This window comes from Triturus cristatus, chromosome 4_1 (genome assembly GCF_964204655.1).
Source record: "Triturus cristatus chromosome 4_1, aTriCri1.1, whole genome shotgun sequence".
Lineage (NCBI taxonomy): Eukaryota > Metazoa > Chordata > Amphibia > Caudata > Salamandridae > Triturus > Triturus cristatus.
The window spans coordinates 997,837,325-997,981,503 of record NC_140585.1 but is presented as its reverse complement, the minus strand read 5'-3'; positions in this window follow the sequence as shown (position 1 = coordinate 997,981,503).

The window sequence follows — 144,179 nt, the reverse complement described above, 5'->3', positions numbered from 1 at the left end:
GGGGCCCAACTCCGATGTTCCAGGACAAGCAGACCAGCTCTGACCTCTCAACTGTCCTCGATGCTCATCAGTAGAACATGGGCCGGCGAAGCCCTGCCGCACCCACGATGTCCGAAGCGTGCGGCTGCTCCCTCCACCCCCAGCTGAGCCCTGCGATCAGTGCAGGGATGGAGCAAGCGAAGGCGGTTAGAGTATCTCCAATGTGTGTGAAACTCAGCAGAGACTGGGGTCCCCTGCAGGTCCGGGGGCCCCCCCCGCAATACTCTCGGGCACCCCACACCGTGACAGATGCAGCGGTATTTTCTAGCAGGCCTAAGGCCTCTCCAGCCGGCATGAAGTAGGGAGCACCACGGGGATGTCCCAAGAGTCCGATCCTCGGTGGCTCCCGAGATGCCCCGCCACCCCAGAGGCCTCCCAAATCATGCAGCACCCTGGTAATGGGCCACTTACTCCAGGACCGGCTCGCCACTCCCAATGTTCACAGCTCCGACGGGCCGGTCCGCGCCAATCGCACACTTGTGATGGGGCACTTATCCCAGATCCGGCTCACCACTTCCAGGGATCGCAGCTCCAAGGGGCCTGTCCGTGCCGATCGGCATCCGACGCTGGGGGACCACCAGCAAAGGCGCTCGCCACAGAGGGCACAGCGCGAACGTCTTCAGCCCTCCGCACACAGAGGGCACTGTGCCCCGCCTCCAGCCCGGCCCGACCTCCAGACAGTCTCCACCCCGGCCGCAGGACAGCAGTACCCGGGCGGCCGAGAGACCGGACAGCTCCCGAGGCCACGGGCGGGGAGGCAGGAATCGGGACCCCTCCCCGTGAGGCCCACACCGGCAGCAGCACAGCAGCCGGTCACAGCGGGTACAGTCAGCCTCTCCCACCCTGGGACTGAGAAGCACGGTCCCATAGGCCGACGGTCCAGCGCTCAGGCTCACAGGTACGATCTCCGACAGGGATGGCGGTGTTTGTCTCTCAGCTGCGCCGGCGGCATCAGGGCCGTGATTTTAGAAGGTATAAGTGCTAGGATGGGCAGGATATTTTAAGGATTTTGCCTGAACAGCAAGAGCCTCACGCAAGTGCGGCCATCCTGCTTGGCGCCCTCTAGCAACCCCCCAACCAGCCAACATCTAAATAGGACAGATGGGAATCTGTCAGCTCAAATGAGTTGTTGTAAACCACGCCACGGAGGGATAACAGCAGTCCCGCCAAGATCCAAATTAGGCCCTTAATGATTTTATCTCAAATAATTAACAATAGTGTATGCATTCCAATCCAAACCATAGCATAATATTTCAATAACATACAGATTTAAAAGTTTACTTTCTGCACCTCTAAGGACTATTTGAAACCTGTGGCAGACAGGGGGGGTCCATGGGAAAATGGAATATATAATCCCTAACTAAATTCATGCTGATGTGTGCCTATGGCCTATGGCCTAAAGACCTATGGCAGGCAGGAGGTGCAAGGAAAAATCAAATAATGTTAAAAAAAAAAAGAATTTCTGGTGCTTTACTAGGGTCAGAGACTATGAGAAATCCTTTGGGAGGCAAGAAGGTGCCGGGGAAATGTTAAAAAATAAAAAAAAGCATATAAGCTGAGATAATACATACTAAAATCATCCTCAAAAACATTAAACTGATAACAGGCAAAAAGAAAAAAATGAACAAAAAACAAAAAGCCTCTTCTATCAATCTTCCTAGAAAATGGCTTTGAAAACCGAAAAAAAAGATTTAACACACTGCAGGCTACACAAAATGGCCACCAGCCACACCTTCAAACAACAATAGGCGAAAAGTCATGGACAACGAAGAACCCATGCAGGTCTTTTTCAAAAGAACAATGGCTGGCGACATAGAATGGCCACTGGCCGCATGTTCAAACAAAAACAAGCAAGTCAGAATGGACAACAAAGAAACAAATGCAGGCCTATGGCAAAAGCACACTGACTGGCTTCACAAAATGGCCAGCGGGCACATATTCAATTAAAAACAATCAATTAGGCATAGGCAACAAAACACACATGCAGGACTATGGCAAAATCACACTGTCTGACTGCACAAAATGGAAGCTGGCCACATGTTCAAATAACACCAAGCAAGGACGCATTAACAGCAATGAACGCATCCAGACCCATGGCAAAAGTTTAGTGGTTAGTTGCCATAAATGGCTACTGGCCACATGTTCAAACAACAACAAGCGAGAAGGAATGGATAACAAAGAACACATGCAGGCCTATGGCAAAAGCACACTGACTTTCATACAAAATGACCACCGGTCACATGTTCAAACAACAACAAGCAAAAAGGAATGGATAACAAAGATCACATGCAGGCCTATAGCAATAGCACAAAGACTACTACCCAAAATGGCAGCTGACAACATGTTCAATCTTCAAACAACAACAAGCAAGGAAGCATGGACAACAAAATAAGAACACATGCAGGCCTATTTGGACACTAGCTTTGCAAAATGGCCACATGACATGAAGAACAAAGACAAAATGGTGGCGTTTAGCAAACCCCTTCACACACACACACACTGGCTAGACAGAAAAATGGCAAGTTGGCCAGCAACCAATTAGGCTTATAAACAAAGAGGTAAAACACTATCTCCAATTTAGCAATGTCAAAATTGAAAATAAAATCAACTGTCAAACTTACCCAACAACACATATTCTCCCATGGCATCAAAAAATAAAAAAAAATGACTCCACCAAATTACACTATATCACATTGCAGGAAAAAAACGTGAAATATAAAAAAAATCAAATTTTGGATTTAATCCCATGCCATTCCCTAAATCATATATGTTTTAAAACTACAGATATCACAGACACAGTTGATTTATATACCAAATACATAGTACTGGCTGGATGGCCCATGGGCAGACTAGGCCAGATGGTAAAATAAATGAATAGTGCAAAGTTCACATACATGGAGAAAAAGTACTTATCTGTGACCTTTATCCCTAATTAAAGATAAAAAAGTGAATGCAAAGAATGTGCCCTTACTGCAATTCCAGGCCATCCACAATCAAATTGAAAAAAATTAAATAGGTAAAAATGTATACTGGTTTATGAACTCTATCAAACAATACCCTTATGCAAAAGTTTTGTGATATCACAAAAACAAAGTCCTTAATATCCAATGGTATATGCAGCAGGAATTGCTGACAAAGAGAGTAATCCTTCACTTCGAAATCCATATGAAAAGTGACCAGCAGATGAACAAAGTCCAGGGAGGATCCTTCTGCGCAGAAAGAGGAAGTTGAAGTCTCTGTGGCACTCCCTTCTTGTTAACAAAATAAAGAATAAAAACGTACCTGAACCATCCGTTTGGGTAGAATGTTCACTGAAAATTGTGTTTTCGAGTTGATTTAGCTGCTTCTTGTTATGAAAATCTACTTGAGAAGTAGCCCTGACTGCTGGTGACTTCCAACATTAACAAAATGGTGCCGAAATATTCCCGGGCAACCAGAATTGCCCAGGGGCAAATGCACTTGATGGAGCCTCACATTGTTCTCGTGAATATCATGCTGCTTTAACTGGATAATAATTCCACCATGCACCAATTGCCAAAATGTAGAAGGAATTCTGCATTACAAGAGTAACATGGAGTTACAAAAATTCTGACAATTCCACACATTATGATTTCACAGGGCCAAGTAAAAAGCCCTCTCGACCTCTCAGAATTTGTTTTGTTAATTTGGGGCACAGCAGGAGTACAGCAGTATCAACCAAAAATTTCTCAAAAATGGCTGAACAGATTTACACCAAATCACAAGTAAACACACTTTCTGAGTAAGATTTCTGTCAAATCTGATGTAATTCTGTTAAGACTGTTTTTCTGAATCACTTTCAAAACTTCTTGTGGAAAATTGCATAGCAAAAAAAATCATTTTGGGTTCCCACCCCCTTTTCTTGGACCGGTCACCCTGAAACTTGCCCAGAAAGAGCCGAGGTGGATGGACTATTTTTTGGGAAAGTCTTGTGAAGATTTGTCAAACAAAACAACAAAACAAGACATAATCTTTCTATGGAAACTCTTCCCTATTTATAGCTACACAGTACTATCCTAATTTAGATGTATGGGTGTATGTGTGTGTGTGTGTACACACATTCAATAAAGCATACATGCTAACTTATAATAAAAACCAGAAAGCTAAACTATACAAACATTTGACATTTCACTGTTATAGTTCTATTACAGAACTGCAATTGATAACACTCACTAACATTATTATAAGTTCTGTAAAAAAAACACTCACTGTCTTTTGCTCACAAACCACAGAACTAAAACTTTAACTCGCTATTGTACTAGACACTAATTCTGAAAACACCATCTCCTGTTACATCAGTCATAGTAACTGGAAACATAACATCTAGTAGCACTTTTAATTTAATACATATCAGTATAACCTATGCTCAACTGTGCAACCTCTGCCAGAAGGTGATTTTCCGAGGCAAAAGGCAGTAATTCTCCTTTGGGACCATTGGCATGAATAAACAACTCATATCTATGCACTCAACAAGATGGGCACCTGCACAAAGGAGGAGAGGTGCAAATGGTTGAGGAGATGGCTGCAGGACATTCTTCAGTGGTCAGGCAAATGGACCTGGCAGGACCTTCCACCTATGCAGTCTCCAGTGAAGCAGCCCCACCAGTTAGTACATCTCCTGCCAGGACTTTAGTGCTTGTAGACATGTTAAGGTAAGACTGGGAAATAGTGGAGGAGAATGCTAGTAATGCTACCTATTCTGCCACAGAGTTATAGTGGCTAAAAAAAGAGATGCCAGCATTGTTACACTGCTTGTTATTGCTCACCAATGTGCTCACCAATATCCTTAGTTTTGTTTTACCCTCCCTTCATTCCCTTATTTATCCTTTCAATGTTTCAGGTTTTTTACTGGTTCTGTTCACCTGTTAGGAAAACATGTCAATAAGGAAAAAAGATTAAAATTCCGATAAGAAGACAACATTTTTATTTTCAGAAATAGTCAAATATTTGGTGAATCTTTAATCCACAAAAGCATATGAACGCGAGACGCACTTTTTGCTTGATACTCTTTTCTCCAAAATAAATGAAGTACCCCTCTAAGAGGATTTTAATTCTTGTTGGTCAAGTATTGATGCATGGTTTGAAATTTTTGTTTGAAATATCTGTAAACATTAGCTGAATCCATAGAGCATAATTTAGCTGTAGATTTGGTGTAAATGTATGCAATGTTAGTATTTGCTACAAGTAGAAATTGGTATGGGGTTTCCCATAGGTACTCAGCACAGCTTGAAGAAAGAAACCAAGTTAGTGGTCCTAGGTTTCCGAGCATACATTTCAATTCTCTATGTCTTCAAAACCAGTATCCTTTATACCCTCGCTGACATGCCTTAATGTTGATAAAGTTACATTTTAGGTTCTCATCTTTCTCCAGCAGTTTTTGGACAAAATCATGAGCTGTAATATTATTGAAGCTAGTTTCAATTCACGTCATGTCTGCAACAGCATTAAAAGTGATTGAAGGGGGCATGGCTTGAACAGCCAACATGGTGGACGCAGCCTGACAAGACTCCTGCTGCCCAAGTCAATAATCGGTCAAAATCCTGCCAAATATCCTCTCCTCAGCAGTTCACGCTCACAGCACCAGTAGTTGGAGTCAAGAAGAGCTCCTGCTTGAGAGTAGACAGTGGGCTAGAGGCTGCGTTAGATCGCGGTCCACAGGGCGAGGCCATGGCCCAAGCCCAGGCTGTTTCTGGAGACGTCTCCCCTGCTGGGGCCGCCCAGTGCAGAGTGCGTCGATATATGCCCCACGGATCCTGCCCCTGTGGTGACTCTGCTGCATGCAGGTGTCTGGCAGCTGTGACCTGGGCCGGGGCCGAGTCACAAGCATCTGTGGGCCCGTGGATATCGTGGAGCCAGCTTGGTGTCTTGTGCGGCATCACCCGCACGCTCGAGGTCATGCTGCAGCTGTCAAATCAGGATGAGCGATCTCCTCAGAAGCAGATTACCTTGCCCCAAATCCCTTCTGCCAAGGCCAGCGACAGATGGAAACAGCTGTCTCAGACTTCAGCTTGGGGGAAAGGGGAAGTGGGAAGACAAAACAAGAGAGACTGCCTCTGGACACAGGTTCTTCTTCTGGTATTCTCTTGCGAAAGACCTGAAATATTAAGCACAAACAAGGACTTCTCCCTGCCTAGTAGTACACTGAGTTTTGAATTCCCTATTCTTATTATTTTACCTGTTTCTCCCTGAGACCAAGCCCCTCTCTATGATGTTTTGTCCTTGTATTATTTGATCAAATTGTTAGAACCTTCTGTTACTTCCAAGGGGAAGTGTTCGTTATTTCAAACAGTTTGCCAATAGAAGGTCAGATTAGATACATTCAATTAGTAGATTAACCATGCAGTCTTAGTAACAATCTCAAGGTAAAATTAGATTGCAGTTCATATTATCAGAGAGTCCGATGATGTGAACAGCTTTTTGATTAATTCAAGTCTTATGTTTTAGTTGAGACTTGCTTGCTGATTAGTAACTCGCAAGTTGAGGTTTAATGCTATTTTTAAAATGAAAAATCACAGTCTTGTTAAAGTCACAAGTTAAGCACTGCAGATATCCATGCTGCTTGTCCTGATGACACCTCTGGATGCTGATTAGAAAAATTAGAGTAAACACGCTTACTTGAAAATAAGTGAAATCCTATCTCTCGACGTTCTCCTTCTCTCACACCGAGAGGTTGCTGAAGGTCAAAACAAAGACTGGAAGCTCAAAAGGCTGAGTCACACACTGTGTAAAAATATATTACAAGCGTGTCAGGAATTAACTAACACCACATTACCAAAAAGCTTCCGTAACTTCCCTGTAGGAAGACAAACTGCAGCTCCAAGAACGTCGCTCGCAAAACACTTCAGAAGCAAGCGCTCAGGAAAAATGTCCATTCAGATAATTAGTTCAGTTGAAGTGCGCCGCTCGAAAATCGCGCATGCGCATTGTGCACACAGGAGCGTCTCGTGTCCAGAACAACTAGACCAAGAACTCCTAAAGGAAATCTGAAAGCGGGTCTAGCCAGAAGTGGAGGACATTCCTTAATCCATATAAAATGGATTTGAGGGAAGTTTTCCAGGTAGGACCAATTCTTAACCAACGTGGATATTTAATAAAAGACAACCTTTTAGGGTGTACCATTGTTCCTTCAGAGATTAGACTGGAACAGGATTGAGGGGTTCTGACAGCAGCGCTACATGGAATTCCCTGCTGTGGACCCTGATGGTGGGGCAGTGGCCATCACACTTGCGAAGGCCCAGCTGAGGAGTGTAGTGGGACCGGTTGTGGCTGGGCCATAGGGCTGGGGCCAGGCTGAGCCGGGCCATGTTCTGCCCCACCAACCTCCGACAGCGCTGTTGGTGTGGCCTGGGGGTCAAGAAGGAGAGCCCACCTGGGGGCCACAGACAAGGCGGCTGGTAAGCAGAGATTGCAGCCGTCACCCATCCTTTTGTACAAAGAGCGCCCGAGTAGATTGTGTGGGATGTAGAGGGAAATCAGGCCACTCACAGACTCCTCAGCAGCCTTAGATCACGTAACCTGGTGGGGGCTACTGTGGCGTTGGCCGCTCAGACAGAGGTTGACCCCTGCATAGGAGACCCACTGAGGATCGGGCCTGACCACTTCTGTTGCTGGGACTGGCACTGTCCCCCCATAAAGCCGGGTCACTAGGTTCTTCCCTTCAGACGCCTCAGGTGACACAGGCAACACTGAAGACATCCAGGTGGGATGATTGAAGTGGCCCACGCACATCTGGAGGCACCAGCTGCATACAAATCATATGGATACATCCTGGAGGTGTGGTGGCCCACGGCCCATAACAAAGGACCAGTTTGGGATGACCTTCAGCCTGCAGGTCCGGTGAGTCTGATTCCGATAGAGGTTCTACTTAGCTGGTCGTCTAGGGCTGCATGAGTGGCCAAGCTAGACTTGGTGCAGCTTGTGGCCAGAGGTGGTCGGATTCCATGAGGCCTGGTCTGCAGGGCAGTCACCGGGGGTGGCTGTTGAGGCACCCCAGAGGTGGTCTCGAGCTAGTGCTGTTGCAGCGCGGAGCGAAAAATACCCCTCCGGCACAGACCAACTACCTCAGCATCAAATTCACTCAAATACATTCATTTGGTGGGGCCCATAACACCAAATATACTTACACTCCATTGATCTGTTTTTCCCAAGGGAAATACGCCTCCAAACGCTGACATGAAAGGAATACCTTTACCTTACTCTGAAACACATTAACCTCAGACCTAAGATATCCCTCTCATCAGGAGATGGATCATTTAGTTGTTTTGAAGGTTTAGATTCACAGTCATTTATCTAGTCTTAAATCCCATCAAACTCTCTTTTTATAATAATCGACACAACACATTTGTCAATTAATCAAATATTCTTTATCTAAGAAATATTTCAAGAAACGTTAGAAATCATCATCATCATTTCAGAGCTTCATATTTACCTATTCTGGCTAAAGTCGTTCTCTAAGTCAATCAGTCAAGGAAGAATTTTATTCAGCAAAGTTAGGCCGCAATTCGGTCTTTCAAAGATTCAGGATAACAGATGTCCAGCAGTGTCACCGTCTTCTCCGTCAGCATAACGTCAGGAAATCGAGTACGTCAAAGAAGAGCGTGTCGATCAGCGATATCGTTAGCGTTTTTAGCCTAATTCCCTACCTTCTTTTATAATGAAAATAATATCAAAAAGTATCAAGATCGGGGTTTAGAGAGTCCTGATTGGTCCATTTGGGGTGGAGGGGTACAGTTCTCAGGGTGTTGAATGATGAAGTCATCAAACTTGCTTGTTCCGGCTTTTAAATTGAGCTTTGTCTTTGGTCTTGGATGGGTTCCCCGAGCGTCCTTGAAGGGTACATGTTCTCCCGGGGTCAGGTCCAGGCCACAGCTGCTGGCGGTGACGCCTGCGCACTTCACCCAGAACCTCGTGTTGTCAGGGCAGTCACGTTTAACGTCTCGTTCAGCCATCTTGTTTAGGCCGAAATGGTCAACTTAAGCAAAAGAAACACAAAAACGTAATTAAACATAGAAATGGCTAAGAAAATGTTATCCCTTTGCTAATACCCATATGTGTGTTATTTATCTAGCAGAAGCAACACTCAGAGCGGTTTATACTCATTGAATAAAGCAAAAATCACAAATACATCACAAAAGCGACATATAACATGCAATATTCTAGTTTTCTACTATTAATATGCGTACTCGAGTTAGTTTACTTCAAACAAATTAATAATTCGGATTAATATAAACATGCAGAATGGGGGGTATACAAAATTTTGTACTACCCGCTCCAGCAGCGCCACCGGATATACCCATCAAATATAGAAACCCATGCGGACATAAGGCCACCACCACTTGAGAGGGGAGGCTTTCTATTGTTCTTCTCCCCCCTCCTTTTCCCTCCCTTCAACATAAGCAAAGACAAACCGACGGACTCTGGCTCCAAGTAATGCACTCTTGATTAGTTTACTACTGTCCTGGTAGGTGCAGTTGGGGACAGGCCTGTGGTCCGGTCCCCAACAACGCCACTCTGAGGCCACGATCACTCAGGCACAAGATACCCTGGATGCGAAGATCGGCACTGTGGGGTCAGAAGTTTTGTTTCTGCGCCAAGACCGCCGCAGGGCTGTGGACCGCATCACGGAAGAAGTGACCCATGCAAAAAAAGGTGAACAAGCTCACTGTCATTGCTCAGGAGCGGGCATCTCATGTCAAAGATGCCGAAGGCCGGTCTCGGCGCAATAATCTGCTTTTCATTGGCTAACCGGAGGGGTGCGAGGGCCCCTCCATAGATCATTTTCTCACGCAATGGCTGAGAGCCCTCCTTCCAGCAGACTGCTTATCCTCCTGTTTCCTAGTGGAGAGAGCCCATAGGGCGCTGACCAAGAGACCCCCTCCTGTGGAGAGCCTGAAGCCGGTGATCGCCAAGATGTTGAACTACACAGACCGAGATACCATCCTTCAGTATGCAAGAAACCACAGGGACCAACTGATTTTTGAGTCACGGCCCATAATGATTTTACCGGACTACACTAGACTGGTGCAGCATAAGCACCAGTCATTCACAGCTGCAAAACGCAGGCTTAGAGAACTCAATATACAATATATGTTGCTGCATCCCTCCCGAATGAGAGCCACATATAACTCTAAATCACACATTTTTGACACACCAGAAGCTGTCTTCACCTGGGCAGACAAGACAACACACTTAAAACCACATACTCTGTAGCCTCTGGAATCTGACTACTCACAGGGACGACAGAGAAAAACCAGCAGAAGAGGGGTAATTCCAAGAGGGGGCACAGGCCCAGATCCAACTGGTGCTCCCTGACTCAGGGTGATGAGTCATAATGCACACCGACTGCCTCTACCCCTCCGGTCTTTGGCCAGGACCAATGTCTGTACTCTTCCTAATATTTGCAGGACAGCTCAGAGAACCAAGACAGCTTGGGGGCCAATTCCAGGAACGGCTACGCCCCTGAACATTAATGTTTAGGCTTTATGGGAAATTTTGGTATGATTGGCAGAAGCCCCCTGGGACCCCCCCATTGGGGCCCTGGGTTTCCCTCCTCCGCAACAGATACTCCTTGTTGCTGGAAGTATTGGAGTGAGGGTGGGGGGGAGTTCAGACCTACTAAGTTAGAATGGTTGCATTTTACACACTAGCACAGGGACCATGCCACAGTTTTACAAATGCTATTGAGATGGCAACCTCCATAGATGACAGATGACCTCACACGCACATTTAACCCAGCTTGGGGGACTGACCATGGTATGCTGGAATGTTAGAGGGCTGCTTAACAAAATTTAAAGGAGCGCCGTTCTTCGGCAAGTCAAGCGCTGCAAGGCTGACATTCTTCTCTTCCAGGAGATCCTTCTCTTAGGCAATAAAACCCTGTGCCTTACTCAATTTGTGTACAACACAGTATACCATTCAGGGTTCACATGGGGCACCTAGGCATGGCTATCCTAGTGCACTGCTGGGTCCCGTTCCCTATGTCCAAACTATGGTTGGACCCTGGGAGTCGATACACCATTGTGAATGCTTAACCATATGACGCATCTATACCCTCCTCCTCTGGGGCTCACCTTCACTGATCAAATCTCACAACTGTGTGGGTAGCTCCCAGATGGCCTGACACTACTAGGTGGGGATTGAAATGACGTTATGTCACCCCTAGATCACCGGAGCTTGTCTCAGACAGGAAGTTCCAAACTTCATCACCTGGCTACTACACCAGGGTGGTCGGATACGTGGTGGGCATATCACCCCTCTGAGATGGGTTTTACATTCCTATCATTGTAGAATTCCTCAAAACCGGCTGCCCCCGTAAGACACCTCTTCTTACGGCCCTCCTTAATTTTGAACCCAAAATCCTGGCCAAAGTCCTGGCAGACCTTCTCCACACATGTATCCACGACCTACTTTACCCAGACCAGTCGGTCCACTCAACAGAACATCCAGCGAGTTCACAATGCCATCGCGAAGGCCCCAGAGCTAGGCCGTCCCACTTCTGTCCCTCTGGCCGACATAGATAAGGTGTTCGATTATTTAAGCTGGACGTATCTATTTCAACTCCTTCGATCCGTCAATTTTAGGCCTGCGCTTCCGGGCATATGTTAAGTTATTATATAGACATCTGTTGGCCTCCGTGCGGGTAGCTGGGTACAGGTCGGCACCTTTTCCTATATGCCGTGGCACAAGGAAGAGTTGCCCCTTGTGTCCGCTGTTATTTGCCCTAGCATTAGAGCCCCTGGCCGCCTGGGTGTGGCAAGATCCATTGATCTGGGGGTTTGAGGGAACGATCTGACAGAATCACGCTTTATGCAGATGATGTGCTGTTCTTTATGACCGATCCATAGTTCTCTGGGCCCTGAGTTCTTGAGATGCTCTGGGTGTTCGGAGTAACTTCGAAATCGGTGTTATTTCCCATGTGCGGGGACCAGGGACGGGGATCCTGGGCTGCAGAGTTATCCTACACAACAGGAAGATTCAAATACTCAGGAGTTTTTATTTTGCCATGCCCCACGACACTGTGGACACATACAATTAATCCGCTGCTCTCAGGGATATGTGAAGAGACCGCAATTTGGTCCCCTCTACCCCTACCACTAACCAATTTTTAAGATGGTCTCCTTGCCTTGGATACTATATTGGTTGCAAAATTTCCCATACCATATTTCACGCACATGGTTCGCCCAAGACAATGCAATCCTGAACAAGTTCCTATGGGGTGGGGGAGCCATTCGAGTAGCACTCGGTACTTGCACACTGTCGACATACTGCAGGGGAATCACAGCGGCTGATGCATTCACCTATTATGCAGCATCCCATCTAATGGTCATTAATGAGTGGTGGTTTAGTCCATACACTGACCCAGCATATGCGGTGGAGCGCCTGGCGATGGAGGGCATTCTTGCTTCCAACCAACGGTCATCCAGCTCTGGCAAAACACCAGTAGAGACATGTGCTGGTCAGGGCGCCTGACACAGATGACCCCGTTGTGGCAAGGCACATATCTACATCCCGTTGCTGAACTTTCTGGCTTTCAGAATTGAGACCTCCTTGGAATTTCTACCCTAGGGGATGTTATGCAGGGTCCCATCCTCAAATCGTTCCAGCAACTACAAAATTAATTTCAGCTGCATTGGATGCAGTTCTATAAATACTTGCAGTTGAGACACGCTTCAAATCCCCTGATCCACACACTGAATGACTTACTGGAATTTGATCCACTGGAGGGCCGTTTACTGATGGGTGACCTTGGTGCGCATACGATACAGCAGATTTGTAAGACGCTGACCACCCATATTCAAATCACACTGCACAAAACCCAGGGGGCATGAGAGGAGGACTTGCCAGATATGATGGACGATGATTGGACTGTGGTCCTCGCTAGTCCTATCAGCACTGCTATCTCCACACGATATTGCCTTATTCAATTTAATTATCTTCAGCAAGCAAACTTCACCCGTCCCCGCCTTTGGAGGATGGTGTCATCCAGTACCCTACATGCATCATATGTGGGGAAGTGGAGGGAACCTTCTTTCATACGGTCTGGAGCTGTGGGGCGCTGCAGCCATTCTGGTGTAAAATGTAATCGTTCCTGTCCTGAAGCCTCCCGTCAGTCTGTAGCTGTTTATGCTCCATAGCACAGAGGGGATTGGCGGGAACCACTACAAACAACACTTATTGTTTCTGGGCCTCACACTTGCCAAGCGGGACATTGCCCAAGCATGGAAAGGGACTTCCCAGCCAACAATGAGTGGGTGGAAGACGGCATGGACAGATGCATGGGGCAGAAATTGCGGTCTGTCAGGCACGTGGCTGCCCGCAGAAACATAGGAAGATTTGGTCTCACTGGGCGACATACGGGGGCATAGATTTACCTCCCCTCCATCAACTGACCCCCTATGAATTCGGCCCCTACATTTATCTGACTTTAGATGCCCAAGATGAGTAGTTCTGTCGTCAATACATATACACCTAGACATACTATGCTCAGTGAACTCTGTGGTAACCTGTGCCAAGTTTTAGTTATTGGGCCTGCTGGTTTGTAGGCTAGCTTGATGTTTAAATATAATTGGTACTTTCTAACTCGAATTGTATTTATAATGTATGCTTCGGTCTCCTGCCAACCATGTGCCATTAAACGTAATAAAATTGGTTATGAAAAAAAAAAGTGACTGAAAGTTTACTTTTGTGCAAGAGTGTGATAATATAAGCAATGTCTTGATAAACTATGGATCGTCTGAATATAATAATATATGGATCTTCTGAAAATAATCTCCATAATGTGATGCAGACATTTGTGCTCGATGATCATCATAGCATCCACCCTTCCCAGTAGGGAATTAACGTGGATAACATCTTGCTTTCAAAGTTTTTCCCAAACACTAATTGGCATTCCACTAGCTTTCCTCAGCTGAAAGAGTTTTAAAGCATCACACATCATATCTCTTGAGAGAAGTGGGTGCATACTGTAACATTCATACATTTCTTCCACATATTTGGTAATTGTTAGAAATGGGATTTCTAGTTGGCTGAGGTATACACCCAGGCCAGGCAGGAACCAGTACTCTAGTCAGGGTAAGCTAGATACACTAAAAGATAACCTGTGCCTACACCTGCTAACTTGGCATAGAGCAGTCAGACCTACCTAAGGAGGCAATGTGTAAAGTATTTGTGCAACACACACACACTCAGTAACAAAAAAAGAAACCACACAGGTTTAGAAAAATAGAGATTATTTATCTGAGAAAAATAAGACCAAAAAGGAACAAAAATCCAATCAGTAGTAGTAGAAATATGACTTTTAAAGATTAAATGCATAAATTGTGCCTCAAAATCACTAGCAGTTGAAAGGTTACTCAAGGTCGCATGGGACTGGTGCAAATCCAAAGTTCAGACTGACCATGATGGAGGGCAGTCCGGCTACAGGACCCACACAAGGCCCGCGGAGAAAGTACCTTGGATAGTGCACAGCATCGACGCTGAGGGTTTGATGCGTCAATTTTTTCCACCCAGTTGGGTCACTGCATTGTTGTCTGTCAAGCTTCCCTGAAGTGAAGGCAATGCATCTTTTCGAGCCACGCAGAGCAACGCTTTTGAGCGGTGCAGGCTGTAAAACTGATGATTTATATCCTCCAGCACACGCTAGTATCATCATACAATAAATACAACAATGTAACAAATTTCCACAAATTCTTTGGACTTGCATTCTTTAATTAGTTCTTAGAACTTTAGCAATCACGTGTTGCGCCGACTCAGGAAAAAAATCCTGCGAACTTCATCAGGGAGGATGACTTGTTAAGTATGTCTTTCTGCCAGTTATACTTCCATTCCGGCATGCAAATTTATGAACGCCGTGTAAAATACCCTGCTCTCCAGACTCAAGTGTGTCCTGCTTGGACTGCATTTTCATTTCCCTGCGTAACCCTAGTTCGGTACAACCCTAACTATCTTCCGTCGATGCTCTGGTTTTTGAGTGGCAAAAACCAGAGCGTTCCCGCTCGCATCGCAGGAAGATAGTTGGCACCATAGAAAACTAGGGTACGCAGGGAAATGGAAAAGCAGTCCAAGCAGAACATGCTTGAGTCTGGCGAGTGGAGGATTTTACCCAGCATTCATAGGTGTGCAGGCCGGGATGGAAGTATAACCAGCCCGAAAGACACACAGTATTTAACAAGTCAATAGCCCTGATGAAGTCGCGGGATTGATTCACTGAGGCGAAGAAAAAAGTGTTGGCTAAAGATCTAAGAACCAATTAAAGAACACAAAAACAAAAGAATTTGTGGAAATTTGTTACACTGTTGTGTTTATTGTATGATGATACTAGTGTGTGCTGGAGGATAGAAATCAGCAGTACTGTTGACATAGGTCACATCTAGGGGAGTGGGGTGATCATCCTACCTCATAGCACCGTAGGATACTACGGGACATATAAACAAATGTGTACGGGTCTTTAGAGCTCTATATCCCTTCATTTTATTCACCCAAGAAATCAACAAACTCAGGCTGTAGAACTGCTGTCATCGATCAGCCTATGCATCAAAAGGACAATTTATCGGTTTTATTCAGCATAGTGGTGATGACACGCCGGTTTTGAGGAAAGCAGCTGCAGAACCCATTTCTGAGGCCCAGAACTTAGAGGGGGCACCTCAGGCAAGGGTAGGACTCACAGAAGGCAAAGTTCAATAGCACCAGCAGTGTTGCAGAAACTCTTGTGTATCCCTGAAACGTCAGAAAATAGGAGGCAAGCCCTTGGAGATCACTTGGAGGGAAGGCAGAGTCCAGCTCTCTTTCAGAAGAGCCAAGTAGCAGCAGGTAGCTAGGCGACAAGCAGGAAAGCAGTCATTCCAAAAAAGAAGTCCAGTTGAGTAATTTACGTTGCACACCAGTCCTTTGGACAGAGGTTCGGTTCAAGATCCAGAAGTATCTGATTTCAGGAAGTCAGACACCCAGTGATTATACCCAAAAGTGCCTCTGATGTAGAGGGTGACTTCAAAGCAGCTCTCTGAAGTGCTCAAGGATCCATTTCAATCCAATCCTGTCTGCCAAAAGTTAATTGTGGGGGGTAAATCAGTGCTTTATGTGGGGACAGGACACTACCTATTAAAGTGTAAGTCCCAGCCGCTCCCATTCCTCCATGCCCAGGAATACCCATCAGCATGCAGATGAAAGCAGATGAGTGTTCAGAATGCAGATGAGCCTCACCTTCCTGTATTTGTAGCTGTCTAGCTTGAACGCATAAAGTGTATTTATCACCCAACCCAGTCGTGTAATAGGGACAGGCTGCCAGGCACAAAGAGCAGTAAGTACACCGAAATATCTACTTCCTACAAGTGGTATTTCTAAAACAGTAATGTTAAATTCAACTTCACCAGTAAGGAGGCTGTATCATTACCATTCCAAACATATGAAACACGAAAAAGCTACTCCTCTCTGATCAGGAATTACAGCTTAAAAGTGTATTAAAGAATTCTCAATGCTGGTCTATGCGTGGGGTTCGGCCTCACAGTAGTGAACAACAAAATAGGCTATTTGTCACTACCAGAACATGCAAAACATACAAGTAAATGTCCAATATTTTTACTTACATGGAACCCTGCCCTTAGGGTTACTTATGGGCAACCTTAGCAGTGACTTATATTTCACTATGGGAGTTGTGCTGTGGGTGGTTTACGCCCACAGCACAATCTCCCAAAGAGAAATGGGAGTTTGTGTAAATCCCTGCACCATGTGGCAGGCACCCCGGCCTACAACCGGAGGCTGCAGAGAGGGCCCCCAAAGTCACTTTCTGACAGGCTTTCCATGTTGGAAAGCCCAACATGGAAAGCCTGTTGGAAACCGACATCATAATCCCTACGGCGCAAATGCCATATGTAAGGGATTATGTGGTGGTTTCTGACTGGCCGATGGGCTCCTTGAGCCCGTCAGAAACCAGATGGATTTACCGGCCGGTTTGAATTCCGACTTCTGTAATCGTAATAAGGCTGTCGGAATTCAAACCAAGGATGTCGGTAGGAAAGCCTCCGACGTATGGTTGAAGGCTTTCCGACCAACATTCAAATGAGGGCCAATGTGTTCTATCTATAAATCTCTATCCTAGATGCTGTGTTTTTTGAAGGTTAGATATAGCTTTGTGAACCTTGTCAATAATTATTAGTTCTTTACTAGAGTCAGTAAAGGTTCCTCTAATATGCATTGTATTCCAAGAATGGCAACATTTATTTTTTTAATCTAAGGGAAGGAAAACTACTTTCCCTTTCAGTACAAGAATTATGTGGTTGGAATATTCCTGATTTTGGTTGCATCCTGAAAATTGTATGAAAAGGATGTACTGATTATATTAAAATACTTTTATATACAATACTTTGCAGTAGCTAAGATGGTATTGAATACAGTTCCATATTGTCATGATTACCCAAGGAAGGCATTAAGATATAATCTAGTTTTCCTGGGCAGTAGTTGCAACTAAGCTGAATACTCGACAACAATCTGACTGTCCCTGGTGTAGTGACCGCCCATTCTTGATTTAATAGAAATGCTTTCTGTATGCCATGCAAGTATGATTTAACGTTATGAATATGTGAATACAGAATGCATTTATCAGATGTAAAATAGTATCTATTGCATTACAATGCAAGCACTCCATAGGAAGTGAAATGATACACCAATCAGTGAACAGCCTGAGGACAAAGAATGGCCAGACTTAAATAGAGTGCTGCCTATTAAGCTGTTTACAATGACATACTCTTAAACGTTGTACATTCCCCAGCACTTTATGGCGTTGGTCGTTTACTTTGAGGCTAATAAGCCATATACTCATTTATTAAATCCTCGCCGGAAATAAATTGTCTTTGTACTTATGAACTTGTTACTTTATTCTATTTATTTCACTGAACATGGACTCTAAACTTTGACCTTATTTACCTTAAATGCACAATGAGCACTTCGCTGCAAAACTGTTTAAATAGACGCTTCCTTTGCAAATATAAAAAATAGCTTTTTTAAGTGAGTACATGTACTAAGGTTATCAAAAAAAGATTTATCAGTTTCATTTGCACGTGTCTAGTTTTCAAATGTTAGCTAATACTCAAAATGTGCAGGATGGTAATTTTGCATTAGGTCCTGATTGTAATGTACTTGAATATTCATCAACTAAAAAAAAACTTGCTTGATCAGGAAAGGCTACAAAAATTCAAAAGGAGCAGTACTCAAATTGTAAATTACTTGCATAAAAAACTTGATATAGTCTCGGTAACTAAATATTCTGCTTGGTCTTCCACGAACACAACTTATCATGAAGCAGTATAAGTGGCTGCAGCAAAATTCAATTACTGTAATATGCAGTTTGATCAGTTAAGTCTAACAGAACTCGGTAGCTGCACCAAAAGCAATCATCCGAGCAAGAAAAGTATGCGAATCAGGTATAAGATGTTCTTTGTGAGGCGATAGGCACAGTGTGCATTTTAATGCAGAAAATACAGGAAGCCAAACTTCTATGTGGGGATAGCCTGGTTAGCTTTAGGGCGCACGTTTAAATAGAGCTGAAGGTAGCAATTCACAAGAATCAGAACATTTAGGGGGTTTGTCATATTGTGAGGCCCAATAGTTCTCAGCTACACATTTCTGTTTTTCAGTTCGCCAGCTTTGCATACTACAAATATAATTGTTTTACAGAAACATGGCAAAAAGAGCCTTACACAGAAGTGAATATGTCCTTGCTGTCATAGAGGCAAGTGGGTCAATCCTTTGTTGGAGCGGTGCCTCATACCTTTGATTTCCAGCTGATGGAAATCCCGGGGCGGGGCCTTCACTAGTGGATTGGGTTTTCCTGCATTCACTCAAGGCTAGAACTGCTTTGAGTGAAAGAAAGCTTAGAAAACATCCCTGACAAGCCTGATGTTCATTACACGTTGTTGGGGCATGAATATTAGTCCTGGGCCAAAATTCCATTCCGTTCGCGGAAATTGTGATAATTTGGCATTTTCGCATTCCGCGGAAAGCGTGAAAATGTCCGCATTCCGCAGCTTAGCGATAATTTGTTTCTTGCTCGCGCTGTAAAATAATACATCGTCGCGTGCGCGCGATCGCCTTACCTGAATCCCCGCGTTCGCCGACAAGTTTTCCCGATCCGGTCGCGTTCTCCACGAGATATTGGATTGTTGAAGATGGCCGCGCCCGCGAGCAACTGCATGGGTAAGTTGGCGAGCCGCGACCACGCAGAAAATACCGCAAACGGGTGGGAAAAAAACTTCCGCATCTTCGCAATATTTCCGCGTGTTTGCAAAAGTGAATTTCGCAAATTCCGCCCACCCCTAATGAAGATACCAGGAATTCATCGGAAATAGCAAAGCTACACTGGGAGTGAAATTTGGGAACACTGCTCTTCTTTGCAAAATGAGACCTCTCAAACTCCACAAGTGCTGGTTTTCAATTTGCCTTTTCTTTCAATGCAAAAATGCCCAAAGCTATCCTTTGTACTCAGGAGGACTCTCAGATATCCAGGCGGTCCATTTCTGGACAGAGTAATACTGTGGAAAATCTGCAAATGTAAGTAATAGCATACATGTGCTATTATTGCACAATTGCTTTTTTCTTTCGTTTCTATGTGGAAATATACGGTAATTAATATACGGTAATTCCAGGAGCCACTATCCTACCCTTCATCTAGGAATATGAATGCTCAGCATCGATTTATAAATCCTTGTATTCTGTCTGCCAAACTGGCGGGTTTCTTCCAGCAGTAGGTGGGATTTGCACTCTGTGTTGTTCTCAAATCCCGATATTTATGGCCACAACCTAAACCTTTTACAGTCATTTGTTACACTTAGGACAATAACTGCTTTGAATTGGGCTCGTATTCTTATGACTGATGAACTCTGACAAAATACATTTGGAGACTAAACCAATAGGATTGCAAGGGTCTTCCTCTGCCTATCCTGTGTCTGTTTAGAACTCTGTGCTCTGCTGACAGTACAGTTTCCACCATTAGGAGTACTGTCAATTGAAACAGACAATGCCAGCTGGGCTACAGTATCATGGAGGCCCTGTCTGCATTTTTTGTTTTATAAAGCACACATAGCAGAGGTTTGTTACTTGAAAACAAACTGCAATTTCTATGAGAAACTGGAATACTGGGAATTTCCCCCAGCAAGTGTGAAACAGGGTCACTTTTAAATTTGCATGGTGGATAGAAAAAGAAAAGAACGTGAAATGCTCTATATAGAGTATGTCTGCTGATTCCATGGCAGTAACAGCCTTCTGGAAACTGGTCTACCGCAAAAAGGTTTCCAATACAGTGGTGGATCCAGCTCAGGTTCTGCCATCAAACATAAGGTGATTCTCCCAACTCAAAAAGATATGGGAGAAGTAAGAGTTGGGCAGATAAAACATCCGTCAATTTTTAGACAGATGCCCCAATACTGCCAAGCCCTGAATAAGGCCTCTTGGCCTGATTAAGTGTTTAACCCCTTCGCTGCCAGGCCTTTTCCCCCTCCTGTGCCAGGCCTTTTTTTGGCTATTTGGGGTAGTGCGCGCTTAGGCCCCTGTAACTTTTTGAACGCATTAGGTAGCCACGCCAAATTTGCGTCCTTTTCTTCCAACATCATGGGGATTCTAAAGGTACTCAGGGTTTGTGGATTCCCCTGGAGGGGTCACAGAAAAGAGCCAAAATACAGCAAAAGTTTTTTTTTTTTTGGAAAAATTGGAAAAACGGGCTGCAAATGAAAGCATCTGGGTTTTTCCCTGCAAATGTTATCAAAAAAGGGTTTGTGGGATTGAAATCACCATTTTCCCAGCTTTTCGGGGACACTTGACTTTTGTCAGAAACCCAACATTTTTTACACAGTTTTGGCATTTTTCTGGGACAGACAATTTTTGCAATTTTTTGTGCTTTTGACCTCCTTCCAGTTAGTGGCTGAAATGGGTACAAAAGCAATAGTGGATCCTGGAAAGCTATACATTTTCGAAAAGAAGACAACATTCTGAATTCAGCAAGGGGTCATTTGTGTAGATCCATCAAGGTTTTTTTATAGAAACAAACAGTTAAATGTAGGATAAATTGAAATTTAGTTGAAAAAAAACAGCCTTTTGTGTCAACGTTTTCACCTGTAACTTCTTCTAATTATGACAACTCTTTGAAAGCAATATATCGTTGCATCCGCTGGACATTACTGGTTGTGGGGATATATAGGACTTGTAGGTTCACCAAGAACCCGACGAACCCAGAGCCAAAAACTGAGTAGTAACTTGCAATGGTTTTTTATTATGTACCGGGTATATAGTAATTATTCTGTAAAAACGTGTACATGGAAAAATCGGTATGAAAGACACCTATGTATTTCTGAAATGGGAACAAAATATAGAGTTTAGAAACAGTAGATATTTGCACATTTCTGAAATTGGGAATACTCATACTAGCATGAGAATTATCAGTCATTTTTTAGTATGACTTCTTTTTTGCACAATATCTTTCATTTGGAAAGCAGAAATGCATGGAAAGTCAATAGATAATAACAGTTCCTTTACAAATCTGAATTACCCTAAGTCTCCCGATAAAAATGGTACCTCACTTGTGTGGGTAGGCATAGTGCCCACGACAGGAAACGGCGCAAAACGCAACGTGGTCACACCATATTTTCACAATGCAAAATTACCCTTTTTTTGCAAAGTGCCTAGCTCTAGTTTTTGAACCCTAGCTCTGCGGGCACCTTGGAAAACCTAGCAAACCTATACATTTTTGAAAACTAGACAACCAGGGGAATCCAGGATGGGGTGACTTGACTGCCTCCCACCAGGGTCTGTTACCCAGAATCCCTTGCAAACCTAAAAAATTGTCAAAAAAACCACATTTTCCACACATTTCTGTTGTGGAAAGTTCCGGAATATGCGTGGAACCACAAATTTCCACCCACCCCGCGTTCCCCAAAGTCTTAAGAGAAAAACGGTACCTCACTTGTGTGGATCGGCCTAGTGACCGCGACAGGAAATGGCGCAAAACGCAACCTGGTCACACCTCAATTTCGCTGTGAAAAATGACCCTTTTTTGGAAAAATGACTAGCTGTAGTTTTTGAAACCTAGCTCTGCGGGCACTTTGGGAAACCTAGCAAACCTATACATTTTTGAAAACTAGACACCCAGGGGAATCCAGGATGTGGTGACTTGACTGCCTCCCACCAGGGTCTGTTACCCAGAATCCCTTGCAAACCTAAAAAATTGTCAAAAAAAACAAATTTTCCGCACATTTCTGTCGTGGAAAGTTCCGGAATCTGCGTGGATCCACAAATTTCCACCCACCCCGAGTTCCCCAAAGTCTTACAAGAAAAACGGTACCTCACTTGTGTGGGTCGGCCTAGTGCCCGCGACAGGAAACGGCGCAAAACACAACCTGGTCACACCTCAATTTTGCAGTGAAAAATGACCCTTTTTTGGAAAAATTACTAGCTGTAGTTTTTGAACCCTAGCTCTGCGGGCACCTTGGGAAACCTAGCAAACCTATACATTTTTGAAAAGTAGACACCCAGGGGAATCCAGGATGGGGTGACTTGACTGCCTCCCACCAGGGTCTGTTACCCAGAATCCCTTGCAAACCTAAAAAATTGGCAAAAATAACACATTTTCCCCACATTTCTGTCGTGGAAAGTTCCGGAATCTGCGTGGATCCACAAATTTCCACCCACCCCGCGTTCCCCAAAGTCTTACGAGAAAAACGGCACCTCACTTGTGTGGGTCAGCCTAGTGCCCGCGACAGGAAACGGCGCAAAACGCAACCTGGTCACACCTCAATTTCGCAGTGAAAAATGACCCTTTTTTTGAAAAATGACTAGCTGTAGTTTTTGAACCCTAGCTCTGCGGGCACCTTGGGAAACCTAGCAAACCTATACATTTTTGAAAACTAGACACCCAGGGGAATCCAGGATGGGGTGACTTGACTGCCTCCCACCAGGGTCTGTTACCCAGAATCCCTTGCAAACCTAAAAAATTGTCCCAAAAAACACATTTTCCCCACATTTCTGTCGTGGAAAGTTTCGGAATCTACGTGGATCCACAAATTTCCACCCACCCCGCGTTCCCCAAAGTCTTTCGAGAAAAATGGTACCTCACTTGTGTGGGTCGGCCTAGTGCCGGCGACAGGAAACGGCGCAAAACGCAACCTGGTCACACCTCAATTTTGCAGTGAAAAATGACCCTTTTTTGGAAAAATGACTAGCTGTAGTTTTTGAACCCTAGATCTGCGGGCACCTTGGGAAACGTAGCAAACCTATACATTTTTGAAAACTAGACACCCAGGGGAATCCAGGATGAGGTGACTTGACTGCCTCCCACCAGGGTCTGTTACCCAAAATCCCTTGCAAACCTAAAAAATTGTCAAAAAAAACACATTTTCCACACATTTCTGTCGTGGAAAGTTCCGGAATCTGCGTGGATCCACAAATTTCCACCCACCCCGCGTTCCCCAATGTCTTTCGAGAAAAATGGTACCTCACTTGTGTGGATCGGCCTAGTGCCCGCGACAGGAAACTGCGCAAAACGCAACCTGGTCACACCTCAATTTCGTAGTGAAAAATGACCCTTTTTTGGAAAAATGACTAGCTGTAGTTTTTGAACCCTAGCTCTGCGGGCACCTTGGGAAACCTAGCAAACCTATACATTTTTGAAAACTAGACACCCAGGGGAATCCAGGATGGGGTGACTTGACTGCCTCCCACCAGGGTCTGTTACCCAGAATCCCTTGCAAACCTAAAAAATTGGCAAAAGAAACACATTTTCCCCACATTTCTGTCGTGGAAAGTTCCGGAATCTGCGTGGATCCACAAATTTCCACCCACCCCGCATTCCCCAAAGTCTTACGAGAAAAACGGTACCTCACTTGTGTGGATCGGCCTAGTGCCCGCGACAGGAAACGGCGCAAAACGCAACCTGGTCACACCTCAATTTCGCAGTGAAAAATGACCCTTTTTTGGAAAAATGACGGGCTATAGTTTTTGAACCCTAGCTCTGCGGGCACCTTGGTAAACCTAGCAAACCTATACATTTTTGAAAAGTAGACACCCAGGGGAATCCAGGATGGGGTGACTTGACTGCCTCCCACCAGGGTCTGTTACCCAGAATCCCTTGCAAACCTAAAAAATTGGCAAAAAAAACACATTTTCCCCACATTTCTGTCGTGGAAAGTTCCGGAATCTGCGTGGATCCACAAATTTCCACCCACCCCGCATTCCCCAAAGTCTTACGAGAAAAACGGTACCTCACTTGTGTGGATCGGCCTAGTGCCCGCGACAGGAAACGGCGCAAAACGCAACCTGGTCACACCTCAATTTCGCAGTGAAAAATGACCCTTTTTTGGAAAAATGACTAGCTGTAGTTTTTGAACCCTAGCTCTGCGGGCACCTTGGGAAACCTAGCAAACCTATACATTTTTGAAAACTAGACACCCAGGGGAATCCAGGATGGGGTGACTTGACTGCCTCCCACCAGGGTCTGTTACCCAGAATCCCTTGCAAACCTAAAAAATTGTCCAAAAAAACACATTTTCCACACATTTCTGTCGTGAAAAGTTCCGGAATCTGCGTGGATCCACAAATTTCCACCCACCCCGCGTTCCTCAAAGTCTTTCGAGAAAAACGGTACCTCACTTGTGTGGGTCGGCCTAGTGCCCGCGACAGGAAACGGCGCAAAACGCAACCTGGTCACACCTCAATTTCGCAGTGAAAAATTACCCTTTTTTGGAAAAATGACTAGCTGTAGTTTTTGAACCCTAGCTCTGCGGGCACCTTGGGAAACCTAGCAAACCTATACATTTTTGAAAACTAGACACCCAGGGGAATCCAGGATGGGGTGACTTGACTGCCTCCCACCACGGTCTGTTACCCAGAATCCCTTGCAAACCTAAAAAATTTGCAAAAAAAACACATTTTCCCCACATCTCTGTCGTGGAAAGTTCCGGAATCTGTGTGGATCCACAGTTTTCCACCCACCCCGCGTTCCCCAAATTCTTCCGAGAAAAACGGTACCTCACTTGTGTGGGTCAGCCTAGTGCCCGCGACAGGAAATGGCGCAAAACATAGTGAGGTGACATCAAAATTGCCTATCTCCAAACCACCTGGTTTTGCAAGGGGGGTCTCTTGGGTTTTTGGCCCGGTGCACGGCGGCCATCTAGGGAAACCTACCAAACCCATACATTTCTGAAAACTAGACACCCGAGGGGTTCCAGGGAGGTATGGCTTGCGTGGATCCCCCAACGTTTCCTTACCCAGAATCCCCCGCAAACCTCAATTTTAGCTGAAAAAATCACTTTTTTCACACTTTTTTGTGTGGGAAAGTTGTGGCATCACCGGGCTCACTCAAATTTCACACCTCCCAGTGTTCCCCTGGGTCTCCCGGTAAAAATGGTGCCTCACTTGTGTGGGAGGCCCAAGTACCCGCGACAGGCAAGGTCCCAAAACGTAGTGAGGTGACATCAACATTGCCTATCTCAAAACCACCTGGTTTTGCAAGGGGGGTCTCTTGGCTTTTTGGCCCGGGGCACGGCGGCCATCTAGGGAAACCTACCAAAACCATACATTTCTGAAAACTAGACACCCGGGGGCTTCCAGGGAGGTATGGCTTGCGCGGATCCCCCAACGTTTCCTTACCCAGAATCCCCTGCAAACCTCAATTTTAGCTGAAAAAATCACTTTTTTCACACTTTTTTGTGTGGGAAAGTTGTGGCATCACCGGGCTCACTCAAATTTCACACCTCCCAGCGTTCCCCTGGGTCTCCCGGTAAAAATGGTGCCTCACTTGTGTGGGAGGACCAAGTACCCGCGACAGGCAAGGGCCCAAAACGTAGTGAGGAGACATCAACATTGCCTATCTCAAAACCACCTGGTTTTGCTAGGGGGGTCTCTTGGCTTTTTGGCCCGGGGCACGGCAGCCATCTAGGGAAACCTACCAAACCCATACATTTCTGAAAACTAGACACCCGAGGGGTTCCAGGGAGGTATGGCTTGCGTGGATCCCCCAACGTTTCCTTACCCAGAATCCCCCGTAAACCTCAATTTTAGCTGAAAAAATCACTTTTTTCACACTTTTTTGTGTGGGAAAGTTGTGGCATCACCGGGCTCACTCAAATTTCACACCTCCCAGCATTCCCCTGGGTCTCCCGGTAAAAATGGTGCCTCACTTGTGTGGGAGGACCAAGTACCCGCGACAGGCAAGGGCCCAAAACGTAGTGAGGAGACATCAACATTGCCTATCTCAAAACCACCTGGTTTTGCTAGGGGGGTCTCTTGGCTTTTTGGCCCGGGGCACGGCGGCCATCTAGGGAAACCTACCAAAACCATACATTTCTGAAAACTAGACACCCGGGGGCTTCCAGGGAGGTATGGCTTGCGCGGATCCCCCAACGTTTCCTTACCCAGAATCCCCTGCAAACCTCAATTTTAGCTGAAAAAATCACTTTTTTCACACTTTTTTGTGTGGGAAAGTTGTGGCATCACCGGGCTCACTCAAATTTCACACCTCCCAGCGTTCCCCTGGGTCTCCCGGTAAAAATGGTGCCTCACTTGTGTGGGAGGACCAAGTACCCGCGACAGGCAAGGGCCCAAAACGTAGTGAGGAGACATCAACATTGCCTATCTCAAAACCACCTGGTTTTGCTAGGGGGGTCTCTTGGCTTTTTGGCCCGGGGCACGGCAGCCATCTAGGGAAACCTACCAAACCCATACATTTCTGAAAACTAGACACCCGAGGGGTTCCAGGGAGGTATGGCTTGCGTGGATCCCCCAACGTTTCCTTACCCAGAATCCCCCGTAAACCTCAATTTTAGCTGAAAAAATCACTTTTTTCACACTTTTTTGTGTGGGAAAGTTGTGGCATCACCGGGCTCACTCAAATTTCACACCTCCCAGCATTCCCCTGGGTCTCCCGGTAAAAATGGTGCCTCACTTGTGTGGGAGGACCAAGTACCCGCGACAGGCAAGGGCCCAAAACGTAGTGAGGAGACATCAACATTGCCTATCTCAAAACCACCTGGTTTTGCTAGGGGGGTCTCTTGGCTTTTTGGCCCGGGGCACGGCGGCCATCTAGGGAAACCTACCAAAACCATACATTTCTGAAAACTAGACACCCGGGGGCTTCCAGGGAGGTATGGCTTGCGCGGATCCCCCAATGTTTCCTTACCCAGAATCCCCTGCAAACGTCAATTTTAGCTGAAAAAATCTCTTTTTTCACACTTTTTTGTGTGGGAAAGTTGTGGCATCACCGGGCTCACTCAAATTTTACACCTCCCAGCGTTTCCCTGGGTCTCCCGGTAAAAATTATGCCTCACTTGTGTGGGAGGCCCAAGTACCCGCGACAGGCAAGGGCCCCAAACGTAGTGATGCGACATTTGAGATGGGCAATGTTGATGTTGCCTCACTACGTTTGGGGCCCTTGCCTGTCGCGGGTACTTGGGCCTCCCACACAAGTGAGGCACCATTTTTACCGGGAGACCCAGGGGAACGCTGGGAGGTGTGAAATTTGAGTGAGCCCGTTGATGCCACAACTTTCCCACACAAAAATGTGTGAAAAAAGTGATTTTTTCAGCTAAAATTGAGGTTTGCAGGGGATTCTGGGTAAGGAAACGTTGGGGGATCCGCGCAAGCCATACCTCCCTGGAAGCCCCCGGGTGTCTAGTTTTCAGAAATGTATGGGTTTGGTAGGTTTCCCTAGATGGCCGCCGTGCCCCGGGCCAAAAAGCCAAGAGACCCCCCTTGCAAAACCAGGTGGTTTTGAGATAGGGAATGTTGATGTCGCATCACTACGTTTTGGGCCCTTGCCTGTCGCGGGTACTTGGGCCTCCCACACAAGTGAGGCACCATTTTTACCGGGAGACCCAGGGGAACGCTGGGAGGTGGGAAATTTGAGTGAGCCCGGTGATGCCACAAGTTTCCCACACAAAAAAGTGTGAAAAAAGTGATTCTTTCAGCTAAAATTGAGGTTTGCAGGGGATTCTGGGTAAGGAAACGTTGGGGGATCAGCGCAAGCCATACCTCCCTAGAAGCCCCCGGGTGTCTAGTTTTCAGAAATGTATGGGTTTGGTAGTTTTCCCTAGATGGCCGCCGTGCCCCGGGCCAAAAAGCCAAGAGACCCCCCTTGCAAAACCAGGTGGTTTTGAGAGAGGCAATGTTGATGTCGCCTCACTACGTTTTGGGCCCTTGCCTGTCGCGGGTACTTGGGCCTCCCACACAAGTGAGGCACCATTTTTACCGGGAGACCCAGGGGAACGCTGGGAGGTGTGAAATTTGAGTGAGCCCGGTGATGCCACAACTTTCCCACACAAAAAAGTGTGAAAAAAGTGATTTTTTCAGCTAAAATTGAGGTTTGCAGGGGATTCTGGGTAAGGAAACGTTGGGGGATCCGCGCAAGCCATACCTCCCTGGAAGTCCCCGGGTGTCTAGTTTTCAGAAATGTATGGGTTTGGTAGGTTTCCCTAGATGGCCGCCGTGCCCCGGGCCAAAAAGCCAAGAGACCCCCCTTGCAAAACCAGGTGGTTTTGAGATAGGCAATGTTGATGTCGCATCACTACGTTTTGGGCCCTTGCCTGTCGCGGGTACTTGGGCCTCCCACACAAGTGAGGCACCATTTTTACCGGGAGATCCAGGGAAACGCTGGGAGGTGGGAAATTTGAGTGAGCCCGGTGATGCCACAAGTTTCCCACACAAAAAAGTGTGAAAAAAGTGATTTTTTCAGCTAAAATTGAGGTTTGCGGGGGATTCTGGGTAAGGAAACGTTGGGGGATCCGTGCAAGCCATACCTCCCTGGAAGCCCCCGGGTATCTAGTTTTCAGAAATGCATGGGTTTGGTAGGTTTCCCTAGATGGCCGCCGTGCCCCGGGCCAAAAACCCAAGAGACCCCCCTTGCAAAACCAGGTGGTTTTGAGATAGGCAATGTTGATGTCGCATCACTACGTTTTGGGCCCTTGCCTGTCGCGGGTACTTGGGCCTCCCACACAAGTGAGGCACCATTTTTACCGGGAGACCCAGGGGAACGCTGGGAGGTGGGAAATTTGAGTGAGCCCGGTGATGCCACAACTTTCCCACACAAAAAAGTGTGAAAAAAGTGATTTTTTCAGCTAAAATTGAGGTTTGCAGGGGATTCTGGGTAAGGAAACGTTGGGGGATCCGCGCAAGCCATACCTCCCTGGAAGCCCCCGGGTGTCTAGTTTTCAGAAATGTATGGGTTTGGTAGGTTTGCCTAGATGGCCGCCGAGCACAGGCCAAAAAGACAGTTGACCCCCTTGCAAAACCAGAACGTTTTGACATTGTTTCTACAACGTGAGAATTTCGGCACAATATTGCATGGACAATGTGACAGATATTTTGAGGTTTGCAGGACATTGAGGATAAAAAACTTTTTTGTAATGCACAAGAGAGACATCACCATGAACTCCCATGGGTTTACGACAATATCTACAGTTGGTGGGTTATTTTTACATGGAACATACACCTTGGCAGAGAAACTAAAAAGACCAAGAATCCTGCACAGCCACCTATTCCTCAAACGCACACACATACTGGTTGGATTTGGCACGAGGGCGAGTGATGGTTCAGTATATTAAATTTTATTAACAAGAGATTTCACAAAAATGAAATGCACCGTCAATAATTCAATGGAGAAAAAACTGAACCAATGACTCGGAGCTCGTGAGCTGTAAAGCCACGGCAAGGCACCAACCGCTTTACAGGCCATTCACACATCTTTCATACGTGATACACACAAGACCATTCGCACCATCAGTCACAAAAACAATACATTACAAAATTCACAAAAGGGACAAGGTACACCCTGCTTCAGAAAGGCAAATATTACTGCACAGCCATCTAATCCTCAAGCACGCACACATACTGGTTGGATTTGGCACGAGGGTGAGTGATGGTTCAGAATATACAATTGTATTAGCAAGTGATTTCACAAAAATGAAATGCACTGTTAATAATTGAAAGGGCGAGAAACTGAACCATTGACTCACAGCTCGTGAGCTGTAAAGCCACGACAAGGCACCAACCTCTTTACAGGTCATCCATACACCTTTCATACGCGTGAGACATACAAAACCATTCACACCGCCAGCCGCGGGCCCATCACATAACAAAACTCACACCAGCACACAGCGCCATTCAAGGGCCCATCACTTTCACACACCCACATTCCTGACGCAGCAACTACACAAGCAGATGGATTGCGTGGAGTGACACTCAGCTAGCAGTGTGTGTAGTGACCAGCAGCAAGTCACTACTCACACACAGCCAGCCGAGCGCCAGTCCACGCACACCGCTAGCCGAGCACCAGTCCACGCACACCGCTAGCTAAACACCAGTCCACGCACACCGCTAGCCAAGCGCCAGTCCAGGCACACCACCAGCCAAGCGCCAGTCCAGGCACACCACCAGCCAAGCACCAGTCCACGCACACCACCAGCCAAGCACCAGTCTATGCACACCGCCAGCCAAGCACCAGTCCACGCACACTGCCAGCCAAGCACCAGTTCAACCAACACCGCCAGCCAAGCACCAGTCCACACACACCGCCAGCCAAGCATCAGTCCACACACACCGCCAGCCAAGCACCAGTCCACACACACCGCCAGCCAAGCACCAGTCCACGCACACCGCCAGCCAAGCACCAGTCCACGCACACCGCCAGCCAAGCACCAGTCAACGCACACCGCCAGCCAAGCACCAGTCCACATACACCACCAGCCAAGCACCAGTCCACGCACACCACCAGCCAAGCACCAGTCCAAGCACACCACCAGCCAAGCACCAGTCCATGCACACTGCCAGCCAAGCACCACTCCACGTACACCGCCAAAGAAGTGCCAGTCCACACACACTGCCAACACATTTAGGATTTTTTTAGACAAAAATAGAAACACAAACAAATCACAAATAGATACAAATCTACAAACACAAAATCAGAAACTAAACACATTGCACTAACGGCAACCTTGAAACAGAATCAAATTTTTCAAAGACTACAAACCAATCAGTTAACTTTACCACTCATGAATGCTCCCAAAAATTCTTTTGAGTATGGTACGCTCTAAAACAAGCAGGGACACACAGCCCAGGTTTAGATGGACAGTCGGGGCAATACATACGAATCTCCTTCCGCGTACCTCTTCGCCAACAGACTCTGCATCTCCTAGTGGGAAAATCTTTTGCCGGTGTGGGAGGGATGAAATCAGGAAAGTGGCGATCTTTCAATCGAACCACATCCTCCACCACTCCAAATCTAGGAACACTTGCCTGTTCCACAACAACAAGGCTAGCTATCACAGAGTGCTGAAACTGAAGAAATGTCAACTTTGACGCAGGAGAACACTCCTTGAACAAAATAAAAGCATTGAACATTGCTAATTCGAAGAAATGGATGGCCAACTTCTTATACCAAACATAAGCCTTCCGAATAGCAGAGTAAGGTTCCAACCTCTGATCTACTCTGTCAACACCACCCATGTGCTTATTGTAGTCTAGAATGCACACAGGTTTGCGCACTTCAGCAACCTGACCCCAAACAGTCACAGGTGAAGTTCTCTCATCATGGATGGTAGTCAGCATGTACACATCCCTCCTGTCCACAAATTTTACAGCTAGTAGGTCATCACTACGCAAGGAACTGCACTGCCCCCTCTGAAGTTTTTTGCAAACAAGCTCTTTCGGATAAGCTTTACGGTTAGAGCGGATTGTGCCACATGCAAAAGTGTCCACTTTATACAATTCCTTAAATAATTGCACAGCAGTATAGAAGTTATCAAGGTACAAATGGTGGCCTCTGTTAAACAGTCTCCTAGCAAGATCCCACACAATTTTCTCTGCAACTCCAAAAGTGGACGGACAACCTGGGGGGTCAATAGCAGAATCTCTACCAGTGTACACACGAAAATTAAAAACATATCCTGTCCTACTCTCAGACAACATATACAGCTTATTTCCATCGCGTGCCCTCTTGCTAGGGATGTACTGCCTAAAAACCAAACGGCCCTTGAACAAGACCAAAGACTCATCAATAGATATTTCTTTCCCTGGAGTATAGATCTCAGAAAATCGATCCACTAAGTGATCAAGAACGGGCCGAATCTTAAAAAGACGGTCACAGTCAGGGTGATCTCGTGGCAACGCCATAGAATTATCAACAAAATGCAGCATACGTAGCAAAAGTAAATACCGATTACGAGTCATAACTGCAGGAAATATGGCAGTTGCCAACAAGGGGCTAGTAGACCAATATGAAGCCAAGGTTGGCTTCCTTACCACACCCATCAATAAAGTCAAACCCAGAAACTTCTTCATCTCTTCCAGATATGTGGGAGTCCACCGGGTAGCTCTAGACTGGGGCCTAAGTTTGTCGCTGTTGTTCCTCAAAAACTGTTCAGCATACAACATCATCCATAAACAACTGAAAAAACTGTATAGGCAAAAAATTTTCACAATTCACTGTACACCCTGCATCACCGCTAAAGGCAGGCAACACCGGCTGCACCATGTTTGGATCAACCCAAAGTCCAGCACTTCCAGTAGGAAGCCTAGCAGCCTCAGACTGCAATCCAGATGCCTCTTGCACCATCGGCACAGCAGTTTCCTCCTCTAAGACAGGCACTTCATCCGCACTGAGAGTTGCTTCATCCACACCAAGAGTACCTTCATCTGCACTGAGAGTACCTTCATCATCCGATGATTCCATGTTGAGAGAAAACTCACTGCCAGAATCTTCCCCTCCCTCCTCTCCCTCAGACGCACTGTTAGTCTTCTAATCATGCTCAGAGGAAGATTCAAGAAGCATACCGACCACCTGTTGAGCAGTCATTCTACGGCTATCTATATTGCTTACTAATAAAGGTAACTTGTCAAACAAGTCAACAACAACAAACTCTTTGTAAAATAAGTAATAAACAAAAAGCACCTTTATCAAAAACTCAAATATACTCCAAAACAATACCACTCACTTGCCAGAGGCAGCTAAACTACTCACCACCACCAACTCTGTACAGACACAGTATGGATCAACAATATCCCACTAAAAAAGAAAGAGAAAAGCAATTACACATAAGACTATGCAAAACACATCACAAAAAATTTCTTACCAACTCAATGCAACTACACAAAACTGCAGAACAGCCACCGTCGAAAAGCTTTAGACTAGAATAAAAAGAAGAAAAAAAACTTTATTGTAACATATGCATATAATGCTCTAGACCATCACATACTGCGCAAAATGTATTGCTTGACCCTCCCACTTTCAAAAAGGAAAGATCGATGGCCCAATCCTTTACAAGCAACGCGGCGAGAATCTGGAACTGAGCCTCAGCTCCGGACCACCCCCTCCCTCTTCCCAGTCCTTCAAAACTAACCTCAAAGTTCTCCTCCTGCAAAGACACTTCCAAACTTAATTCACACCCTCTCTATTGTGTGAAGGAAGTCTTTACATTATAGGAAATTCTCTTCTCCATGCCCGTAGAAGTGCCTACCCAGTGTGTTCCTGTGTTTTGCGTGTCTGCCATTTATTGCACTTTTATACCTCTACTTGTACTCTTTTGTAAGTTGACACCCCTACAGTACACCTGCTTGTGCTAAGACATCAAGCCTTCTAAGGTCTAGTGGGGCCTTCTACGGTGTAGCATGGGAATGTGCTCCCTCAGTACAGTGGTGTGGTGGACTGGTCATGAATGCTGAACCCGGTTCCCCATTTCCAAATTCAACAGCTCCGGCAATAGGGCCACATCCCCACTGAACGCCATACTTGCCCACTGAGAGAAACTCGCACTGCCTTCAGCTATAACCTAATTGTGCCCGCTATAAACACTTGGATGTGGCTCAATTCAAATTATGCACTTGATAAGAGTAATACGCTGCCTAAAAAAAAAAAACACTCCTAGGGAATGCAAAGCATGTGAAATGTAAGCAGAAACAACATGGTTACCTAAACGATCTCTCACTAACTATTCAGAAATCAGCGAGTGGTTTCACCGGAAAAGTTATGGACATGACTAGAGGGCCCTGAAGGGAACCGTTTCACTGTCCATTGCTTACATCCTTACAAAACATAAGCAGTATGGTAGACCACATCCATAAACACAGAACCATGGTGCACATTGTGTTTTCCAATTCACCCATCAACCAGGTATTGCAGTACCTCCAGAAATAGTACACTCTCCCACCCTGGAAACAACAATGCTGTTCAAAGGAAGATGAGAAAACGAAATTAGCAATACACTGGCAAACTCTGATGCTGGTGTACTTGGATGCAAATGAAATCAATCTGGCCACTTTGCAACCCCTCTGTCTTACTTTATTTCGCCCCCCCTGGGAACAACAATGCTGTTCAAAGTTAGATGAGAAAACGAAAGAAGCACTTCACTGGCAAACTCTGATGCTGGTGTACTTGGATGCAAATAAAAACAATCTGGCCACTTGGCAACCCCTCTGTCTTACTTTATTTCGCCCCCCCTGGGAATAACAATACTGTTCAAAGGAAGACGAGAAAACGAAAGTAGAACTTCACTGGCAAACTCTGATGCTGGTGTACTTGGATGCAAATGAAATCAATCTGGCCACTTTGCAACCCCTCTGTCTTACTTTCTTTCACCCCCCCCTTGGTACAACAATGCTGTTCAAAGTTAGACGAGAAAACGAAAGTAGAACTTCACTGGCAAACTCTGATGCTGGTGTACTTGGATGCTAATAAAATCAATCTGGCCACTTTGCAACCCCTCTGTCTTACTTTATTTCGCCCCCCCTGGGACCAACAATACTGTTCAAAGGAAGACAAGAAAACGAAAGAAGCACTTCACTGGCAAACTCTGATGCTGGTGTACTTGGATGCAAATAAAATCAATCTGGCCACTTTACAACCCCTCTGTCTTACTTTATTTCGCCCCCCCCTCGGAACAACAATGCTGTTCAAAGGAAGACGAGAAAACGAAAGTCGCACTGCACTGGCAAACTCTGATGCTGGTGTACTTGGATGCAAATAAAATCAATCTGGCCACTTTGCAACCCCTCTGTCTTACTTTATTTCGCCCCCCCTGGGAACAACAATGCTGTTCAAAGTTAGACGAGTAAACGAAAGTAGCACTTCACTGGCAAACTCTGATGCTGGTGTACTTGGAAGCAAATAAAATCAATCTGGCCACTTTGCAACCCCTCTGTCTTACTTTATTTCGCCCCCCCTGGGAACAACAATGCTGTTCAAAGTTAGACGAGTAAACGAAAGTAGCACTTCACTGGCAAACTCTGATGCTGGTGTACTTGGAAGCAAATAAAATCAATCTGGCCACTTTGCAACCCCCTCTGTCTCACTTTATTTCACCCCCCTGGGAACAACAATGCTCTTCAACGTTACACAAGTAAACTAAAGTAGCACTTCACTGGCAAACTCTGTGATGCTGGTGTATTTGCATACTAAAAAAAAAAAAACAGGGCACTTTGCAACCCCTCTGACTTATTTTGTTTCACCCCCCACCCCCCTGCCAGCACCCACCGATCACAAGATGTAAAATAAATCAATCTGGCCACTTTGCAATCCCTCTGTCTAACTTTATTTTGCCCCCGGGGAACAACAATGCTGTTCAAAAGAAGACTAGAAAACGAAAGTAGCACTACACTTGAAAACTAAATAATTCTGGTGTATTTGGATGCACATAAAATCAATCTGGCCACTTTGCAACCCCTAATGCTTACTTTATTTCGCCCCCCACCCCCATCCCACGCTAGCAGCACCCCTAAGATGGAAAACGACAAAGAAACGAAAACAAGCGTTTTTTTTTTAAATATTTCACATAAAATCACCTGCGCTTGGACGATCCAAGCGCAGGAACAAAGCAGACTGTTCAAAAACACATTTCCACCCCCCCAACATTGTGCCCCCACCCTACCTACCCCACAGATGCACTAATACCCCCTCCCCAGCCCCAAAACTGACCTTTACTCTCCGACGCGCAGGAAGCAAATGGCTTCCTGCGCCTCGGAGAGCAAAGGGGAAGCCTCCGGTGACGTCAGCGCGGCTCGCGCGCTGACGTCATTGATGACACGAGCGGGCGGGGGGAGGCAGGGGAAGGTCTTCCCCTGCCTCCCCAGCAAAAAAAAAAAAAGATCGAGGAATCACGGGGGGAGCGCCAGCGCTTCCCCCAAGGGTGGGTCCCATGACGAGATGGTCTCGTCATGGGCACAGTGCGACTGTGCTCCATGACGAGACCATCTCGTCATGGGCACAGAAGGGGTTAAAGGTCACTGAAAATCCTACTTTTTGACAAGGAAATGCTAAGTGTTGATTAGAATCTACCAGATTAATTTACTTTTTAATACTATGTCTCTAATAGAGAAATTAAGCTGGGGCATTATCTTCCATATTTAGTATATCAGCCAAGGCTCATCGGTTACTACCGAACTCTAATTTGGTTGTTGGAAAATGTGCCTTTTTGTGTGTGTCCCTGGACTTTTTGCATTTATGGGAACATATTTAAAGTAATATAATGACTCTGTCCCCCTAAGACACCGTTAATTAGTTACCAGTTTATGTGCTCTGACTCTTAAACATGGTTAGAGATTGGCCAACCCCAAAGGGGATATTTGACGTTTATGTAAGGTCACAGTATCCTGGCACAGGAATCAAACCAGTGGTATTAAAGTTAATTGTTACATATGGGCTGTTGTGTAGATTTCCTACCCTTACATGGAAATTTAAAGGTATATTATTAGGCCTGCATGCGTTTCGGCAGTTGCCTTCGTCAGGTAACCATCTCAACTTTCTCTGCATTGAACAATTAATAGAAGAGTCTTAATATTTACAAGCACATATGTCACTTTTGTATGTTTTGTAAAAATGTGATTATTAAATTAAGAACATATGGGCATAAATGGTTGAGGATGTTAAAGTTCAGTGTGTAAAAGGGGATCAACTCAGGCTAAAAACATGACGTATCAGTGCATTTAAAACCATATTCAAAAATTAGAATATGCAGATAGAAGGAAAAGGAGAAAATGTGCCAGACATGCAGTGTAATAGAATTGTTGTTATCATGTTTAGCTTGCATCATAATTAAATTCTGTGGCAAGTCTAACGGTTATTTATCACGCATTACATCAAGGTGTTTATCTATAAAAAGTGTATAAATAATACACAACATTACAGACTATCATGCCCATAGTTAAAAATATGTAGTCTGTTTACTGGAGATAGAATATCTCCATACAGTGATACTGCCATTGCATCCCCCTGGAATCTGTTGTATACAGCACAACCTAAGCTATACAAGATTTAGGATTGACAGTAAAACTAAAATAAAAATATAGTATGTCGCCCCCATAACCGATGGGCACTTTTTGTTTACCTTCAGATAAATATCATTTTATCCAGACGCTTTAGGGAACCTTACCCCTTGTTGCAGCCTATGTGTGCCAAGTGATTGTGAATAATAGTAAGTACAGCAAACAAATTGCATACAGAGGGACATTATTGTACATGAAGTACATTTTATGCTTTTTCATTCTTCTTTTCCTCCCCTTATTTATATATATGTATATATTTTTGAAGTACTGAAATCGCTGCACCTTTTAAGAAACAGAACCGATAACAAACTCCATGCCCTTTTAGGTTAAAAGTATATCGTAAGAACAAGAAGATCCCTCTTTTTACAAGAGTGGGACCCTTTCCAGGTACCTCCTTATAACCATGGAAGTCCCTACCTGGCTTACAATTTATAATATTTCCTCCGCTACCACCTGAGTAATTAAAATCTATTCTTTTTTTATTGATTTTTCTAAGGACCATCCATGAAGATATATTGGTAATCCAGTGATACATTCTAAACACAGAACTCAGCATCTTGAAGATAGGTGAACCTATTAAATCCACTCTAAACCTCCACGCTTTTTCTAAAAGGTATAGAAGAATGTTCTTTTATCATACATTAATTAACTAGTATCATTACATTAATTATATTCTGGACCTTATTATTGATCAGGTACATGCATTATTATGTTTCAGGCCCCAGTTATCCCTTTCATTGAACATTCAGAAATACTAAAAAGAAGAATTTTCAAAAATCTAATGATTATAAAAAGAAATAGGTAATTATGGTGTATATATGTATATATATTCCAAAAGTCATCTCACACCGTCTTCTCAGTGTAAGAAAGCAAGCCCTCCAGACGGGAGTAAAGTAAAACACAAGCTTTTTATTCCAGCAGGCACCCACAATTGTAATAGCATTAAAAATTTCGACCGAATGGTCTTAATCATATGCAAATATGAGGATCCGTTACTGGGTTGTTTAAATACTGCTTAGATGGTAAACAGTGAGGAAGGACTGGCATGAAAACTCGCAGTGGATATTTTGTAAAAATATAACGTTCTTAAACATGGGAGATCAGTCCAAATCCCTTTCTCTAAGAAAAATATATCCCAAATGTTTCCAGATTGACAAAATGTTCGAGTGGGTCACTGATCACTTAGTCACCACTTCTTGGAACTACCCAGTCCACAATGCTTTGCTTTGGATTTTTAAGCATTGCCATGTCCTTTATTTTTTAGTCACATTCACAAGGTCTTTATCACAAAAAAAATTGCAAAACAATACTGTTGTCGCCTCAATAAGGAATCAGTTCCATGTAGGGTTTTGTAACATTTTAAATGCGTATTTCTGTGAAAATGTTCGTCCTCATGTTCGTTTACACAAATCCATTATGCAGGTACCTGCGTGTAATGAATTCTTAACTCCTCCGTCGTCACCCAAACAAACTCTAGCTGCTTCCGATATTTGCAAGTTATTTGCTGGCACGCCCCCTGCTCCACAAGTAACTGAGTCACCTGGGTGTGCAGTGGCCCAAGTTTCGCCAAATCCTTTGCAGTCCATGGGCAACCGGCGGGTGACCTTTAAGCATGCACTACATGACCTCAAACAAAAGTTGACGAGAGGACGCCTCAGCCAAGCGAGTCGGGGCTTGATCTCGGGGTCACTAATACCTATTCCAAAAGTAATCTCACACCGTCTTCCCAGTGTAAGAAAGCAAGCCCTCCAGTCGGGAGTAAAGTAAAACACACGTTTTTTATTCGAGCAGGCACCCACAATTATAATAGCATTACGCGTTTCGACCGAATGGTCTTAATCAGATGCAAATATGAGGATCTGTTACTCGGTTGTTTAAATGCTGCTTAGATGGCAAACAGTGAGGAAGGACTGGTAAGCAAATTCGCAGTGGATATTTTGTAAATATATAACGTTTTTAAACATGGGAGATCAGTCCAAATCCCTTTATCTAAGAAAAATATATCCCAAATGTTTCCAGATTGGCAAAATGTTTGAGTGGGTCACTGATCACTTAGTCACCACTTCTTGGACCTACCCAGTCCACAATCCATTGCTTTGGATTTTTAAACATTGCCATGTCCTATATATATATACATATATCTTTTGATAAAAATACCTCTTTTTCATTCTATTTTATTTATTTATTTAGGCGATTTGTAGAGCGTGCAAATACCCTAGGGTGTCTCGCCGCTATGGAGTGTCTAGAGGTCGAACCAGTGGTGGAGTTTATTGTTTAAAGAGCCACGTCTTCAAGAGTTTCCTGAAGGCAAGAAGATTTTGACATGATTTGATGTGCAAGGGAAGAGTGTTCCATAGTTTAGCAGTGGTGACAACAAATCTTCTTTCACCTCAAGAGACTTTTTTCGTGCGGGGGACCTTCAGAAGGTTGGCCGTTAGTGAGCGCAAGGGTCTGTTGGGAGTGTAGACACAAAACGCCTTCTTTAGGAAGTACGGTCCTGTATTGTGGATAGCCTTGAAGGCGATTGCATAGGGCTTGTAGTTTGATACAGCTTATTATGGGTAGCCAATGGAGTTTTCAGACTACTGATGAGATTGATTGATATTTGGGGGTGCCAGTTATCATTCTGGCCACTGAGTTCTGCACCATCTGTAGTTTGTTGGTGACCTTTTTCTGGGCGTTGAGGAACAGGCCGTTACAATAGTCAATTTTTGACATTACTAGGGTGCTGACGGGTTTTTCTGGCATTGGATGGTAAAAATGGGAGGAGTTTTTTTTATCATTCTAGGAGTGTAGAAAGATGAGGAGACAATGGTGTTGGCATGCGATATGGATGTGAGTTTGTCATCAAACATAACACCTAGATTTGTACTATTTTCTGTGCACATATTAATTTGGTGCATGTACATAAACACTCTTTTCACTTGACCTGCTCTCTCTTTGAACATGTTTTTTGAATAAGAAGTACATTTCTCAATGCATCTATAACTAGATACAAAGAGATTAGGCACTGGGTGGTGTTCTATTACACAGCATGGCTGGCACATTATCTCCTTTTCCTTCTATCTGCATATTCTAACTTTTGACTATGGTTTTAAATGCCCTGATTCGTCATGTTTTTAGCCTGAGTTGATCCCCTTAAACACACTGAACTTTAACATCCTCAACCATTTACGCCCTTATGTTCTTAATTTAACAATCAAATTCTTCCTAGACATAAAAAAGTGACATATGTGCTTGCAAATATTAAGACTCTTCTATTAATTGTTCAATGCAGAGAAAGTAGAGATGGTTACCTGACGGAGGCAACTGCCGAAACGAGCGTAGTCTCCATCTATCGCCGACCCTCATTTCTGTCCATCGACCGTCTTGACCCAGTTTCTAATTACATGACAAGTGCTGTACTGCATACTAGACTGTATTGTACTATACAACCTTTTTAATAACATGACCATGTCGCAAATTGTTTGATACATAGATAATCTTAATGAAATATAAATAATTTGATATTCTTACAAAAAATGATAGAATATTTAGAAAATAAAAGAAGTTTTTGATAATATCTATGCACAATGTTTTGTGATTGACTACACATTGTCCTGTTAGATTATTGTTTATGAATATGCACTCTTGCATCTAGCTTGCCTTTTCTCCCTCTTGTTGTTTTCCCTACAGCTAGCAAGTTCCATTGTTGTATGTAGGGGTCCCCCTTTCTTTTTCAAATCATATTCTTAAGCCTGCCACTGCAGTTCTGAACTGTTGCAAGTAAAAGTGCAAAGCCCCAAGTCATATAAACAAATTTGGTATCTTAAAAGTACTAACTTGTTTTTAGCTAAATCACCTTTAAACAGCACCTTGAAGCCCGGGTTCATAATTTACAAAAGTGAGATATACCCAACACGTGGATTATTGACAGGATACAAAATATTATGCACCGAATAAGTTAAAATAGCATTTCCTGTTGTAAATGTCACAGTTATTGGAGATCTGCTTAGGATATATCTACAGACTTCATCAACACACCATTATAAAGCCTAACAAAAATCTAATTCAGTGGTGGTACACATAAATTATTTGTTAAATAGATTCCTAAGGTTATTTTATTAAAACTTATTTTTCTGTGCTTTGATGCTGAGGCAGTAGTTATAACAGTTCTTTTTAATCTCTTTCTTCACTGAAGATAATTAGCATAGATTAGGTGTGAAACCCCCTTCCTGAGAACAGGCAATTGGGTTGACTTTCTGGCAAAAGAGCAGAGGACATTTATTTACAGGAACCACAGCAAGGGGGCTACAAAGGCTGATCGACGCCTTATACCAACACAGCGCCACAAACAGCATGACCAACGTGGTGAACTTTGAGCGAAAATGGAACAAACTTGGAACATGGCATTGATGCAAAAGCCGCTTATCCAGAGCCCCCAGATATAAGTGTCTTGGATGCTGGCTAGATGACAAGGGGGGCACCAAACTCATGAGAACTCCTTAAAACTTAAGGTTGCATCACTAAAATGTACATTTTAATATATCTTTAAACAAACAAAGCAGCTTACCATAGAGCCTTTATTGAAAATAGGAAAAACCAAACTTTCCCTATGCTGGGATAAGGCTCAGAAGCTTTCCCCAGGAAATTGGGCACTTTTTAAAACAAATCGCAGAACCTAGTTTTTAGATCACTGTTCAAACTTCCACAACACTTTCTGCAGCCCAGATCCAATTGGAATTTCTGCTGTGCAATCAAGTTCTGTCACAGAAGACCTCCACCCTTAAATACTTAAACTCCACTTGTGCAGCAAAAGCAGGCACATTGAAAAATGTAATTTGGCAGGAAGTATCTTCAATAAACAATCTGGATCCTCAAAATTCCTGGAATCCTGCCTTTCGGGAAGCACTTAAACTCAAAACTGTTGCAGCTCTAATGGAACAAAAACTATCCTCATCAGAAATCCAATACAGCATTAAATAAAGCACTCAATAAAGAATCATTCAAACAGGTTTGTCAAGCCTTCATGGCCAGAAAGCAGGCACACCTCATATTGGGAAGTTACAACAAAAGAGAGGTGCAAAAATATCTCACAGACTCTGTCTCCATGCACTGAAAAATCAAGTTTTGTCTCATCAGGATGGGAAACTTTACATCATTAGACCTGCATGCAATTTGGTCAACTAACCACCCCCCTCCAGTGAGTGTTGTCTCTGCAAACTATTTCAGGAGTGCTTACCCCACCTTGTCTGCTCCTGCCTAGCTTTAGTTGCTGATCACAAAATAATTCTCTACCATTCTCTGATTAAAGAAGGAACTTAAACAATTCAGGCAGTGGTTGATTTCCTCCTGAATGACTCTTACCTGCAAGAGATCTCTGGTCTGGTCAAATTCTTGAACCAAGCTGACAAAATGTTAAGAGCCTTAATCCTACCATCAACATATGTTTGACTGTATGCTGCAATGTACACATATGTTAATGGTGGGACAACACATTTTTTCGGTGGCATAGCTTTAGCCTTGTTACCTGCATGCTATATTCACTCTATCTCTTTTTAATCTATACCTCTCCCAGCCCTACCTTTAACTTTTTATTTCATTGTTCGCTCTTTTTTACCAACCACAACTGCATAAATCCTTTTAAAGAGGTATCATGTATTCTGTTGGCCCTAAATTGTACAAACACTTTGTTTTTTAGCCCGGCAGCTCCCGTGCCTTCGGCTACTGCACACCACCTTCCAAAAATTCCCTCTGCATACATTGCACATCTCTCCTTTTATCCTTTTAGGTTAGAACTGGGTCTAGTACGTAGATTGGGCTCAGGATGCACAATGCGCTAACGTATAGGCCTTTTGGGCATTTCTAGGCTACTGCACATCCCCTTGCCAATTTCCACTGCGTTCTCTGCATATCTCTCTTTTTTTTAACTCTTCAGGCAAATATTAGGCCTAGTACGTAGACAGGGCTCAGAACGCACTTTTATGCATTTTCATAGATTTTTCGAGCATCTCTACCAGTGCTGACCATGCACACCTTCTAACACATACGATCAAGCTTGCACCTTATTATGAACCACACCAAGGACACGATCTTCTCTTTGCATGGATCCACAGATGCATGGAATTAGCATCTCACATTACTGACAGAGGAAGGTGATAGGGGAAGGGCTGATTGCACATACTAACCATAAAGTAAGTAACAATTAAAATCGTTAGACTCATTTTGTGAAAGGGGATTCCTATTGAACTCAAACAAAATATTCTTGAAATCAGCTGCCCACTCCGTGTTTTTTCTTTTAATTGAAAAAATCTAAGTGATACATCGACATTTTAAATCACATTGTAACCGCGCAATGGCAGGGCTTGGTATTCTATCAATTTGTTTGTTTTTACTGTTTATAATGGCTTTAATTAGCTATGCCATAACAAATAAACTACAGGTCATCCACTGCCACATATATCGGCATGCTGGTTAGGGTAGATGATAGGAACAGCTGATGGTAGTACAAATTGCAGGCGGGGGCCTGGACATTTGGCATATAGAGGAGAAACAGTTTTCAAAGTGAGCGATACATTGAATGGAAGTCTATTTTTAGCTGATTAGCAGGAAGGAACCAGAAAGCAACAGGACCACTTGAAAACATAGGTTGATTTGGGTGGGCATGAAAACCTTTTAAGTTTTGACCCAAATGTGTTATCAATCAATGCTTGTGTGTCCTATAAAATAAAGCTGCCTACCACACCTATTCAGAATACAATTGGGCTGGAGAAGATTAGAAGAGGAAGTTTCAGTATCTGCCAGAAAGTAAATTGATGTATAGATCTTCTCTTCCTAGCACCACAGCTGTGGAAATGCTCACAAGACCAGCTGCATAATCAGTAAAAATGAAAGTTTGTTGAAAGGAAACTTGCAAGAAGAACCAGCAAATCAGTGGGCACTATGAAATGTGTAGGAGTCTTAGGTGGTTAGAGTGGTTGACCCTGACTCCAAAAGGTGGTTATCTTACTTACTCTACATGTCTACACCTAGATTTCTATAGCTTGTGTCTCTTTCAGTAGCCAGTTAGTTAAAACATGTCATAGCGTGTTCTGTAAATTACATGCTTTGGACCCATTTGGTTGTAAATGCTGGGCTCACTCCGCCACATTGCTTCTTTGATATATCATGTGACAATGTCTTGTTTTTGAGGGATGCAGATTTATTGCCGTTATGCCAGTTGGTAGGCAGGGCATCAACAAAAAAACTTCTCTTCAGTTTGCCTTTTACAGATTTCTGAATGGTGCCCAAGCTGTGGTTCAGGGCCTTCATTTCTATTTCCACAGTTCACCTTCTGCCTTTTTTTGTTTGCCATCTGGGGACCAATGGAGAACTGATCTTCTGATGAAGTGCTGTTCTTTTCCGATAATGATGGTGTCTATGCTTGCCTCCTGGAGAGCAGTTCCTGGTTGTAGTTGGTTTGAAGGCACAACATTAGCAAGATTCTTCTCATGTTAGTGGTGTGTAAGAAGGACAGTTTGGTGATGTTGCTTTCTTCATCAGCCAGCATTGTGATCCATACAAGAGTGTGCACAGAATGCAGCTCTGGCAAATCCTCAGCTTGGTGTTACTGCTGTACTGAATGGACCTCCACACATTGTTTAGCATCCTAAATACATTTCTGGCCTTGTTCAATCTGCTCTTGATGTCACTGCCTGCCCCTTCCATCATGTCTCATAGTACTGCCTAGGTAGGTGAACTCTATAGTCACGATGGCCAGGTCCTCTCCATCCACCTTGATCAGTGAAGGTTTTAGGATAGTGAGTTGCATGATTTCTGATTTATTTGTGTTGAGATTCAGGCCCCCTAGCTATGCATAGATGGTGAGGCGAGGTGTCTTTTAATGCATATAATGATGTGTAGGAGAGAGCAAGGTTAGGTCATTTGCACAGCCATGGTTCTCCAGTGTAGATAATAAGGTCCATCTGATGTCTCTGACTTGGTCTTCTGTTGTGCATCAAATCACCCAATCAATAAACTAGGTTGAGGAGCAACGCTGACATCATGCATCCCTCTCTCACTCTGTTCTTAGCTCGAAATCTATACTCGCAACCTCCTATTTGCAGGTAAAATTATCATAAGAAATCTTGATGAGGGAAACTATCTGTTGTGGTAGGCCATAGGTTCTCAATATGGGTCAGAGGCTATCATGGTGAATACTGTCAAAGACTTTCTCAAAATCAATGAAGTTAATGTATAGTCTCTGCTACTCTGCCCACTGCTCTAGGGTGTTAAGAAGAGTAAGGATCTGATCAACACACACTCTACACTTGCGGAACCCAATCTGTTCTTAACTTCTTGTCCACAGAATCATAAATATACAGTATGAGAATTTTTGCCAGGATTTTACTTGAGATTGACAGAAGGGTGATTCCATGCCAATGGTTACAGTTTTTGATCCCTTCTTTGGAATCTTGTAGATGAGTTATAGTTGTGTGGTACCTTCTTCCTCTCCCACAAGTGATGCAAACAGTGGTTGGAGGATCTTGGTTGATGTTTCAGAATTTGCCTTGAACATTTTTCATTGACGTTGTCTTGGCATGGAGCTTTTCCTTTCTTGAGAGAATGGATCACCAGTTTCTTTTTTTGTGGTGGCACACAATTCAAACACAAGTCTGTCCCTGCTTCTTTGATGTCTACATGGTGTGCTGGTACTGATCTGTTCATGACTTCTTTAAAGAGCTCGGCCCAGCATGCTCCCTGCTTTTTCTCTGTTGTGTGTAGTCTGCCTTGCTTGTCCTTAAGAGGGGTGCTGTATGTTGAACAAGATTTACCAATGACTATCCTTGTGATCTTGGAGGCATTTCTCTGTTGTCCTCTACTGGCTGCCTCTTTTGCTTGGCTGGCAAGGTTATCCACCTACTCCCACTGTTCTGCTGTTTTCATTCTTTTAACTGATCTATTGGCTTCTATGTACTCTTGCAGCCTCTCAAATTGTGCCTACATATGTTTATTTTTTAATCTCCTTGAGAACAGATGGTGAATCAACAAAACCCCATAATCCCACACTACCATCAAATCCGCCATCAGCGCACACCACCTCCTCCTCCAAACCACAAATGGCCCTCCAAGACAGAATCAGCACCAACACACACAACTGCAAAGAACTATTTGCCATTGTCAAGTAGTTCGCTAGACCCAACAGTGAGACCACAGACGTCCCTCCCTCTCTTCCCAGACCTCTGCAACAAACGCTGCGCCTTCTTCCACCACAAGATCAGGCAGATGTACAACAGCTTCTACACCCAAGACACGGCCACTTTTCCCAGCACCACAGCACCACAGCACGCAACCACGCCCGACCCCAACAGACTGTGCTCTGCTGGACCCCACTCTCAACAGAGGACATGCTCAAGACCATAAAGAGCATCCACTCAGGAAGCCCATTGGATCCTTGCCTGCACCACATCATCCTCACAGCAGTAGCCATCGTCCCCCCCAGCTTCGCCACACCACCTTCTACTCCATCGAAACTGCCACCTTCACCAATAACTGGAAACACTCTGAGATCAAGAAGCCGTCCTCAAACCCGACTGACCTCAAGAACTTCAGACCCATCTCCCTCCTCCCCTTCCCAGCCAAGGTCATCGAGACGGTCATCAACGCCCAACTCTCTGCATTCCTAGAAGTAAACCACGTCCTGGACACCTCTCAATCTGACTTCCAAAGCAACCGTAGAATGGAAACCGCACTCCTCGCCGCCAAAGACGACATCCGCACCCTCCTCGACCGAGGCGAGATGGCAGCCCTCATCCTACTGGACCTCTTGGCCGCCTTCGACACCCTCTCCCACTGAACGCTAATCACGAGACTCCACGACACCGGAATCTGCAACAAGGCACTGGACTGGATCCACTCCTTCCTCGACGGTGGGACTCAGCAAGTCAGACTACCCCCGTTCCTCTCAGAACCTACAGAGATCAGCTGTGAAGTGCCCAGGGTTCATCCCTGAGCCCCACCCTCTTCAATGTCTACATGACCTCCCCTTTCAGCCATGGTCAGAAGCCACGGACTCAACATTGTCTCCTATGCTAAAGACACCCAGCTGCTCGTCTCCCTCTCCAACGAACCCAAAACTGCCAGAACCAACTTCCGCAGCACAATGAAGGACTTTACTACTTGAATGAAAGATAGTTGCCTCAAGCTCAACTCAAACAAGATTGAAGTACTCATCTTGGGACCCTCCCCTTCAGCCTGGGATGACTCTTGGTAGCCAGCCGTTCTCAGATCCCCTCCCACCCCGAAGGACCAAGCATGCATCCTCTGCATCATACTGGATTCATCGCTCACAATGATCCACCAAATCAATGCAGTTTCCTCAGCCTGCTTTACACACTCGGCCATTTAGATGGATCCCCACAGAATCCAGTAAGACGGGTACACACGCAACCATCACCAGCAAACTCGACTATGGCAACGTACTGTACGCTGCCGTCATCCAAAAACAGCTCAAGAAACTACAGAACGTCCAAAACGCAGCAGCCAGACGGGTCCTCGACAATTCCTGCCACAGCCACATCACCCAACACGTCAGACAACTCCAATGGATCCCAGTCAACAAGAGAATCACCATCAAGCTTCTCACACATGCCTACAAAGCTATCCATGATGAAGGACCAGCATACCTGAACCACCGCCTTGCATTCCACATACCCACCAGACAGCCCCGTTCTCCCTAATTTGCCCTTGCATCCATCCCCAGGATCCACTAGACCATGAGGAAAATCCTTCTTCTACTTCTCCACCAAGACCTGGAACACCCTGCCCCTCCACCTCAGGCAAACTGTGTCGCTGACCCAATTCAAGAAGGACCTCAAGATCTGGCTCTTTGAATGATCCTACACCCAGAAGGACCGGCAACCCCCAGTGCCTTGAGACCCTCATGGGTGAATAGCCAGATTATACAAGCCCCTGATTGATTGACTGATTGATTGATTGATTGATTGATTGATTGAAGGCAATGCTTTCAGCTGGACTTACCTGGTCTCTTGCAGTCGGCCTGAACTTGTGAATATCCCCAGGTCTAGCATGACCAGATTGCCGCAAGTGGCACTTTGTTCTTTTAGGTACTATTTTGACCTACATCTTTGACAATGGATTTCTCCAGTCCTATGGATTGAATTCTTGCCATTTTGGTGTCAAATAATTGTTTTAACAGTACTCTATTTTCCTAATTTAGCTGAGATTTTTCTTGTTTTGGGTTTTCACATTATTACTGTTTGTGTACGGCATAAATAATTTACACATTGCCTCTAATTTAAGCCTGGCTACTTAACTGACAAGCTACCAGGTGGTTAAGCACAGATTAATTTAATGACTTTTCTTGGTTCGCCTGGACAAGGATTACGGCTGTTGCTCACATCTCCCCCCTCCATCTACCAACAACCAAATTTCTCACATTGATTACTTAGATGTATACCCATAATAGGGCCTAAAAGCCTAATTATGTTGTCAGTCAGAGTTGCTCCGACCGACACAGTTTCGGGGAAGGAACCGCCCGACCATAGGTCAGCAGTTCCGACAACCCCATTAGGATATGACCACACGTGGTGCAGTGGCAAACTTCCATTTTTCAATGGGAGCTTGTGCGGCGGGCCAAAACGGCCTACAGCACAAGCTCCCATTGGAAAATGGAAGTTTGTAAACAGACTTACACTGGTGCCTGCCACACGGTGGAGAGATGTTTAGGGAGAAACCATAGGTGCCTCTCAGGCCCTAATGCAGAGGACCTGGGGGAAAGAGGGCCCTGCTAGGGTCCCCCAAAGTCAGAGAGGCCGACATGGATTGTCTGTCAGAAACCAACATACGAATCCCCCCAGCAGAAAAGCTGTCCTTAAGGGATTATGAACGCTTTCCGACTGGCCAATGGGCTGCTTGAGCCCGTCTGAACCACGTCAGATTCCCACACCAGTTTAAACTCTGACTGGCGTCATCATAATACGACAGTTGGGCTTTAGACAGACCGACATTGTAATCAGGCCCTAAATATTTAATCATTTTGTACCACATTTGTGAATCAAAGTGGAGTATGAAATATTAGAATACTATTGGATCAATTATATCCATGTTAATGTAATGTATTTTTTTTCTTTCTTTTTTCCCTTTTTTTTCATTTGTTTGTATTGCTCAGCCTTGAAGACGTGGACAGGCTGTGAAACTCATGTTGGCTGCACTTTTGTTTTCACTTTATGGATGCTAATGCTTTGGATGAAATTCTGACAGACTCTATGGATGTAATCTTTCAGCAAATAGTCTGTTTTTTATTTTCTGTATAAATATACTTCATATCACCTAATATAGCTTATAGTAAATAAAGCAAGATAGAGAGAGTTTTTGATGTCTGTTGCTACAGCCACATTTCTTCATTAAAGACTACTCACTGCACTCAAAGGGTTCAAAGGGTTCAAAGTCTTCCAAGGTGCACCTTTCCAGTGCTGGGCTAAGTCCTCAGTAAACCCAGTTGTCTATATCTACAAAATGTAACATGTCAAACACATTATAAAGGCCACAAAATGACAGAATTGTTCCTAAATTACAGGCATGGTTAAACACCATTTAAAAGATGAATCTTGGTGAGATCATTATGAAATCGATTTTCACCTGAGATTAAAAAAAATAACGGTAAAACTCAATAAGAACCTGTAGTGGGCACAAGCAATGGTAAAATACTGATATCAGTGAAGTCTGGTAGAATGTTATTGTTAATTTATAGACAAATACCCGGAACCCAGTAGTGTTGTAGCACCATGCAAAGTTAAATTAACACATTACAGAATAAATAGCCACTCAGAAGCAAACGATAAAAATGAAAGGGCTATACACATGTAAATTGACACACTATGTAAACATCAGTCGCTCAGAAACCAAGGAAAATAATGAAAGGCAGGTATTGGACCCGATGGCAGTCCCACCAAATTATGCCAGAATTATTAATAGCATCCCAATACTTCAGTAGGCAGTCAATGTCAGCCTAATGTGAAGGCTATTAATCTAGATGTAAGTGGAGTATTGCCAGATACAAAGGGCCACATTTATGGGTTTTGTGGCGCAGGGCAGCGCAGCAAGTCACCTTGCTGCGTTGCTGTTTGTCACAGGGAAAGGGCTGGAATGCACCATATTTATCCAATACAGCGTAATCTTGTCTTTTTCCTTTGTGCAGTTTTGACAGCCTAGTGTATGGTAGACAGGGTTTTTTTTTTTGCAGAAAGGGATACCTTCCTCCACAAAAACAATGCTGAGAGGCTTTTTCCTCTTTCTGTGCCTGCTGCAGAATGCAACAAACATAGAGAAAGAGGAAAAAACAAGGAGAAATAAACATATTTGTTTTCGTTATGCCTCTCCTGGGGAGGCGTATCTTTTTGGCACATTCCCAGGTTTGCCAAGTTTTGTAAATCTAGAACTGAGTCAAAAACCATTGAAGTGGCGTGGGACCACACAGCCAACACCCATGGAGTGCCTCCCTTGCGTAGAGCAATGCAATGCACCGATTTGTGCTGTGTAGCATTACTCCAGATATTTTAAGCCATTCAAAGCCACGCAAAGAGGCTTTGTGTGGCTTCAAAAATATGACATTAAGTTTGTGTTACTCGTGCGTGGAGTAAGAGCCGCACAAATCGGGTCATAAATATGGCCCAGAGCTCTCATGGACCAACTTGGATCAAAAAAGAAACGGATAAATCACAGATAGGTTCTATAAAGGCAGAATCTATCAACACAAAGGTAATTATGGTGGATGGTGGGACTCTTGAAAGTGTAAACTTGAATTGGGGGCCATAGGTAGGTAGTGAATTAGCCTAAATTAATCAGATGTATTTAGCTTTATGAGCAAGAAGGGGAGAAGTCATACACCATCCATAATACATTGTTCTACTATCCAGAGCACAGCTTGGCTTTATATGGGCAGGCTTTTGGGGGACATGTAAAAATTAATTAATTTGAATGTCGAGAAAAGTAGATTTCTGCATCATACTCTGGATCTAATCCATTCACTCCAGCTTTTCTTTCCACCCTTACGTTTGGGTGGCTTTTTAGTGGACAGATTAGTTTTACCCCTTTAATTTCTGGGCATTGGTTTGGTCTGACCAGCAGGCGGAACATATTAGAACGATCGTGGGGATAACTCACAAAGGCAAGTCCTGGCACATGTCTCTGGTTCAATTATATACAGCAATCACGGGAAACGTAGTTGCAGAGAAGACTATCAAGAAAAGGATTTGCCATCTCAGAAATAAAAGTATGTAGCTTTATTTCATTCTGTTTCCACTCAATCTCGAGAAACGGCTGAGCAAGAAAAGTATTAGTTAAGTCTCGTCTTATTATTAAAGCACGCGTTAAAATGGAGTTATACATGGAGTCGAATAATATATAGAAACGTCTCCGTTCGATTCAGGAATTTAATGTTATCAGAACTACTGAGCTTTCCTGAACGATAGATTTCGAGAGAAAATGTGTCTACCGTGCACGTGTGATAAAAATTGTAGAAACCCCCAATCAGGTGGCAAATCTGAAAAATACCATAAACCTACAAGAAAACGCATAATGCTTATCACTTTGATTGTATGAGCCAACATCTTGTGTCATGCAAGTGGCCTTGAGTAATGAACAAGGTAATAGGATGGGCCAGGGAGGAGCTTGACCTTCACCTCCCTTTAAATTAAACTGAGCATGACTTTCTTTCAAAGGACACTTTAGTCCAAACCAATTTAATATTTCTTCACAATGGGACTGTGCTGGCATGGGGTCCACTAACAATACAAACTGAATTATTATTTAATTATTCGCTTTGTGGGTCCTCGTCATTTTCCTACCTCTTCTGTTGTCTTTCTGGTCAGGTCTGGTCACTCACATGCCTTTCGATCCTGTATAGAATCTTGGCATTTCACTGCTTTCCTGCTTATCCCAGGGCCAAACATTACCAGTTTTAAGGCAATTTGTGGGATGACACTTTACTTTGTACTTGTATCACGGCACATCTATGGCTTCCCTGTGTAAGTGCAGTTTGCATTGCACAAAGTACATTTTTGCATCCGAATATATAAAAACATAAAAAAATTATGAAAAATTGAATTTTATGGTATAGCCTGTTCGATCGACAGAAGAAAATAGGATTCAATAGGAACAACCTTATCTCACCGTAGATAGCTTTGCATGAGGGACAAAATAATCCTTAGATTATATGCAATCTCTGCAACAATAGATGATGGTATAAAGAATCTTGACAACTAGTTTAGGTAAAAAGACAAAATCATAGTAAGCAAAACAAAATTTAAGAAAAGTGGTTGTAGACCTCTAAACTAAATAATGAAAATGTCCTAAGTGGAAATTGGCAGTAAAAGTTCAATATCAATCGCAAATCAAACTATATGAGAACATGGTGAGGAAAAAAATAAGAATACAAATAATTACAGGAAAAATTAAAGTATGGCAACATTGTAATAAAAGTGACTTCTGAAAAATTGACCATGACCAAAGCAAATCCTGTTCCTAACATTTCGGCACTCTCTGTCAAATGTAAAGTGAGGTTTGTTTTGGTAAACGTTTTAGGTTTTGCATTTAGAAATATTTTGGAGAATAAAAACTTCCATTTTGACCAACCTGGTCCCTGTACATAATCTATGTTCCATGTGTTTGGCTTCATCCAAAGCAATGTCTTGATGAACGCCCAAAGTACAAATGGAAAACCGCCAAGCTTCATGTAGACAGGATTTAAAGCAAGCTGCCTTTGATTTTGAACAGGTCCTCAATGCAAAGATATGTGCTATGTTTCACATTCTTAAAATGTGGTAAAGACATATTTTTACTTCACCGAACTTCTTGAAAAGTTCAACATAAGTCTCAACACATGCTGTTCCTTCGACGAAAAGTTGCAGGGGCGATATCACCACGATACGACACCATACTTGTTTACCCGTTGCTACTGGATTCAGTCCACTTCAATATTCCACCAGTCTAGTTAGCTGAGACTCCCACACAGATCTGGAGTATCCTCTGGATCCACATGGCCATCTCCAAGCCTTAGCTTGCAAGAGCAAAGCTCCTGGCAGGCAAACAAACCTGCCACATCGTATGCAAACTGTCTGGTTCATACTAGCAGGTTGAATGAATGTGTAAGCACTTGCTCTACAGAAGCAACGTGAACTATCCTCAACTATTCTTCTGATTTTTAAGACTTGAACACTGAAAAGAGAATACATCAAGCATTTCAAATAAAACTCTAGATATGTCACTGCTAAGAAATGTCTGTCTCATTCGAATTAAATCTGACTACACTCCTGGGGTTACAGCCTTTGGTTACAGCCTAATGTATGTAAAGTAAATAATTCCACTTTTCAGATAGTGAAATTCCACGAAGATGTCTCCAAAAAGTGTAAGTAGGGCGCTGGTTTCTAATTTTAACCTCCAAAGGAACAAAGGAATTCATCAAGCAGCGTTTACAGAAACCTTTGGAATATGCAGATAGAATTTGTACATCTCTTGTGAATAGATGTATCACCAAATGGTCCATTACCACATTTCTTGCAGAGGAGACAACTCCCTTCCAAATCATCCCTTTTGTTCCCATTGCTCAAGATATCATTTGAACTGCTATGAGTTTGGTAGGGCCCTGCCAATTAACACAAGATAATTTTCTTCCTGCAGTCAAGAAGACTTAATTATGCCCAAGAATTACTTTCTAGTTGAGACAGATATATTCAATTGCATCCCTAGTCTTATTATTATAAGAGCGAAGATTCCACCCCCCCCCCGCCCATCAACTGAATTATTGTAGGCTATATTTCCTTAGTCCTAGTTAAATTATAATACATTAGTAATTAACATTTTAAAGACCTTTCAGTACCAGCAAAGAAAACTGGAATTGGTACATCCAGTTTAACACTAGCAGAGAAGCCTTGGAGATTTCGGTACATTTCATTAAATAGTGAGTGAACACAGAGCATAAGGCATGTTCAGCTAGTGTCATACACCAAAACCTGGGAGAATGGGGCATACAAGCAGCGTTAGTTGTCGCTGCTTTTATACATGATAGCCTTCAAGGACGGCAAGGGCATTTTCCACAAAGCAAACAATTTTCTGCAGCCTAACATACCTTTCATCTTGCATGGGATATGCACCTGCTGAGAATGAGGTCTAGTGAAGTTAAGGTTAAGCTCCTATTGAAATCACCAAAGTCAGGCACTTTTCACCCTCCTTCAAAAAAGGAAAACATAAGTAGACCACAGTTCTGCTCTTCAATGTTCCACTTCCTGTTCTCCGAATAATGTAAATAACATTTGAACAAAAATTTTTCCTGACAAAAATACAATTGGCCTCATTATGAGCTATGAACGATTCAAGAAATGGTGCAAGTAGATATACAGTGTTTTTGTAAAGCTGCAAAGTTTGTTTTGCAATCCATGATGTTAGCAAGTCCAATAAAATCTCAAAGCAGCGAGATATCTTTTCCGAGTTGAACATGTTCGGCTTTTATGGGGTCACTTAAGGGATTTTCAAATCTTCATACAACCTTAGAACAAACAAAACAAAGCTCGTTGTCTGAATTCCTCATTGAATGAGAGTCAAACCAAGCATTTTTGTTCCACTCTGTGCGTCTCTGAAAGCGAGCACTTCTTATCAAGTGCTTTTTGATGGACAGGGACTCATTGGTCTAAATAAAGTCCTGTCACACAGTGAAAATATATTTTTCAGGATATATTTTTTATTGAATGGCTGTGCCTCTTCTCTGAAGAATGAGTATTCCCTCTACATATGAGTAGGAATTTAGCTGTGCGGTTAGCACATTCAACCGATGTCGAATTTTTCATGCTGCCAAATACCCAACAGAGCATTTTACATCAATTATTGTGTGTGGTGCTTGTTTTTCATTCTGTTCCTATTTAGTAATGTAATGAAAATCATGACTGTCTTTTTGTATTTGTCACAAAGATGAACGCGTGGTTGCTTTTTCAGTTGATTTCGAAGGCCCTTTTCTCAGGGGTCCACGTCAGTGATTGTTTCCTCAGATTTTATCATTGTAAATTTAGATTAGACTGGACTTCCTTTCTAAAACTACCCAAAGGCTTTTGGACTAGTGTAATATTTAACTCTTTTGCTGCACAACAAACCAGCTTTCATCACAACCATATTTCCTTTGGAAGACAACCCTTGATGAAGATGCAGGGATGGGTACATCCAACTATATACCTGAAATATTTTAGGAATAAGCTTCCCAAATCATTACTTAGTATGTGTACGTTATAGAGAAAACAATAAGGAAGATTGGCCCTAAAAACACAGGTTTGTTCAAATTTCTTATGAGGCAGTAACACGATTGGCCCCTTCTCCACTAGTAAGTAAAATCTACTTCAATGTCAAGGCAGCCTGCACAGAATTGTTTTGCTATTCAGAAACAAACCTTCAATGAGGGAATATGTTTCTGAAAATAAAGAACTATGGGCCAGATGTAGATAATCCAGAAATACCGAATTCTTAATACCGAATTTTACCGATTCAGTATTAATAAATCGGGATTTCTTATGTAGCTAATGAATCGGTAAAAAATACGGATTCCTTAATATTCCTTATTACCGAATCGGTAATACCGATTCGTTAATAAGGAATACCTACCCATTCATTCCTATGGGTTTGGAGGCCCATAGGAATGAATGTAAAGCCATTCTGTATTAACGATTCGGTATTACCGAATCGGTAATACCGGGAGGTATTTCAAGGGTGCCAGGGTGTCCAAAGGACACCCTGTTGCACCCCTGAAATGTGCCTGTGTGCACATGTGGCACACATACATGCCCTAAGGGCACGGATGTGTGCCACATGGCACTTAAATAAAAATTCAAAAGTGAATTTTTAAAGGAATTCGTTAATTACCACCAACTTGAAGTTGGTGGTAATTAACGAATTCTTAAAGCTCATATGCATTCTTTTATGTGCTTTCTACATTGCATTTACCGATTCGGTAAATACAGATTCGGTAAATACAGGTTCGGTAAATACAGATTCGGTATTTACCGAATCATCACCTACATTAGGAATGGCCAAATACCGGTCGGTAACCCTGAAAGTTACCGAATTTCGTGGTTACCGACCGGTATTTAGCCACCTACATCGGGCCCTATATTTGTTGATGTGCAGGGAGTTTCCTATTTGTATGCCGGGACATTTCTGCTTTTTCCCTGTGTGCAATATGGTGTGTATAAGGAGGATAGAGAAGTGTGGAAGGCCTGCCCTACATACAGTAGGTGCACTAAGAATTCAGTCATTATAGTGAATGTTTTGAATACATTATTTACTGAATGAGGATTTGTGGAATTTTACTGTCAGAAAGTGCACTTAAGATGTTAGGAAATGTGATTACAGCAGTGCTTTCCAAACTTTTCATGTTGGTGACACATCTTTTAGACATGCATCATTTCATCACACTGTAAATGAGTTGAATTAGCAATATATATGATTTGTAAAATAATAAGATACATACATTTCAAAGACTGCTATTATTTAAGAGTAACAATATGTAAATATGTGCAAGAATTAAAACATTTTTAATATAACCAGCAACACTTACTATTTTAATGAGATGTATGAGGTTGATAGCTAGCTGTGTAAGCTTGAATAGGTCTGTGAAGGGGTGGCAGCAGTGAGCGCTGCAGGAGCCATGAGCATGTGGATCTGCGTCACTGGGGATGCTCCTGTAGGGCCTCTCTGCGTAAGCTTGAAAGCGTCTGCAGGGAGCGGCAGCAGCGAGAGCCGCCGCAGTCTTTACTGACCGCCGGAGGTTCCACGAGCCTGCGGGAGGCAGCAGCAGTGAGCGCCGAATGGCCGCTGGCGATGGTGCTGCCGGCCTCCCCTGCCCTTGATTAAGGTAAATTAAGGTAGTCAACTTAGTGTAAGTACCCAGACTTTCTTTTGCATGTAATATGGTTTCTAACCTAGAAAACACATGCAAATGAACTCATGAGAGAGGCAAAGGTAAGTGCATGGAAAAGGATAGGGTTCACCCTACAAATCATGGAGGTAAAAGCAAAGATGGATTTTCCATATAATAAAATCTTTAAAATGAAACCCTGGGTAACTCATAATGAGGGATACTATGATAAAAGACCATCATGTACGAAGTTAACGGTCAGCTGAAATTTCTCCGCTCTTTAACCTCTACACTTTTATACCAAGTTTAAATTGTGCCTTGCATAGGTTTGAAAATACCACAGTTGTTGTTTTTTGCACTGTAAGGAGTGATTAGTAGGAAGATATTTTCTAACACAACATTTCTGAAGAATGTATTTTTTTTAAAAGACAAAATATAATCTGTAGAGGAACTATAAACTTGGAAATATTGGAGACTGAAGCAGGTAAAATGCCCAAAACAATATTGCTGTAAAGGAAACCATACCAGATCATGCTCTAAAGTTCAATAGAGCACTTCATAGGCCTGTGTCAATTAAAGCTAATGAGAATGTAACATGTTCCTTCTAAGCATCCTATTCATCCAATAAGTAAAAGATGATTGAACAGTAGAATATGGGACACACACCGAGCATAACGAAAAATGGCTGACATACCTTTGATGTTTGAAAGAGTGAAAGATCCCCAAATCCTTAGAGAACAAACCAACCTAAAGACTCTGCAAAATAAATACTAGAGTTTATCCAGCTGAATACCACAAACTCATCCGGAACATGAAGTGTTGGATGATTGCCAGATGTTTCAGATATCAGAAAGGGGAAATTAAATTATGTAGAAATAGCTATAATCTGAACCTGGTAAACGTTAATGTTCATAACATGCAAAAAAGCTGTTGGTTCCTTGTAGGAGAGTGGCATCGACTGCATAGTTGCCCCCAACTTTTTGCTGATGTTTTGACTGTTTTATGACTCTAGCCAGGCTGTGGCCCTGCTATCCAGGACCCCAGCCTATCTGCTTCCTCTCTAAACTGATGTGAGTACCCTAGGTACATCCCAATTGGATACTGAGGACACCCTGTCAGCCCCTTGTAGATGGTACCCTAGGTACCCAGGGCATGGGTCCCTCAGAGGCCTACCCGGGGCTGCAGCACTTATTGTGCCACCCCTGGGACAGCCATACAAACTGACACCACCAGACCACTACTGTAGTCTGGGTAAGGTGGTGCTTGCACCCCTTACAGGGATATAGGTATCCTGTATCCCACTTAATACAACACATATATCCTCATAGGTCACCCCTAATGCAGGCCTTGCTACTCCAACAAGGCAGGGTGCTGAGACATGTGTGAGGGGGAACCCCTACCTGAGTAGGGCCCCTCTGCAACCTTCGTAAAACTATTACTGGGTTGTTTGTAGTGCAGCCATACCATATACTCTTAACCGCATTATAAGTAATCGCGATTGCGTGATAACTTGAGGGTGGCTGCACAGAACCATGTCGTGTTTGGTGTCAAACATGTAGGAATCATACCCCCAATCCAACCATGGGAATGAGGGCATGATTCCCCCCTGCTAGAGGGGCGATATGGTAAAAGGGGCAGATTTTAGACACCAATTTAAAAGTGCACACGTAGTACAAAATGGATGCTACCCGCCACCCACACGACTCTGGCTGCCTGTTGCTGGGCAGAACTCCAGCCACGGCAGCTGGACAATAGGGATCTTGTTGCAGGGAGGTGCTCCCACCTCCCCAGACAGACTATGTGGATTGGAACTGGGTGGGTGCACCATAGGATGTCTTTCAGCCCTGCAAGTAGGCTTCTCCAGTGCCTACTTCTGCATACACTGCCTCAAACCGGTTCAGGGGCATCCTGTCCCCTGCCCAGACGGGAAACCACACAAAGGGGAGAGGGTGTAGCCACTCTTTCCCGCCTGAACTCTCATTGGTGGGCTCTGATCTGGAAACTCCCCATATCTTTGGATAAAGGTGAATACAGGGTCCCCAGAGCCTCAGATTATTCTTGGACTTTACAGTCTTGAACTTCGACTTGCTGCCGCACAGCTGAATGAAGAAATCTCCCTTGGGGTAAAGGAGTTACCCCCCTGCTTGGCAGGCACCTGAAACACTGCAAGAGACCCGGTTGGAACTTCGATGCTCCTATGGACATCGACGACTATTTCCTACCTTGAGGTAGGTTTCCAAGCATCCCAGAGGCCAGTGAGTGTGCACAGCAAAGCTCAGCACTGTGGACCCCGTGGGTGCCGAGATCCCCAATACCCCAGGACACCGGCCACCTCTTCCACAGCACACGAACCCGACGAGTCGGGAAGTTGTGCTTTGGCCCATTATTGAGCCAACCTCTCAGCATCATCTGTGCCAAAGATCAACACCCTAGCCCGCTCTGGCAACCCGTGGGCGCATCTTTACGCACACCAAATTGCTGCCTCCTTGTCTCTCAACTGGTGGGCCCTGGCGGAAGTCAATCTTCACTTCCAAGAGTTCCCCTGGTTGCTCCAGGCCTGCTCTTCAGTCTCCTTGCTGGAGACCTCGCTCAGACCTTTTGGGTCTGCACCAGTAGCTGTTTTGTGATTCTTGCGTGGGTTGCGGTTGCCAAGGCTTAGTGGATCCAATCCGGACACTAATACCGCAGCGACCCTCATCCTTTGTGGGACAGTCGCCCTCCAGCAGCTGGCCTTCCTTGAAGCCTCCTGGACCCCGTGGCTGACGATCCAAGCTACCCATCCTCCACCTGGAAGCACCCGACATTGAAGGGCTCTTTCTCTTGAGCCCCCTGGTCACTGTGCCGTGACCCAGACTCTGTCCCCTCTGCTTTCAGGTCCTTCTCTTCAAGATATACATCTTCAATCTTCACGACATCAACGACGCTTCTTGCTAGCAGCAGTTCTTCGTGTTTTGCCATTGAAAATCAGCCCTCGACCCGACATCGAAAACAACTTATGCACCCGGCTTCCCTGGGGCAGCTAACAGGGGTACCTCGGTACTCTCGTGGGTGTGGGCCCTTCAAAAGCTTAACTCTAAACTCTTGAACTTGAACTCCTGCTAGAAGTGTTTTTAATCTTGTAAAATTCAACCGCAACATTCTCCATAGGCTTTAATAGAGATCCCGACAGTAGCTTACACCACTGCACGCGTCTCGCGTGGGTCCCCTTCCTCACTGCCTTGGGTGGTTTCACAAGGGGCCAGTGACCCTAAATGCCCTAGGCATTGTCTGTAGAATTGTCGTGGTTCTTATACCACTTTCTTGATATATGGTTTGGTCCCCCCCTGGGGCCCTATGATTCCAGTGCTATTTATTGTAACTATCAATGCTTGTTTGAATTGTATCTTTACCTCCAGCCTCATTAAGAGACTAGTGGGATTATTCTTAGAATAAATACATATATTTTATATATATACCTGTGTGGACTGCTCTTTCATTTGGTTATTCAAGAGGTTATCTATGGTGAAACAATAAGCTTAACACTCCTTCAAGACTTAGCCTGAAGGCTGCTCTCCACAGCTACCATTAGGATAGCTTTCTTTAAAGGTTGTCTTTAACCTATTAGTCGAATTGGACTGGTGCAAGGTGTCCCCTATAACTAATGGACAGCATATGCCAGACCAACTTCTCACATTGGTGTGCAGCGGTTGGATTCAAGCTTGCCATTGTTTTACCAGATAACAAATTGAATTTCTAAAGTTAAAGCCACTTGGTACTAAAGGTACATATAAATTTAAGCTTAGAATACAATAAGTTCTACTGAACTTAGGAGTTGTGTGTAGAGGGCTTAGCACACCTTAACTACAACTCAAGAAAGGGTTCAGTAGGCCACACCTAGTGTAGGTAGATACACCAGTACCACTACACTAGAAATGTCTTTAGGTTCAGGAGCCCATAAGGCCCTGGAAGGACCACAGAGGGTCCCAGTCAACAAGCATGACAACCTCTCTTTTGCTGAGCTTAGGGAGATGTGCACTACTAGACAACTGAAGACAACCAAAGGTGCCAACACTCAACGTCTCAGGGAAATCCTGCTCATTGCAGACTCTACTGTCTGAGGGGGTAGACAGGTTGGGCGGGCATCCCACAGAAGAGGACACTCAGATAGTGAACTCTAATGAGGACCAGGAAGAGGAAGTTGAACTTGACCTGGATGAACCAGACCACTCACAAAATGTAGGTGATGGCCCAAGAGGCACTCCCTCCATCCCTAATGGGAGAGTGGTGGATCCAAACAGAAGGAACAGATCCCCCTCAGAGGAGTCTAACCATTCTGGGAGATCCAAAAGGACCTCTGCCTCTTCTCAGAGAAGAGAATCCTCCCAAGAGAGGAAATGTAGATTGATCCAGTTTGAAGAGAACAGTTAGCATTAGACAGGGAGTCCCTGGAGCTTCAGAAAGCTTCAGGCAAATGGGATCTTGAGACCCCTGGTGGCAGTAATAATATCCCTAGAGTTATAGAGAAAGCTCCTGACAATAGGAACCTGCATAAGATTGTGCCCCCCTATCCGACAGAGGATGACATCCATAAGTGGATCACTGCACTTGAGAGGGCCTGTAAAGTTCAGAGGGTCCCAGTAGAGCAGTGGGCAGCAATCTTATGGCTCTCATTTGCAGACAAAGGAAGAGACAAGCTCCTCCCTGTTAGGGAAGAGGATGCAGATGATTATTATATCTTGAGAGATGCTTTGATAGATGGGTTTGGTCTAACCACTGATCAATACAGGTTAAAGTTCAGAGATACCCAAAAAGCACAGAATCAAGATTGGGTAGACTTTGTAGATTGTGCTACTAAGGCTCTGGAAGGTTGGTTAACTGGCAGTAAAGTAAATGATTACCAAGGATTATACAATCTCATCATGAGGAGCAGATCCTTAATAATAGTGAGAATCAGCTATTGCATCAGCACCTGGTGGACTCAGATCTGACCTCTCCCCAAGAATTGGGAAAGAAGGCAGACAAGTGGGTCAGAACCAGGATCAAGCAAAAGGTCCAGCCCTTGGGGGGTGCAACTAAAAAGGAAGATGCCAAAAACTCTGAGAAAGGTGGGGAAAAGGGAAAAGACCAGCAGTCTTCAACAGGCCCCCAAAAAGCAGCATCTGATAATTCCCAATCCAAAAAGCTAAACAGCCAAGGAAGCCATGGTGTACAATCTGTAAACAGAAAACCCATTGGACTTCAGACTGTAATAAGGCCAAAGACTCCACAAGTACCACTACACCTGCCCCTAAGGCATCTGTTCCCCCTAGTCCAGCTATAGGTGGTGGTACACAGAACAAGGGTATAGTAGGGTTGACCCTGGGATCTGGAGAGGTCTCTGGCCTATTCAGAATGTATTGGTTTGTGATGGGGACCTGTCCCTATTTGTGAGTCCCAGTGGTCTGGGCAAATACAAGCAACAGCCTAGAATAAATGGAAGGGAGTCTCTAGCTTACAGGGACACAGGGGCCAGTGTCACCATGGTGACTAAGGACCTTGTGGACCCTAGCCAGATCATACTTGGGGAAACTTGCCAAGTGACCAATGCAAGCAATGTCAGTACTAACCATGCTCTGACAGTTGTTAACTTCTCTTGGGGAGGGGTAAATGGCCTAAAGAATGTTGTGGTGAGTGCAGACCTACCAGTAGAATGTTTGCTAGGGAATGATTTGGAGACCTCAGGATGGGCTGAGGTGGAGCTGACTACCCATGCAGCGATGCTGGGTATCCCTGCAGAAGTGTTTGCCCTGACAAGGTCAAAAGCTAAGCTGACAGAAACTGAACAGGCCTTGGATCCTGGAAAAATGGACCAAGGACCTTCCAAGAGAAGGAGTAGCCGGGGGAAGGCAGTGCCTTCCCCCAGGATCAGTCTGAAGAGACTCTTATAGCAGAAGAGGATCTGACACCTGAAGAAGGAACTGTCCCAGATGAACTTGAGCCTGATCAGGTTGAGTTCTTGGGGACAGGGGGACCTTCTAGGGCAGACTTGAGCCTGGAGCAGCAGAGCTGCCCCACTCTTGAACCCCTCAGACAGCAGGCTGCTGCTGAGGAATGCTAGTGGAACCCATAAGATATATTGAGACGATGGACTCCTTTACTCTGAGGGTCGAGACCCCAAGCCTGGTGCAGCCAGGAGGTTGGTCATACCTCAGAAGTTTAGGGGTTTCCTACTCACACTGGCCCATGATATTGCCTTAGCAGGACACCTAGGCCAAAATAAGACCTGGGACAGAATTGTCCCTCACTTTCATTGGCCTCAGATGAGTGAGGACTGTAAGAGTTTTTGTAGCTCTTGCATTACCTGCCAGGCCAGTGCCAAGGCAGGTAAATCCACAAAGGCCCCCCTGATACCACTACCTGTGGTGGGGGTTCCCTTTGAACGGGTAGGGATTGACATTGTTGGTCCCCTTGACCCACAACAGCATCTGGGCACAAGTTTATTCTGGTGGTAGTGGATCATGCCACCAGATACCCAGAAGCTATTCCCCTTAGGACGATCACAGCACCTGTGGTGGCAAGGGCCCTCCTGGGAATCTTTTCCAGGGTGGGTTTCCCTAAGGAGGTTTTGTCTGACCGAGATACAAACTTTATGAGTAGCTACCTCAAAGCAATGTGGAAGGAGTGTGGTATCAACTACAGGTTCACCACCCCTTATCATCCTCAATGCAATGGGCTTGTTGAGAGATTTAACAAGACCCTAAAGGGTATGATCAAAGGGCTCCCAGAACAGCTTAGGCGAAAATGGGATGTTCTTCTGCCCTGCCTTCTCTTTGCATACTGGGAGGTGCCACAGAAGGGGGTTGGTTAGAGCCCTTTTGAACTTTTGTTTGGTCACCCTGTCAGAGGGCCACTCTGTCTAGTGAAGGAGGGATGGGAGGTACCTCTTAAACCCCCTAAACAGGATATTGTGGACTATGTACTTGGTCTCTGCTCCCGGATGGCATGAATATATGAAGAAGGCGACAAAAAACCTTGAGGCAACTCAGGCAAGTCAGGAATTGCAAAAAGCCCGGCATGACCAAAAGGCTGTACTGGTGGTGTACCAGCCAGGACAGAAGGTATGGGTGTTGGAGCCAGTGTCCCCAGCAGCCCTCCAAGACAAATGGAGTGGACCCCATACCATATTGGAAAAGAAGAGAGAGGTCACCTACTTGGTGGACCTTGGCACTCCCAGAAGTCCCCACAGGGTACTTCATGTAAACAGACTAAAACCATATGTGGACAGGGCTGACATGGGCTTGCTCATGGCAACGGATGAGGGACAGGAGGAGGAGAGTGACCCTCTCCCAGACCTGCTGTCTCACAACCCTGATGATGGGTCAGTAGATGGTGTAGACTTGGCAGGCAGCCTCACTGCCCAGCAACAGTCTGACTGCAGACAAGTTCTCCAGTCATTCAGGCATATGTTTTCACTGACTCCAAGTCAGACCACCTGGTGCACTCATGAAGTGGACACTGGGGACAGTCTGCTTTGAAGAATAAGATCTTCAGGCAACCTGACCATGTCAGGGACTGCTTAAGGACAGAAGTCCAAAAGATGTTGGAATTGGGAGTCATTGAGCCCTCAGACAGCCCTTGGGCTAGCCCAGTAGTCCTGGTACCCAAACCTCACACCCAAGACGGCAAGAGAGAGATGAGGTTCTGTGTAGACTACAGAGGACTCAATGCATTCACTAGGACTGATGCACATCCCATTCCCAGAGCAGATGAGCTCATAGATAAATTGGCCTCAGCCAAATCTCTAAGCACATTTGATATGACAGCTGGCTACTGGCAGATAAGGTTAGCTGAATCTGCAAAAGCCAAAACTGCATTTTCTACCCCTGGTGGGCACTATCAATTTATTGTAATGCCCTTTGGTTTGAAAAATGCGCCTGCCACTTTTCAAAGGTTGGTGAACCAAGTCCTCTCAGGCATGAATGACTTTAGTGCAGCATATCTAGATGATATTGCTGTCTTCAGCTCCACCTGGGAAGATCACCTGATCCACCTGAGGAAAGTTTTGGAAGCCCTGCAAAAGGCAGGACTCACTATCAAGGCTACTAAGTGCCAGATAGGGCAGAGTCAGGTTGTGTACCTGGGCCACCTTGTAGGTGGAGGCCAGGTTCAACCACTACAGAGCAAACTCCAGACCATCATGGACTGGGTTGCTCCAACCACCTAGACTCAGGTCCGAGCTTTCTTAGGCCTGACTGGTTATTACAGAAGATTTGTGAAGGGATATGGATCCATTGTGACCCCCTTAAATGACTTAACCTCTAAGAGGATGCCCAAGAAAGTTCAGTGAACTGTCAGCTGTCAGAAAGCTTTTGATGACCTAAAACAGGCAATGTGCTCTGCTCCAGTGCTCCAAAGCCCCAACTACTCCAAAGAATTTATAGTTCAAACTGATGCTTCTGAGGTGGGTGTAGGTGCTGTATTATCACAACTGTATGAAGAGGGCCAGGATCAACCAGTAGCTTTTATTAGCAGAAGGTTAACCCCCAGAGACAAACGTTGGTCAGCTATAGAGAGGGAGGCCTTTGCTGTGGTCTGGGCCCTGAAGAAGCTGAGGCCATACTTGTTTGGCACTCACTTCATTGTTCAAACTGACCATGAGCCCCTCCTATGGCTAAAACAGATGAAGGGTGAAAACCCCAAACTACTCAGGTGGTCCATTTCCCTACAGGGGATGGACTATACAGTGGAACATTGACCTGGGAGCAACCATGCCAATGCAGATGGCCTCTCCAGATATTTCCACTTAGAATATGAAGACTCAACTGGTCAAGGTTAGTTTAATGTCCCTGCGTTTGGGAGGGGGGTGTTTATGTAGGAGAGTGGCATCGACTGCATAGATGTCAGCCCCTTGTAGATGGTACCCTAGGTACCCATGGCATGGGTCCCTCAGAGGCCTACCCGGGGCTGCAGCACTTATTGTGCCACCCCTGGGATAGCCATACAAACTGACACCACCAGACCACTACTGTAGTCTGGGTAAGGTGGTGCTTGCACCCCTTACAGGGATATAGGTATCCTGTATCCCACTTAATACAACACATATATCCTCATAGGTCACCCCTAAGGCAGGCCTTGCTAATCCTACAAGGCAGGGTGCTGAGACATGTGTGAGGGGGAACCCCTACCTGAGTAGGGCCCCTCTGCAACCTTCGTAAAACTATTACTGGGTTATTTGTAGTGCAGCCATACCATATACTCTTAACCGTATTATAAGTAATTACGATAGCGTGATAACTTGAGAGTGGCTGCACAGAACCATGTCGTGTTTGGTGTCAAACATGTAGGAATCATACCCCCAATCCAACCATGGGAATGAGGGCATTATTCCCCCCTGCTAGAGGGGCGATATGGTAAAAGCGGCAGATTTTAGACACCAATTTAAAAGTGCACACGTAGTACAAAATGGATGCTACCTGCCACCCACACGACTCTGGCTGCCTGTTGCTGGGCAGAATTCCAGCCACAGCAGCTGGACAATAGGGATCTTGTTGCAGGGAGGTGCTCCCACCTACCCAGACAGACTATGTGGATTGGAACTGGGTGGGTGCACCATAGGATGTCTTTCAGACCTGCAGGTAGGATTCTCCAGTGCCTACTTCTGCATACACTGCCTCAAACAGTCCTGTCCCCTGCCCAGGCGGGAAACCACACAAAGGGGAGAGGGTGTAGCCACCCTTTCCCGCCTGAACTCTCATTGGTGGGCTCTGATCTGGACACTCCCCTAATCTTTGGAAAAAGGTGAATACAGGGTCCCCAGAGCCTCAGATTATTCTTGGACATTACAGACTTGAACTTCGACTTGCTGCCGCACAGCTGAATGAAGAAATCTCCCTTGGGGTAAAGGAGTTACCCCCCTGCTTGGCAGGCACCTGAAACACTGCAAGTGACCCGGTTGGAACTTTGCTGCTCCTATGGACATCGATGACTCTTTCCTACCTTGAGGTGGGTTTCCAAGCATCCCAGAGGTCAGTGAGTGTGCACAGCAAAGCTCAGCGCCGTGGACCCCGTGGGTGCCGAGATCCCCAATACCCCAGGACATTGGCCACCTCTTGCACAGCACATGAACCCGACAAGTCAGGAAGTTGTGCTTTGGCCCACTATTGAGCCAACCTCTCAGCATCATCTGTGCCAAAGATCGATGCCCTAGCCCACTCCGGCGACCTGTGGGTGCATCTTTACGCACGCCAAATTGCTGCCTCCTGCGGTCCCTTGTTTCTCGAATGGTGGGCCCTGGCGGAGGTCAATCTTCACTTCCAAGAGTTCCCCTCGTTGTTCCAGGCCTGCTCTTCAGTCTCCTCACTGGAGACCTCGCTCTGACCTTGTGGGTCTGCACCAGTAGCTGTTTTGTGATTCTTGCGTGGGTTGCGGTTGCGGTTGCCAAGGCTTAGTGGATCCAATCCGGACACTAACACCGCAGCGACCCTCATCCTTCGTGGGACAGTCGCCCTCCAGAAGCTGGACTTCCTTGAAGCCTCCTGGACCCATCTTCCACCTGGAAGCACCCGACATTGAAGGGCTCTTTCTCTTGAGCCCCCTGGTCACTGTGGAGTGACCCAGACTCTGTCTCCTCTGCTTTCAGGTACTTCTCTTCAAGATCTACATCTTCAATCTTCACGACATCGACGACGCTTCTTGCTAGCAGCAGTTCTTCACGTTTTGCCATTGACAATCAGCCCGCGACCCGACATCGAAAACGACCTATGCACCCGGCTTCCCTGGGGCAGGTAACAGGGGTACCTCGGTACTCTCGTGGGTGTGGGCCCTTCAAATGCTTAACTCTAAACTCTTGAACTTGAACTCCTGCTAGAAGTGTTTTTAATCTTGTAAAATTCAACCGCGACATTCTCCATAGGCTTTAATAGAGATCCCGACAGTAGCTTACACCACTGCATGCGTCTCCCGTGGGTCCCCTTCCTCACTACCTTGGGTGGTTTCACAAGGGGCCAGCGACCCTAAATGCCCTAGGCATTGTCTGTAGAATTGTCGTTGTTCTTATACCACTTTTTTTTATATATGGTTTGGTCCCCCCCTGGGGCCCTATGATTCCAGTGCTATTTATTGTAACTATCAATGTTTGTTTGAATTGTATCTTTACCTCCAGCCTCATAAAGAGACTAGTGGGATTATTCTTAGAATAAATACATATATTTTATATATATACCTGTGTGGACTACTCTTTCATTTGGTTATTCAAGAGGTTATCTATGGTGAAGCAATAAGCTTAACACTCCTTCAAGACTTAGCCTGAAGGCTGCTCTCCACAGCTACCATTAGGATAGCTTTCTTTAAAGGTTGTCTTTAACCTATCACCATAACAGTCGAATTAGACTGGTGCAAGGTGTCCCCTATAACTAGTGGACAGCATATGCCAGGCCAACTTCTCACATTCCTCATTTCACTTACCCTCATAAAGGGCGGCTCTGTCACTGTGTTGAACCCTTATTGCTACAGCCCTCTGTAAAATAAAATTCATAAAACTGTACTTCATCTAAGCCATTTCTAGCCTTTCTGGAAGGTCTTCTCAAATCTTTACTAACATTTTGTTGAAACCTAAGACCAAAACTGACCTGATGATCTCTATCAATTCAAAGTTTAAACACAGTAGAGCAAGCCAATATTACCCCAGGAAACTGGGTAATCAATCTACAGACAAAATGTTCCTGCAGGAATTATTTCAAGTGTACTTTTCAATAAATTGGTCCCTCAACCCAACAATATAGTTAATATGCAAAACAAATTATTCACAATATAACCAAAACATGAGACTTTAGGCATACTGATCTCATAAGACTTTTCTTGTTTGGTACTTGCAACTTCCTCTTGGTCACACAAAAGACATATAAACAAAATTCAGGGTCAAAAATACAATTTGAAAATATTAATGCAACATCACAGTCACACCCCACATGATCAAATGAGCAATTATCACCGGGGTGCGAAAAATCCCCCTAGCCACATATGTTCACAAATACTTAGACCAATTAGATTTCTTCCTCTTTGCTCCAACGATCATATGGACTGATAAAAAAAATTCACAGTAAATAGAGATAGAGAGGAGAAATTGTCGGCGTTTCAGTCTCTTATGTACAAACGGTCCACAAGACCATCATCAGGATACAGTGTAGAAAATGTCTGGAACAATTCCCTGAATGGTCTAATAAAAAGAACAATAATTAATGCGATCAAAGTAAACAGAATGCCAAAGAACATCATGTGCACCACTTGCCCACAAAGTACCACCTTTCTAACACCCAAAAAATGCACAATAAAAAACAAGATGTGCCTCCCAAAGGCTACACATAAGTGACTATCACTTAATTAAAAACATGTCACCTTTATAGCACGAAAAAGTGCTCAATTAAAAAAAACAGGATGTGGCGTCCAATGGCCACAACCAAAACATAATATGACATTATGCCACATAGGTGCATCAAAAAGCATGAAAAAATATATAAAGCGTGTAAAAGAATAGAACATCTGATTAGTCGATCTTACACTTGATGACACACATATGAAAAAACATGACCAAATCACACCCTTACCAAATCTCTATGCACAAGTTATCTTGCAGTGTAACTTAATCTGTAAATACAAACCTCAGCCTGTGTAAATACAAATTAACTTATCATACACAAATGTGTACATCCCTACGCCTCACAGATGTTATAGCACTTACTTTCAACATGCACTCGTCCACGTCAGTAACGTCAGTATCACAGCAAAGGTCGCAGTCACCATAACCCATATGAGAACACTATAAACCTGTTGTGAACCACTTGGGAAATGCCCAGTGCAGATCACATGGGTGACTTTTGGATTCCATGGGGTAATATTTGGTTTCTCTATTTTGCATACAAGTTTATCTAGTCAATACATACTTACCAGATATTTACACCCTGCTAAACAACATCTTCTGTAGATATAATTTCCTGTTTAATTATTTGTTAAAAGGTTCCTTTTTTGTTACAGTCATTGTGATGTTTTCGCAGTTCACCAAGAATCTAAAGCAGTTTGGAAGGAGTTGTGACATAAATGTACTCTCCCATCAAAAGGGTGAAATTCCTATTAGTAGTCACCAGCAGCGTTTAATGCTGTGGCATGGAGGTTGCACAAGAGTAGTTATGTTGTGCAGTTTCCACCTTATGGTAGTAACCACATGTTTGTGGATAGCATAACCATTGGAATGGTGCTGGACTGATTCCATGCACACCCTCAGGATATGTTGCCATATAGGTCAGCTAGCTCACTGTGCCACCATAAGTACCTCTAAACCTAGGTGAGTGGTAAATGGTTCCAGCAACCACCGAACATGACAACCCTGATCCCCAAGGAATTCTGATAACAGTTACAGAACTAGAACCCTTTTGCTCAGTCACTCGTGCTCTCTTCCTCTCAGAGAAATATACAAGGAATACACGGTGGGACGTTTTCAATATTTATTGAACCAACGTGATTTTTGTATAAAATATATGTGCTGCAATGATCAATAGACAGAAGCAAATTACAGTGATTAGAAGTACTAGGACAGTGAACAGAATAAAACATTCTACCATCGTGCTAAATCAATGTATATGTGCAAGCATATAAAACAATATAGAAATCTGGCGTAATCCTACTATGTGTCCCCTAATCTAAGAGTCTAGGGTGTGTGGGTGTTCTGTCAAGAATCCCAATACTGGAGTATTCAACCCCTGTTACCTGAAGGGAAAGAATGTTGGTCGCCGTCATGGTCACAAGCTGGACACCCCTCATGGAGATGTCATCAGGCTGCTAAGCTGAAGCATCAGCATGTGGAGACCTTGCCAATGACGGCAAAGTGCTTTTCTGCTAACACCGGGAAATGGAAGTTTATTTATAACAAAAGGCATCCTTGCCTTAGGCCAAGATCTTGATCAGTCTGCCATTGTTTGTGTGCTATAGATAGCTATGTCGCTATTATACAAAAAAAACATCACAATTACACACGTTATTTAAAATTCTTGTACGTGATGTCAACGTAGCATGATAGTGTTCTTGGGAAGTTGATTCTGTAAGTAAGTATAGTTTCCTAGAAACTAATCCAGATTGCCACGGATGCAAATGTGTGTCAGAAGTCATTGTGTAAAAGTGAAGGCAACTTTAGGAAAGACCAATGTATATGTAAAATAGCAGTGTTTCCCTCCAGGCCTAACTTGAACACATGGAACCCACTCCTAGGACATAAATCGACTAAGAAAACTATCCATAAGAGCAAATCCTATTACTAAAAAGGTGGCAGCATATGCAAAATGAATACTAAAATGTATATTTAAAAATCAAGCTAAAAGCTGTTTAAAAAGCAATCATGCCATTTAGAAGCCCCTTGTACAAAAAAGCAAATAAATAAAATATAAAAGCATAAAAAAGGTCAATGTATAAATCAATTTAGGATGTTAAAAACAGGCCGAATAAAAGTTATCACCAAACGGAATAGCCAGATGTGTATGTGTTCCAAGTGGTAGATGAAACATTTCTGTTCCCAACATCCACAGATGATGATCCCAGAGGCACATCTCGGAGCAAGTTTATGGAGCAAATATGCTCCCATCCGACAACCACAGCAGCTGCTGACAGAGCAAGTCGTACTTCCGATGAACATAGCCAAGTTCAAAACCATCTTGGGCAGGAGCATCCCAAGGAGGCTCGTAAAATGCGGCCAGGAGACATGGAATATGCAATGGACAACCATACATATGGGCTTTTAAGGAGTCCACCCATACGATTATGTCTGAATGCTCAACCAATTGTGACACCAGGCATAAATCCAAGGTGCACTCGAAAATGCACAGCAGACAGCAAAACACTGGATATACACAGTGAATCCACGTATAGGCTGAAATGATAATAACCAGTGCTCAATCAGTTCTCAAAGCCAGGGTGCGCCAAAGCAATGTACCATGCACTCACGGCACAGTAACACATGAGGTAGTTCCAGCTCTATTTGATCTAGAAATGAGACATCAGTTGCAGAGCATTAATATTAAAATGACTGTTCCGGCAATCAGGAACGGTACAGGCAGAGGACCTCCAAAAATTCTCCTGAGGACAAAAGTGAATAAAAGATGGAATGACTCTGAAAAACGGTTTGGAAGGTGCTAACCAACCCAGACCCTATACTTTTGACAAAACGTGCTATTCTCTTTGTACTAGGCATGTTAAAATAAGATGCATCAGCTCTCCATAATGTCAATGCAGAGTAGCCCCTTTATCTCTAAAGAGGACCCTGCCACCTGAACATCAAACATCTCCTTCACAGAAGTTAAGGCCACATCCTTTTGAAACAGTAAGGCTTTTAGTTTGCTCAGGGCATGAAAATGCACAGTGGTAAGATTAATTGACGGCGATAGCATCACCGTCCCTAGCTGCATGGGTAGGTGGAAACAAAATTTGGGTACAAAAGTAGCAACGGAAGAAAGCATTACCAGTTAGGCAACCCCCATCTTCATTTCGTAGCATCCTTGACCGTTCAACATCAGGAGAATCCCATTTGAGAGCAATCTGAAAGTCGGATGTATCACCGCCACCAGGAAATCTTTCAAGTAGCAGGACAGGTTCGCCACAGAAGTATTACAAGCCCCATGCAATAAAATGTCCTTGCAAACCAAGGATCCACTTGAAGTACAATAGCAGTCGAAACCACTGGGAAACACTTCAGTTACCTTATTTTGACACCAAAACTTAAAAGGAAGTTCCCAAGACTCATGTAAAAACCCTTCTACTAATTCTTCACATCTGTCCACTTGGTGATGATGTAGACAGTACTGAAAATGAAATGTCGAGCTTCGCAGTGTTATATACCCATGAGTTATCCAATATTCGGATGTAATTTCAGCAACGGTGATTTGATTTGATTTGTGAATTTATATAGCGCACAAATGCCATGGGGCGTCTAGGGGCTGATACCAGTAAGTCCAGTAAGGTGCTGATGAAACTGTAGATGAAAATGTGCGTTGGCGAAGAGCCAGGTTTTAAGTGCTTTCATAAAAGATAACAGCGTAGGGCTGTTCTTTACGCAGGCTGAAAGTGAGTTTCATGTTTTGACCGTCCCTAATAAAAAGCTTCTTACAGCCCATCAAGCTTTCTTGAGCCTAGGACTTTGTAGGAGTTTGTTATGTGCAGATCTTAGATTTCTGGAAGGCACATACCAGTTCATATGTTTCTTCAGGAATTGAGGTCCGGCACCATATAATGTCTTAAAAGCTAGGCATTGGGATTTAAATGTGATCCTCTTGTCCACTGGGAGCCAGTGCAGGGTTCTCAGACAGTGGGAAACCGGCTGGGACCTAGAGATCTCCAGCAGTAGTCTATCTGCTGCATTTTGAAGACGTTGCAGCCTCTGTAGAAACTGCGATTGGACACCCATGTACAGAGCATTACCGTAGTCCAATCTGGACAGGGCTAATGCTGTTACAAGTGTTTTCAGGGAGTTGGATGGGATGAAAGGCAAACTTTCCAGATAATTTTTAAGATTAAAAAAATGTTTGAGGTGAGTGTACTGATCTGATTTTTGAATGTCACTTTGTCATAACAAATAAACCCTACATTTTGAAAGGTAACATCTCTAGCTTCTCTATATATAATAAAGGGTATTTAGCCTTCTTGCATGCCATAAGTATCTGTTGTTCTGTAAGATGGTATGGGGAAAACAGATTTGTGACTTTGACATGTCGCTGAGGCATGTGGCCAGAACGTATTGTTTGTAATGTCCAACTCGATAGCATAATAAACCTAAGTTGTGATTGTCCATGTTGTAATGCGGACATGTCTTATTGAACAATGTCTATCATTGAGGATACTATGTTTCCCAAAGAGTATATCCTAGCTGATAAGGTGGTCATAGCGTTGTTAACTACTGCAAGAGCAGAGGGTGGAGCCTGACCAAGCAGCAAGATGGCTGCACACTAGAGAGCCTCTACTAGCAGTAGTGTCATCTAGTTCCTAGGAATCCCCAGGACCTACTTGTTTTGGATGACCTAAACTGAGGGCTTTGTGTCCCAACCTCTTCTGGACACCTCCAAAGGATATGACAGCCATTAGACCAGATAGCTCTACAGTGCCACTACCACCCCTCTGTATCTTACAGTGGTTTGGGTAGTTTCTGGCAACCACTGACCATGAAAACCCTGATTCCTCAGGGATCGTGGAAAACAGTGCAGTACTTTCGGCTCAGTCACTCATGCTCACTTATTCTCAGAAAATGCACAGGATGGCGATTAGGACATTTCAATAAGTATTTATTGGTCCAGCGTCAGTCTTGTGTAAAACATATTTGCTGCAACAATCAGGAGACAGAAGCATAGGAAAGAGATTGCTAGTACCAATTTAGTAAATAGTAGATACATTTCTATCATAGTTCTAATAAGATGATGTTAGACTCGGGATCCCTGGTTGGCTGAGGGAGGTACCTTAGGCCAAATAGGGACCCTCGTTTCCACGTCAGGGAAAGGAAGGTCACCTTCTGAGATAGCCCCGCTCACCCCCTTGGTAGCTTGGCACGAGCAGCCAGGCTTATCTTCAAGGCAAATGTGTAAAGTATTTGCAACCACGCTCACAGCAACCCAATGATGACACCACAAATAGGCTCCACACAAGTTTTATAAAAAGGAGTATACATTTTATATAAAAAGATATACGATAAGACCACACAATATAAATGCAACATTTGAACATGTGTACTATTTCTCCGGGCCGGTTGTTAGGCCAGCCAGCCCTTGTCAGTTCTGGCGATATTATTGAGCGCTTCTAAACATTCCACTGTAATCCTAATACCATGTTATGCAGTTTATAATGCTAGAATCAAACACTTTTACAATGTAACAATAGTGCAATGTGTAATACAACAATCAGGCACTTTGCCAATGTAAAAATAATGCAATGCGTAATGCAGCAATCAGGCACTCTGCAATGTAAGAATAATGCAATGCGTAACGCACCAATCAGGCACTTTGCAATGTTAGAATAAAGCAATGCAGAATACAACCACCAGGCATGTCATTATGCAGAAATAAGGCAATGCGTAATACACTAAACAGGTAGTTCGTTATGCAGGAAGAATGCAATGCGTAATACGCTAATCAGTTAGTTCGTTATGCAGAAATAATGCAATGCGTCATACGACAATCAGGTAGTTCATTATGCAGAAATAATGCCATGCGTCATACACTAATCAGGTAGTTCGTTATCCAGGAATAATTCAATGCGTAATATTCTAATCAGGTACTCCGTTATGTAGAAATGATGCAATGTGTAATACGACAATCCGGTACTTCGTTATGCAGAAATAAGATAATGCGTAATACACTCCGGCACCGATCACAGTGCCTCGAGGCGGTCTCTCCGCCACTCCTTCTGACTCGCAGTCAGCCTTTGTCAACAGTTGCCCCCAACACAGGCATGGTGTAACAAAAAGTACAGCTCTGCACTCCGGCTCTGGTACTGCCACTCTCTTGGCAATATGGGCCGCGATACGAGCTGCAACAGAGGATCGTGCTGCCGGAACGAGAGAGAGGCCGAGAGCATCTCCCTCCTAGCCCGCACCCCGCCCCAGGAGTCAACACACATTTACCTGGGGGGCGCACACCCACTCTCCCCTCCTCGTCCAGCGACTTGGGCCTCCGATGCAATCTTTGTGAATAGGCAATGGCGGGCTCAGTGCCGGCGGCTCAGCTCCTCCAGGGCTGCTGGTCCGGGCCGCTACTGCTACGAAGATCTCAGGCTGCCACTGGGCACACGCACACAGCATCGCTGAGACTTCCTTGAGCTTTGGTGCACGATCACCGGGCACTCCACATGAAGGTCTCAGGCTGCACGAAGACCATGCACACAGCATCGTTGAGACTCACTTTAACACCAGGTGCATGTTAACAAGGCAATCCTCACGAAGGTCTCACGCTGCACAAAGCACACGCACACAGCGTCGATTAAACTCACTTGGACTCCGGTGCACACGACAACTGGACAATCCTCACAAAGGGTTCAGGCTGCAAAAAGCACATGCACACAGTCGCTGATCCTTGCTTGGACTCCAAGTGCCCACGATCACAGGGCACACCTTTCGAGGGTCTCAGGCTGCAACAAGCACACGCACACAGCACCGCTGAGACTCTCCCTTCGCAACAGAGAGCCAGCTCAACTCGGGCCCTTAGGGATAAGTTACTTTAGCACACAGCACAGCAAAGTCCTTTCACACAGGGGGACACAGAACACAGCAAAGTCCCTTTAGCCTTTCCTTGGGTAAAACAGCAAACTGCAGGCCAGCCCCAGAACACACAGCAAGGGTCAGTCCTTTCCTTCAGTCTCTTCAGTTGTTTCTTCCTTGGCAAAGGATCCTCTTGACCACGAAGTAGCTCCAGTCTTGTTAAATCTTGATCAAGCCATTCTCCGAAGTTCAGGGGCTTCAGCTCTCATAGTTATACCCCTCAATGGCTTTGAAGTCTTTGTGTTCAGGAGGCACTGACCCTGTTTTAACCAGTTCTGGGTGCCTCCCTGCCAGTGACACCTTCTTCCTTTGATTAGTGGGGGTCTGGATTCTCAATCACTCAGCAGGAGATGGGACAATTGTTTTATAGCAGCAACCCAGGCCTCTTCACCTCTAGGGGATACTCCTCCCCCTACACTCCAGATGCAGGTCAGCCTGTTGCTGTCTCACCTCCTGCCCTGGGTCAAGACATTCCCCAGATCCTATTGCTTTCAAATCCAGAGAGTCAATCCACAACCAGGCAGAGACCCACAGAAATGTTAGAGCACAAAAGCCCAGCCACTTCTAAAAGAGTGGCTTCTAAGCACACAGTTCAAAAACCACCTTCATAAAAAAGATGTTTTATTACATTGCGAGTTCAGACACAAAAAAGTCACCCTTCCATCTTAAGCCTTTGGGAAGCTAGGCTGGAAAAAATATTACACAGCATTCCCATTCTATCCTATGGGCAAGATGGCCTTTCAACAGTGAAACATGAAATTGAGATTATTTCACTGTCAGGACACGGTACACACCTTAGTACATGTCCTACCTTTCACATGCACTGCACCCTGGACAGGGGTGTCTGATGTGCAGAGAAAGGGAAGGGTAAGGCCTGGCAAGTGGGTGCACTTGTCAGAACAACATGGCAGTTTAACAAACTGCGTGCAGGCACTGCAATGACAGGCCTGAGTTCTCTTTTTAAGGCTACTTGTGTGGGTGGCACAATTAGTGCTGCAGGCCCACTAGTAGCATTTGCATTACCAGCCCTGGCACACATAGTGTACTTTACTAGGGACTTTACTAGTAAGGCAAACATACTAATCATGGACAACCAATTACCATTACACTTTATACAGTGTGTACTTGCACTTTGACACTGTTTAACAGTGGCAAAGTATCCAAAGCATCTAAGTTGGCAACACCATGTCAGAAAAAAGGTCTAGGGGGAAAGCAAAATGTTTAGTGAACTTTAGCCAAAAAGGGCCAAGTCCTACAGATGAACATAAGCAGTTCATATAAAAACAGTAGCACTTTCATATTCTTAAAATGCATGCCTTAAGTAATTTGCCTAAATGTACCTAGCCTAGAACTGTATGTGTAGCATGTATATGCATATATGTATGTATGTATGTAGCCAAGATACCCCTTAGGGAAGAACCACCCCCCTCACCTGATGGTTGAGAATGAAGGACCCCATCTCTGCTTCGAGGATGACACCCCGCAGGGGAAGTCAGACCGCTGCGTGTCAAAGATTTAGCATGCAGGACCCCGTGTCAGCTTGGAAGGAATTGTCCTCTAATTTGCAGGGGGGAATAAGGGTCTTATATACTAGAGTGGTTTTGCCTGGGTTTCTACTAGAATCAATATGTTTTAAAAACAATCATAAATGTTTTGAAAACAATCATAAATGTTTTTCCAAACAAATGTGATCATGCACAGCTGGCGGTGGGCCAAGGATGAAAAATGTGGTGACCCTTATGCAGAATAATTATACTGCACAGAAGGACACGTTTATGTACGTCAGGTACAGGGATTATGATAGAATACTGAGAGCCTGATATTGAAGAGACAGGAGAAAGCTACTAATTCACTTATTTAGAATAGTTATTGTCGTGTGGATGGGACACATGAATGTAAAAAAGGTATGCATGACAGGACTAGCCTAAAGGACATGATACCCACTCCTAAACAAAAGATCAACAGGATCAGCTAAATAATGATAAAGCTAAGGCCATTAAAAAGCATAAGATATTATATCATAAAAATCCTAAAAGCAGTATAGAAGCCTGTAACATATGGTCATTAAAAATAGTCATTTTCCCTAAAAAAACATTCAAAAAGGTCCCTGATCTCGTATATGTTGTTATTATTACACTGAGCACCTTGAAAGCCAGTACCCTCAGTTAGAGCAGAGAAGGAGAAAAATAAAACAAAGTCATTTACGACGTTCAATTTTGTAAATGTTTTTAAAAATGCCGAATAGTTCCCAGCACATGAAAGGCCAGATTTTGTTTATGAATCCTGTGCCCAAGTCTCAACATCACTGAACATCATATCTGCAGGTGACAATCCCTCCAGAACTTCCAGTATCATGTCAAGTGAGCAAAGATGATCATCTCTGGTTCCCACAGCAGCTGCCGGGGAAAAATGAGATGCCTGTACGCCTGAAGCCAATGCCTGTACCTCTGGAGGAGAGCCGATTTATCTTCAAACAGGAGCGGAAGCATCCCTTGGAGATGCTAGAAAGGCCATCATCAACATGGGAATACACTGTGGACAACTGTACACTTGAGCCTGCAAGAGCTCCAGGAGCACTTCCATATCCGGCGGTGCAACCGATGGTGGCGTCAGACACAGGTCCAACACGCAGCTAAATCCGCAGAAGAGGCTACGGAACACAGGCAGGACTTAAAACCAAGGCGTAGTCAAGTAGAACAATATCTGCTCATGACAACATTATTCCAGCAGTGTTCTCTCCATGTCCTGAGGAATTGAGACGTTCATTGCGAATCAATAGGATTAAAATCAGGATGCCCGCCACTGATAGCAGGACCAAAGGAAGCCCTCCAACAATGCTTCCAAGTATGGAGTGTATGAAAGCTGTAATTACTCCGAAGATGGTCTGAAAGGTGGTTGAGAGACCTGATCGAAGACTCCTAAATAAGTGTACAACCCCACTCTTATCAGACCTGTTAAAGATACGATGAACCATTTCTCTGAAATGGATCGGGAAGTTCGTACGGACCAGAGCCTGTATCGCTGCTGAAGACCTTGCAACCTGGAGATCAAAATTCTCTTGGGCTGAAGTAAAGGACACATTTTGTTGAAACAACATTGCTTTCAGTCTGCTCAGCGAATCAAACTGTATATTGGAAACATTCAATGAAGGCCACAGTGGTGCCCCCCTAACTAGGCAAGCCAGGGGAAACAATACTTGCTTAGAAGAAACAACCCTTAGGTTTACTGTGACTAGATATGCGATGCCTGGCGCCATCCCGCAACAGCCTTGATCATTCAGAATTAAATAACTCTCATTCAAAAGTAACTCGAAAACTGGATGAATCACTGCAGCTGGGGAGCCTTTCAAGTAGCAAGATACGTTCAACTTCGAAGACTTACATGCTTCGTGAAACTAAACCTACTTACACACTAAAGATCCACTTAAAGCCTTCTCACAGTCGGTTCCACTTAAGAAAACTTCAGGGCCCTTATTTCTACAACTATATATGTATGGTAACTCCCAGGTTCCCTGTGTGTACCCTTCACCTAATGCTTCATACCTGCCTGCTTGGATGTATCCAAGGCAGCATTGGGACTGGAATGTCATGATTGGTAGTGTGATATAGCCATGAATTAACCATTCCGTAACGGTGACTCTTCTGCTGTAAAAGGTAACTTCTCAAATTTTTCAATGAACAGCATGGTGTACTTTGCATCTCTGCATGCCATGGTCAACTGTTTGTTGGTCAGATTATAAGCCGAAAACAGATTTGAGCCGTTAATGTATCGCCATGGCACATGGCTAGAAGGTAGCAATTGTAGCATCCAGCTCAAAAGCAAAATGGAGCGCAATTGAGATTGCCCATGTTGTAAAATATACAAATCCTGTTCCATTATGTCAATTGCCGAGGAAACAATGTTGACCAGTGAATAAATGCATGAAGAAAGTGTGGTCATACCCTTGCCTACCACAGTCAATGTCTTTCTAAGTTAATCCTATCAATCTCATGCAATCTCCCAGCAGCATACTGTTGGGAGACTTTCCACAGTTTATTGTAGATGGCACATAAATAGAGTTTATTACGCGTTTTCTTGGGATCTAGCAATCTTGCCTGACACCTATTCATTTTGATAGGCCAAACCAACCAACCCTTCCAATTGGGAGCTGATGAATTGTATTTACCATTCTGTATCATTGCACCGAGCATCTCCTCACTTATCAGTGTGTCATTTAATACATGTTCAATATCTGTAAGCAAGGGGATGCGTGGTGTTTTCAGGTATTTCATTTTTGTAAACCAGTAGCAGATAGTCTGTTGCACTGTTCTGTTCAGGAAGATTATTTGTAATGGTATGAGACACGCCCTAAATAAAGCCGCAGATTGGGAGATAAAAGGGGCTGAATATAGGAGCTTGGTATTTGTCAGCATCATTTTCTTTGCAGTTGCATTAATTTGTACTAATTTATAGTAGTATGGCATTGGGTGTGATGTATTGAACCCTGAAAAGTATGAAATTTCTGTGCGATGTAGCAAAAGTACATTTCAGTGGTGTTGGGCAATGTCCCCATTGATGGTAATCGCGTAATGTCACGTTTGCAGCTTCATCACCCATGGAATTCCCTGCAATGTGAATGTCAACACATTGATGACTCAATGTGTGTATAACATGAGTCCATGGCAAGCAGTCTTACAGCTTTGACACATTTTACCAATGCATCTTGTGCTTTATTCTGCAACCCTTTAAATCTCTGAATCCATTCTGGCTCAACTAGTGTAGGTATTCATTATAGGACTGGACACAGCAATACGAATCACACGCTATAAGTGTGAGGAATACGGAATCCGTATTTCCTAGTGCCTGAATTAGAGCCTTTAGTTCTGCCAGCTGCGCTGTGCAGTCACCAAGTGACTGCGTGCAGGTTTTTTCAGTATGGAATTCTCCATCCTGCATGCTCACTTTCACAATTGCACACGCAGCTGAGTATTGGTGCTCAGCCCCTACGGCAGGCTGGGCAGAGCCATCAGTTTATAGGATGTAATCATAGCAATCAAGAGTCATTATTTCATTAGGCAGAGGATATTCTTGTCTGTACTGCAGAAAAGCTTGTTTTTGTAGTGTAGAATCAAATCTGTAGTCTAAATCTGTTGTGGTGAGTGAATGAGTGAGTAGGTGAGTGAATGAGTGAGTGAGTGAGCAGTGAGTTAGCCCATTGTATCCATTGTGGATGTAAAGCTTCAGCATTTGCTTTGGTGACAGCCTCTAAGGTCGGCACTGGGGCCATGACAATTGCGCATTTACCCGGAGCCAGGACTTGCTTTCTCACCTCAGCAGTCTGGATTTCACTAGGTGCAAAACGCATTTCAGTACTTGTGTCTAAATGTGATTTATATACAATTTGTACTGTGCCACCTTCGTTGAACATGAGGTAAGTATACCCAGATGTTCCCGCAATGAAGCAGATCATCATGTTTGTTGTGTTCAAATGTGTGTGTAAATGTTTGGAAGCTATCATATCAGCTTGTACAGAACATAAAATATTTGTGTATTCCTGTGTCCAATGTGTGCTTGAGAATTCTGGATGTATCAAGTCGTAGAATGGTTTAACCCCTTCTGTGTAATCTGGAATGTATGTTCTGTCAACATTTAGGAATCCCAATATGGATTGTAGTCTTTTCAATGTTGTTATAGGTTAAAGCACCACACATTTCTCTAGGAAGTGTGTCGCAAAGCTTTTGCCTTCTCTTGAAAGCTCATATACCAGAAAAAGAACATTGAGGTGGGCAATGTTTTTTTATTTCAATTGAATGTGTAGCCCATGTGAGAAACCCCTACAATTGTATGATCTTCTCTTGTTTCATAGATGAGGTGCAACTTTCTATTACACCTTGGTATTCAAGTTGTTCTAGGATTTCACTATCATGTTTCTTGGCTTCATGTTTAATTTGGTATTGTCATTGAGGTTATGGCGTTGTCTTCAATGGGATCTCATGGCAAGGGGGACCATCATCCCACCCCAGCCATTCTTTTTCTAGCTGACTGGCATGCACAGCTATCCAAGTATTGTAGTTGGCAACATCCCCATCTGAAAAAGGAATGAAAGTGTCCAGTAATGGTTTGTCCCGTTGGTCAGTAATTGTGGCACAAATGTAATGGTTGGATGACACAATGCCTCTTTGCAGCCTTGCATTTTCAGATAAACGAAGGATTGAGCTCTCCACCAACTCATATGCTTTCTTTTTTCTCCTCCACACCTGCCTACATTGCGGGCACCTCCTTTAGCTGTTCCTGTAGCATGTCCAACAATAAGATAGCTTGGCCCATGGTACAGTCCTCCTTTCTGACTTCACGTGTGAAGACCTCAAAAGGAAGCAGCATCTCTGTCAGGCTTTTAACTAGGCCCCATTGGTTCATCTCAATGATCGTGCCATTCACAGTTGCAGCCCCTCTTTGCATGACATATTCATTGATTGGTCTGTACTGCTCAAACAGACGTTTAAGCATGTAATAACTTGAGTTCCAATGTGTTGGCACCTCTTGGATGAGTGCTTTACCTGAAATTCTAATATAACATTCAATGATCCTCAGCTGCTTCTGGGATTTAAAAGAATGGCTGAAATGTGTTCAGATTCTTCTGCAGGTGGTCAGTAGGTTGCTGACTCGATCTTCTTTTTCAGAAAGTCTTGAACAATGATGTTAATGCAGTGTTCTAAACACAGGACCCTGAAAAAGCAACCATCTGCCATGGCCTTAACTATATTACTGCCATTGTCCATGGCAATAAAACTAATGCTAAGCCAGTCAAACACGTTAGTGTTAAAGTCTTCCATAATGTTTGCAGAAGTATGTGATTTCCCCATTGTGAACATGGTTACTGTAGCATGCTTCTGAGCGCCATTAAAAATGTCAGCAGTGTCAACACCAACAGATATCTTTTCTCTAACCCCTACAAATGAGATCCAGTGTGCAGTGATGCACATGTAATCAGTGGCTTGGCAACTGGTCCACATGTCTGTCGTCAGGTGGATAGTGTGAACAGTGCTCTGCTGCAAAGCTTGCCCAAGCAATTCCAGCACATTGGGATGTAGTGCTGGAACAGCAACTCTGATGAAATAGGACCGGCTGAGAACCTTCCATTTTGGGAAGATGGCTGCCACAAATTCAAGAAAGCCCTCCCCTTCCACAACAGAAAAAGGGAGTAGGTCCAGCACTAACATTTCAGCCAGCTTCGCGTTGTACAAACATGCTGTTGGGTGGTTGCGTTCGTACTCCTCCTATGGCCTAAACATGCTGAAAATGGTAGCCTAGATTTTTTTCTTTTCTGATGCCATTGATGCAGGTGACTTCTTGGGACCATATATTGTTAGGCTCTTGTTTTCACAGTACTCTCCTGCCTTGGACCCCTTGGTGTCTTGACCTGACTCTTGTGCCATTGTGATGTTGCTGATGATGATGTGGGCGATACCACTGCACTGCTGGGGACAAGGCTGCTTTGCGTACCAGAGAAAATGTCTCCCTCTTCTTCACCTTCCACTGTGATCGGATCTTCATCCCCTCCACCAACAATACTTGCAGTTTTTTGGCAGCTAAATTGTGCCTCCCACTTAATCAATTGGTGTTTTCTCCGATGGGTTTTTTGGCCTCGGGTGCCATAGTTAGTACCAAGCATACCCCGACTAACACTTACTCCAGAAATGGAGCATATAGCAATGTTCACCTACTTCTGGCTAACCAAAAAGAAGTCCCAAACTGGGGATGTCAACTTTCTGATGCTGCTGGTGCCACTTGCAATGCCGGATGAGCTGGTAACTGGGCATGACGTTTCACTCACTATAGTACCTACTTCTACTAAGGTGGTTGTGGTGGATGTAGGTCGCTGGCGGGACTTTGTAAATATTAGGGGTGGGCGGAATTTGCGAAATTCACTTTCGCAAATTATCGCGAAAATATTAAAAATCTCCGCAAACATGAGGAAATATCGCAAAGATGTAGAAGTTTTTTTCCCGCCCGTTCGCGGTATTTTCTGCGTGGTCGCGGCTCGCCAACTTACCCATGCGGTTGCTCGCGGGTGCGGCCATCTTGTTTTCACTTGTCTCGCGGTGCATGATCGCGAGAAGAAAGACGTGATCGTGCGACGAATGACGTTACTGCGGGTGCGAACTGTCGCGAGACAGCGCAAATGGCTACCAACAATCCAACATCTCGTGGAGAACGCAACCGGATCGGGAAAACTTGTCGGCGAACGCGGGGATTCAGGTAAGGCGATCGCGCGCACGCGAGAATGTATTATTTTACAGCGCGAGCAAGCAAAAAATTTCTGGAAATTTTGACATTTTCGCGCTCTCCGCGGAACGCGAAAATGTCAAATTATCGCAATTTCCGCGAGCGGAACGGAATTTTAGCCCAGGCCTAGTAAATATGGCAGCTGGAGGTGGTGTTGGGGGTATCTGTGTCACATCCCTCACAGCAATTTGGGATGGGGTAGTGTCGGTCTCTACCGCGGTGGGGCTAACGTCCATGATGACTGGCTCGTCATCATCCTCCTCTTCTACAACTACCTCCAATACTCTAAGGTTTTCTGGAACCTTCCTTTTCCCTAGCCTTGTCTCGTGGGCGTGGTGTGTCTCACTCTCAGAATGAGGCGGGATCCAAGTAGTGTCTAGATCATCAGAAGGGCTGCTTGGAGAAGAAATTGATTGCTGGGGTTCTGGCAGACAATGAATCTTCTGAAAGTGTGGCTTCTTCTTCTTCCTCACTAGTAAGCTCGATCTCCTGAACTGCCCCTACTTTGGGAGGAACTAATACTATTGGTGGTGGTTGCGGCTGTTGTTGCCCACTTATCTGAGTTTCCTGCATTGATTGGGTACTACTTTGTGATACCGATAAGTCAATTTCAACGTGACTGCTCAACTGAATTGTCGTGATTATACTGGCTGTCTTTGCGACAGCCATGGGTTTGGTCCTAGGTTGTTGGGGTGGGTTTACTTATACAGGGTTGCTGGTTCCAGCTTGCTCCCCGGACACCGCTGCTGCAGGTACAATTTTTGGTTTCCCAAAAAAGGTCTTGGGCGACATACCGGTGGTGGTAAGTGGCAGAGCCTTCTTCTTCTCACTGGCAACTTGGACCTTCTTGGTACTGGTATCATTCTTTGCAGCCATCTTGAAGCTGTCATTTAGCATGCAGCGGCACTTGTCTTAGATTCACAAGCTGAAGAAATGTCTGTGGTCACACATCACGTGACGTCGTGCGCAGGGTGCAGGCCTTCTGTCTGGCAGTACAATGGGTGATGTTGTCTCCTCTTTTTGTGCACCTAAAAGCAAAGAAGCAAGAAGATCAATAGTGAACCATGGCAATGTTGTAGTTCAATAATTACTAGTACAAACAAATGTAATATACATATAATTTAAAGTGTGGTCACACTTGTTAGTGCTACCTCAGTTATTAAAAATATTAACCACACAGTGTCATCATTTGTGAGACTTTGACAACAACAAGGGCTTTCATGGTGTACTGTACAGTAAAGTACAATCAGGAAGGATAGGAAATAAGAAGAACAACAAAAAAACAAAATGTAACGGTTTGGCATTGTGCATCACATGGGATGCAGCACTCAGGGAGCTGCAGCTGACAAATGACAATGGAATGGAACAATCCCTAGACAATGAATACTGTTGCATACGTCATATAGCAGACATGGGGTTAATGTTAATGGTTCATTGATGCCAAATCATGTTACTTTGAAACTGAAAAAAGAAATTGATTTTTTCTTTTTTTTACTTTGGAAAATTGGAAAAAATATTTTAAAAAATGTGATAAATATAAAAAAAGAAAAAATTAAACAAGTTAGAAAAATGAAAACATTAAAATTAAAAAAGACATTGAAAAAAAACATTTTTTTACAATAAATAATTATAAATAGGTAAAAAATAAAAATTACCCTCATGCGTCTAATGAATAATTTATTAAGCTGCTATTATCTTATTGATCAACCATCCATCCAAACATATGGCAAAGGGGCACACTGGCTGAACGCCAAAAATGCCTGCCAGCCACATGGCCAGGCCACAACAAGAAGCATTAGGCCAAGGGGAATGAAGGGAAGACATGCAGGGCTATGGCAAAAGCACACTGACTGACTTCACAAAATGGCTGCCAACCACTCACAACAACAATGTTATGTTATGTTAGGGGTTTATAAAGCGCGACAGCTGCCCCAGCTAAGAGGCGTCCCGGCGCTAAGCAGCAGAAGAATAGCCATGCACGAAAAGACTCAGGAAGGCCTACAGAGAAGGAAAAAGGAAAGTTTTAATGGCTTTCCTGAAATGAAGGTAGCTAGTGAGCCCTCGAATATGGGCCGGCAGGGAATTCCAAAGGATGGCAGCTGTATTCCGAAAGGAGCGACCTCCGGCGCGAACCCTTCTCATGCGACGGATCACTACCAGGCATTGTCCCATAGATCGAAGCAATCGCGTGGGAGTGTAGGGTAGGAGAAGGTCAGTCAAGATTTGCGGGGAAGACAATTTGAGGATTTTGTGGGCTATGCATAGAGCCTTAAACTCATTTCGCCTGGCCACAGGCAATCAGTCGAGACGGCGAATGGCATTTGTCACTGAGCAGGTTCTGCGCAGACCCAGGAGAGATTTTGCTGCCGCATTCTGGACTCTCTGTAGCCTCTAGATTTCTGACTTGTTGACTCCCAGATACAATGAGCTGGCATAGTCGAGTCTAGACATGATCAAAGCCTGGATAATGATCTGCCTTGTCGGGTCATCAAAGAAGCCCAGAATGGGTTTGAGTCTGCGCAACAGACCAAAGCAAGTTCCCGCCACCTTTTTGGTTTGGATCTGAAAGTTAAGTGAAGTGTCCATCCAGATCTCCAGGTTCATCACTGCAGGCTTAGGGACAGGAGCAGTGCCTAGACTCTTTGGCCACCAAAGCTCGCTCCAACGATCATGGTTCCCTCCCACCAACAACTCCTCCGACTTGTTGGCATTCAATGCAATAAGCAGGAAGATTGGAAAACAATTAACACAAGCATGCCTAAAGAGAACACAGACTATACAAAATGGCCTGCCTCATGTGTGTTTAAGGCAAATGCATTGCTGGCCTACTTGCAAACACACTCACACACTGGCCAGACATAGGAGGCATGCTTGCTACACACATCTTCAATGCAACAATGCCAACAACGAAAATCCAAAGGGCTAAAAATAATTGCAAGCTATAACCACACACATCCAACAATGGAATTTAATTAATTTAACAAACATGATAAAAAGTGAAATACCATTAAAAATAAAATTGTATTTTAATCCAATGCCATTCATGGCTAAATGATGTTTAAATTAAACAGACACCACAGAAACAGTTGTTTCATGCGCCCATGAGTAGCTCTCGGTCTACTGGCCGGAAAACCCATTGGCAGACTAGGCCACATAGGGAATCAATTCAAATCAATATTGCAAATGTATTAAAAACATGGAGGAAATGTAGTGAACTGTGCTACATTTTTACTGAATAAAGGAAGAAATAATTGCATGCAAAACAATACCCAGCAAGAAGACATGGCCACCACAACAAAGGCATACATGCCTATGGCAATAGCACACTGACTGCCTTCACAAAATGGCCGCCAGCCACATGGCCAGGCCACAACAAGAAGCAGTAAGCCTACAAAGGGAAGATAATGCAGGCCTATCTCAAAAGCACACTGACTGCCTTCACAAAATGGCCACCAGCCACATGGCCAGGCCACCACAACAAGAAGCAATAAGCCAAGAGGAACAAGGGGAAGGCATGCAGGCCACAAAATGGCCACCAGCCACATGGTTACAACAAGAAGCAGGAAGCCTGGAAAACAATGAACACGAGCAGGCCTATGGACACAGACTTTACAAAATGGCTCCTAGCCACATGGGGAGCAGATACAAATGCTGGGGTCTACTATTACAAACACAGTCACACACTGACCAGACAAAGGAGGCATGCTAAACAGCACATCTTTCATGCAACAATTCCAAAATCAAAAATCCACTGGGCTCAAAGGGTTTGCAAATTACAACCACACACACCCAACAAAGGCATTAACACACATAAAAATAAAAGTGAAACACAACAAAATAAACACATTTTGTATTTCAAGCCAATGCCATCCATGCCCTAAATGATGTTTTAATTCAACAGACCCCAAAGAAACAGTTGTTTCATGCACCCTTGAGTAGCTCTGGGCCTACTGGCTGAGAAAGGCCTATTGGCAGACTACTGGGCTACATAGTGAATTAAATAAATGTTGCAAATTGATTTCAAAACATGGAGAACTGTGCTACATGTTTCTTTTTTTATAAAAGAAGAAAAATGACTTACAAAGCAACAGCTAGGCCCTGCTGAAACTACAGGCCACCAACCGCAATACATTTTGAAAAATTTATAAAAGCTACAAATAAATCTAGGTGCATGGCCCCAATCAAACAAACAAAACCAGTTTTCCAACTTACTCGTGAAATCTCAAGTTCAAAGTCCTCAAATTCAATTATATATTATGCAGAAGACACAAAGACTGATCCTTCCAGCTCCAAATCCAAATGAAAATTGAGCAGGAGATAGACAAAGCACTGGGAGGAGGTTCCTGGACAGGAGCAGGAAGTTGTAGGCTCTGGGGCACTTCCTTCCTCTTGAAAAAAAAAAGTAAAAACGAAAAAAGACTCATTGCACAAAAAAGTATAGCCAAAACGCATTTTTGGTGCGCCAACACAAAAAAAACTCTGCTCCATTGCGGAGTGTGGAGTTTTTCAGCAACTCCACGTTCTACACGGAATGCAGCGTTGCCAAAACTCTGCAAACTCAGCAAACGAAGCAAAGTTTTACGCCCAGGGTTAGTGATAGGTCCTTTCTGTGAAGGCAGAGCACACCCGAATAAGTTGAAAGTTGGGCTGTGCTCAGCTCTACCCCCATCCTGCCAGCAGATGGTCCATTGAGGCACACCTAATCCCACTATTGTGTGGCTGTCAGTTACACCCAGTATAAATGCAACAGTATCTCAGCAGGGATTATTGAGACTACTTATAATTGTATGTACAGCACATTACAATCAACGAACAAAAAGACAAGAGGCTTCAAATAATTCAATAAATGCGCCCATAGGCGTCATGTATTTGGAGAAGATCAGAAAATATACAAAATAGTTGTTAAAGCACTGTTAGGTCTAAATACCAAGGCAACCCTAAAGGAAAGTGTACAAGGTGCTCGTGACAGTGAAGTAACGGCGCAAGTGACAACGTGAAAAACCCCAGCAAAAGGCGCAGGAAAAAATTTACAATATATATACACAAGATAAAAGGTTCAAACATCAGGTTATTCAATTATTCAATTGATAGTTTTCATTATGTTAAAGAACCAAGAGGTCAAGAGGCGCCAAGGGAGTTTAAGCTGGTGGGCAGAGGTCGACGGCGTTTCGATCCTATTTAATTAGGATCATCTTCAGGACCAGGGTTGCCTATTCAAGGAGTGCTGTGTAAATAAAGGCGAGTATCAGAGCGGTATAGGACAGAGCTTAAATGAGGTTAATCGGAGCAGGAGGAAAGACTAACATGAGCCTACCTGAGGCGCGTAAAATGAAGCGCTGGCGTGGAAGAGGAATCAATGTAGACGTGAAGGCTGGCCGCAAAATGGTCGCAATTCAAGTTGGACAGTACGTCAGAGTTAAATAAGCCAAAGGCTCTCTGGAAGGCAAAGGGAACGGATCATCACCTGGGGAGTAGGGGAGGGGAAGAGGGAAGGGGAGCAAGGCAGTAAATACCGAGTGACAACAACCAGAGTGGATCGGAAACTCACCGATTGGAGTAGCGAGGCGGGGGAGCAGAATGGTTGGCGCAGGGATGAGCTTCAGGTCAATGCCTAATGGAGGGAACAAGGGAATGGGAAAAGGTAAATTACACCCCCTTAATGCGGGCGAGGTATCAGCGGGAGTCGTGAGGTGAGTCTACCAAGGAGCTTACCTATTTAGCGGGTCAAGGAATCAGACGCCAGAATAAATCCAAGGTATGAGGAGCGCCGGGCCGCCACAGTCGTGTGCGGTCCAAGATCAATGCCTAGAGTGAAAGCCGCATAGCCGTCTTCATAAAAGAACCGCATGCGTAATAGAAAAGAACCGGAGGGCATAGATTGGCTCCTCAAAGTGGGGGGTGGGGCTGTAACTAGGGACGCCAGGAGTGGTTTTCTTGGGTTGCGGTGTAAGTAGAAGATCACGGTGGCAGTACCAAGCCCTTTTACGTGCACGTGAAACCAATCTACGTGGATAACCTCTGTCGGTAAGTTTCTTGAACAAGACCTCGGATTCTTTAAAATAGTCTTTGCGCCATTTTAAAGAATCCGAGGTCTTGTTCAAGAAACTTACCGACAGAGGTTATCCACGTAGAGTGGTACTGCCACCGTGATCTTCTACTTACACCGCAACTCAAGAAAACCAATTCTCGAATCCCTTTTGTATCCAAATTCAGTCCCAGTAGCAATCAAGTCAAGAAGATCATCTCACGAAATTGGACACTTCTGAGAACTAATAAATCATTTCAGGAGCCACCTCTCTTCTCCTTCAAACGAGGCAATAATCTATCCAACCACTTGGTTCATGCTATCACCTGGCCCATTAAATCTGCCAAATCCAATACCATCATCTCCACATGGGGATTGCCGCCTGTACTGGGCCATTATAAATGCCAGTCCTGTAGTGTCTGTGATCTTACCGTCAACACTAAGGAGTTCAAATTCAACAACCAATCACATACCCTAAATACGTTGACTAATTGTCGGTCACAGAATGTAATCTACGCCATTGAATGTCCATGTTATCTCATCTACATTGGACAGACGACACAGATGGTAAAACAAAGAATTATTCAGCACAAAAGCAGAATACATTGTAAGATTACCACAGCCCCTCTGGTAACACACTACCTGGAAAAGAATCATGATGTACTTGACATTAAGTGGCAAATAATAGACCAACCTCGCCTCTTCCTCGTGGAGGCAATCTGCAATCTCTCCTGAACAAAAGTGAATGTAAATGGATTACACGCTGTAATTCTGTGAATCAGGTGCTGAACACCATTGATGAGTGGAACAGTACAATTCAGTTACCCATCTGATATCCGATTCACACAGCCTGAATGGACTTGTGCTCCCCCATGTTGTATCTTCCTTATCCCTTTATGTAAGTGTTTCATGTAGTATATATTCAGACTAAGGTTTTGATGACAAAACGTTACCGCATGACCATTTAACCCCTTGGTAATTACCCCAGATTACCCAATTCATGTTGTGTATACCTGTTGAACTTGATACTGTGCATTGCCTTCATTTTCTTTAACGTTGCACTTTTCCTTTCTCAGGAATTCATGTTACTAAGGTTTCTGGATTGTTTTCAACGTTGTACCACTCCTGATACGAGTGTGACAGATTTAATTAATCCTTCGCAATTAGTCCTGTAGCATTTGCCGTGATACGGATTACACAGGTTGTCTTACACTGCCTTTGAGTCCCTCTCTGCCCTCGTAACTTTTCCCTTTCATTCTTTCACTAGCCGGCTCTAGGCGTCCTTAGTTACCCCCCTCCCCTTCACGCGAGGACCCTATCAATGTTCCCTGTCACACCCTCCTTCTCCCTCATTGGTACAACTCCTGGCGTCCCTAGTTACAGCGCCACCCCCCACTTTGAGGAGCCAATCTATGCCCTCCGGTTCTTTTCCATTACGCATGCGGTTCTTTTATGAAGACGGTTATGCGGCTTTCACACTAGGCATTGATCTTGGACCGCACACGACTCTGGCGGCCCGGCGGCCCTCATACCTTGGATTTATTCCGGCGTCTGATTCCTTGACCCGCTAAATAGATAAGCTCCTTAGTAGACTCACCTCACGACTCCCGCTGATACCTCGCCCGCATTAAGGGGGTATAATTTACCTTTTCCCATTCCCTTGTTCCCTCCATTAGGCATTGACCTGAAGCGCATCCCTACACCAACAATTCTGCTCCCCGCCTCGCTACTCCAATCGGTGAGTTTTCGATCCACTCTGGTTGTGGTCACTCGGTATTTACTGCCTTGCTCCCCTTCCCTCTTCCCCTCCCCTTCTCCCCAGGTGATGATCCGTTCCCTTTGCCTTCCAGAGAGCCTTTGGCTTATTTAACTCTGACGTACTGTCCAACTTGAATTGCGACCATTTTGTGGCCAGCCTTCACGTCTACATTGATTCCTCTTCCACGCCAGCGCTTCATTTTACGCGCCTCAGGTAGGCTCATGTTAGTCTTTCCTCCTGCTCCGATTAACCTCATTTAAGCTCTGTCCTATACCGCTCTGATTCTCGCCTTTATTTACACAGCACTCCTTGAATAGGCGACCCTGGTCCTGAAGATGATCCTAATTAAATAGGATCGAAACGCCGTCGACCTCTGCCCACCAGCTTAAACTCCCTTGGCGCCTCTTGACCTCTTGGTTCTTTAACATAATGAAAACTATCAATTGAATAATTGAATAACCTGATGTTTGAACCTTTTATCTTGTGTATATATATTGTAAATTTTTTCCTGCGCCTTTTGCTGTGGTTTTTCACGTTGTCACTTGCGCCGTTACTTCACTGTCACGAGCACCTTGTACACTTTCCTTTAGGGTTGCCTTGGTATTTAGACCTAACAGTGCTTTAACAACTATTTTTTATATTTTCTGATCTTCTCCAAATACATGACGCCTATGGGCGCATTTATTGAATTATTTGAAGCCTCTTGTCTTTTTGTTCGTTGATTGTAATGTCCTGTACATACAATTATAAGTAGTCTCAATAATCCCTGCTGAGATATTGTTGCATTTATACTGTACTTACCCTGATCTCAGTTTGGTTTATGGGTTACACTCCAGTGTTTTTTTCTAGTCAGTTACACCCAGTCATTTGTCCAAAGACAGGCTACATGTTTAAAGGGCTAAGGAAGATAAATGCAAACTTTCTAAACGTGGCATTTTAAAAATTGTAATCAAACATCCAACTCTGCCATTAAATAGGGGTTTTCATTACAATTTTAAAGAAACCAAACATGACAGCTACCAGCTCCCAATTGTAAATTGCAGCTTATTAAATGTAATAAGGAATCTCCAATGTTGTCCTATGGGGGGTGTAGGCCTCATAGTAGTGAAAAATAAATTCTGATGTTTTTCATCACCTGGACATGTAAAACGTAAAAGTACATGTCCAACCTTTCAAGTATAATGGGTTACCCAGGGCCTTCATTAGAGATGACTTAGATGTAATAAAAGGAGAGAGTAAGGCTTTGCAAGGTAGTCTTCTTGCCAAGGCAACATTGCAGTTTAAAACTACATTCAGGCTGCAGTGATAGGCCTAGGAATTGTTTCAAGGTGCTACTTAAGGAGTTAGTACAATAAGTGCTGAAAGGCCCACCGGTTGTATTTCATTTAGAGGTCCTGGGTATATTATATACCACTCTACAAGGGACATATATTTATAAATTGAATATGCCAATTGGGTATAAGCCAATTTAATCATCATATTTTAGAGGCTGGAGCACAAGCACTTTGGCACTGGCTAGAGTCCTAATGCCAACAACAATAATCCCAGTAAAATAGAGAAAGAGAGGTGAAAAGTTTGAGGAAAGATCATCCTAAGGCCGACAGGTCTAACAGTATGTCGTTTATTATCTACTCCAGAAAAATACAAGAAACATTCACCTGCGATCATATCATTCTACTGTGCCTGACAGGATGGAGATTCTGTAAAGAGTAGTAAAGGACTTAATACAAATTTACATGTTTTAGATAATGTTAAAGAGTTTTCTTATAGTCCTACCCTCAGCTGTGCCAAACGTTTACTGGTAGTGTGCACTGTGTAAATGTCATGATTGAAGATTTATTCATCCAACTCTCAGAAAACATTTGCAGTTATACTGAGATGTTGTGTGGCATTTGAAGTTCACCATTGGTAGCTTTGCAGCTTTTAAACCCAAATTCTGAAATATTAAAGGTAGCTTGTTCCATTTGGCCTTGCAGAAACAATATAGTGCATCAGTGGGCCTGTTTAAAAGTGGATCTGTTAATTCTGACACGGCCGTAAACCTCTGTTTATGCACTGGTCTGAATTACAAGTTTGGTTCTATTTAACACATCAATCATTATCGGATGAGTTAAATAACTCAATTTTCATTAAATTCCGGCAGGTCAAACTTGTTGAAATGTAACGGGGGAAAAGCATATGGCATTTAGCATAACATGCTGATTTTGATGCATTGAACACCAAACTCTGCATGGTATTCCCAACAAACCTTTAATAGGTGCTATATATCACACCCGATAAGTGACGTACCCTTGTTATTATTTATCAGGTGCGATAAATAGCACCTATACTCGTAATCAAGACGGTGTCTGCATTTGTTAGTTATGAAAAACAATTGGTCCTTCAAACATTACAATTCAAATGACGATAACTATAGACCGGAATCAGTACTATATTGTATTGAAGATGTCCAGCCGGACATTTAATTTAATGAATCAAGGTAATTAGTACTGATCAAACACAAAGGGATTGAGTGGGACACAGTCCTGTATCCTTCAAGAAAAAACAAAATACATTCACAAATAAACATACATTTGCAGGCAAACCAGGGAAAAGCTTTGAGCCAATACAAATAGTCAAGGCGAGCTTTTTGGTCAACAGCTGTTGCACTAGTTTTAACAAACCAGTTTAACGTGCAAGCTGTTAAAGAAGTCGACGACGTTTCAATCCATCAATAGATACTTGGATCATCATCAGGACAAGGAGATTTGCAAGCCTGAGGTAGTAAGCTGCCTGTGGAAAAATAGGAATGGGGAGGGAGGCAGGAGACAAAGAGTTAGGGTATTTGAGTAAAAGGTGAGAAAAAGGTAGAGAACCTCCTGGTGATTCACACACTGTGAAAGTGGGTGATATGAATAACCGGGCGGAGTAGTGGTAGGTCTAGTTTGTAGCCAGTGTGTGACGGCAACAATTGGGGTGCCTAGAGGCAGAAATGCCGGGGCTGGTATGATGTGTAGTTAGAGGGTAGCAAGTGATGAGAAAAGACCTTACGTGATTTGGTCATGCTGGTAACTGTGCTATTCCTTGGAAGCGGTGTTTTGGGAACAATTGAGCTGGTTTAAAATTACGTGGTAAGTTAAAAGTGCGGACAAGGTGGTGAAAAAAAAATCCTGAAAACGCTTGCAGTAAAGCGTGATTTACAATTGCATTGCTGATGGTATTAGCCAATAGCTTCTAGGTGATGCGGTCTCGCTAGGGGTGAGCAAAAGAACGCATTAAAAACGGGGCGGAATTGTGGTTTGTGAAGGTGAGAGCAAGGGGCAACACATACGGTCCTAGCGCATTAACATTGGCATGGAATGGCAGCGCGGGCTGGGGAGTTAATCAAAATTGAATTCAAGGCTCAAGGACGCGATATAGACCGGGGTGGGTTAGCGGTTGGTGAGGGGTGAGAGCACAGCACATTACGGAGAACTGATTACAATTACACTGACCTGGATAGGCAGCGTGAGCTTAGAGAAGTTAAACGAAAGTGAATTCCAGATGGTAGGGAGAACTCAGTTATGAGCGATCTGGAAAAAATAAGAGGAGTTTAAGAAGCCGCTGCGAGTGTGCATAAGCACGCTTATGCACACTCGCAGCGGCTTCTTAAACTCCCGTTAATACCCTTGATACCCAAGGTCCTTCCTACCTTGCGGGCTCCCTTGTTCACACTAAACACATGTTTCCATTTGTTGGCACTGATGCTCTTCAGTTTGCTTTTACGCATCTCTGTTTTTTTTAGTCCTCATATAACATCAATATAGGTATTTGGGAGCTTGAATCTAGCAGAGTAAGTAGGTAGTTTCGCTGGCCTTCTACTCCACCATGGTGAGATAATCACAGAATACACTGCTTTTCTGCCTCCGCAACCAACTTACTAAGTCTTTCTTAGAGTGAGACCTTCACTCTTTTAACTTAGCTATTGATATTTTGAATCATTGGACCAATTTTACACAGGCCACATTATCTCTATAATAGTTCCTAAAGTTGTAAACCTTCCCATTTTTCCCAGATCTTCCAAAATCTGGCATTTCTACTTCCTCCCATCAAACTCTTACAGTCCAGCAACCTTGTTCTTTGAATTGATGATACCCATTCTAGTTTGGCTGGCGCTATAGGCGACACCCATTTAATACAGATCTCTCTCCTTGGCAGTAACATTAGTATAAATCACAAGGAGTTTTGATTTCTGGATAGTTTACTTCCCTCTTCTTCCACCCCAATATAATCATTTGGAGGATTACCTTAATTTCTTGACTTATAACCTCTTTAACCATCTTACCCACTTCCGGCCAGAAGTGCGCTATCAGAGGGCACCGCAGAACATATGAACATCATCCCCCCTTTCTTCTTTCGCACTTCAGGCACTTCTTCGGCTCTTTGTTTTCCAAGTTTGGACAACTTTCATGGGGTCCAGTACACCCTATGCACTGTAAAGAGATGGTTCTTCTTGTGAGGTGTGGATTTCACAGTGGACCAAAATGTAGTCATCGATACTTGCCATATATCTTCCAGCTTTGAATTTGGGAGGTCCCTCTTCCAGATCCGTTCCAGATTTAAGTAGGGTTCTTCTCCTGCCTCAATCATTACCCAGTACCATTTTGCAAACTCCTTTTTTTGAGGGGGTGTTAATTGGTGTACTTTTTGAGAGTCTACATTATATTCTCTTGTTTTCTTCAAGCTGTTCACCCAACTCAGCAATTGATAGTTGAATTTAGATAGGTGTCCATCTGTGACCCTAACTAGTACCTGCCATGGGACTACCCCGTTGTCTTTCAAACGTTGATTCCCATTTGTTAAATCTGGCTTGCTTTAATGGAATAGCAAATTTGTGTTTAAGACATAGAGGAGTCCCCGGAGAGTTCCAAACTGGGGCAGAAGTACAATAGTAGGGTATCCCCAGTAAACGTCTAAACTGGTACCATAAAGTACTTGCAGCTTTCAAGACTTTTAGTCTCACTTTTTTGTAATATTTGGGATGGCCAAATTTACATAGGAAGAAGTTTGCCATATCGTCTTCCTCTGTTGTTAATACTTTTAAAAACAGGGTATAATTTGCATTTTCCAGAAGTAGGGATCTAACAGCTTTAAATTGGAGGGCCCGACAGTAAGCTATCAGGTCAGGACCAACAATTCCCCCATAGATCTTCCTCCTACTAAGCTTTTTCATGCAATCCTGACCCCTTTGTTTGCCCAGATAAAACTGCTCAGTGTTCCTTGTAAGTTTTTTAAGTGCACCCAGGTCGAACCCCAGCTAGATAGTATCAAAATAAACAGAAACCTTGGCAGAATGTACATTTTCAAAAGATTTGATCTGCCTAAGAAAGATAATGGGAGACAATTCCAGACCTTCAAAAGATTTTCTGATTCTTTTTTAACCTTTATGAAATTTGTATGAGCCAGGTCATTTAGTTTATAGACCACCTGTATACCCAGATACCTGATCTCTTCTTTCACCAAGGGACTATAGCATTTTGTATTCCACTCCATTATTTCAGTTTTTTGTTTATTAACTAAATATCAGGAAACTTTACCATAATCTTCAAGTGTTTTACCAATCTCAGGGTAAGATGTCTTCATTTCACTAGTAAAGATCATCAAATTGTCTGTGTAGAGTCCCACCTTTGTTTCCCAGTATTTATACCTGAAAGGAATAATATTGGCGTTTGCTCTAATTTTCTCTGCCAGGGGTTTGATATATATGTTAAAAAGTGAAGGGGAGAGCGGACATCCCTGGCATGTCCCTTGTTTGATTTGTATCTGGTCTGAAAGGTTCCCATTTACCAAGACTCTTGTTGTCAGGTTTTTATATATCCTTGAAACAGCTCTTAGGAAATTCTCCCCAGGTCATGATTTTATATTAGCTGCTGTAGGAAAGGCCAACTAACCTGATCGAAAGCTTTAGCAGCATCAAAAGTGAGAATCATCAGGGGCATTTTATTGGCTGTTGCTAAATCTATTGTACCAATCAACTCCTGGGTCAAATCATGCAATTTTCTCCCCTTCATAAAACCCTTTTGGTCTATATGTATTAATTGGTCGATCACCTTCGCTAAACGTTTTGTCAAAATCTTGTCAAAATCTGGATATATATTGTGTAGTCTGAATTTAAAAAAGAAATTGGTCTGTATGACTCACATAGTTTAGGGTTCTTATTTGGTTTTAATATGAGGATCATCATTGCCTCTTCCCATGAGTGCGGTAATTCCTCCCCTTCTATGAAGATACCACTTATAAATTCTGTAAGCCATGGCGCCAGTTCTGTTTTTAAGAGCTTTATTTAGCTCATTTGGTAGGCCATCTGGGACTGCGGCTTTCCCCTTTTTTGTTCTTCCTATTCCTAATATCACTTCCTCTAAGCTTATATTTGCACAAAGGAGATTCTGTGATGTGGGGTTCAAACAAGTAGAATGTATTTCCTTTAAGTATCTTTGTATCTGCTCTTCTGTTGCTACAGTTTCTTCTTTGTATACACACACCTCTATAAGCCTCTTTAACCTCTTGCGTGCCCCGCCCTTTCCCCGCTCTGTGCCGGGCTTTCTATTAGCGGGCGGAGTTCATGACGAGATGGTCTCGTCATGGGCACAGCGCAACCGCGGCCCATGACGAGACCATCTCGTCATGGGCACTGAAGGGGTTAAATAGAGTTGGGTCCTTTTACTCATAACAAAATATATAACTATATACCAACAAAGATAGTCTGAGTCCACCACTCACTCCATCTGTCGACAATCAGCATTCATTGTTCTCAAAGAGACAGAACACCAGCAATGAACAATTTTGCCTCAGACTTTGGCTCCACACTCACAACCCAGTGCACAAACAGAGCTTTCCCAGCAGTTCTAGAGAAGCCAAAAGGCCATCTAATAGATCCAGAAAGGAGAGGGCAGGCCCAAACCTTCCTAAAGCAGTTGCTTGCAGGTCTGCCTGAAATACGGCAGCTCAAAAGTAAATGCACATTCAGTGCTTAGGGGCGTGTGCAGGGAAAATTCTCAAAACAATCATTGGTAATGCTCAAAAGGCACATCAATCAAGGCGCTGAGTAAAACAATGCAAAAAATACAACCATTTACACTGTGCCCCAGGGCAAGAGGCTGCTAAGTGCATTACCACTCCTAGGCACTTTTTGCTACTTGCAGCACAGGCAAAAGAGCTGTGAGTGTTCTCTACCCTGAATCATAACTTAACAAAAATGGGGATATGGAATGTGTAGAACAAGAAATATTGCACTCTATGCAACTAATTTGGCACACCATCATTTCTGCTGTGCACTCCAATGGGATGTTTAACTTTTAGCAGGTGGGTGGGTAAGTGACCGGATGAGCCACACTCTCTGCCCCTGATGCAACAGGCAGTTGACTTTGAGCAGGGGGCAGAGGAGAGATAGCTTGGTAGAGGATGACGGGAGCCGGTGGGGGGTTAGTAGATGTTGTGCCTTCATTTAGGACAAAGGCCAGAAATCCAGCAAAAGGCCTTAATAGCAGGGTGCGGCTCCCAGACTGTTCTCTGAAATGTCTGGCCTGCGCTGTGGTGTTTCTGGCCCCAACTGAGAGGGTCACAATTGCCATTTCTGGGGAGTTTTGCTGAATGAGTCGGTGCTGTAGTCTACCACATGGAGATTGTAGGGCACAGGTCAGAGAGTCAGCCTCTGGACAGAGAAAACAGATCCTGCAGCAAGATGCCAGGCACAAGGCAGGTCCTGGAGCATGATGCCCGGAACCCCTTTGCCTTTAAATGGCTGCAGCGCACTATATGCACACAGTAAAAGCTGGCTGAGAATAGGCATGCATCATCAAGAAGCATTTGCAATGCAATCAGTCTCTTCTTTGGGACCTTATATGTATTTAGCTATGCAGCACATTAGCCTGGGTGCTGAAACATCTACTGTTCTTTAACATGGAGGGAAAGTAAGCACCAAACTGCGTGACTCTCCAGGTATGGGAACACATGGAGAGAAATATTGCCTTTCAGCTGGAAATTGTATAGTCCAAAGCTCTGTTGTTAACATAAAAGCAGGGCCTTAGGTGGTCATATCACTGAAAATACAAGATTTGAAAAAAATATTATTGTCTACGAGTGCTTGTGGAAGACAATTTCTATGGACTGGAATCTAGAGAATGCTAAAGTGATTCTGGTATTTTATTGACCTCTGCTGGTTGTTTTCTTTAAAGAAAGTTAAATAGAGGCAGTTGCCAAAAAGAAAGTACCTCATCAGAAATTTCTATCAAGACAGTTAAATAGAAGCAGTTGAACAGAAACAAAAGTCCCTAAGCGGAGGCAGACAAGTCCTAGGGCTGAACTCCAGAGCCCACAAAGCACATACAAATATAAGTATATATTAAAGTATATACACCAAAGTATATACAAGAGGTATTGAATGAACTAACATGGTTGAGTCATCATGTTTGAAACTGGTGATAAAATGAGCTGAGGTGAAACCACTCTGCAAACAAACCAACTGCAATAGAAACTACACTGTTGCTATATTTGCACATGGCAGCCACATTAGGTAAGGGAGTTGCCTGTGCTGCCAACATTAGTGCAAGAAGTGATCTTTTTCTGTGCCTGTACCCAATCGAATGCTGTAGTCAAGATAACACTGCACTGACAAGCCAGACCTAAAAAGCCCTTTTCAATTGAAATTCAGGCATAGTCATAACTCTCATTATTGCTGACTGTGAGATAGACAGCTAGATAGACAGCTAAACAGATAGACAGCTAGACAGATAGACAGACAGACAGACAGACAGACAGACAGACAGACAGACAGACAGACAGACAGACAGACAGACAGATAGATAGATAGATAGATAGATAGATAGATAGATAGATAGATAGATAGATAGATAGATAGATAGATAGATAGATAGATAGATAGATAGATAGATAGATAGATAGATAGATAGATAGATAATACATCCTTTCCTTTCTATCTTTTTTTCTTGTTCTCTCTTTCATTATGGGTGGGTGCATATAAATATATTTTCACTGAAAAAAACAAAAGTTAAAGTAATGGTATAGTTAGGTGAGGAATTCAGTGACAACATAATGTTTTAAACATACAAAACCACTGAAATTCAACAGTTATAGTTCGCTGTAGCTACTCTAACTCGTGCCCTAAGGTAACTATATCTCCAGGACCCATCAAGCACTGTTTTCCTTTCAATAATTTTATTTCAAATATTGCTGTAATATTATCAATGATGTCATAGAATATGTCATGAGTGACATAATATGTACGGTAATTAGCAGTGCATAACTAGAACGCAAGTTATAGTTACATTAGCTCATGAGTTACAGAGACCAGAGCCAACTATGACTGGTGAATTCTAGTGGTTTTGTACATTTAAAAGGTGAAGTTGTCACTAAAATTCTCACCTAACTATGTTACTTTAATTTTTTTTTCTCAGTGAATTTCTAGGATTTTTTTTAATGTAAAGTAATATTTTGTTACCATATGTAATGCCAACCCCACTGTCGTGCACAGCCTACAGCCATGCACAGTGGGGGGATGGCCACATGTCCTTACCTGTGGCAAAGCCCTGAGTTCAACACCCTGCAGTCAGCCAAATCATGTGCATACCCCCTCCCCAAGGCTTAATAGGCCCCTGGGAATCCCATACCCTGCGGCCGAATTCTAATAAAAAAAGGAGGGGACACGTCAGGAAAGACAGACCTAAGGGCCTTCAAGTTCTAGACATTCTTTTTGTTTTTGAAAGACTGTAAGTCCTTACAAAGGACATACATGGCTTTGTCGTAAAAACGATCGAATACTAATATTTCCAGAATGCAGTGGAGACATCCCACTAGATAATTATTAGAGGGCTAATTAATAAGTAGTTTGCACTGCAATCGACATGCGTAATTGCCCTCAATGTTATCGTGTGAGGCTGAGAGGTGCCATGTGTGGGCATGGTCTCTTCCGTATCCGGCAGGTACAAACATGGTTGCAATATTGGCGGAGGAAGAAGACAGCGTGTTTTCAGTGGTTTCGACAGTGTTTGGAGGTTGAGATCTTGTGTGAAAGATCCTTTGTTTTGTTTCAAGGAATTCATATTCCGAATGAGGGGCACTTTCAGTTTCTAGCGCACTCGGAGTTGTGCAATTGAACGGCTTGCCTGGATTCGTCAGTGTGGTAAATAATATCAAGGCATCATTTTTAGGAAAGCATGGAGAAGCTTTATTCTTCAAAGGCAAAGCAGTCATCCAACCGACATGGCCAGGCACAGATCTCAGCTCCCAACTGTCCCACTTTGGAACATTCTCTATGACATATTAGAATGCTCAGCAAGTCATAGAAGCCCCAGCATGGCTGCGACTGCCTACACATATTATAACACATCTCCTTACTTTCCAAAGTAACACCATACAATTAACATAACCCCCATTAGATTAATATTATAAAAGTGCTAAAAGGATCCTATGGAACAGATAACAAAAGTCTGACTGTTATAATGTGTGTAGGCAGTCGCAGCTATGCTGCGGCTGCGACTGCTTACGCATATTATAACAGTTAGGTTATCACTTTTTGAAAGTTAAAATAAATCACTTGTTTCCAGGAAGTTTTGAGGAACATTCTACAAGTCAGATAAGTGAACAAACACTTATATATTCATGTTATATTCTCTCAGTGAGTCCTTCAACTGAGTGTTCCATTGTCTGTGATGGCTTTTCTTTATTTTTATACCGTTTATGCACAACCTTTTTTTCTGAACACTGAGGGGTTCATTATGATGGCGGGCGGACATCAGACGTTCGGCAGTCCCACCAGTGCAATTCGGATTTGCCCACCATACTGGCGGGCGCATCCTGGCCTTTTACCGTTGCAGGCGGTGCTGCTGGCTGCAGCACCGTCCACAATGGTCAAAGAGCATGCACAGCATTTCCCTGCACCACGTGGCAGGCACCACATAGTGCCTGCCACTTGGTGCATGGAACTGCAGGTACCCCCCAGTGCACTCACCTCTATTCCCCCCCACAGAGAGGTCCCACAACGGGCCCCCAAATCCAATCACTGCCAGCCTTTCCATGGAAAGGCCTCTCCAATACCCATATCCTTATATGGCGGACGGTGCCTGATAGACACCGCCACCATATTAGTGGCCTTACCCCGTCCGGCAGTCAGTCATAACGATTGCCACCAGTGGAAAAGCGGCAGACAGACTTTGCGTCCGCCGCGATACCCACCGCCGTCCTAATATGGCGGTGGGTAAATCTCATTATGATGGCGGAACAATCACCACTGCCGGCCCGGCGGTGGCGATCATTTCGAAATCGTAATGAGCCCCTGAATTCTTGAACTTTTATCAATCTCAAAAAGGATTAAGGACATGGAAGTATTTTTCTTGATACATTGTGCTGTTCCTATTTTTTCTTTTGGATATCATTCAATATATTCTCCTGCTCATTACTTTGGTGATTATAAGGAGTAGGAGACTTTGGAATATATTATAGCCATCCCGGTTTCGGCGGAGCGGGGTAGGTTCTGAGACCACCCTTGGGCAACAGAAACCAGGCTACTACGCCATCCCAAGAGGCTCGCCCCGCACCGACTGGAGCGGTACTATCTTAATTCTTAGGCCACTCCTTTGCGGAAGTGTTAGATTTTTCCACACTTTCATAGGGCAGATTTGACTAGGCACATACACATAAATGTGATATCCTGTCATACACCCTCACGATTGTAGATAGTTTACACCACATTGGTCCTGATGAATTGCCGTTGGATCCTCCTGACCATTAGGCGAGAAACATGTTGACCATCTGAGCTGAGCGGAGCGAGTCTTTGACCCACTGTGTCCAGACTACCGCCACTCATATCGTTTTTAAATAGGGTGGTTTACTGACCCAATAAACTCGTTATTCAGACTAACCAACCCTGTTTTATATACACTCACCAACATCTACACCTACCTGGCCCTCACTTGCACTCACCTTTCGGCAAGGAACAAAAGATCTCCGACAAAGAGCCCCTTCTTTGGGTGCCCGTTGGGAATTGCAGCGCCGACCCGACGAGGAGCAAAACCCAGATGATGAAGCATGACACCTAGCTTGCTGGGTGTGTGAGGGTTTTAGTTCCACCCCTGTGGGTCCCCCACCCGCCACGTGCATTGAGTTCTCAGGCCGTCTAGATATCATTTTTCACTTTGTCTCCACCCTGGGGTAGAGTGTATACTTCACACAACCTCCCCTGACCAGGAGGAACAGCATACTTTTTCTTTCTTAGGCACCACATAGTGCCTGCCAATTGGTGCATGGAACTGCAGCAGGGGGGTACCATGGGTACCCCCCCAGTGCACTCACCTCTATTCCCCCCCACAGAGAGGTCCCACAACGGGCCCCCAAATCCCATCACCGCCAGCCTTTCCATGGAAAGGCCTCTCCAATACCCATATCCTTATATGGCGGACGGTGGCCTTACCCCGTCCGGCAGTCAGTCATAACGATTGCCACCAGTGGAAAAGCGGCAGACAGACTTTGCGTCCGCCGCGATACCCACCGCCGTCCTAATATGGCGGTGGGTAAATCTCATTATGATGGCGGAACAATCACCACCGCCGGCCCGGCGGTGGCGATCATTTCGAAATCGTAATGAGCCCCTGAATTCTTGAACTTTTATCAATCTCAAAAAGGATTAAGGACATGGAAGTATTTTTCTTGATACATTGTGCTGTTCCTATTTTTTTTTTTGGATATCATTAAGTATATTCTCCTGCTCATTACTTTGGTGATTATAAGGAGTAGGAGACTTTGGAATATATTATAGTCATCTTTAATTTCCTGTGTTTTTTGGCAAAGCACAACATTGGGTCCCCAAAGAGTTTGACATATATGCAAGAGTATGGTTAACTACATACCAGACAACAGTAATTTTATTGAATGTTTGTTTTCTGATTGCAGTGCATCTACTATTACAGGACAGGGTGTTTTTGTGCATTACAGTAATTCTTCTGCTTGGAATATTGTGGATACAATACTACAACAGATGAAAATTTTGTAAAATTTTTGTTTTTGCAGATCTCTTTCCCTGCAGTTCCTGTCCCAAATTCCTTTCCCCCACTTAACCACTCCAACCTTCTGTGACGGTAACGGTAATCAGAATTGGTGACATGGAGCGGAGAACCATAGCTGAGCTTTTTACAGAGGAGCGCTGCCTTATTCTGCTAAACATTGACCCCACGTGGCTCCTCTTCTGATCCTTAGTAGCCCCCAGGGACCCCATGCATATCATTGTAAAGGGGAGGGAGCCGAACAGCCCCTTCCCTGAATGTTTTGTGGCCCCGGAGACCCCGATCCCGGGGGTCTCTCTAAATTATAGGTGGGTGCCCCAGTGCATCAACCAAGCACTACATAGGAGGCCCAAGTAACCCCAATTGGCTCCCCGCATAGTGCAGGAGCCGGCATTGCTTCCTCCTGGAGAAAGAAGCCATTTATGCTTGCTACCTCTGGGCAGAAACAATATCTGTTTCCCTTCCCACATCAGTGCGGGTAGGAAAACAGAAGTCTGCTCCCACCCGGTGAGAGCATTTTTTAATCTCCCGCCGGCTGGTAGAAGACTTGCCTTCTCCACCTGCTCTCCTGCAGGCAGGGAAGGCAAGTCTGCTCTCAACTTGCAGGAGATTTAAAAATGCTTCACTGCCTGTATAAGTGGGCTCCACAGGACTCTTAAAGAATTCGGGAGAGGGGCTGTGCAGCCCTCTGACTTTTTAAAGTTATTTTTTGGCCCAGACAGAAGGGTCCATTGGGCCTTTGAAGACTTGCGGAGGGGGGATCTTGCAGCCCCCTCCCATTTTTATTGCATTACAGCCTTGGTAGATGCAGTCCCGGGCCTTTAGAGGCTCAGGGGGGGGGGGGGGTCATGTGGCTCACCTCCTCTTTTAATTACACTGCAGCGACAGGTATGGGGTTCTTGGGGCATTTAAAGGCTCAGGGAGGAGGGCTGTGCTGACCTCTTCCCCTTTAATTGAACTACAGGCCTAGGGGATGGAGTCCCAGCCTTTAGAGCCTCATGAGGGGGCTGGGGCAGCTTTACTCCCTTTTTTATTCATTTTGGCCCTGGGGGAGCAGGTCCTGGACCCTAACAAGGCACTGGGGGGAGGGTGTGCCTCCCTCCCTTCATATTGTCTCTTGTACCCTGGGGAATAGGGTCCTAGGGCCTCACCTAGGCTTGAGCAGGGTGGCCAGGCACTCCCCAGCCGCAGATTTCTTCTGCCTCAGGCCATGGCCCACACCAGGAGGATTTAAAAAAAGATGAGAGTGATCCTTCTCTTTAAAAAAAAAATGCCACGGAATAATGGGTTGTCTAATGAATTTTCAGCCATTTTGTTTTGTACATTTCTTTAGCTTCAAGTGGGGTGCCTCTTTGACCTCACCACTAGGCCTAGAGGGTCATTCTATCTCTACTCCTCTCATGTCTTTTTTACCCTTTTTTAGGTCAAAGGGTTGGGTCCCGAGTCCTAAGATTGCTACCGCCACATCACTGTGCCGAGGAGCTTTGTAGCGTGATATATACAACGTTTTTGAGCATTAGTTCTCAAAAATGACAGATTTACACCATATTATAAAAAACATTGTTTCTGGACCAAGATTTAGGTTTCTTCCAAATTTTGTATAAATTCATTCCGCAGTTTTGCTGTAGTTGTTTCTAAAGTTCCTATGAAAAAATGAATGGGGAAAACGCATTTTGGGACATCTTTTCTTAGCCCCTTCTTGATGGATCCGCCCCAAAACTTAACAGTTAGGAGTTAAGGCGGAAGAACAACTTTTTGGGAAAGTTTCATGAAAATTCGTCGAATGTCACTAAAGCTATTAGGAAAACAAAAAATGCTTTACCTATTTAGAAATTGATTTTTCATTTAACGTGGTCCAAACTATGGGCCATATTATCAAGAACAGCGATAAGGGGCTTGATAATATGCCCTTGTAACCCAATAGAAGCCCAGGTTTGATGTCCTTGACACCAGAACCTGGGCTTCTATTGGAATTCACAAGGGCATATTATAAAGCCCCTTATCGCCGCTTTGGCGGCAGTTTCCTGCCGCTAAACCAGCGATGATGTTATCGCCGTTCTTGATAATATTGCCCTATTACTACCAAGTGGGGACTGCCATATACATATTTAACATGTTATATACATAGATACATCTTTATAGAAATATTTATATGGGAACATTTGCAAAATTAGGGGGATTTTTACAAGCTCCTTTCACTTCTAGTGCATCTCTTTTTATATGAGAAAAAGTGACGTGTCGGCAGCACAAGGCGCTTTTAAATAAGCCCCTTACCTTGAATAGAACTAACATATATTTTGGAGTAAAACCATAACCAGAATGGTTCACACCACTAAAGTGTTTTATTCATCTCCTAAGATTTTTCAAGAGCTACTGTTGACATGGTTGATGAGTTTGATGTGCTATTAGGTCCAAGGAAAGTATAACAAAGAGAATACCATTTCATCTAGTGTTAACTTTAAATCTAAGCCAGTCATATATCTGATTTTAAGGACAAGAAGGGTGACATTCTAAATTTGATTTGAGGAATAACTGAAATGGTGCTGATGGATAATTGAAGCCGTGAAATCGTTCTGAGATTGGATAAAATACCAAAGAAATATAACCTGGGGCTGGTATTGAGAATTTACTGTAGATCAACATGGTAAATTCTCAGATGTGACAAGAGGGTAGAAATAAATCATAGATTTTATAGTTTCTGATTCTGAAAGCTAGCAGTGAAGAGATAGCTTCAGGCTTATCCCAGGACAAGTGATTCATTGTTGCCTTTGGAAAGAGAGATAATGCATACTGATTGAAGTTTGGAAAAAAACACATAGTAATCTCTGTCAGCCTCTGCCCGGACGGTGTTATTCGATTACTGCTAAGCCTTGTATATGTTAAAAGCACAGCCCACGTGGCATTGCATTATTTGCAGTTGAAGCAATCATCTGTGATGGACACTATAATATATGTTAGAGCAATCAAAAGTCCCTGCTCTTAAAGATGCCGTAAAATGTCTGGGCAAAAAAGGTTCCTGTCATCTGAGGTGTTTAATGAGGGCTAGGCCATACGTTGCATTGCTCCGAGTTAACTTTGCACTTGCTCTCGTCAATTGTGCACAAACGATTTTCAACTTTTCAGACATCTGCAATGACAACGAGTCAAAAAACTAAATTGTTACCGACTGACAAGTTCAAAAATGACATTTTGTACCAGGCGGTTGGTGTACATGTCAATTCTGGTGCGATGTTGCACAGGAACACTTCACAAAGACAGTAAGTAATTTATCGACCCTTTTGTTACGTAGATGATCGGGGGTCCAAGGTCTGTTAAAGAGTGTCCCTTGTGAATCTTTCACTTTCACTAAATATCTTCTAAAAAAACATTGTCGTTTTAGAATCAAAGAAAATAATAGTTAAAATGACTGCAACAAAGACCACTTCCTTCCTTCCTGGCTGCTATTGCTTATTAACCTACTACTTTGCCTAGAGAACGTCACTAATGAGCTGGCCTATTTATGACAGGTCATTAGTTGGTCAATGTTATGTCAAAATAAGAATAGTTTACACGATTAGAAAGACATGAATCTGGTGAATCTGAAAGCATATATTCATAGTCTGAGCTTTAATAATGTAGATGGTCTGGCATAGACTCACCAGTACTTTAACATATTTCAAGGTACCGTGCCTTTTCTGTCATTCATATCCCCCATATTGAGCAAAGGCCTATTCGAAACAAGCCATTTAAAGTGAAAAGTTCATTCCACTGATGAACAACATGCCAGGGTTTCATTGCCAGTGTAGTATTACTACTGTTGTACATTATGTGGCTGGGATGTTGGGCAGCAATGAAGGGCCTCTACTACGGCTTTTCTTGAGCAAATTTATATATATCTGTAGTTCAGGCCCTTCCTTTATGTTCCCACAGTTCACCCCCAGCTGTCATTTGGCCTCATCTCAGATGTTACTTGAGCCAGCTTTCCTGTGTCATGCATAGTGCGTACTTTCCATAATCTGATTGTGGTTTTGCTTGTTGGCATGCAGAACGTCTTTCATTCTGTCACTAGTTTCCTTGCCGTTTTGACTACTGCCAGTCATACATGCCTTCTGCAAAGACTCTGGATGCCCCTTGTGTCCAGAAGATTTAGCGGTACTTGCTGCTGCTTCTGTAGCAAACCTTATTTTTTTTTTAATGGGATGAGTTATTAAGTCTTGTGCTCAAGCCCCAACCTATAGGAACAGTGGGTTGCGCTTTGTCTGGTCTCTACCCTTTGACCTGTCCTGCTTGGTTGACCCTTCGAGTAAGCTGCCCCGGCATAGCTCTCCAGGTCACTGAAACAGGCAAGCCCTCGACCACTTCATGGTGGCTATCCTCCGATGGGGGCAGTGTAGGAACTTTCATAACAAATGTTCATGAAGGTCCTTAAATCTTATCTTTTTTAAGAGTTCACCCATTTATGACTTCTTTCCTCTTGCTGACTGTTTATTTGTGGCATTCTTCATTCAAAATCTCATGAGGAGGGATGGGGGCCTGGAAGGTCCAGCATACAGGCCCCATACAGTTATGATGAAAGAAAAAGAGTATGCTGTTCCTATGTGGGAAACGGGGGCGAGAAAGGAGGAGGGGTGGAAATACGGGGGGCAGGCATAGATAGAAAATTATTTCACCCAGGTTCTTAAAAGGAAAAGCATGATTGCAAAGTGATAGCCCCAATAAGGAGCAAGGGCCCTCACACAACCGTCGGTGTTTTTACTAACGGCATAGGAACCCAGTAAATAAACTACCCTTGGAGATTCCTGTAGCTATTTTTAAACCACACTTACATTATCCCACTCCTACTCACTACACATATGCACTCACTAGAACTTTTTTAGCTTCACGTCGGCAACCAGAAAAGACTTCTGGCAAAGAGCCCCCTTGCGGGGCCCATGGGGCATTGCAGAGTCGGCCAACGAGGAGCTGCCCTATGATGAAGCATGACAACCTCTGGGGTGTGTGAGGGCCTTACTCCTTATTGGAGCTATCCCTTTGCAAACACTCTTTTCCTTTGGAGGCACGTTGTAAGCACTTGGTTGAAACAATATACTATCTGTGCCTCCTCCGTTCTCTCCCCCGTTTCCAACATAGAAACTGCATACTCTTTTCTTTTCATTCTTCATTCAAACACAAACTGCACTAAGCAAACTGCAGATGACAGAGTTGCCTTTTACTGTGTGTAAGCAGACCTAGTAGTATATAAATAAATGTACATGGGAAAAGACTTGTATATAAAACATGTGATAGTCAACTCTGGTCAGTCTCAGTTTAGATTTCCCATGGATGCTGGAAACTGTAGTGAGATTTTCCAGCCTCAAAATGTTTTCATGTGAACCGAATACAAACCCGCAGCATAAAGCATGATGTCAATGCAAGAAGTTCCCCTTTATTTAGCTCAGATTAAAGCATTAAAGCCATTGTTTAGAGGTAGGAGGGTGTCCTACAAAATGCTCTTTTTTTTCAAAATCTGTTTATTAAATTTTATTGACAGGTTACAAACATTTTGTAAAAACCATAATGCGTTCAATCCTTTTTCAGAGGAGCAAAATCCATACAGTGGTTAGGTATAATATTGGTACAGTTTCCTAACAAGAGACGGATTTCCCCAGTGAAGAACTCTGAGAAGCTGAATTCAAAAATATTCGAATGTTTGCATTTGTAGCGAAGCAAACCACTAGTGAATAAGTAAGAAGAAAGAAATAAAAAGAGAAAAAAACCTAACCAAACCCAGGAAAACACACAAGACTATGGTCTGATATGTGGATAGGGTGGGTCGAGAAGACGTCCAGCACAAGAGGGTTCACATGTGAGAGGGGCCCTAACCCCGGTGGAGTGGAACCCCTTATCAAATAAGGAAGAGGTGCAGTGCCCACAAACTGGGACTGCATGCATACAGAGGGAGACCCTCCGATAGGTAGTTAACCAGCGAGGTCCAAACATATTCAAAACCCTTGCGAGAGTCGTCAATGATGTCGGACAATTGTTCCAGGGCCAGTGCGCGCCATAAGTGGGCATGCCATTGTGTGAGGGAGGGAGCTTCCGGCTTCTTCCATGCTGCCGCTAGAGCCATCTTTGCCCCACCTAGATTTAACCACATAATAGATCGGTCCCCTTGGGTCTGATATTTGAGCATTGGATTGCGAATCCCCAGGAGAATGTGTTCCACGGCGTCACCAATCGCATACCCTAATATTTGCTTGATCTGGGAAAGTATTTCATTCCAGAAGGGCTGTATAGCCGGGCAATCCCACCATATGTGCTTAAAATCCCCCAGAAGACTGCAACCCCGCCAACAGTGATCTGTCGTATTGGGGAAGATGGTGTGTAGTTTCTCTGGGTAGCGATACCAGTCATATAATGCTTTGTAGTGGGCTTCCCTCAGGAAAATGGAACGATTGTATTTCGCTATGTCTTTATATAGGCATTCCCATTGCTTATCTGATGGCGATGTGGGCAGGATACCCTCCCAAAAGGCTCTATGACGTAGTGAGCATGAGTGTATAAAGAAAGGAGATGCACTCCCTCTCTGTGTTGCCAGATTGGACACATTTTTCCACCTGATATAGTGTACTATAGAAATCGTGAAACGTTCTGGCTTTCCCCTCCTCATTGGTGTGTGTGACCCCACACCCGTTAATGATTTGTTTTACATAATCCTTCTCCTGTTTGACCCCAAGCTGTCTCGCCAAGAGGGAGCCTACCTTATCCTTTTCCTCATACCCACGAGCCTGGAGTCTCAATAATGTATTTTCCGCTCTGTTAGTGTAAATAACGTTCAACGTCCCCCTAAGAGCTGTGACCTTCCAAAGAGCTGGGATTGAGGGTGCAGCCTTATGGAGGTTCTCGCTCTGGAGCAACTCTTGTTCCAACTCCAATCGTTCTTTCGTTTGGTATTTCCTGAGGGAGGTGGCTAAGGAAATGCAATGACCCCGTATATGTGCCTTAAAAGTATCCCAATTGTTTGCGACAGATGTATCCGCGGGATCATTAACAGTGAAAAAATCCTTAATAGCTTTGCGAACGTCATCTCTGTGTAATCTATCTCTTCACAGCACCTCTGGGAAATACCATCTGGTCAATTTAGAATGCGGGGCTGGCCAATTTAGTATACAGGTAACAGGAGCATGGTCCGATATAGCTATGGGGAGAAAGAAGGAGGCGGTACAAGCATGTGCAAGTGATTGACTTATAAAAACGTGGTCTATCCTCGAGTATGACCTGTGGGCATGTGAAAAAAAGGAAAAGTCACGCCCGGTGTGGTTAAGGGTCTGCCAGATGTCTAGGAGGCCCAGCTGTTGCATGGATAGTTTCAGAGCGCTGCTAAACAACCCCCCCTGCCTCTCTGTGGATGTGTAGCGTCCATCTGCAACTCCCATATGAGATTAAAATACCCCATAAGAATAATTTCCCCTGAAGCAAAGCCCGCCAGAGATAAGAGAAAGGTGGAGAGGAATACTGCCTTCCCAACAGTAGGCACGTACACTGCGGCTATCATGCAGGGTCTGTCCAATAATGAGCACTTGACCATAATAAATCTCCCCGCCTTATCACATTTTGAGTCGTCCAGATGGAAGGGGGTTGAGGAATGGAACAACAGGGCCCCTTTTTAGTGCTGGATGACCGAAATATCAGGGGATAGTGTCTGTGCTTCAGCCTCATTTCTTCTCCCCTTTTAAGATGAGTCTCTAGCACCGCCACCACCTGCGGGGCCTGATCCCCCAGAAAATTCCAGAAGCGTTGCCATTTGTTAGGGGAGTTGAAGCCCCTAACATTCCAAGACATTTATTTAATAACAACCCGCCCCTTTAACTCGACCTTGGCAGTTGCAGAAACCCCCCCATACCCCTACCCCAATGTGCCACTCCAACATGTTTAGGCTGTGATCCCTGGGTAAAACAAATGACAAACCAACTATATTTATGAAAAACATGAACAGTTCAGGAAATTGCAAAGTTCCTCGGAATTGCATCCTTGGTAAGCTACTGGGGCAAGACCATTCCTGCACCCAGAGCCTGGTGAGAGATCTTTGGTGGATCTAGAACCTGGTGTAGTCATTTCTCAGATCCGGCCATCGAAGCGGCTCTTACTGGCTGACTTGAGCTGGTTGGCGGCAATAGGCATGAGAAACAAGTGCAGAGGAAATCCTTTCCTCCATTCTGTCTCCTACCCAGGGAGGATCCCAACCTCCTGGGGAGGGATCTACATCACCCTCGAATTGCTCGGATAGGCAGATGCTTCAGTAGGTGGAACAGAAAGTGATATAGGCAGGAGAGCACATGGGTTCTTGTTCAATTTCCTAGGAGTATGCCAGGCCCCCGTAGCTCCCCGGCCCGCTGGCTTGTTGGTGGAGGCTTCTTTCGGCATGGTTTCTTTTGGTGGAGAGGTTCTCCCCAAACCAAGTAAGGCTGCCGGTACCTCAACCTCTGTGCAGTGTTGGTGCTCGTTATTGAAGAAGAAAGCCAGTCCGAAGGGGTAGGTCCACCTATATCTAATAGCCAGACACAGAGACTTGGTATTCCACCAAGTCTCTGGGTCTGGCTTTTTGGAGCACTAGTTCCTTAACCTTGAAGGAGGTGAATTTGGATAGAATGTCTCTCGGGCGTTGGTTTTTCCCCTTCAAGGCCAGTTCCAAACCTGTGGACACGTTCCAAAAGCACTTCGCTAGCCCCATCGCCTAAAATGCTGGAGAATAGGCCCACCATATATGCGTCTATGTCCTTTCCTTCTTTCCCTTCCTCTAGACCTTGCATCCTTATGTTCTCTCTTTGGAGCGGTTCTCCAGATCCTCACATTTGAGAAGTGCTGAGTTCAACTAGGCTGTAAGGGATTCCGTCCCCTCCTCCAGCGGATGGATGCGGCCTTCCAATTCTTGGCATTTTGCGTCGAGGGTGCATGCCCCAATCGAGTCCACGTCTGCCTGGAGTGCAGTAAGCTTGGCACCCATTTCCGATTTGAAGGATTCAAAGGAAGCCCCTATGTCTGCCTTTATGTCTTCTCTGAGCTCTTTTTTGAAGTCCGTCAGGGTTGAAAGAAGGTCCTCCCGTGTGAGCGCCATTCTTCCCGTAGCGCCCTCCTCCTCTTGCGCCTCTTCTGATTTGGATGCCCCAAAGTAGCTAGAGACCTTGTTGGGCTGGGCTTTTTTGGGTGGTATTGGGGCAATTCTGCATCAGATTTGCAGCCCTCCACTCTCAGACCTCAGGGTCAGAGGGGAAAGATGACTCCGTGGGGAGCAATCTGCGAATATGTTCAGATCAGGACACCTCCCTCGTCCAAAAGCAAGCCGCGTGTTTCTGTGGTGCCTGCTAATGTAATGCGTCTCCCCTTCCCACTTGGAACAATTGCTCTGTGTTCACACTGCACGTTGGGCCTTGCATGCTCTATTTTGGCTGACAACCAGCGTCATGTTAAGGTCAGGTAAATGGCCAGGCATCTACTTCAGGGGATCACTCCTTCCCTATGGCGCAGCCTCCTTGGACCAGTCCGGGCAAATCTCCCTCTTCCTTGCCTGTCCATAGTCTCTTGTAATTAGGCCTGGGCAGTAAATTCCATTCCGCTCGTGGAATTTGGGCATTTCCGCATACCGCGGAGAACGCAGAATTTTTGGCAATTCCACATTCTCCGCGGAACACGGAATTGCCCAAATTCCACAAATTCCGCATCGGAACGGAATTTACCCTTGTTTGTGCTTTCAAAATGCATGTTCATGCGTGGAAGAGCTACTTTCCAGGATCCAACGAGTTTTCTGATCCATTCGCGTGCGCCACAAGATTTTGGTAGCCGGTCGGGCGATTCCGTGAGAGTGTGCGATTGTGAACACATCATTCGGATGCGCCCGCATTCGCAAACAGGAAACACGCATCTTGAGAGGGTGGACAAGTGAAAGAAGAAGACTGCACCAATTGGTGACCGCATTGGCAAGTTCGCAAGATATTTCCCCCTGAGCACGCAAACAGCGTTTGCGAACAGGAAAAACGCATCTGCAAATGGGTGGAACAAGCAATTCCACATCTTCGCGGAAACTCTGCATGCTCGCAGAGATTTTTTACCATTTAGCAGAGCTTCGCGTTGCGCGACTACTCAAATTCCACCCACCCCTACCATTGTAATTATTGCCAGCAGCCCTCACATTTATGCACACCTCTGAGGGGGGCCCCTCTCACCTACTTGCCTCGTGGCTTGAGGGCTTAGTTGTTGTAATTGGATTTCCCCTCAGCACATGCACAAGCTCACTGCTTGCTCCTTCTCTAGAAGCAGCCGCGGTCTGAGCCTCTGTGGAAACTCTGTGTAGGCAGGGGGTTGCCGCTACACGCAGCTGCCATTTCAGGAGATCGCGTGTGCGAGCAGGTCTCTTGTGCCGGTCACCTCTTCAAGGAGGGGGTCCCTGAACCATGCGCCGAATATCCAGGTCCTTGGGTGAGCCGCTCACCCGCCGATGCCCCTTTCTACCAGCGGGAAGCCTGATGATTTAGCGGTAACGGGACCCGCCCACCATCTTGTCCAAGCGACCGCTGTCATGATCCACCTTCAGCAGAAAGCCGCTTCAGCCTCCAAACATCCGTAGTGGCTGTCCAGGGTCGATCACTATCGAGTAGCAGTCCAGTTCCTGCTTTTGTTAGGGCTTCTGCCTGGGACTGGACCCCGCTTGTGACTCTGTCACAGGTCTCTGCCACAGAGTCAATCGAAGTCACGTCTTTGCGGCCATGATGGTTGGCCATGCCCCTTTTGTCCCAGGTCTCACTTCCTTGACCACATTTAGAATAGAGGCAAACCACTGTCTTTTGGGGACAGAGCCTCAGCTGGCCTTCGTACTGGAAGAACATTACCAGTCCATTAAGGGCACTGATTCTTTTTATAAATGACCCTAACTTTGTGGCTTTGTCTTTAAAAAGCAAACACCCTTGCACACGTTGCGGCTGGATTCAAGCTAACCTAAATGATGAGGGGTGTTACACCGAAACCTGTCCCAGGATGCTCTTTCTGGCCCAGGGAAGGTTTGGCTTGGCAGTTCTGGTTAGACTGTTCCCATGAGGGACAGGGTCAAGACTGATTTGCATATGGCTGGGTCTAAACTGGGGTGGCGAAGTGAGCTAAAGGACGATGATGGATTGAATCCAGATCTGTGACTGGGGGTGAGTGTCTGAAACGTTTCAGCACTCCATCCATCATCTCCTTGTGATTTCTTTGTCTTTAAAAAGAAAAATATCCCTCCTGGGACATTGTACCTCCATGGCATGGTGGGTCAAACAACACTGAGGAATTCACCACAGGTCCTCCATTCATGTTTGTTCAAGCTCTTTTGATAGCAAATCCCACCATGTGCAGTTGGGGTGTATATTGGGGGGTGTCGGGTCACCAGCCACAATGCTCGTGGCAGTACTTTATACCACCCCACCGCTGCAGCCCTTCTGACAGATTCTAAATTACCCTCTAAGATGTATTTTACAGCATTCTGAAAACTTTGAAAAACGTGCTATAAAAAGAACATATTTCCCTTTTTTTTTGCCACTGTTATTTGAAAATGCTACTTTTAGTTTGTTCCTTTTTCCACTGGATGAGGGTATTGTATCCGCATCTCAGCCACAGGCAAGAAAGTCTCTTCCTCTTCTCACTTTAAATTTTACTGTGAAGGTGCCATAATCAGAGTAGGATTAAGGGTAAAATATGCATGCCATATACTGGAACATATCGATTGATCAATGCATTTGGATATTTATAAAGCACACAGCTACCGGAGTAATGCTTGTCCTGACACTAAATTGCTTAGCAAATAGTGAAAACTTCTAGAACAGAGAGTATATGGGTTTTCAGATGGTTCCAGAAAATACAGAAATAGCAGAGCTTACTGTAAGGGGTAGTGAGTTGCAGGCCTTGGCAGTAATGCACACATAGGTTCTTCACCCCATTCTGCCCCAACAACCTTTTAGTTTACAGAGAAGAAGTGTAGACTTGGAATGTAGAATAAATAATTGATGAAACACTCTTTGACAGTAAGATGAATAATGATGAAAGGATTAAGGAAATCCAGAGGTTCTCCTCAGAGCCTACAGACCATGCATCTCTCGAAGAGGGAAATATCTCAGTGACCATGCAACAGACAAATATATCATTATGAAATACATTAGTGGGGAATCTGAGCCAGAGCTGAAGGCCGAGGTTTGTGCTGAGTACAGAGACTATGCATCCTGCAGAGCAGGTATTGATGGAATAAATCTACCTTCCAGATCCTTTAGCCTTGTGGGCATCAAATCAGCCTTTCACTGTTTCACTAATTTGCTGTTCTGTAAAGAATCATGCAGCAAGAGAATACTTCTAAAAATAACTTGTACTAAGTGACTTATTTGTAAATATACACAGTGTGTTAAATAATGAATAAATATGCATAGCTTATATTGCATGCTGATATATAATTACCTACCGAGCAGTGAGATAAAGTGAATCCACCCATACGGTGTGAACTTATTTTTATAAATAGATCTTGCAGCATAGCTGCACATACATGTGCGGGCAGGGATAGGCTGCTCTCTAAACATTCATGATTGTATACAAACCTGGGACTTTTCCTATTGAAATCAGGTGATTCCTACAACTCTAAATTAGTCAAGGGAACCACATATTTGACGGAGTATGAGGATCACTGATTTACAACATTTCTCCCACTCCACCAAATCCTAAATGATCCCATTCATTAAAAAAAGTGCTATGTAAGCATAACAACTCCAGGATGTTCTTTTTCCTTTAATACATACATCCCCAACAGGATACAATGCACATCTAGTGAATAAATAAAAGTCCACACATCTACAGGAGAATTTCATTTAAAGATGTAGGGGAAGCGTCTAGACAAGACAAGAAAAATTGAGGTATTATTGTATATAATAGTTGTCAACATTTTGCTCCTTCTGGAATGTGGTAACAAATGGATTGTACAGTAAAGAAAGTCTTCATGTCCCACCAGGGTTTTTGAATTACTACAGAACTTACATACAGAGACAAGATGCATGCTAAAAATGATCTGAATGTAGAGCTAGGATTGCAGAGCTACCTTGTCTGAAGTATTTTCAGCTAAGAAAATCTTGACACGGACTTATCTAAATCTAACATGGACTGGGTTTGAAAAGGATCTCTGCTGGATGAGAATGTCAACTAAGAGGGAAAGATTAATTACTGTCTGCAGCATGTGATGTTCTCCCTCAAGCTGTAGAAACTGAGATAACAAACCTATCTAAGTAGGAGAGAGTTCTGGGCTTCCCCTTAGGAGATAGGTATTAGTTGAAGATGTATTCCTTTATCCAAAACTATCTCACACCAACCAAGCTTGAGAAACATTTTTTGAATTTAATGGATTTTATTTCTCACAAAACCAGTTGTCCAAAAGAACATGACAAATGGATTCCTGCTCAAGATGTAAAGTTCCCCAAGCCTTTCTTGGTCTATTCCTCATGACCTGCAGTACCCCCTCAATCTTTTCAAGGTAAAGTGGCAGAAACATTAGCTTCCTTTTCATTAGAAGCCTGGAGATATTCATCCCATTACTCATGTTTGGGTGGAGTAAATAGATTCTAAGACTGGATTAATATTTGATGACATTTTAATTACTACAAAAAAATGGCAGATGGACATAAAATAACACCCTAGAGGCACTGAAGTAAAAATAAGTTAATTTATTTCAACTTCTGAGAAATATACATTATATTAAAAGTTAAACAATTATATTAAAATAAAAAATAATGGTTAGTTATTGTAAAATATTTTAATAACCTTTTCTAATTAAAAATACTTCTAATCGTTTAATATTTTAATTGTTTTAAATCAAATCTATACATAATGTACGCATTACTATATAATAATACAATTTAAACTTTGAATTACTAGATAGATAGATAGATAGATAGATAGATAGATAGATAGATAGATCGATAGATAGATAGAAAAGAGTAAGACACTTTTTATAATTTTCCTATACTCAACCATGTTTGAAAAGTTACAAGTAGTAATGATACATTTGTAAATTAGGCTCCACCCCCAGAATTCAGGAGTGGAGATGTGTATGTCTACACATCGTAGTAAATTTACACTTGCAAATGGTCAATATCGAGAAGTAGTATTTCTTTTTACAAATGTCAGTATTTAATTTGAGCTGGTGGCTGTAGGTGGGGCCACCACCACATTTAGTGGAAGCAGCACATATTTTACTTTCCAGACTTTGATCCAGAACAAGAGAGAAAAAAAGCACATAAGAGGGAAGAAGAAGGGAGAGAAAGACATAACATATGTGACAAAGGGAGAAAGCAGGACTGGAAAAGAACCTTCAAGAGTGAAACAAAAACGCATGGATTGCCTGGTTGTGGATTAAAGAGGCATGAGGTAGAATCAAGAATAAGCAGCCTTAGAATTTAGCACTCGACCTTCAACAGCACTACCTATGGGCACCTGAGTAAAACATTGGGCCCCTGCATTTAATCTTTGACAAAATATGCATTGACTAAGAGTAAGTGTAATTTTACACATGTAGATTCAATTATATACAAGTTTACCTTTGTTAATAGACACCTATGAGTTTTGTACAACTATACTTCGAATTCAGTTTTGTGAAACAAGAGGAATCAAGTTTAAATACCTTTAATATATCACATCACTTAAATTAGGTAATATATCATGTCAAAGGAAATATACAAGAGCCACTCCAAAACATTTAACACAAAAGCAGATTTGGGATTGAAAACTGGAAGCCCAAATATATTCTTCAAACATTACTATGAAAATTTGATGCTAGGTTCACACCATGTAACAGTACTTTAAGTGTAAAGTATTGTTATATGTTTTGTATTAATTTAGTATGACTGTGTAGTAGATCAACAAAGTTTGTCACCTTTGTATGCCCAAAGTGTTACAAAGAGAAGAGACAGCAATACATATTCAAATGTTTACTGAAAAGATCTAATCCTTGTTAGTAAATCATGAACTGTGATAATTAGACAGATCAGACTCATCATTTCTATCTTTCCTAGCTTGGCTGTGTTCAGTTAGGCAGTTATCACACAAATTGCGTTTGAAATTATTTTGGAATTTACAAAAAAACTTTGCACGGGCAAAAGCGAATAGGGAAACTTCACAGAGCAACAACTTTGATAAAAGTTCACCAGTATAAAGCAAACTTTCCTCACCTCTACAGAGACCCCTATTTCATTTCAACCTCACAGCCCTGCACAGGAGACGGGCTCATAAACTGGGTCTGGTGGCTTAGTAGACTAATGCATCCATTCACTCGAAGGGCCTGTGTTTGACCTCATAGTCACAGGTTCAAATCCTGGTGGGTGCACTCAACCTTTCATCCTTCTGAGGTTGATAAAATGAGTATTATTGAGTTGGATGACTACAAACATCTGGTATTCAGTGCCAACATGCCCATGTGGGTGAACGTGTGCTTTACAAATAAACATGCTATGTTTTATGAACCGACTGGCATTTCGCCCGAAGAACTTCTGTTCTGAGCAGTGCTGTCACTGCCTGTCTTGAGCTAAGGCGGGTTTGCTGAAAAGTGCTGGTCCTGTTCAGATAAACGTTATGTTATATACTGAGTTGTATTATTTCCAGCACATATCCAATGATGTTTATAGGGTTTGCCTTCCAAATATTGGCCTCTTGACACCCGGTTTTATACCATCTCCTGACCTTGAGATGGTCCATGGTTGCCTGATTGATATGGACCAAAGAGTTACACAGTTTCGAGGCACAGACTAAGACCACACACTTTCCAATCTCTGTGGAAGGAAGAAACTACTACCAGACAATTGTCAGCCAAGTGCAAATAATGGCCTAGAACGTAATGGAAAGATTTGGAAATAAGGTCTGGTGAGTCTAAGTGAAGGAGGTGTAAGGATTTGAACTCAGTCCTTGTGCAACGTCAAGGCAAACAGACCAACACCTGGGTGCAGCGCTACAGTTGTAGAGCCTGAAGAAAGTGGCACACGCGCATTGTGGACTTATAGGGGCCTATTCATATAGGCAGTTTGGAGAACGTAGATTAGAACTCGTGTAGGACTCTTGTACTTCCTCTTACATGCCTGTGTATATTGGCACAAAACAATTACAACTGGAATAAAGTGAAAATATCCAGGGAATATGTTTATACAATTCTTACAAATAGAAATGTATTTTGCCCTCTTTCAGTGGCAGCTGGCATCTATTTGGGAGGGAATATGTGTGAAAACCTTATTTAAAAAAACACTAACATGACGGCCTCCGCTCCGGACCTCTGCTTCCAGGTACTGTATGCTGCAACTCCCTTGACCAATCCTAGCACTGCTCTCATGCAGCATGAGAGCAGCGCCCTGATTTGAGGGAGCAGCCTCTCTCTGCATACCACACCTCTCTGGAGGCCTGCACTTGCTCTAACTTAGCTGTTCAGACAGCTGAGTTATAGATGTTTAAAGCACACATGTGTGGTTGGCCATCGCAAGATGGCCGGCCAAACAGATATGCACACTTTAAACAGTGCAGACAGCCCACACTCCTCCCTGCTGATGTCACTCAGCAGGCCCCGCCCCATCCTGAAGTTCTGTTTGGGACGGGAATGAAAAATAAAATGGTAATGAATTACCATTTTATTTTTCATCTCTGGGGCTTTAGGTGTAATTAGGTGGGGCGACAGAGGAGCCGCCCCTACCCTCTTTGCACTCCTACCAATCAGAGACATCTTAAGGATTTGGGGAGCCCTAGGCCAAGCATATGTTGGGGGCCCCTGTGAGGAACAGTTTTGAATTTATGATCCTATTTCAGCTCTTTCATGCACTCTTTGGCCAAGCCACTGACAGTGCACAGAGACACTCATCCAAAATATGTTTACATCTAATATTCAGGGATAGTGACCTAGGTTTTCAATGTTGTAACACAGCAGCAGTGCACTAATATCACTGTGAATAATCTCTGTGACACCCTCCTATTTCTCATATGAGAGGTCCTGTTTTGATCTAAAAGAAACTATTTTATGGATGTTGCATGAAACAAACACATTTCTCTATAAAATGTCTGCTATAGACACACATATCACCCGCATTTAAAATAAAGCAAAGGAAAGTGGTATTTAAAACAATATGTTTAAGAATCATTCAGTGCCATCAAGCCAAGACTCTGCAGAACAGAGGTGGTTCTATCAGGGGCCCCCTTTAAAGGCTGGGGCCCTGGGCCAGAGCCCACTTTTCCCATGTCTTAAAAACGTCTCCTCTACCAATTGGGAGTTGGATGTTTTAGAGCTGATTCATAATGTGGGGTTAGAGTTTGTAAAAGAGTACTCCTGCTGTACTACTTCAAGTGGAGTAACAAAGGCCCAGCAGTGCAAGGGGGGGGTCCCCGAGCACCAGGGTTCCCCTCAGCACAGTAACCTGGCCTGAGAGCTTCTGAGTGAGTCCTTAGGGGGCCCCTTCATGTTCCTTGCAGGGGGGCTCCCTCGAGTTTCGTTACGCCACTGAACCTGCCACGCGCGTTGTGACACGCACCGGCATCTCTCAGCCTGTTGAGTTCTTCTGCTACCCGTTACCCTTGTTGTACGTTGACTCCTGTGACATGTGGTGTGGAGGGAAAGTTCACACTTTCATTACGTTATGTTGATTGAATGGCGGATGTGGAACTAACATGGTTGATGATGAGTGAGGGGAGGTTATGTGGTACTCTACTTTTGCTTTTCCCTTATACAAGCCATCTGTGATTTATAACACTACGAATTCATGTCCTGTCCATGGCTCATCGAGGAACCCACAATGCCTGTGCTTTCTCAAGCGTATGTGTAGCTGTTCCTATTCTACTGACCATACCACAATGTATGATAATGTCCATGGCAAAAGGATTTATGTTTACTAAAATCCATAAAAAAAAAAAATTATGATATGGAAAGAGTTAAACAAATCAATAGGGCACACTGTGAAAAAAGGAACGGGGGTTCTAAAACACAAAAAAGGAACTTGTCTGTTTTATCACTGAATCTAACACACCATCATAGAAAGAAATTTGCTAAATATTTTTATTTGTGTAAGGCTGGAGACTTAAAGTAATAGATTGTCATTCAGTAACATTACTTGTCACGTAACAGGATACATTGGTCATGTAAACCTTATTTTTAACCCAAAAACCAGGTGTAAAATGCTTTATTAAAAACAAGCACTGTCAAAACCAATAGGTCCCTAGCTGGCTACCATCTTTTGACTGTCAGTGCTGGCCAACCCCTGCCATAGATACCCTGGCTGCTGGAGAACAGGAGGTTGTGTGAGGTATGAGCTAAACGGTTTTCAGAGGGGAAGAAAGGATCTTTAGTGAGTGGCAGAGTGGCAGACAGTTCACGGACAAGTCCTATAAAACGAGCATTTGCAATGCAATAGGTCTCGCATTTACGCGAGTTTGAGCTATTGACATTGCAAATAACAAAGCTTTTTATTTGTGTTTTAGGTTTTAAAACAGAAATAAAAGGCATTGTCATTTACAATGCCAATAGCTTAAACTCGCGTAAATGTGAGACCTATTGCATTGCAAATGCTTGTTTAGATCATTTCAAAATACTGTAGGGGTTAAGCCCAAAGGACCGGGGCCAGGTAGGGCTATTCAAATTTCAAAACACAAAATGGAAACCTGGCTCCGTGCTGTCTTAGACTCCTATTACTAATGGAGTAACGAGCAGATGATTTTACTGTTTTTGTAATTTGTTGTAAGTAATTTTTTATTGTGTGTATGTCCATTTATGTCCATGATTGTAGGTCATTGTGAATTATTTTACATATGTGTTGTGTTTTGTGTGTTAATTTGAGGAAATGGTGTTTCTTTTACAGTCATTTAAAAAACTTTTTCCGATCAATCTAAAGACTATTTAAAAAAGGAATGGTTTAATAAAAATTCAATTCGAACAGATAAAAAAGTAGTCTGTTTGTTACTACATTAGTAATAGGAGTCTAAGACAGCACGGAGCCAGGTTTCCGTTTTGTGTTTTTAATGTTTATATAATTTAGCAGAAACTGAAGCCATTTTGTGTTGAGTCTGAAGCAGAACTAGTTTGGACTCTGGAGCAGAAGAGAACAGTTGCGTATTCACAACAGGCAACAGATTTCATATAAATACCAATCAATAGCAGTATATGAATGTGCATTTGCGCTTGTGATGTGTACATATGTATAGTATAAGTAAAGAGAAAGGGTATTTAGGTATATATCTATGGGCATCTATGTTAGTGGAACAATGTATAGATCTATGCTATGACATTGAAAATGAATGTGGCTAAATTAAATATGCTTCTGGGGAGAATGTATACTAATGCATGTATGCCCTCCCCCCACTCCCATTTTATACCACAGAACAAATGTCAGATTTTATGTTATTGCTATAGAGCAACCCATCTAATGTGGAAAAAACACTCTTCTTCCTCAGAGATTATTTGCTACTATGTCTTTAGAGTATACTATATCTGCTGATGCTCACAAGGCCTATTCAGTGTGCCTGCATCTCACTGTACGGATTTAATCCACTATCTCTTCTTAAATTTTTATTATATATAAATGTATTTGTTTATAACTACTAAATAAGTCATGTTATGTACTACCAATTTTGAGTTAGGGAATAGTCCTCATGACACACTTGAGGCTTTGCTTCTTGCTTCTTGTAAATCACTTCCCCTCCTATCCAGAACATTGCTGACAAATAATAGATTACACTTTGCCCATAGATAGATCGATAGTTAGTTAGATAGATAGATATATTGCGTTTAGTCGTTGTTTTCTTTCATGCAATTGAAAAGCTTTCGATTAATTATTAGATAACTAATAGATACAGAAGCTAAAATGAAGCCAGGTAATTGGGGGGACCATGATATTTGGTCATTTAATGTCAGCTGTAGATGATGGATCCCCGAACAGTGTCATGTATGTGCATGTTTGTATTGTGCTGAGGGGATTACCAGGTATTCATTCACACAGCTCTCTGATGGATGTCACATGCGGTTTTTCTGAGTCCCCAGATAGATCATGCAGTCTTTGTTTTCTCCTTTGTACTGCCGGTCACCGGTGTATTCAACTGTGTAGCCTTGGACCGTGTGATGTATGTGCATGTAACTTGCATGATCGAGGTAACTATTTGCGGCGATACTACGTGTCTCTCGGACCTCTTTCAAGTGCTCGCCGTCCTTTTTCCCAGCGCACACCCCACCCCCCCCCGGGGCGGCAATCTGAGTGATAGCCCCAGGCGCCACAAGCTCTAGCTACGCCTCTGATTCCTTGGTGTAATGTTTCAGGAAGCCAGCCTCAGTATATTAACTAATGCACTCCGACTTCGTGTTCAAGCCTGCACACATCTCTGCCTGTACAGCTTTCTTTCTCCTTAGGATGAATTTTGAAACTTGCAGAGCTGCATCTGAGTCACAGCTCTTTGCAGGATTCACAGTAACTCCGGAGTGAAGTGCCTTTCATCTAATTCAAAACAAACGCTGTTAAAATAATAAAACAGCAGCCATATCACATTCCGCTAGAGATGCAGAATAACATATTTACTTAGTCTGAGGAAAATAAACATTTTCGAACAAGCCAGAATAAAGCAAGGACATCGCAATTTAGTAGCTGTGACCCTGGAACTAACTGTGCAGACTACAGATAGAAATTGCTACCAAAAATAAATGCATGCCTGGCATTTTCTCGTGTTAGTGAAAAACATGTTCAAACCACCATCTCAAAAAGATCCTAAGTTAAAAGTTGAAACTAAAATGGAAAATAAATATAATCCCTGTAACAGTAGGCCATTTACCCCTAATTGAGCACACTGTAAAAGTGACAAATATATAAAATAGCACACATATTAAAAGTTATAAATTGAACTCACAAAAGGGCCGCCAAACACCATTAATTGCATTAGCTACTAGGATTGGGTAACACGAATGTACGAATGTATCAATAATGTTTAGAAAATTGGTTAAAGGATTCGAACACCCACACTGCTTTTCTTATCTTGCACACTAAACGAACTTTATATTCAGACCTTGCTGGCCCCTTTCACAATAATGACATAAAATAGCTAGAACATTATTAATGTGAAAAAATTAACAAGCAATAATAGGGTGTGCCAAAACGTGATTATGTAAAAACCATGACCACTCGACCGTAGCACAGTGACACAAACAGAAGTGTGGAGATTAGATTTAATGTATGCACAGATTTAGCTATATGCACACATATTAGACTGTGCAAATATGTGCACCCCAAAGTGTGTGCTTGTAAGTATTATTCTAAAGGTAATAAACTCTGTATAGTGTATTTTTTTCCGGGTCTTTTCATGTTTATAATTTTAATATGTGCCGCAAACATATTTATAAAATAAATGCTCAACTTGCGCAAAATGAGAGGTGCAGTGTATTTTTTTTAAATATTTCACCAACCTTTCTAAGCCTTAGTAGTACATTCGGCTGCCACAACTGATACGAGTTCTCCATGGCCAGTATGCCATACAGTGGTTCATCCTCGTCTTGTATTCTATCAAGCTCGTTCACAGTATTATTCTTAGAAACCCTCTTCCCTTTTCTGTTTCCAGCCTACTTCATGATCGTGATACCAATCTGCACATGAAACTTTGCATTAAATAGGTGTAATTACAGACCAATTTTTATGATAATTACTTTTTTTTTACCTAATGCTGATAATTATTCACTGAATTAATGTTTTGGAAAATTATGTAAAAACTGATGATCAATAGATGATCCACCGCAGTCCTTCAATTATTATAGCAATTATTCTGGTAATTAATGATATTTTCTTTGGTCTTCAGAGAAAATAACAACTGGAGGCCATAATTAACACACTTCAAAAGGCCTATCATTTGATAATGGAACTAATGAAATGTCATTAAAACATTAGTGCTGTTTAATGTAAATTAAGCTCTAAGAACAGCAAGCGAGCCTTACACAGGACATTTCAGGCAAAGGCCTACAATCGCAGAAGATCAAACAAGGAAATGATTACTTATACAGTACGCCAATTAACATCCCGCATTATTGAACAGCGAATGAGCTGCCGCCTATGACATATAATCCAGCACTAAGGCAGTGACATTCCACATAATAAAAGACATGTCTCAGGTTGCAAACTAAAGTTATACATAGGGTTGGCCTAGTGTCTGAAAATGATTGTTTACCTACAAGTGCTATTTTGTAACTTGGTCCTTTTTTGTAAATGCATTTATTTCTCTTTTTATAAATATACTGTATACCACATAATAAAGTATGCAATTGTAAAACGCATCAAGCAGATACCTGCAGTAACTGTAGTGTTACAGTATTACAAGTCACAATCATAAGTCTGATCGTAGTAATACAGTTACTCCCACTTCTCTCCGGTCAAATCTGAACGATTGTAAACATAAAATCTAGTCCATGACAAATACATTAAAACGCTTTAGAAATAAATATCGGATGCTAGATTCGGCTATCGAAGAATAGCTGTCAGAAAAAGAGCAATAGGAATACCTTTTTTCATTCTTTTTCTCTCACAGTCGGTTCAAAGAGGGGGTGAGGACAGGTGAACCTCTGCATTCATGACCAGTAAATCATTATTCAATGCAGTTTTATAAATCAGGCAATGTACAAACTAACAGTTTCAAATAGAAGTACACATATTTCTTATGCGTTTGAAATAGTGCTGTCCTAAAGTTCCCAAAGGCAGCCTCCATTTTGAGCACATTAAATTAGCCTGTCTCCCTATGGCCCATATGCCAAAAGTCATTATCTTTCTCAGGACTCATGAAAGTGCCAATTCTTCTAAGCAATGACTTTGCTAACACCTAAGGTGACATAAGTCTGCTACAAGCTCCCGGATATCTACATTTCAAGGTCTTATAGTGAATGTGCAGAATAAACGCTGTCTGAATTGAAGTTTTTCATCATGGTGATAACTACTGGTTATATGTCGTACTAAGTGAAAAGTCCATATCTTTATGTTAGGGACATGCATTAGTGCTGTTCTAATTTTATTCTGTGTGGATATTATTCATATACTAAGCAACACAAGACTGTTGAAAGAAACATGTATAAATATACAGTGCTTTCTTCTTAGTGCAATACCTGTGTGTGCTATTCTAAAGAACAAAATTCGTTTTGAATTACCACTGCATCCCTGATCCCTTTACGGGACTGTTAGTAACCCAGAAAGCACGGACACCACACCTGCAAGTATATCAAGTGGAGTTGTGTGGGGCTACAATAACATGGGTTTTTCATGATCAAGTGCCATGAACTAAGTTTGGGTGCTCATGAGTGTGAAAGCTAAACCTTGTAAAACTAGGCCCGAGCCATAGTTTTCGGAACATGGCACCTGACACCGGCTTTTGGATTTTTGGACCCTTTAGTAGTCTTTGAATATATGCACAATCAATCAATCAATCAATCACATATTTGTAAAGCGCACTAATCACCCGTGAGGGTCTCAAGGTGCTGAGCGGGGGTGGGGGGGCAGCTACTGCTTGAACAGCCGGGTCTTGAGAAGTCTCCTGAAGGTCAGCAGGTCCTGGGTCTGTTGCAGATGTGTGGGGAGGGTGTTCCATGTCTTGGCCGCGAGGTAGGAGAAGGATCTGCCGCCGGTGGTGGTCCTGTGGATGTGTGGGACGGTGGCGAAGGGCGAGGTCGGCGGAGCGCAGCTGGCGATTCGGGGTGTAGAAGGTGAGACGCTTGTTGAGATATGCTGGACCAGCGTTTTGAAGTGCTTTGTGGGTGTTGGTGAGGAGCTTGAAAGTGATCCTCTTCTTGACTGGTAGCCAGTGCAGGTCTTTCAGGTGGGGAGTGATGTGGGTGTGGCAGGATATGTCGAGGATGAGGCATGAGGAGGCATTCTGTATGCGCTGGAGTCGATTCTGGAGTTTGGCCGTGGTTCCTGCATAGAGGGCGTTGCCGTAGTCCAGTCTGCTGCTGACGAGGGCCTCGGTGACCATCCTTCTGGTTCTGGTGGGGATCCAGCCGTAGATCTTGCGAAGCATGCGGAGGGTGTTGAAGCAGGAGGAGGAGACCATGTTGACTTGCTGGGTCATTGAGAGCGATGAGTCCAGGATGACCCCCAGGTTGCGTGCATGGTCGGTGGGTGTGGTTGCAGCTCCCAGGGCGGCAGGCCACCAGGAGTCATCCCATGTGGCGGGAGTGGGTCCGAGGATGAGGACCTCCGTCTAGTCTGAGTTGAGTTTCAGGCGGTTGGTCTTCATCCAGCTGGCGACGGCCTTCATTCCTTCATGGTGGTTGGTTTTGGCGGTGGCTGGGTTTTTGGTGAGTGAGAGGATCAGTTGAGTGTCGTCGGCGTAGGAGACGATGTTGAGATTGTGCGAGCAGACGATGTTGTTGAGCGGTGCCATGTAGACGTTGAAGAGGGTGGGGCTGAGGGATGATCCTTAGGGCACGCCGCATATGATCTTGGTGGCTTCGGAATGGAAAGGCGGGAGGCGGACCCCCTGGGTTCTGTCAGTGAGGAAGGAGATGATCCAGTCCAGGGCTATGTTACGTATTTCTGCGTCGTGTTGGCATGTGTGTAGGATGTGATGGCAGATGGTGTCGAAGGCGGCCGAGAGGTCTAGGAGGATGAGGGACGCGGTTTTGTCGTTGTCCAGTAGGGTCCTGATGTTGTCTGTAGCAGCTATGAGGGCGGTTTCGGTGCTGTGATTGCTGCGGAAACCAGATTGGGATGGGTCCAGGATGTTGTTCTCCTCGAGGAAGTGGGTCCGTTGCTTGTTGTTGGTCTTTTTGATGACTTTCGCTAGGAACGGAAGGAGGGAGATGGGTCGGAAGTTCGGGAGGTCCTTTGGGTCTGCTGTGGGTTTCTTGAGTAGGGCGTTGATCTCTGCGTGCTTCCAGCTTTCCGGGAAGGTGGCAGTCTCGAATGAGCAGTTGATGATCTTCCGAAGTTGGGGTGCGATGATGCGGTTTGCTTTTTTGAAGATGTGGTGAGGGCAGGGGTCTGTTGGTGAGCCTGAGTGGATGGTGTTCATGGTCTTGATGGTGTCGTCGTCGTTGACGTGGGTCCAGGAGAGCAGGTGGCTGGTGAGGCTGGGGGGTGGTGAGTCTGTAGTGATGGTGGCTGTAGGCAGGGTCTGGGTGTTGAAGCTGTCGTGGATGTCTGCGATCGTGCGGTGAAAGAAGGTCGCTAGGGAGTCGCATAGGTCTTGTGACGGCGGGATGTCATTGGCACTGGAGCTGGGGTTGGAGAGTTCCTTCACGATGTTGAAGAGCTCTTTGCTGTTGCGAGCGTTATTGTCGATGCGTTCCTTAAAAGAGGACCTTTTGGTGGCTCGGATGAGTTGGTGGTGCTTGCGGATGGCATTCTTTAGGGCTGTGTGGTTTTCCGGTGTCTTTTCGTGGCGCCACTTTTTCTCGAGTCTTCGGCAATTCCGCTTGGTTTCCTGGAGGTCAGTGGTGAACCAGCTGGGTTTTCTGTCGGTGTGTCTGTTAGAGGGTTTTTTGATCGGGGCGAGAGTGTTGGCGCACTTGTCGATCCATTGCCTGAGGTTTCTGGCGGCTGTGTTGGTGTCGGTGGTGTCGGCTGGTTAGCACACGCTACACAACCATCATTACATGTGCATGGAGACTTCTGCAATAATCATGGTTACCTCATACAGGGAATAAGGAAACACCTATAAATGTAGGTTTGTCAACTAGATTATTTAAAGGCTATTCCCTATCTGTGTTTTCTATGATTTGAAGATCATGTTTTATTGAATCTGTTCAAATAAAAGGGTGGCTCCTCCAATTTTGATGGGAGTAAATTACCGAGAGGCAGTCACGCAGTCCAATAAAACAGAATAGCGGTGTCACCGATGCTGGGTGGGGGAGTTACAGTTGCAATAATTGCACATGAAGCATATACCTTTGAAACATCTTACTCATGGGTGGAGTTTGAGGCTGTAGATGCTGCTTTTCAGTAGTGTCAGTATTCTAAACCTGCAGCATCTATAGGACATACCAGTATCTCAAAATCTGTTTACCTTATCAAGAACACCAGAGTTGGTTTGCATGTGAGTAACTACTAGGCCTGGGCAGAATTTTGATAATGTCAGAGTAATCTGAGTAATTTCGGCAATCCCACTTTACTTGTTGGCACAAAATAACCAATAATTATGTGATTACTACTGCACACATAATTGTCAGTAATTTAGGGGAAGAAATCCTCCATAAGGGCATATTTGGGGAGCACGAGAAGCCCGCCACTCTCGCTATTCGTGTTCTTCTGCATATAGTGCTATTTTGCCTCACAAAATGCATCCTAATATCTATTTAGATGCAAGGTTGTCTTTTGCATTAAAACAATAGTGCTAAATGGCAGTAGTAAATTGAGGGGAAATCCTACCTCAAGAGCACATTTATTGAGCGCAAGCAACTGCCTGCGCTTGCTATTCATTTCTGTTGCATATAGCGCTATTTCTTAGTGCACAATGCATCCTTGCATCCATTATGGACTCAAAGGGACATTTTAGCATTAAGTAATAGCACTAAACACAGAATTACTCATTTTGCTTAATTCCTTGTAATCTTGTGAAATTCTTCGATTAATCCGTATGAATACGATACACCGAATTACATGAGTTACATCCACCCCTAATTATCACTCATGCAGAGGAATGTTAGATTGTATCCCCTGAGTAACGAAGTGACAACAAGGTCAGTACTACCAGTATTAGCTGGATAAACACCTTGTTCACGACCTTAGACTCTACAGTTTCCTGACGTGGTAGGAATCTTAAATTAAACAGTCTTCTTCTACAGAAAAATCATGTACGAACCAATATGTGCTATGTACCATGAACACTAGACCATCTCTAAAAGGACCAGTAGTACAGAGACAGATTGTGGTACAAGTAATCAGTTCACATACAATAAACGCTATCATGGAAAAGATGCCCATGAAGCATGATGAAATTGCTTTCTGGATTGCTCCCAAGACCAACCAGTTGGAAGCGGTATTCTCCTCACACAGCACCCCAAGACTAGCATAGAATACTGACCATGCCTCTTTCCCTTGGAATGGTACCACTTGAAGAGGAGTGCTACACCTTGGGAAGTACATGTGCATACATTTACAGGAACATACTTGTCACGCCCTCACTAGCAATTCTCCCTGAAGAATTTAAACAAGTGCAAAATGAGCGTGGGGATCTACAGTAACTCAGGAGTTCAGACGGGGTGGTTAATTTGAGGGCTCATGATAAAATTAAAAAGCAAGAACGGTATCAGTATTCTGATAGCCGCTCTTCCTATTCTTTTCAGGGCCCTGACAGCATAAAGCATAGATAGGGGGTCGAACTGAGTACCGGAGAAAAGAAGAACATAGCATGCAGAAAGGTGAAACAGGGTAAGAAACTGAGATCATCCTAAAAGAGGGAAGAGAAAGGTCCACACTGTAAGCTCAATTTCACTTGGACTTGGGACTTGGACGAGATTGCTTCTAGACAGCGAAGTAATACAGTGCAGCGGACTATCCAGAGATATCTTGTTGTGTGTCCCACTGGTTTCATACAGATTCAGTCTCCAGATAAACATGTGAATCCTCCTTCTAGAGTTATTAGCTTAAAATATTCAAATTGAGGGGTATATAAAATACACAATAAAAGCAGTGTTCTGGATGTATTTATATGAAGATGATGACATAATACCTTGGAAGATGGCTGGCCCCCAGTTTTCATCAGGAAAGCACCCAGAGGTAAGGAGATAATACGAGTACCTTTTTCCTTCATAGTACCCGAGGGCATCTTGGAAATTACAAATGAATGTGGGCTGTTAAATAAGCTCCAGCTTTATACAGAAACCAAGTGGGAAAAACACTCTATTCTCGTCACACCCTTACACAATAAGCCCCAGGCAGAGGCTCAATATCTCTTGAAGACAGAAGCTTTGCTTGATATAAATGCAATATTAAATCAGCTACATGATCAGGGAATTATTGTAACTTATCCTTCACCAATGAACACTTCTCTTTTTCCTGTTTCAAAACCAGGAAGATAATTTAGAATAGTTTTAGATTAAAGAAATTGAAACACACACACACATACATGAATTTTTCAAAACTCACAAAGCACGGTTTAATGACAAACCTAGAATTGAAAAAATATAATCCAAACGTGGACCTTACCAATGGGTTTTTCAGGCAGAACATAGCACCTAAAAAGAGAATACCTGCATTCAGTTTCGATGGAGTGCAGTACTCATTCCAATGATTGCCCATGAGAACAGCCGTGGCCTTATTCTCAGCCCGCATAATGGAGATCTTACAACCAAATCCTGAGGCTCTATCATACATTGGTTACATGTACCTCACAGATGATGACTTAGATGCACAGCTAACTAAGGTGGATCTAATAGTGGCAATCCTAAGGTTGCACAGTTACAAACTTAGTTTACACAAATCTAAAATTGTCTACCTGACTGTAACCTTTCTCACATATGAATTATCCAATGAGAACAAGGAACTGACAACTCATTTCCTTCTGACATATGCTAACTTCCAGACTCCTGACACACTGAAAAAGTTACAATCCCTTCTGGGTTTTCATAACTTTGGACAGACTTACTTGCCACACCATGCTGAGCAAATGAAGCATTTATGCACTTAATGTCTCACAAGTTTCCTGCAAATCAATGGATGAGCAAGCACAATGAAATCTTGTGTATGCTGAATGTGGACATGATAGAGACACAATTTACAGACTAGGGAGAACAAGAGGAACCTAGCATTAAGAATCATACCAAGCTACTCAAGTTACACCTATGTAATCTACAATAAGGGATAGACGATACCCATAGTGTACACATCACACTTGTTTTCTCTGTTTGAATCAAAACTTGAGAAAATTATTGCAGCTGTACAGACAGCTATTTTGAAAGAGCGTCGCTTGGTGAAGGGAAAACTAATAATTGTGGTTTCTCCCGTTCTGCCTCTAGAGACAGCCACTAAGGCTTGAGCACTACATTCAAGATTTGTGCAGTGGGCCTCCACATTAAGAAAAGTGTATGTAAAGTTTCAGTATGATCCGACTCTTTAGGCTCAAGTTAATCTCCAAAATGAACACTGGATCTGATGTCTGGATTTAAAGCTGTATGCAATTGATTCTATTGTTTTTCCGCTCCTTGTTTTCAAGTCCTTTGTAGGATTCCCCACCATTTTTCTGCTTATTGGCTGTGGTGATGTCAGTTTCCCCATGATCCAACAGGGATATCAACAACACAGAGAATGTGTACCCAGCTGAACAAAAGTGCCAAGAATTCCTAGTTCACTGTCTGTGGACTACTGAACTCGATGAATTTTGGCTTTTATAAAATGGATGTTCTACAAGTGAAACCTGTTTTTTGGTGTAGGAGCTGTGCAACCAAAATCATCTTGGAACTGCATTTGAAGCAGCTCCCAGTGGCAGTCCTCAATATGGAAATGCTCCTGCAAACTCTGCAGTCACACTAGAAGCAGTGCTAAGCAATGCACCTGTTCATTCTGTAAAACGCTCACTATAATTTACCACCTTCACCCTTTGAAGAGCTTTCAGAGGATTGTCTCGAGCCACTGATTCCATTCCAGCCATCAATTGAAGCCATCTCACCATCTCTGAGTGTTCTGAAACCCCTACATCTGGTCTAGTTCCCTGGTCCAACCACGTCATAAGCCCCTAATAGCATGCCTGTGTTAACAATCAATCTCTATGATCACTTTTGTACTGCCTGTGATCCCACTATCTTTGGAAACATCTTCAGCAGACATATAGGTCCTCTGATCAGACCAGGAAAATGCATAGAATCCTGTATCAAGTACAAAGACTATGACATGAAACCTTTTGAGAAGAAAATGTGTTAATTGACTATTTTTCTTCTTTTAATGTCCAGCTTTCCCAAGTTGCATACTTTTCCAATTTGGAATACTCATATCATGCCTGCTCTACCTAATTATCAAAAATACCTCTTCCTAGATTGAGGCTTCCATGTTTTCAATGTCTTTTATATGATAAATCATTTTATCTTACTGCTTGAAACATGCATGACTTCAAAGCAAAACGTATTGCATGGTGTAATGCTCCTTTTACATTTATCAATCTTATACAGTTTACACTGATATTATTAATTATTTTATTTTAGTTAATATTAGAAATTATGGTTTATGTTTCCATTCCAAGACCATGGATTTTACCTAGTATTTATTGGTTTTATTTAGATCATTCCTACAAATAGAATCTTTAAAATGATGTCATCCATATGTCTTCAACTCAATTATGTCAAACTTAGACATACAAACTGGGGATGTCATAAAATTCCTAAAGTCAGAGTCCATTGTCAATTAACCTGTCTGCCTTTGGCCCATATGTCGCATGTCATTATCTTTTGCAGAACTTGTGAAAGTGCCAATTCAACCAAACAGTGACTTTGCCAGCACCTAAGGGGCACAAGTCTGACACAAGTTTCCTGATATCTACACTCCAAAGTCTAACAGTGGATGTGCAAAATAAATATGTAGTCTGAATTCACTTATTTTTGTCATGCTTGTTTATATCAGTTATGATCGGGCTAAGTGGAAAGTCCCCCAATGTAGGGTAAAAGTCAGTAGTCAACCCAAAAAAACCCACATGAATTGATGGCTGAATCAAAGAGGACTTCACCATAGGTAATCACAATAGGTCATGCCAGACTGCCGCACAGCTGCAGCATCCATTCCTATGCGGAGAGCCAGTACAGAGAGGCAAGGAGCTGAACCCAGCTGATGTGTGTTCTCCTTCCAAAGGAACACTCTCTGCTGGCTGAAGTCTGATGGCCACAGCCGCTCTGCTGTGAACAAGTAGGCAGTGCACTGAATCCTAGGAAACTCTAGAGGCAATTAACTACTCCATGCTCTCATAATGTTGTGCATAGAAGTAGTCTTTAGGATGTTAGGCCGCTAGGAACAATCTGATCATGTTAGAAATGTTTGTCTTATTCTTGCTGTTAGTGACGTTCATTAGTGAAGTTCTAATTACATTCAGGGTGGTTATGACTCGTACTAAGCAACAGAATGAGACTGTTGAAATAAACAGGTTTAATATATGGTGTCTTCTTCTTCATGCATACTTGAATGTGCTATTCTGAAGAATGAAACAGGGATTAAATTACTACTGCATCCCTGATCACTTTACAGATATTAGTAACCCAGAAAGCACAGACACAACACTGGCAGGAATTTCAAGTGGGGTGGGGTTACAGAAAGCTGGCCTTTCATGCATTGGTGCACTTAACTAATGTCCAGTACCCATGGGGGGGAGACAAATGTGGTTGAACTAGGCCAGAGTGCTAGTTTATGCAAAAGTGCAAGGCTGTTTACAATATAGATAAATAGGTCACACATTATCTGTCCTTTTTAGGGCATTTATGGAAGATCTTTTTTTTTTATTAGAATCACCATTTAAATCTCTAGGACTCCTTTAGTCAACTTAAGTTTGTAATCTTTATTGCAATTTTAATCAACCCCTGTGGGTGCCCAACACCCACCACGCATGGCATTATGTTAGGTGCAGGACTTGGCTACTGAGGCATCCAGGCCCTGTACCTAATCTGTACCTGCTGCTACACATGGCTTATTATGTCATAACAATACAAAGGGTGTATTTTTAAGTAAGGCAGACCTACTGGTTTTGTCAAATGTCAAAATGCAAAAGCAATGGATCTATTGGCTTTATCAAGAGTTTTGCACATCAACATATAAAAAGCAGACATACTGACTTTTTAAAAAAAGTTACCAAAATTATAACAAAATGTACCAGTCAGTCAGTCAATCAAAGTTTATTGTTTAGATTACTTAAAATCATGACAATATAGGACATTTTAAAAAGAAAGCATAATGTTCAAAAAGGAAAAGAAAGAGTAATGGTTCCTTGCAAGACCCTATAAGATAACTGGCACATTGTACCCGGAAAATAAAATTCAAGGTAAGCAAGTGGCATTAAAATAAATTAACTGTTTGCAATATGTTATACTTGAACCAATTAAAAAAAAATTATAAGAAAGATAAAAATAACTTAAAATCCACCACAAGAATGGAGAAAATGCTTAACAGATGTTAATACTCAATTACAAAGTGAACCAGTTCCACAATGCCTAATGCCCATGGTGGAGAAACTGAGGGGTATTGATTCACAATCATCTTAGTACTTTGTTGTGAAATTTTACGAAGGTCCTGCACAGCTTTAAAGAATTTGCCTATCCTTGCCAATTTGAAGGGAACCACAGTGCTAAAAATGCAGTTCATTGCATGATTACATGTTCTTATCCGTGACTTAAAAATAATGGCTTTAATAAGAATCGCCGGAAGTCGAGCAATGTCGGGAAGCTACAAAGTAGGTGCAGAAAAGTTTCTGATTTCATGCTGCAAAGTCTACACTTGACTATTTTAGAAAGCAGTGGCTAGTTGGGGTAAAAGTCTTTGATGTGTAGTGCCAGCATCCTTGCTGCCAATATCTGGGTCAGGCAAACTTTGCCTATTGAACAATTGAGGTAAGGTTGTGCCTGGAGTCCCACTTGGCTGTCGATGTTGTATGATGCTGCCAGGGCCCTTAATGACGGTGTGGACTTAATGTTTTGCAAGTCTGTGGTCTTCGAGAGTAATTTAGTTTGTCTTTGCAGTGTACATAATTGAGGAGGTGCTCAAAACAGTCAGATCGATTTGTAAAGTTGCTGCTGCCATCGTTAAATAGGTGGACCATGGTTTGTTTTTGTATTTGAATATGTCTTGCAAAATAAATCTCAAGGTGCCTGGTAATGCCGTTGTGCATCTATAAAAGTATTTTAAAAAAGATGCTAGACCATGCGATGTCCTCCAGGCCAAATTCAAGTCTCACCAGGGGCTTTCAAGGGCTGTTTGTAGCTGGCAAAGTCTGGTGGTTATTAATGCTGCCTTATACGTAAGTGGCGCTTGTGTGTTGAAGGTGCACCATTTGCAGAAAGCCATGCGGCCAGATAGTTATAAAATTTAGCTCCTGAGATTTTCAAAGGGCCGAGAGACCAGTTATTGCTTGTTTGTTTTAGCGTCCTACCTAATGATAACACCTTTGTTTTGGATTCGTTTCCTATCATCTTGTTTGCTTTATTATATAAATAAAGAGATTTTAATGCTCTCTGGAGTTCTATTTTTGAGTTGTCAAGCAGGACAATGTCATCCGCGTATTGCAATATTGTGATCTTAGTATTGCCTATTTTTGGAGGGATTAATTTAGCGGTGTTAAGTTCCGGGGACATGTCCACCGTATATAATTGGACAACATTGGAGCAAGGACACGCCCTTGTTTTAGCCCTTGATTGGTGTCAATCTTCGTGGTTAACACTGTATCTGCCAAGTTGACCCTCGCCCAGGTTGATGTGTATAATGGCAATAAGAAGACCACTAGGAATACCCCACACCTGGAGTTTTCTCCATAAAATAAAATACCTCTGTCCACCAGATCGAATGCAGATGAATAATCCACGAAGCATGCATAGAGAGCTGTTGTCTTCTTGCTTTTTGCCTGGTGGGCAAGATAAGATAGAGTATATATGTTATCCAGTGTGGAGGAGTTGGGTCTGAAGCTGGTTTGGCAGAAAGTAATTATTGCATTTGTTATTGCCCAGGTCTCTAGATCTTTTAAGAGTGCAGCTGCATAGTTCTTGGCTTCAATGTCCAGTTTGGCTATCAGCTGATAGTTTGTGGGGTTTTGTCTGTCGCCCTTTTTAAAAATTGGATACAATACTGAACTTCTCCAGCTGTCAGGCACTTGGTGGAGTTTGGAGCAAGTTGTGAACAGTGAGGAGAGTATTATGGGCCATAATGCCAAGTCTTCTTTAAACAGTTGGACCGGGAGACCATTTTGGCCGGGTGCACCTGAAGATCTCGTTTTACTTAGTGCTTTTCGAATACTGTTGATCGTAAATGTGGATACAAGGCCTTTTAAATTCTCAGCGAATTCTGAATGATCAAGAGGGAAGACTCCTGGTTGGTTGACTACGAAAAGCTTTTTTACATGCGAGGACCACATGGCTTCGGTGATGGAGTTGCTCCTTACTACTTCCTGGTTTGTTCTGTTCTCAATGTACCTCCATATGTCAGCCTGATTATGCTTGCTTATGATTGAGTGTATATATAGCCATTCCTTTTCCCTCTGCTGATGTTTTCCTGCCATATCAGTTGCTTATGTTGTTTTCTAGCACCTTGGAGTTCCAATATCAAATCAGCTTCGGCTTCTTCGTTCCAGGTTTTCTTGTGTGCCCTTGTCAACTTACGAATGTACCGTAAGCTAGTCAGAATAACATGATTTTTATTAAGGGATTTTAACTGGTGTCGCCCGGGGCCTGTGTGGGGATTCAGTGATTCATGGATGCCCCTGGTTATGGAAGCCCAGTAGGTTCATAGAAATTCGCTACTTTGGGCCTGCAGAGACTGTCCTGTAGTGGCTTTCCATGATACTAAATTCCGTAGGTTGACTTGGCCCCATTTTATTCTCCGAATGTATATATTTCACACATTGGAATGTTTAGTAATACTGAGTGCCTCGTATTATTTTTAATAACATATGTTTACATCTTTTTTTAACTTTGTTAAAGCCACAAAGTGCAGCAATAGAACCAATCACAAGAGGGATCTGCACTCAAATGTGGTGTGCTTCAAAATATGGTAAGTTCTCCTGGGGACATGGATTCTAGGACCAAGAATACTTAATGATTTTATTTTAGTCCTCCAAATTGTACTATATTACAATAGCATATTTGCCTACTTTTCATTCTCCCTTTTCTGCTAAAATATATAGAGAGAAGAGTCTTCTCAGTGACAAGACCTACATTCTGGAACTCTCTGCTAGAACAGCTACAGTAGTTTCCTTCTTTTTCGAGCTTTAGATTTCAATTTATAGTATAGCTCTTTAAGAGCCATAATTAGCCTGGTGCAAAGATGCACTTTTTAAAGGTAATAGGTGTTATATAGTTGTGATAGTTGATTGGTCTCTTTATTTTGCTTATTAGCCAAGACATAGTTCCACAATGTTGCTCAATGTTGGTGGTGTTTTTTCTTGCCATTTCTGGACTACTCTCCGTTTTCCTTGCCCTCAGTATAATGTTCCTGTATGTCGGCAGATGTGGGCTTTCGATTTGCTGTTGCTGCATCTTTTTTGTCAGAGTGTTTCTAGCCATCCGATTTCAGCCCTTTAATCTGCATCTCTGTGAGATGTATGTGCAGATTTGCTACGACACTATTCCAGCGCAAGGCGATGCAAAGGGGTGCCATGTGGTGCATGACATTTTTCACTGTAAATATTGCAGTTCTCTCTTTGCATAATTTTGCATAATTTTGCTCTACCTTTTGTTGCGTTGCATCAAGGGGGAGTTACTGTAGTGTTTAATTGGGGAGGTCAGCTTAAACACCCAATCAATTAAGATATTCTGACTTGACTATGTGTCCAAAACTAATGTCTCTTTGAAGCAGAAGCTAACAGGAGAAATGTTTTCAATTCCCACAAAAGCCCATGCATTGCATGTTTGCTGAAGGGCACAGTACATACGCAGTGGTTGGCATCCTTTTTATGTTTATCTAGGCATACAAATGTGTACTGGAAGTTTACACATCCAGTACAAATCTTATGCTGGAGAGCATCCATTCATATCTGCAAAGCTGTAGTTGACAGCAGCCACAAGACAATCTTAATAGATATGGTTCTACAATGTGTTGTCTCCCTTGCACAGGTTAGCACAGCAAAATCAACAAAATCGCTGCACTTTGCTGCAAGAAAAATAATTTAATCTGGGTCATGATTTCACATCAACCAAGGACGGAACAGGCATGAATGCTGTTGAGAAATACTCTAATCCTTAGGTGGTCTTGTCTCATAAAAAAATAAACTGGTAGCTACTTTCCTGTCAGACAGGGAATAAGTTGAACCTGGTTCCTAACTGAAGCACTACTAGACTGCTCTGTGAGAAGGAAGCCTTATCTGCTGTGGAAGAGAATACTGGCTGGGCCCTACATAGGAGAGTCTGCCTGCCAGGTGATTTCAGAGGTTCAATTACATGTGATCACCACTGAGAGCTTAGTCTGCTCAAGTGAATAATGCCACAAGGATGATGTTCACAAGTTTAGCCAAAATATACAGTTTCCATTATTTTTACAGTCTGTAGTCCAGCGGAATAGTCGCCACAAATTGTCCTGTTGATTATATATGGTTGGTTGGTTGGTGTTGTGAGAAGGCATGTTGAATATCCCACCCACATTTGGACTACAAGGGTACAAAAAGAAATCCCAGGTGTACAAACAGAATATTGCATATTGGCACGTATCAACAGATATACCTTATACATGTGGATTTGATACCCAGGGTGCCGCTAATGGAGCAGTTGCTTGTGAAAAGTCTGAATTACTGCACAGTGGATGCATTGGCATTCTGTAGAGGTGCTACTATTTGCTTGTGTGCATGTCTTTTCAACCATCTCATTTCTTATCTACACAGTGTGTGCTGTCAGTTTTTGTGTGCCCTAAGACTCTCCTTCCCCTATTTTGTATGGTAAATGCAACCTCTCATTTCAAAGTGTGTGTGAAACAAGGTGGATTTTGCCCTTGGTGGTGACTCTGCAAGATGTGTGCGTGCAGTCTTGTGTTTATCTTGGTTATTTGGTAATATTTCTTTTTGTAGGACTGTGATGTACTTTCTGTATACTAAAGCAAATAGAATGTTGTTTCATGATGCTCACGCAGAGACACATTCATTTTGTGTATTTGAATTCCCTGTTTCTGTTGTTCTTGTGTTTTCAACATCTATCAAGATGTGACAACAGTGCTCATATGCTCATATTTGATAGGGTGGGACAGATTTATCAAGCTGATGCATTGCCCTTGCGCCACGCAATGGAGCACAACTACTAAGTAAGATTTATCAAACCCTGCAAGGTCACCTTGCGTGCCCTTGCATGGCTTGATAAATCTAGAGTAACAAAATATAGTTCCAATGCATTCACCCATGGATTTTTCACATTTCCAGATTTACCATTACTGGTAGACCCAGAAAAGTATCAAAATGCTATGCCTCCTCAGTTGATGCATAACGAGGAGAAATATCTTTATTTCTATACGTTTTTTCCTCTTTCTATGTGTGCTGCAAAAAAAGAGGAAAATGCCACAGAGGATTGTTTGAGTGCAGGAAGGTGTCCCTTCCTGCATAAAAACAATCCTGTATGCGACGCACCCACCCTTGTACCACGGTGCAAGGGTGCTTGCATTGGTGCTAGGCAGCAGCTCGTGTGCAAGCACAAGGAAAGGACAGGAATGCCCAGTGTAATGTTAAATATGGCACATTCCTACCATTTCCTTTCCACACAGCGCAGCGCAACAAGGTGGCTAGCTGTGCTGCTTGAATGTTTGATAAATGAGGCCCTGTGTGTGTTATGGGGTTTGTGTGACTTTTATTATATTAGCCCCTTCCTCTGAATGTAAAACAGCAGTCACCATCACCATCTACAACAATAGCATCATAGCATCATACGAATCCAAGCATCAGATGGCCACCTTAAACTTTTTGAAGAATTTGTTCCATTTCTTAAGATTGGTGTCAACTACTGACTCCTTGTCCGTTCTACCCCTTCAGTTAATATTTAACACCTCCATCACCCCCCCTTCCACCATAAATCAGGTCACCACTGCCCACCACATCTGCTCACCGTCTCTTCCCACACTGAGATTAACCACTCTGAATCGACACAATGAAACAACCCTCTCCATCTATATCTCTCTACCTCCCACCCTTGATATTCTCTCTACCTACCAACCTCAATCTTCTCCTAATCCTACTCCTCCTATACCTCAATGTCCCCTGAAGACTGCTCCTCCCACTACACCCAATAACACTCTGGGAGCTTGCCCCAGCACCCATCCCTCAAGCTCTCCTCATCCTATGTCTAATTTTGACTCGACCCACAATTTTTTACGTCTTCTCCCCAATGCAGCAGTACCATAGCCCCACACTTATGCCATCTTATCCATCACCGCAAGACCTGTCAACCAGCCCCCATTCTTCACTAGCTTCAAACTGGACGAAATTACAAAAAGCCTTCAAGATCTCAAAGCAGATCTACACAGGCTCATCCACCTCACAACAATGATGACCAACTATCTGGGGCCTAATAAGAGCCACACGAAGCATACCCCCACACAGGACCAACTCACCAACCAACCCTCCTCATCCTGAACGCACATCCTCACCAACCGGACCTCTCCCTCCACTTGGCCCCCGCTTTGGTCTCTGAGAAAGAAACCCTACCACTATGCACCTTCATGACCACCTAGATGTAAAACTCCCTTATCTGACAGTGAACTCCAAACCCTACTATTGTCATCCAATTACTCTCACCCTCAGAACTCGGATAGTCAGGAAACTATCCAGTTCATCACAACTAACCCTGTCAGAGCTCCTAGACTCAGCCACAGAGCTATCAACAAACATTAGCTCAGACAAATTAACTTCACTCACTCTAACCCAGCTCCCCACAAACCCCCAACTGAAATGCATGCTAATCAACTGCAGATCTGCCACAAAACATGCAGGAAATATTGCTGACCTGATCCTTGCAGAGGAACTGGACCTCCTAATCCTAACAGAAACCTGGCTAAACAATACCTCTGCACCCCTCATGGACATTC